The 102,139-nt window shown below is 45.1% G+C and overlaps 31 protein-coding genes across 31 annotated transcripts; 18 read left to right on the top strand and 13 right to left on the bottom strand.

Moving 5' to 3' along the window:
• Window positions 1–12,347: 12,347 nt before the first annotated feature.
• Window positions 12,348–14,017, bottom strand: BO87DRAFT_402199 (sterol desaturase family protein; the record flags this gene model as incomplete). The annotated part of the gene is made up of 5 exons (XM_025625662.1): window positions 12,348–12,912; window positions 12,972–13,057; window positions 13,111–13,354; window positions 13,846–13,847; window positions 13,991–14,017. 5 exons carry the CDS (start codon window positions 14,015–14,017, stop codon window positions 12,348–12,350), a joined length of 924 nt encoding a protein of 307 aa, XP_025473995.1.
• A 129-nt stretch (window positions 14,018–14,146) lies between these two features.
• On the top strand, window positions 14,147–16,856 carry BO87DRAFT_463783 (NCA2 family protein). The gene is made up of 4 exons (XM_025629257.1): window positions 14,147–14,577; window positions 14,634–16,214; window positions 16,263–16,388; window positions 16,447–16,856. The coding sequence occupies exons 1-4, from the start codon at window positions 14,561–14,563 to the stop codon at window positions 16,685–16,687; spliced, it is 1,965 nt and encodes a 654-aa protein (XP_025473994.1). The 5' UTR covers window positions 14,147–14,560; the 3' UTR covers window positions 16,688–16,856.
• Window positions 16,857–17,604: 748 nt separating this feature from the next.
• On the top strand, window positions 17,605–18,592 carry srgA (Rab family GTPase srgA). Its single transcript, XM_025618653.1, has 3 exons — window positions 17,605–17,790; window positions 17,846–18,113; window positions 18,188–18,592. The coding sequence occupies exons 1-3, from the start codon at window positions 17,761–17,763 to the stop codon at window positions 18,508–18,510; spliced, it is 621 nt and encodes a 206-aa protein (XP_025473993.1). The 5' UTR covers window positions 17,605–17,760; the 3' UTR covers window positions 18,511–18,592.
• Window positions 18,593–19,429: 837 nt separating this feature from the next.
• BO87DRAFT_381318 (putative AAA family ATPase) lies at window positions 19,430–22,178 on the top strand. The gene is made up of 2 exons (XM_025624503.1): window positions 19,430–21,365; window positions 21,415–22,178. The coding sequence occupies exons 1-2, from the start codon at window positions 19,839–19,841 to the stop codon at window positions 22,141–22,143; spliced, it is 2,256 nt and encodes a 751-aa protein (XP_025473992.1). The 5' UTR covers window positions 19,430–19,838; the 3' UTR covers window positions 22,144–22,178.
• Window positions 22,179–22,662: 484 nt separating this feature from the next.
• Window positions 22,663–23,704, top strand: BO87DRAFT_322012 (RNA-binding protein with serine-rich domain 1; the record flags this gene model as incomplete). The annotated part of the gene is made up of 3 exons (XM_025619956.1): window positions 22,663–22,980; window positions 23,043–23,148; window positions 23,202–23,704. 3 exons carry the CDS (start codon window positions 22,663–22,665, stop codon window positions 23,702–23,704), a joined length of 927 nt encoding a protein of 308 aa, XP_025473991.1.
• A 286-nt stretch (window positions 23,705–23,990) lies between these two features.
• atrA (protein kinase MEC1) lies at window positions 23,991–32,823 on the bottom strand (the record flags this gene model as incomplete). The annotated part of the gene is made up of 25 exons (XM_025622052.1): window positions 23,991–24,349; window positions 24,400–24,484; window positions 24,544–24,631; window positions 24,687–24,809; window positions 24,871–24,953; window positions 25,012–25,136; window positions 25,206–25,403; window positions 25,454–25,736; window positions 25,782–25,976; window positions 26,026–26,041; window positions 26,220–26,381; window positions 26,438–26,530; window positions 26,594–26,691; window positions 26,745–27,048; window positions 27,108–27,588; window positions 27,639–28,179; window positions 28,247–29,476; window positions 29,536–29,778; window positions 29,833–30,312; window positions 30,393–30,489; window positions 30,548–30,700; window positions 30,755–31,150; window positions 31,205–31,506; window positions 31,563–32,188; window positions 32,238–32,823. 25 exons carry the CDS (start codon window positions 32,821–32,823, stop codon window positions 23,991–23,993), a joined length of 7,347 nt encoding a protein of 2,448 aa, XP_025473990.1.
• A 448-nt stretch (window positions 32,824–33,271) lies between these two features.
• On the top strand, window positions 33,272–34,858 carry BO87DRAFT_381316 (nucleoside deaminase). Its single transcript, XM_025624502.1, has 6 exons — window positions 33,272–33,576; window positions 33,633–33,737; window positions 33,890–34,098; window positions 34,158–34,255; window positions 34,317–34,492; window positions 34,552–34,858. Exons 1-5 carry the CDS (start codon window positions 33,493–33,495, stop codon window positions 34,397–34,399), a joined length of 579 nt encoding a protein of 192 aa, XP_025473989.1. The 5' UTR covers window positions 33,272–33,492; the 3' UTR covers window positions 34,400–34,492; window positions 34,552–34,858.
• BO87DRAFT_215667 (putative NADH-ubiquinone oxidoreductase 21 kDa subunit) lies at window positions 34,376–35,507 on the bottom strand. The gene is made up of 5 exons (XM_025618651.1): window positions 35,383–35,507; window positions 35,300–35,316; window positions 35,041–35,246; window positions 34,774–34,976; window positions 34,376–34,691 (listed from the first exon to the last, which is right to left on the bottom strand). Exons 1-5 carry the CDS (start codon window positions 35,440–35,442, stop codon window positions 34,611–34,613), a joined length of 567 nt encoding a protein of 188 aa, XP_025473988.1. The 5' UTR covers window positions 35,443–35,507; the 3' UTR covers window positions 34,376–34,610.
• Window positions 35,508–35,731: 224 nt separating this feature from the next.
• Window positions 35,732–36,903, top strand: BO87DRAFT_370948 (Chromosome segregation in meiosis protein 3). Its single transcript, XM_025622051.1, has 3 exons — window positions 35,732–36,104; window positions 36,158–36,236; window positions 36,300–36,903. Exons 1-3 carry the CDS (start codon window positions 35,896–35,898, stop codon window positions 36,831–36,833), a joined length of 822 nt encoding a protein of 273 aa, XP_025473987.1. The 5' UTR covers window positions 35,732–35,895; the 3' UTR covers window positions 36,834–36,903.
• A 377-nt stretch (window positions 36,904–37,280) lies between these two features.
• On the bottom strand, window positions 37,281–39,366 carry BO87DRAFT_370945 (Ran exchange factor Prp20/Pim1; the record flags this gene model as incomplete). Its single annotated transcript, XM_025622050.1, has 2 exons — window positions 38,168–39,366; window positions 37,281–38,108 (listed from the first exon to the last, which is right to left on the bottom strand). Exons 1-2 carry the CDS (start codon window positions 39,053–39,055, stop codon window positions 37,281–37,283), a joined length of 1,716 nt encoding a protein of 571 aa, XP_025473986.1. The 5' UTR covers window positions 39,056–39,366.
• A 455-nt stretch (window positions 39,367–39,821) lies between these two features.
• BO87DRAFT_391848 (RibD family protein) lies at window positions 39,822–41,780 on the bottom strand (the record flags this gene model as incomplete). The annotated part of the gene is made up of 1 exon (XM_025624977.1): window positions 39,822–41,780. The coding sequence occupies one exon, from the start codon at window positions 41,778–41,780 to the stop codon at window positions 39,822–39,824; it is 1,959 nt and encodes a 652-aa protein (XP_025473985.1).
• A 420-nt stretch (window positions 41,781–42,200) lies between these two features.
• Window positions 42,201–45,845, bottom strand: nic96 (linker nucleoporin NIC96). Its single transcript, XM_025620909.1, has 6 exons — window positions 45,756–45,845; window positions 45,221–45,692; window positions 44,517–45,165; window positions 43,487–44,468; window positions 42,714–43,429; window positions 42,201–42,653 (listed from the first exon to the last, which is right to left on the bottom strand). The coding sequence occupies exons 2-6, from the start codon at window positions 45,625–45,627 to the stop codon at window positions 42,327–42,329; spliced, it is 3,081 nt and encodes a 1,026-aa protein (XP_025473984.1). The 5' UTR covers window positions 45,628–45,692; window positions 45,756–45,845; the 3' UTR covers window positions 42,201–42,326.
• A 237-nt stretch (window positions 45,846–46,082) lies between these two features.
• Window positions 46,083–46,574, top strand: BO87DRAFT_391846 (cytochrome c oxidase assembly protein COX16; the record flags this gene model as incomplete). The annotated part of the gene is made up of 2 exons (XM_025624976.1): window positions 46,083–46,406; window positions 46,494–46,574. 2 exons carry the CDS (start codon window positions 46,083–46,085, stop codon window positions 46,572–46,574), a joined length of 405 nt encoding a protein of 134 aa, XP_025473983.1.
• A 1,725-nt stretch (window positions 46,575–48,299) lies between these two features.
• ptpA (putative protein tyrosine phosphatase (Pyp1)) lies at window positions 48,300–51,070 on the top strand. The gene is made up of 2 exons (XM_025618650.1): window positions 48,300–50,070; window positions 50,136–51,070. The coding sequence occupies exons 1-2, from the start codon at window positions 48,640–48,642 to the stop codon at window positions 50,859–50,861; spliced, it is 2,157 nt and encodes a 718-aa protein (XP_025473982.1). The 5' UTR covers window positions 48,300–48,639; the 3' UTR covers window positions 50,862–51,070.
• A 552-nt stretch (window positions 51,071–51,622) lies between these two features.
• On the top strand, window positions 51,623–53,368 carry BO87DRAFT_431429 (F-box domain protein; the record flags this gene model as incomplete). The annotated part of the gene is made up of 2 exons (XM_025627588.1): window positions 51,623–52,421; window positions 52,494–53,368. 2 exons carry the CDS (start codon window positions 51,623–51,625, stop codon window positions 53,366–53,368), a joined length of 1,674 nt encoding a protein of 557 aa, XP_025473981.1.
• Window positions 53,369–53,572: 204 nt separating this feature from the next.
• On the bottom strand, window positions 53,573–54,852 carry BO87DRAFT_370927 (uncharacterized protein). Its single transcript, XM_025622049.1, has 2 exons — window positions 54,194–54,852; window positions 53,573–54,133 (listed from the first exon to the last, which is right to left on the bottom strand). Exons 1-2 carry the CDS (start codon window positions 54,754–54,756, stop codon window positions 54,070–54,072), a joined length of 627 nt encoding a protein of 208 aa, XP_025473980.1. The 5' UTR covers window positions 54,757–54,852; the 3' UTR covers window positions 53,573–54,069.
• A 422-nt stretch (window positions 54,853–55,274) lies between these two features.
• On the top strand, window positions 55,275–57,854 carry BO87DRAFT_215508 (FGGY-family carbohydrate kinase). The gene is made up of 4 exons (XM_025618649.1): window positions 55,275–55,408; window positions 55,567–55,843; window positions 55,929–56,486; window positions 56,586–57,854. Exons 2-4 carry the CDS (start codon window positions 55,622–55,624, stop codon window positions 57,639–57,641), a joined length of 1,836 nt encoding a protein of 611 aa, XP_025473979.1. The 5' UTR covers window positions 55,275–55,408; window positions 55,567–55,621; the 3' UTR covers window positions 57,642–57,854.
• Window positions 57,826–61,875, bottom strand: BO87DRAFT_370921 (calcium/hydrogen antiporter). Its single transcript, XM_025622048.1, has 5 exons — window positions 61,536–61,875; window positions 59,638–61,478; window positions 58,641–59,573; window positions 58,415–58,578; window positions 57,826–58,331 (listed from the first exon to the last, which is right to left on the bottom strand). Exons 1-5 carry the CDS (start codon window positions 61,678–61,680, stop codon window positions 58,067–58,069), a joined length of 3,348 nt encoding a protein of 1,115 aa, XP_025473978.1. The 5' UTR covers window positions 61,681–61,875; the 3' UTR covers window positions 57,826–58,066.
• Window positions 61,876–62,582: 707 nt separating this feature from the next.
• BO87DRAFT_381305 (proteasome regulatory particle base subunit RPT6) lies at window positions 62,583–64,377 on the top strand. The gene is made up of 3 exons (XM_025624501.1): window positions 62,583–63,084; window positions 63,174–63,849; window positions 63,926–64,377. Exons 1-3 carry the CDS (start codon window positions 62,850–62,852, stop codon window positions 64,182–64,184), a joined length of 1,170 nt encoding a protein of 389 aa, XP_025473977.1. The 5' UTR covers window positions 62,583–62,849; the 3' UTR covers window positions 64,185–64,377.
• A 3,685-nt stretch (window positions 64,378–68,062) lies between these two features.
• Window positions 68,063–70,568, top strand: BO87DRAFT_381304 (uncharacterized protein). The gene is made up of 2 exons (XM_025624500.1): window positions 68,063–68,169; window positions 68,257–70,568. The coding sequence occupies exon 2, from the start codon at window positions 68,543–68,545 to the stop codon at window positions 70,172–70,174; it is 1,632 nt and encodes a 543-aa protein (XP_025473976.1). The 5' UTR covers window positions 68,063–68,169; window positions 68,257–68,542; the 3' UTR covers window positions 70,175–70,568.
• Window positions 70,569–71,184: 616 nt separating this feature from the next.
• Window positions 71,185–73,568, top strand: BO87DRAFT_346636 (putative ubiquitin fusion degradation protein (Ufd1); the record flags this gene model as incomplete). Its single annotated transcript, XM_025620908.1, has 2 exons — window positions 71,185–72,714; window positions 72,772–73,568. 2 exons carry the CDS (start codon window positions 71,185–71,187, stop codon window positions 73,510–73,512), a joined length of 2,271 nt encoding a protein of 756 aa, XP_025473975.1. The 3' UTR covers window positions 73,513–73,568.
• A 222-nt stretch (window positions 73,569–73,790) lies between these two features.
• Window positions 73,791–77,194, bottom strand: BO87DRAFT_370907 (Yip1-domain-containing protein). Its single transcript, XM_025622047.1, has 6 exons — window positions 77,117–77,194; window positions 76,913–77,029; window positions 76,619–76,805; window positions 75,358–76,561; window positions 74,579–74,939; window positions 73,791–74,473 (listed from the first exon to the last, which is right to left on the bottom strand). Exons 1-6 carry the CDS (start codon window positions 77,147–77,149, stop codon window positions 73,871–73,873), a joined length of 2,505 nt encoding a protein of 834 aa, XP_025473974.1. The 5' UTR covers window positions 77,150–77,194; the 3' UTR covers window positions 73,791–73,870.
• Window positions 77,195–77,485: 291 nt separating this feature from the next.
• On the top strand, window positions 77,486–77,796 carry BO87DRAFT_381299 (uncharacterized protein). Its single transcript, XM_025624499.1, has 2 exons — window positions 77,486–77,587; window positions 77,650–77,796. The coding sequence occupies exons 1-2, from the start codon at window positions 77,561–77,563 to the stop codon at window positions 77,779–77,781; spliced, it is 159 nt and encodes a 52-aa protein (XP_025473973.1). The 5' UTR covers window positions 77,486–77,560; the 3' UTR covers window positions 77,782–77,796.
• Window positions 77,797–77,866: 70 nt separating this feature from the next.
• BO87DRAFT_402178 (uncharacterized protein) lies at window positions 77,867–80,515 on the top strand (the record flags this gene model as incomplete). Its single annotated transcript, XM_025625661.1, has 4 exons — window positions 77,867–78,499; window positions 79,420–79,470; window positions 79,526–80,199; window positions 80,275–80,515. The coding sequence occupies 4 exons, from the start codon at window positions 77,867–77,869 to the stop codon at window positions 80,513–80,515; spliced, it is 1,599 nt and encodes a 532-aa protein (XP_025473972.1).
• Window positions 80,516–81,383: 868 nt separating this feature from the next.
• Window positions 81,384–86,611, bottom strand: BO87DRAFT_411223 (ABC1 kinase family protein; the record flags this gene model as incomplete). Its single annotated transcript, XM_025626420.1, has 12 exons — window positions 86,092–86,611; window positions 85,872–86,006; window positions 85,695–85,814; window positions 85,504–85,638; window positions 84,261–85,444; window positions 84,111–84,200; window positions 83,980–83,984; window positions 83,828–83,832; window positions 83,053–83,408; window positions 81,651–82,990; window positions 81,446–81,586; window positions 81,384–81,402 (listed from the first exon to the last, which is right to left on the bottom strand). Exons 1-12 carry the CDS (start codon window positions 86,450–86,452, stop codon window positions 81,384–81,386), a joined length of 3,891 nt encoding a protein of 1,296 aa, XP_025473971.1. The 5' UTR covers window positions 86,453–86,611.
• A 600-nt stretch (window positions 86,612–87,211) lies between these two features.
• On the top strand, window positions 87,212–88,293 carry BO87DRAFT_381295 (dolichol-phosphate mannosyltransferase subunit 3). The gene is made up of 3 exons (XM_025624498.1): window positions 87,212–87,390; window positions 87,476–87,544; window positions 87,672–88,293. The coding sequence occupies exons 1-3, from the start codon at window positions 87,343–87,345 to the stop codon at window positions 87,831–87,833; spliced, it is 279 nt and encodes a 92-aa protein (XP_025473970.1). The 5' UTR covers window positions 87,212–87,342; the 3' UTR covers window positions 87,834–88,293.
• Window positions 88,294–88,349: 56 nt separating this feature from the next.
• On the bottom strand, window positions 88,350–89,816 carry BO87DRAFT_381293 (xanthine phosphoribosyltransferase). The gene is made up of 5 exons (XM_025624497.1): window positions 89,609–89,816; window positions 89,278–89,384; window positions 88,902–89,214; window positions 88,718–88,830; window positions 88,350–88,657 (listed from the first exon to the last, which is right to left on the bottom strand). Exons 1-5 carry the CDS (start codon window positions 89,639–89,641, stop codon window positions 88,609–88,611), a joined length of 615 nt encoding a protein of 204 aa, XP_025473969.1. The 5' UTR covers window positions 89,642–89,816; the 3' UTR covers window positions 88,350–88,608.
• An 807-nt stretch (window positions 89,817–90,623) lies between these two features.
• Window positions 90,624–92,687, bottom strand: BO87DRAFT_451301 (putative C4-dicarboxylate transporter/malic acid transport protein; the record flags this gene model as incomplete). The annotated part of the gene is made up of 4 exons (XM_025628458.1): window positions 91,876–92,687; window positions 91,519–91,834; window positions 91,038–91,448; window positions 90,624–90,972 (listed from the first exon to the last, which is right to left on the bottom strand). The coding sequence occupies exons 1-4, from the start codon at window positions 92,258–92,260 to the stop codon at window positions 90,624–90,626; spliced, it is 1,461 nt and encodes a 486-aa protein (XP_025473968.1). The 5' UTR covers window positions 92,261–92,687.
• Window positions 92,688–94,432: 1,745 nt separating this feature from the next.
• Window positions 94,433–96,145, top strand: BO87DRAFT_370889 (SDR family oxidoreductase). The gene is made up of 6 exons (XM_025622046.1): window positions 94,433–94,555; window positions 94,617–94,841; window positions 94,895–94,902; window positions 94,956–95,107; window positions 95,165–95,259; window positions 95,321–96,145. Exons 1-6 carry the CDS (start codon window positions 94,512–94,514, stop codon window positions 95,688–95,690), a joined length of 894 nt encoding a protein of 297 aa, XP_025473967.1. The 5' UTR covers window positions 94,433–94,511; the 3' UTR covers window positions 95,691–96,145.
• A 61-nt stretch (window positions 96,146–96,206) lies between these two features.
• BO87DRAFT_451293 (succinate--CoA ligase (GDP-forming) subunit beta) lies at window positions 96,207–98,254 on the top strand (the record flags this gene model as incomplete). The annotated part of the gene is made up of 8 exons (XM_025628457.1): window positions 96,207–96,514; window positions 96,601–96,684; window positions 96,753–96,825; window positions 96,895–96,994; window positions 97,054–97,599; window positions 97,660–97,706; window positions 97,760–98,052; window positions 98,120–98,254. The coding sequence occupies exons 1-8, from the start codon at window positions 96,461–96,463 to the stop codon at window positions 98,252–98,254; spliced, it is 1,332 nt and encodes a 443-aa protein (XP_025473966.1). The 5' UTR covers window positions 96,207–96,460.
• Window positions 98,255–98,699: 445 nt separating this feature from the next.
• Window positions 98,700–100,485, bottom strand: BO87DRAFT_463753 (F-box domain protein; the record flags this gene model as incomplete). Its single annotated transcript, XM_025629256.1, has 4 exons — window positions 98,700–99,588; window positions 99,674–100,050; window positions 100,138–100,303; window positions 100,406–100,485. The coding sequence occupies 4 exons, from the start codon at window positions 100,483–100,485 to the stop codon at window positions 98,700–98,702; spliced, it is 1,512 nt and encodes a 503-aa protein (XP_025473965.1).
• Window positions 100,486–102,139: the final 1,654 nt, after the last annotated feature.

Genomic DNA, 102,139 nt, shown 5'->3' with positions numbered 1-102,139 from the left:
TAGCGTTCCAACAATAATTAATATAATTAATAATATCTTTTAAACCAGCTTCAGGATATCATAGATCTAATCCATAATTTCAATTAAAAATATTTCTTTTAATAGAAATATTATCTATGAGATTGTAGACAGTAGACTATTCATTAATAATTTCTTTAATATTTTAATTTTTTATTTTATCTTAATTCTTATTTATATTATTTATCTTATTTATCTTATTTATCTTATTTATCTTATTTATCTTATTTATCTTATTTATCTTATTTATCTTATTTATTTTATTTATTTTATTTTAAATATTTATCTTAATCCAGCCTCCTGTTCAATATATTTCTATATTTCTTTTATTTTTAATATTTCTGTGATAGAATAACCCAGATGTCGGGGCCTTGGGCATCAGGATAATGTATTATAGTAGTTCTATATCTTATTAATATTTTAAAGATTCTGATTTCTCTGTAGAGAACTACTGATTCCTCAAGAATCAGTCTATCTTGTAGATATAGGCTACTTTTATTATTATTAAATAAAGTTATTATAATATTTAGTAATTAATTCCTTACCTAGTTGACAGGTCTTTTATCTTAATAAATAGATTTTATTATATTTAATTTTTTTTATTTTAATTATCTAAGAAAGATAGTATCCCTTGAAAATAATAAAAAAAGAAAAATATTTAATAATTATATTAATCTAGAATTATTATTAAATACTGTTCCCACCGCTGAGGAAATCTAATAATTAAAAGATTATATCTATTAATTAGAATAAGCTACTAGTCTATAAAAAAAATTTATTTTTAAAAAAATATTTTCCCGGACAAGATCTTCTCTAGATATTAATAATTTTCTTCTAAATTAGAAAGAGATAAGAAAGAGATTAAGTTTAGAGATAATTTTTATTTTATTTTAAATTTTAATCTTAAAAGTATCAAGAATAAATTATTAATTTAAAATATATATTTCAAGAAACTTTTAAGAAATATTTATTAAAGAAATATAAGATTCTTATTATTATTAATTATATAGACCCTGTATGCAGGTAGAAATAGTATTATTTTATTAATATTAAAAATCTAGAAATAAGATAATTTCTCAAGAAATTATAATCTTAATTTAAGAATTAGATTCTTATTCTAATCTAGAATATTATTATTTTTTAATTAAATATTATAGTTTAATTTAAATAAGCTTATTAGTAATATAATTAAGATCTGAAAGAATTTTATACTTATTTTAATATTTTAAAGTAATATTTTTCTTATTAGATAAAGAAAAAAAGAATCTTATTATACTTTATTAAATTATTATTTAATCTTAATTATTATATTTAAGAGTATATTTTCTATTTACTGGAAGAATAGAATAAAATAATAGCTATTATTATTTATAAAGTAATAGATAAAAATATAAATAAGATAATAACTGATTTAACAGCTATAAATTATATAAGTATTTTAAGACTACTCTAATAAATTAATTAAAGAGAATATATTGAACCGCAAGAAAAATCTTATTAAAAAGAATACAAATTAATTATAATATTTTATATATAATAATATCCAGTATCTTATAAATTAATATCCTACTGAAAGTAAGAAGATTTAATCTGTTAAAATCTATTAATATTTATGAGATTCTAAAAGAAAAGTAAAGGAATTAGAATAAATTCTATAATTTTAATTTTTTTATTTAGAGTAAAGACTATTTATTATTTTTATATTTTTATTTATATTTAAAATAATCTTGAAATCTTTACAGATTTAAATAATTATATTAAAATAGATATTATCAGCTATTAATTTATCAAGATTTATAATTTTTAATATATTCTAGTTATTATATCTAGAATTAAAGCTATTAATTAAATTATTATTTTTATTTATAATATATAGAAAGTTTTTATTATTATTACTGATTCACAGGAAAGTACCTGTATTTTTAAATAATATTATATAAAAATTAACTAAGATTTTTATTCAGAGAATAGTCTAATTTTGTTATTAATAATTATATTTCAAGATTTTTATATTAATTTACTAGCATAGAATTAATAATAATAATTTATTATATTATTTATTTCTCTTCTTTTTATTATTTAATTTGATAAAGTAATCTGGAACTTAATAAAAGTATATATTATTATTAAGCTTTTTAAAGATATTTAATTATTAAAAATTTTTTCTGATTTATCTTTAAATCTAAAGATAATTTTAATTAAACTTCAAGGATTCTAAGATATATTTTTTATAAATTTTTTTAATAATTTTTTTATGGTCCTGCGGACCATGCTATTAATATTAAATTTAATTTTAAATTTTTTTATAATCTTATATATCTTTTATTAGAAGCTGAACTTAAGATTTTATAAAAATATATTATAAAAATTTAAAAATTAAATTAAATTTAATCTTTAAAAAGTCCTGCAGGGGCTTTTATTCTTTTTATATTTAAAAAAAAATAATAATTTATATTTTTATATAGACTACAGGAATCTTAATAAGATTTCTATTAAGAATTATTATTTTTTATCTTTTGTTTTAAAGATTTTTAATAGAGTCTTCGATAATAAATATTTCTTAAAAATTAATATTAAAGATATTTACTACTGAATTTATATTAAGAAAATAATAAATAAAAAATAATATTTTATATTTAATATAGCTACTTCGAATATACTGTTATATTATTTAAACTAATTAATATTTTTATAATATTTTAAGATTATATATATACAGCACTTCATGGGCTTCTTAATAATTTTTGTATAATATATTTAAATAATATTCTTATTTTTTTACTAGATAAAGAATTTTATATAAAATATATTTATCAAGTACTAGAAAGATTATAAGAAGTTTAATTTTATATAAAGCTATTTAAATATTTATTTATTAATTTTAAATTAAATTTCTAGAATATATTATTAATATCAATAAAGTATCCATGGATTCTTAATAAATAAATAATATTATTTATAGCTAATCTCTGAAAGTTACTATAATATCTAGATCTTTCTAGAATTCTGTAATTTTTACTATTAATTTACTTAAAATTATTTATAAATTATTTTATTTTTTATTTTTTTACGTTATAGAGTAGTTCATAGTTAAAAATTTAGGAAAATCTATTTAAATATATATAAATAACTTATTCTTTATTACTTAATTATTATTTTTTAATAAATATTTTTGTTAATATATTTTAATCCTATGAAATCCTGATATTTAGAAATTAATATATTAAAGAAAAGAATAAGTAATATCTTATTTAATTTAATAATAATAATATATTTTATTTAATTATCTTCTAGTCTTATAAATTCTCCAGTATTGAGTTAAATTATAATACTTTAAATCAAAATTATTTATTATTATTTATTCTTTTAAATAATAATAATAGTATTTCAAAAATATTTTCCAGATAATTAAAGTCTTATCTAATCATTTAAATTTGTAATTCTTTATGTATTAAATTAAAATTAATAAAAAATAAGCTTAATAACTTATAAGCCTAATTCTTTATAATTTTATTATTAAATATAAAATAGAAAAGTTTAATCTAGCAGATAAATTCTTTAAAATATTTTCAAGATTTTAGATAGAATCTGCTCTATAAGAGGAATTATTAATTTTAATTTAAAAATAATTTATAAATATGTTATTTTTAATAATAAAAATTTAATTTTAAAAATTTTTTAATTTAAATCTTAAGATACACAGGATTACCCTAGGTTTAATATTTATATTATATTAAATTTAAAGAATTCTAATAGTTAAGCCGGTATAGAGACAGCTGATTAAACTATTTAAAAAAATTTATTTTAAAAGAAATTTATTTTTTAATCTATAATATTACAGGTGTATACTGCAGAAGTTCTGTACTTAAATATATATAATTCTAAATTCTAAAAGATTATCTTATATTTATAGAATAAAAATCTAGAGATATAATAATAAAAAGCTATTTGTTAATAAAGATAACCAGGCTAAAAATACTAGATAATTAAAATTATAGATTATTTATATTTTAAAGATTACTATTATATTCTATTCTCTGAGATAATATATTAAATTTTTATTTATTTATATTATAATAATTTATTAGCAGGATATTTCAGAAAAATATAAATAAAAGTACTACTATAAAGAAAGTTTTATTAGAATTGATTATATTATAATATAACTGAATATATCTGAACTTATTTAATATATTAAAACAATTTTATTTTAAAATATTAATTATATAATAATCTTAAATTATTATTGATTTTATCCTGTTCCTTTATTGAATTAGTAATAGATTTTATTATAAAATTATCTTTAATTATTTAATATATAAGAATTATTGATACTATTTTTATTGTTATTAATTAATTTTTAAAATATTATTTTTTTTATTATTCTATTATTTATAACTGCTCCAGACCTTGTTAAATTATTTTATAAATAAATTAAATTAATTTTTAGATTTCTAATAGATATTATATCTGATTAAAAATTAATTTTTATAAGTAAATTCTAGTTAAATTTAGTTTATAATATTTATATAATCTTAAAGCTTTTGATAATATTTTATTTTTAAATTAATAATTAAATAAAATAGATGAATTAGACTCTAGAATATTATTTTTAATATTATATTATTTAATTTAATATTAACTGGCCTGCTATATTATTAATTATTTAATTTATTTATAATAATAATAATAATATAATTACAGACTTATCTTCTTATAATATTCTTTATAGTTATTTACTAGATTTTTATCTTAGAATTAAAGATAATTCTTAGTAATAAGAGATTCTAGCTGTACAGAATAAGATTAAAAAACTTAATAAAATAAGAAAATAGTTATAAAGAATATAGTAAATAATTATAAAAAAATAAAAAAAATATTATAATAAGTATAAAAGATTATTCTTCTTTAAAGAAAAAGATTTAGTAAAATTATTAATCTAGAATTTATAATTTAAAAAGTCAAGAAAATTAGCTTTAAAATTTATAGAATTTTTTCAGATTTTTAAATATATCAGATTCCAGGCGTATTACTTATATTCATCTAAGAAATATAGATAAATTTATAATATAAATTTTATATTTTTTTACTGGAATTATAAAATACTAATTAAAATTATAAAGAACTACTTCTGATACTAGAGCTAGATAATAAAAATAAATAGAAAATTAAAGAAATTAAAGATTATTAATATTATAATAGCTAAGACTACTATCTAATTAAATAGAAAAAATAACTAAGTAAATATAATTAATAATTTCTTAATAAAAATATAGAGAATGCACTCAAAGCTATAAAATAATATTAAAAATTTTATAAAAAATATAATATATTAAAAAAGTAGAAAATAATTATTAATAAATTATTCTATACTTTCTAAGAATAAGTTATAAAAATATTAATCTATTAATATTATTTATTAATTATATTATTATAAATTAAATATATTAATAAATCTAAATTATCCTGCTATAAGGCGGCAGGAAATATCTAAATATATTTAATTATATTTATTATTTATTTATAAATTAAATAATAATAATAACCAGGTCTTCTTTTTATAATTTAAGGATATTAACCAGAAAAATTAATTTAAAAAAGAAAATATAAAGATCTATTATTAATCTAATAATATTATTTTTATTATCTGAAACTGTTTCTGAATTATTAATATTCAGGTACTGGATATATACTATAATTTTTATAAAATTAAGAAAATTCTATAGAACAGAAATCTAGTCTATATATTTAAGAAATTTTCAGTAATAAATATAACAGTATTTTTATCTTATAAATATAATAATTCTTAAGAAAGATATAGAAGCTAGAATAAAAAACTGATTAGATTAATAAAATATAATAAATCTTAATAAACTTAGTATACTTAGCAGTAAATTTCTAATAAAATATTAACAATAAAACTATAAAGACTATATTTCTTAGTTATAATAAGAACTTATATATTTTATAGTTTTAATACTCTTTAATAAGAATTTATAAGTATAAATATTTTTTATATTATTAAATATCTTTGTAAGAACATAGATCTTTTTATAAATAATTTATTTTATATTATTATTTTAATATTTTTTATCTAAGATAATAGTAGTCTATTTAATAATCTTAATAAGATTATAAATATTTTTTAAAAGACTAGTCACAGGCTTAATAGATATCAGTAAATTATATATATATAATATAAAATATATAAAATCTATTAAATTATAAATTTTTTTCTTTTTAAAATAGAGATAATACAGAATAAATATTTTTATATTTAATAAATAACTGATATTATATAAAGCACCTTTCTTAGAATTAAAATAATAATTTGTATATTTTAAATAGTATATATAGAAATTATAATAAGCTTTAATAAAAATATTCTGTTTAAAATATTTTTTTTTAATTATTATAAAATAATTAAGAATAAGACTGATATCTGATAAAAAACATTAAAAATAATATAAAATAAAAAGTTAAATATAATTAAAAGAAAGAAGAAATAACAAAGAAGACTGTATATTTAAATACTAAGAAAAAGAAAATTATAGAAAAGAGAAAAAATATATAATAAAAATATTATATTTAAATTTTAATATATTATAAAAACTCTATATTCTTGTAAATTATCTAATAATAATAAATATATATAATATTAATAATATTATACAGAATTATTATATATCATTATCCCGGCTGTGTATCTCTGGTATTTCTATTTTTTATTATAGATTTTCTACTATTCTGAACCTATATCTTTAATATCTGAGCCAGGTAGCTCGCTCCAGTAAGAAAAAATATTATTTATAATAAAATAATATAGCTGTCAAGGTCTTGGATATCAGAATAATATATTATAATAATTCTAGAAGTTATAAGATTACTGATAGTAGTTCTGTATTTTATTAATATTTAAAAGATACTGATTCCTCTGCAGAAAACTACTAATTTCTCAAGAATTAGTCTATCTTGTAGATATAAGCTATCTTTATCATTATTAGATGAATCCATTGTGTTTGGTGGTTGATTCCTTACCTAGTCAACAGGCCTTCTACCCTGACAAGTAGATCCTATCACAATTTCTTTTAATTTATTCTTAGTATTATTATAATTATTTATTTTATTATTTATATAAAGTCTTATTTTTTATCTGAATCTATATTTTTAATAAATAATAATTATATTTAACTTGACTCCTTGCCTGATAATTCTAATAATTTATAATTTAATATTTCACTAATTTGAAATTACTATATTATTTTTTCAAATTATATTTATAGATATTAATACTAATATCCATGAATGGTAAATTAAGAAAGTTATATTAGATGTTATATTACATAAAATTTTTAATTTTATTCTCTGTATTCAAATTCTTGAATAATATATTAATAATTCTTATTATATTTTATATAGATATTACTATAATATTTCCTGAGAACTTTAATTAAATATTAATCTATTTAAGAAGAAACATAAAATTAATATTATAATATTTTATAAAGTTTATAATATACCAAATTTAAAGAATATAGATATTTTAATAAAAAAAGATATTATAATTACTAGTATATTAATATATCTTTATTTTTAAAATTTAATTATTATTATAAATACATATTTAAATCTATACTGGATATGCCAGATATAATTAATTATAATATTTAAAAATGAAATCTTATATCTTATATATATATAAATCTAGTTCTGGGACACCAAGCTAGTTATTTTCTAAAAATATCAAGAAAAATAAAAATAGAAAAAGTATTTAAATAGAATAAATTACTAATTTACTTTTTAAAGTATTAATTAATATTAATATAATTATTATATAAATTTTTAAATTCATTTACTTGAAATCTAAAATAAATAAAAGCTTTTAGAAAATTACTATTATTAATAATTAAATATACCAGCTAAAAAGCAAAATTATAATTTATAAAAAAAGTTTTATTATTTATTTTATTTATTTATTTAATATACAGATTTATACAGAAAATTTAATATATAATTTTTAATATAAATAAGATAATTAAAAATTCAACCTTCTCTGACAGTTAAAAATAATTAATAAAAATATATATAGAAATATTATAAAAACAATTTAAAAGAATATCCAGAACTATTCTTACTAATTTATAAAAATTATATATAATAACTATTTTTTTCTGTTCCTCTAACTACATGTAATATAAATAATAATAATAATTATATTATTATTTAAAATTTATAAAATAAAATTTATAATTATAAAGATTCACATTAAATTAAATTTAATATTTTAGGATAATATATTTATCTCTGACTATAATACTATAGATATTAATAATAAAAATAATGTTATTAATAATATTAATAAAATAAATAAAAAGAAATTTTTTTATTTTTCTATTATGTCTACTTATCTTACAGCAGCTTGTTAATTTTAATATTAATATTTTTATCTAGTAATTCTAGCATAATGTTTTTATTTATTAAATAAAATTTACTTATCTATAAATAATAATATATTTATTTAATATATTACCAGACACTCCTCTGCAGATCTTATTATAATTAATATTATTATTACAATATCTATTCTACTAGGCTAGCCCTTGTTATTAAATTATATTATTCTAATTTATAATTTTATTATTATATATAATATACTTATAATAAATTCTCAGATTTTCTTAATTATTTGAAGAATGAAGAGACTGTTCAGCTAATTAATAAAAATATTATTATGAATAAATTATTTATAGAGTATATTAGTAATCTTAATAATAAATAATAAATATATACTAAAGAGCCTGCTGATAATATCTTATCTTATAATAATATAATTATTTATATTAGATATTATTTATAATAAATTATTTTATATTATATAGATACCACTACTGGAGCAGAAATAATAATTAATAATAATATTATTATTATTAATTAGAAATTATTTATTAACGTATTCAACGGTTGGGCGGCCCACACGGTTGGGCGGCCCACCTCCCTACCCGAATCACTCGATATCTTCAAAATGAAGCCTTTAATTCAACACAAACGCTTATAAAAATGCCATATAATTAAAAACTAGGTGGTTTTGAATACTGTGTACGTCGGTGACTAATAATGAAGTAATTAGTGCAACGTGGAGGCGCGCGCGAGGAGGTCTCTGTAAGTAAAGATTAAGATAGAGATTAAGATTTAATCTTAATTTCTTTATTATCCTGTACTTTCTATTCTTGCTGGATTGTATTCTGAATCTTCTTAATAATAATATCTTTTATATAGATTACTTACTTTCTTGAATATTTTCTTTTTTATAATTATTTTATATAGCTAGTATGTGGTTTCTTATTCTTCTTGGCCAGTATAATTAAGTTTATTATTATTAGCTTATATTCTTTAAGAAGTTGATATAGTGTAAAATAAGTAAATGGATTAAAATTATTTAATATTTCTGAAGTAGTTGTTCCACTGTATTCTGATACTTAGAAAAATATTTTATATTATATAATATTTGAAGTACTGAGCCACTTGACTGATTATCTAAAGAAGATAATATTTTAAAATAAATATTAAGCTAGAAAAGTATTTACTTAGAATCCAGAGAAATAAGACCTGTTGTTTTAAATCTACTAATAATATTTAACTTTATTAAAGACTGTTAATATATCTTAGAATAGATTTCTAGAAAGTTAAGCTTATTAATATAATTATAGCTGTATTATGTCTGCTTTTAAATCATATTTTTATATATATGTTTAAGTATATTAAAATAACTAATATCCAGAGATTAAAATAGATGAGATAAATGCGCGGGTATATATATAAAAATAATATTATTTTTAATACAGATTAAATTGAACTCAGGAGTTAAATAACTGCTATAATTATTAAATATTAGAAGATTATACTTATCTATTAATTTATTTCTGATCTATGGAATAAAGTATTTTTAAAGCTATTAAAAACTAATTATATTAGTAATCTAATTATTATTACTGATTTAAATTCTTTAGATAGAAGGAATGGATTAATTTTTATACTAGATCTTGAGATATATTTTACTTTTAAAGATTAGAATTAAGAGTAGAATTACTCTAGTAAATTAAATATATTTAATTAAAGTAATCTATTTCTGATTTTCTGATTAAATTAGAGATAGCCGGCCTGCTCTCTGGGAACTAGTTATTATTTTAATTATAGTAATTATCTTCATAGTAAATCCTGTTTTATTAAAATTATAGATATTATTTAATAAGATTCTATACTCTTGTATAATCTTCTAGATCTAATTAAATTAGTTTTTTATAATTTTAAAATTCTTTATTTAAGCTCTTTAATAATTATATTATCTAATATAGCAGGTTCAGAGGATTTTATAGTATTTAATAAAATTATAGATCCAGTTAATATTTATTTCTTTAAAAGTTATATAATCTTGTTTAGATAGAATCAGATTAATTATATTTCTAATTTTAAATGGCTGGGAACTTGTATCTTATTTATCTAGAGATAGAATTTATTTAATAAGTAAATCTTCTTTGTTTTTTAATAATTTTTGATATATATAAATTATATCTCTAGTAAAATTATATCCAGATAGTTAAGTACAAAGAGTAATTCAAGTAATATCATAAATATATACTGCCTGGCGGATACTGGTGATTTAACTTTTTTGAATAGTTTTAATAGCTAGAAGGATCCTGCCTTCCTGTTCTATCTGTACTTTTAATAAGATAGACGTTTTTGGTGGCATCTGTAGTGGTTGAATGGCATCAGGTAGGAATTCAAGGGGGTGTTTTTGATGGGGTGGGCCGCCCAACCGTGTGGGCCGCCCAACCGTTGAATACATTATTATTTATAATATTATTAATCTAGAACTACTTACTACTACTGATAATATTACTATTATTAATCTATAACTATTTAATATTGTATAATTCTTTGAAAATATAAATAATACAGTCATCCAACTTCTAAATTTAATTAAGATTATAAATATATGCTTTACTGTATTTAATAAATGTTGGTGCTGGCCACCAACGACTTGGGCGAACCTGCTAGGTTCCGCCGCGTGGTTCTGCCACCAGCGGCCGCCTTGCGAGGAAGGCCACCCTCCCCGCCGATAGTTTAGAGTAACGAGACAACTAAGGAAATACAATACTACAATTCGTTCATCATTCGCACAGGTAGCACCAATAAATAACTAAATTATATTAAATAATATAATTAACTATTATAAGACATCCTGCTCTATAATAAATAGCTTTTTATTTAAAAACTATTTTAATTATAATAATAAATCTTTGTTTCTTCGTCTTTATCTGTTAAGAAGAAAGTTATTAATACTAGTACTAATATATTTAAATAAATCTTGATTAGTTAGCAGCCGCTTACAGTAAAATAACTGACTAAGGAAAGCTAATCTCTTAGCCGTCCTAGATAGTTTTAGTAACCAAGAATAATAAGAAATTATTAAGATTTGTTTATCATTCCACACTGGTAGCACCAGCCTTATTGGATCAATTTCTTAAATATATTAGGTAAGAAAAATTAAATTTGAATTAAGATTTTTCATATAAGGATTATTACTATCCCAGTAGATTATACATGGAAATATCTGATAAAAATGAACATCTATTATTTGATAAAGAGAGTAGGCCCCTATAGCTTTCTAAATGAAGTATAAAGCGGTACCAGTAGGCATAATAGGATGTGGAATCTGACCATAGGGTTAGAGTGACAACAGTGTTGGTGCCGGCACCAACAAGCTATCTGCTGGTGCTTGCTGAATGTTCCACTTATAACATCACTCTTTAAGGCGCACTAAGAATAAATTTGGACATCAGTCTTAGGTTCGCACAGGCCGGGGTCTCAACACTAGGTGTTTCCGGGGATAAATAATCAGTCTAGGGTAACTAGATGTTAGTTGCTACTATGATGTAAGCCCAACATTAACACATCTCCAACAACGCCCCCTAACAGCCTTGCTCCTGTTTCCTATCATAAGGATCAAAACTAGAATTTAAAGAACATATATGACAAGGAGATAAAAACTATTTTCAATAAACTAAATTACATAAGTCTGCTCAAGGCAAGGGATATAGTCCAATCCTAGCCATGACACCCCTCAGCTAGTCAATCGACCCAAAAGAATAAAACTTGAATTAAAATCCATATCTCTATATTAGCAAGTGTAAGTCATAAAATGATGTATCACGTCGTCGATAACCATGGTCAAGTCCCGCCGAATGGCCGTGTCGCCAGAGAGCCCATATGGCCCCGAGACATGGCCCATACAGGTCACCTTTAAATCAGGCATTGCAAAGACTGGAATATCACTGAGCCTTCTTGGTATCCTTCACAAACTTGTTTTCCCTTCTCCTCTTGATAGCCTCCGGGGAGTATTCGGTGTCCAGAAGATAATCCCACCACCTGAAGCTGCTGGAATAATTTCCTACAAACTTCTCGTGATGGAGATCATGGTGGTCTGCGCCAGCCCAGAAAGGGAGGAAGTGATGAAGACTCCATGGAAACTCATAGCCACTGTGCGCATCAATGGCCTGGAAAAGCCGCAAGACGATCCAGATGTACATCGTAAAAATATGCAGATCGCCGGTTACTGCACACCATAGAATTGGGCAACCAACAGTACCAAATCCAAGAATCATGACTTCAATTGGAGAAGCATATTCAGCTGCCATACCGAAAGGTGCGGAATATTGATGGTGAATCTTGTGGATGGCTTTATACAGTGGACCCCAATGGAGAGCACGGTGGGAAAAGTAATGCCACGTGTCTTCCAGGACAAAGAATATCGCTATCTGATAAGCCATGGTCCACAAAGAGGGAAAAGGTACAGAGGTGGACAGGCCAAAAAACTGGGCCATCGGGTGGAAAAGCCTAGAGCTGTTAGTAACGCCATCACATATGGCCCATAGGAAGATCAAGTATTTCCTCACCATATTTGTGGCAGCTCTACGGTAAAATGGCTGAGTAGCACAAATCTAGCACAATCCCATTGCTCTCGTAAGGATGGTATCTTGCTCTGTAACCCAGTTAGAACAATGGCAAGTAAGCTTCGGTGATCCTGAGCCTCACGCTTTGAATCTTGTAGTTCTTGAACAAACCGAGAGTGTCTATAAAGATCCAAGGGAGGGAACGCCCGAAATATACAATTTCGTGCATTACAAAAGACATGATTCCAGTTGCAAGAACGTCATTTTGCATCCAGGCATACCATGCTGTCCATAGTCTTTCGACCACGTTCAGATGAGTATTGTATTTGGAGATTTCTTCAAACTGGCCCCAGTATGATTCTGGCGTAGACAGCAAGGTGGAATTCCTATGTCCTGTAAGAACTCATATATAAAACGGGTGGTACATCAAAAGCTGCTCACATTGTGCAGGGACGCAGGCCGGCTTTTGCCCTTGGCACTTTTCTTCTCAACTCTCCTTCAATAAACCCTCGCTATCAGAGCGAGAATACGTAGACGACAGAGGTATGTGAGGTTTAGAGAGTCGTGTTTATGCGATTGGCATATGGCCAATGTTATAAACGAGGATAAACGTGTTGCAGCGACAAATAAGTAGTTGTTAATGAATTGTTGCCTGTGAGAGGTTGGCTGGTATTTCAGGAACACTTGTGGAAGAAGCGCGCGACCAGGACAGCCGCTCCCGAGGTGGCGAGACCTTTTCCCCCTGGCCTTGGACCTTTCTGGCACCACTGGCTAGCCGACTGGGACCGATATTAATTAGCTCCACTTGCTTGGAAACTAGTCTGTATTCCTTGGTAGATACGTTAGTATTATTATCTAATTAAATTATTATTCCTACCCCTAGCAGCTAATCAAAGCGACCTCCTCACTACACTATATAGAGCATTTGCTTTGTATATATTGGTGGACTAGATTAGATCTAGGCAGCACCCGGGTAGGTTAATGAGACATACTCTCCGTGCACTATATGAACATGTACATACACCTGCCCTTCTGAATGGAGGCAACATGGTTCGGGAGATTTCAGACAGGGGGCCAGGGGGCCAGATTACTAAGCCATAACCAGTGGCCCGAGGACTACAAAGCGAAGGGCGTGCTGAGCATAACTTTCATATCACACAAATATTACTTGTATTATAGTCACTGCCGTGTCCGGTGTTCATTGTACTTTTGTATAGATTTCCCAACATATTGAGCCCTCCGCAGACGGATGTTTTTTTCTTGATTGGCCTTATTTATCTCCTACCTCAAGCTTGACTCGCTGTGAGTTCAATCGCCTTACGATAGATGTAGTAGCAATTCAGGTAATGCTCAGAACACCGTGTTACCCTGCCATAATCCACCAACTGATACATTTGATTATATCATCTGGTCTGAAGAGAGAAGAGAGTACATGATGCAAAGGGTGAAAGTGGGCTTGGTGTTTGCATGATTTGCTTGGTGCGCATGACGCCATTATTCTTAAACCCGAACTTCTTGAGTAGTATTCCTTCTGGTTATTCCACTTATTTTTCATTGTTCGCCCTACCCTGCCGTTTGCTTCACCATTCGCAATGTATGCGGTAAATAAGTAAGTTACTCAGTCGTATTGTCAGCATGAGGGGAGTATTGACACTGTCACCGTAGGGCATACGGTCTGGATGCACATTTTGATAAATTGTGGCGGCAAATAAGCGATAATGCCTATCCGAAATCGCTAGACGTCTACAAACACGCAAGCCAAGCAAAATACCCCATTGAGAATGTCGCGAAACTGGAGAAGCTCATGGACTCACTTTCCGTGACATCCAAGTCTCAACCGTTACTGCAGACGGAAAGGCTTTTGAAAATAATTGCCGAATACCCCGATGATGTGCTCAATGCTGATCCCACGCTGCCAGACGTGAATGTTTTCATGGCACACGTCGTAGACACTTCTTGGCTCGTAGCTGCTAAGGCTGCAGTCCAGACTCTCGGAGTTATACTGAATACGCTATCAGATGATGTGCTCTCCCTCAATGACGAGATGCTCTATTGGGATAGTGTTTTGGAGTCCCCCTGGTCACTTGGGCTCTATATGCTCCAAACCTCGCCAGTGGTGCTTTGGAACAGATCCCGAAAAGTCTGGCACCATGCTAACTCCATGAACAATACCCGGACGTCCGGTCAACCCAGCTGGATGCAATTTTACGAATCTGTTCGTCAGTGTGTCCTTCCCCAAAGTTTGCATTTTTGGCGGGGAAGGATGTTATCACCACTCTCAACAGCGAAGTCAGATGTACGGCAGAAGCGGAAGATATTGAGTTCATTGAAAGATATGAATGCTTGTAGCATAGGGATCCTCATAAGAAACAGTTTCTCATGCGCAGTTGGCGACAGTTTTACAGGCGACAATTCTACAGGTGACAATAGCCATGGTATGTTCACTGAGAGCTGGCAGATCAACGTCCTTGAGAGTGTGGCCTTGATGAAATTGCTTCTCGAAGATACTGAAAAGGGAAGTGTCCCGTGGAATCATGAAGAGCACATAAACATGGCGATCAATCAAGAAGTCACGTCGATGCGCATGCATTACTGCAGTGATCTATCATCTGAGGGTCCGAGATTTGTCATGAACCAATTGGGCTATATACTTGAACAGCTTCTACCGGCCTATGCCAAAGCTTCAGCCACAACAATCAACAACTCTGGACGCCCCCATTACCTAGTACGTTTTTGGTTACCTTTGACCCTTGCACTATTATCAACAAGTACATCATTGGAGCTGTTACGGAATAGGCGCCATGAGCTCTTGGAATGGATTGCCAATTTCGGTTCAACCACTATCGAGTTTTGGAACAACTGGGTTGTAGACCCACTTCGCAGGCTTGTCGGCACTATAAGACATGATGAAAAGAGTGAAATTGCATTGATGAGTAGAAACAGCTTGGAAGCCGATCGAGCGAGTTTGGAAAGAATGGTTGTGGACTTCGTTCTTGATCGTTGTGAACCGAACAAGAATGACTATGATGCTTTTGATACCCATGTCATTGCTGCTAAAGTCCGGGAAGGTGACTTGACACCAGTGCTGAAAGCATATGAAAATGACCTACGTAGTCCTTTTGTCGGGACCATCAAGGGTGATTTGGTGCGAGCACTTCTGATACAGATACAGAAAACAAAAGTAGATGTTGAAATCGCGATAGGGGGAATTGACGCTCTGTTGAAAAGCCAAGAGCTGGTTTTTGGGTACGACTTCCGACCAAGAATACCAGAATAGCCGTTGACTTTCTATAGGTTTATTGGACTAACCCCAGGCTTAATGGTGTCATTTGCGACTCTTCGTTGGCTTTACGGCTTGCTGGGCAGTCGAAGGGGCTTCCGAATGGGTAAGCAGCAGGACGAACTGAGGCATGCTTTGCGGTAAGTTCTGGCCTAGTCCCAAAGAACAATTTGATTCAAGCCTAATATATCGCTGTAGGATTGTACATCGGACTTTGACATCGTCTGCCTCCACTCCTGGCAATGCGCTGGCATTTAGAGACTATGGTCTCCTCATATGCAACGCCGAAGTCCTACTTTCAAAGGCGCGGATCATACTGAAAGGCGCAGATCTCCGTTCATTCCAGGAAGACATCAATGAATTAGTCGAGCGAGATACGATTGACCGGCAACTCAAGGTTGTTGAACGAATGGGCTGGGTCTACTCAAAATGGATTTGATGCAATCCGTTATGCTCACTCTTTTGGTGGAAAATATGTTTCATGCCTTTCGACTTTGGCGGCTGACAATATTCTCGACAAGTATTACTGTATTATCTCTTACGTTCTGTCGTAGACGTATTGTCGAATAATGATAGAATATTGTGGTGCTCCAATCTACACCAAGCTTATGTACAAGGGAGCTCATTTCTACACCTTGGTATATCTCGGACAATCCTAGTGTAAACCGGGTGAAATGACGTGTTCGATGTTAGTGACCATTTCAATACCCAAGGATATGATCAAGGCTACGGGGTATTGATGCTATATCTTCAAGTAATACTCTTGATTTTATTATTGTTTTTGTCTATCGTGTTTGGAACATATGACTGGAGCCACAAATGAACAGTAGCTGTCTTAAAGTGGTATAAAAGCTGATAGTTAAATACTTTCATCTGTGGGGTGCGCTTGGGTAGACCGGACGATACTAGGCGATTACACAAGTGACCGGGATACTACTCCGAACATGTACTCACTGTACGTGCATATACTGCTGCCAGCTTCCTAATAAACCTTGGAAGGAAATCAGTTCCCAAAGATAAGTCGTGCTACTGTTGTCTATCGAATGAATTATTCCCCCGGCAACTTTCCGAAATTCAACGTGTCCAACGTCGCCGATTCTTACTTCAACAAAAGGTCTCCGATACAACACCTGTCTTGTCCCGTCCCGTCCCCTGACCCCATTCTCCGGACCGGCTCCTGGTTCCGTGGAAGATCCTGAATCCAGCACCTGCCACTATTCGAAGACTTGAGTTCTCTTACAGTCGGTATTATTGACGGAGACAAGCAGACAAGTTAAGTGAAGTGAAATCTTGATTCCAGCCAAACACAAACTTGTCGAGAAACCATAAGCGGAATCGGAAGGGATAGGAGAAAAGAGAGGGGGCACGCAAGACCAACAGAGGAGAGGGGAGAATAACGTCAAACCCAACTAAGACGAATATCGAGTAGGGATTAGCACAACGCAGAACATAAACTCACTATCACGGCTTTTATCCCTCGCTCTCTGTATACCTCGAGTCTGCAACAACAAGATGGCTGGTACAAGGAACTACGACTTCCTGGTGAGTATTGATTAATGCCCCAAGAAATCAATAAGCTAAATATCGGTCTCTGTAGATCAAGTTACTGCTGATTGGTGACTCTGGGGTCGGAAAGTCATGCTGTCTGTTGCGATTCAGTGAAGACTCGTTCACTCCGTCGTTCATTACTACCATCGGAATCGACTTCAAGATACGTACCATCGAGTTGGACGGTAAACGCGTAAAGCTCCAGATATGGGACACAGCTGGGCAAGAGCGATTTAGAACTATCACTACCGCATACTACAGAGGAGCTATGGGCATACTTCTTGTATACGATGTTACCGACGAAAGATCATTTCAAAGTGAGAAACGCTTTCCTTAAACCCGAGGTGGATCATGAGATAATTTGATGCTAATGCCCAATCGCCTTACTTAGACATTCGCACTTGGTTCTCAAATGTTGAGCAACATGCGAGCGAAGGCGTTCACAAGATCCTTATTGGCAACAAATGTGATTGGGAAGAGAAGAGAGCTGTGTCAACTGAGCAAGGGCAGCAATTGGCCAATGAGCTGGGAATACCATTCCTTGAAGTATCAGCTAAGAACAACATCAACATCGAGAAAGCGTTTTATGATCTCGCATCCGATATCAAGAAAGGAATGGATACGTCGAAGTCCGAACAGGTCGGCTCCCAGGGCGTGAGCATAGACCAGCAAGGTTCTGGGTTGAACGGCAACGCGGGTGGGAAATGTTGTTGATTTGTTAGTACACTCTCGTTTGGTCTTCGGGTTATCTTTTTCCATTATGACTCTATGTCTTTGCGTGTTACAGGTTTGTGTGCCATGGCTTCAATACATCATTATGTTCACGGTTCGAATAGATGCTGGGAAGCTAATTGGCTGATTCTGCTCCTAACCCATGTATGTTGATAATGAAGGCAGGGGCTTATGGTTTTCGTGAATGCCTTCATTCTTCTCTCTGTTCTGTCTTGGGTCGTCATCCATTTACTGCGATCGAATTTTCCCAGGTGGCGTTTCTCTGTTGTATTCATTACTGTGCAAGTGAAATTAGGTATAGCATAAACAGTCTTTTGCAAGTGCGGTATACATCACCCGCCAGCATCTCCTAATAAACATGAGGAAACTTGGGGCATGTCCGTATCTGAATGGTCTTGGCAAAAGTTGACTGCAGCCGGAGACAATCATGATGGTGGTCGTACTATAAATTGAAGATCGTCGAATAGGGATAGCACCGAGGTATTGAGCATCACCACACTAGGAGCGTTGATAAAAAACGCGGGCCAGAAAAAAGATGTTCCTGGAGGATCATGGTCTAACCTAACCAAAGATGATGGGGTATAAGCTACTTGGATAGGTAGAAGAATGCATGAAGTTCGTTGGTAATGTGCACTTCTGTGAGAGTTAGTCTTCTCTGTACGGTTTGAACACATCTCATTCAGTAACTTAATATAGCACTGACACTAGCACTGGCATTGCCATTCTCTCATTGTGCCGGAAAGAAGTTACTATCGAGTACTCAGAAACATTTGCGGCCGGTATAGTAGACCATGATGTTAATATTGTATCTTCTGCTCCTCTCAAAGTGGGGCTGTGTGGATATCCATTTGAGATGGCCCATTATTTTGTGAACGAACACTTTACGGAGTACAGATTTTGTTCGGAACCCTGTTTTCTCCATCCTTTGTCTTTCTACATCGTATGAATCAGTCAAGGATAGCAACAATAGAAAAGAGGGAGATTTCCTGAAAGAGCCTTCCAAATCCTTGTGTTGGTTTTCCCTTTATCGGACTTTTAATCTTTCTTTTCGATCCCGCTTTTCTCAATTCAGTATACGCGCTCAGCAGCCAGTTTACTTACGCCTTTCTCGGATCACCTATCTGTAAGTCAAGGCAGTCACAATGTTCCAACAAGTCAAATTTATTGTTTCCGGTGCCTAGGATTTGCTTACAAAAAAAATCATTATGCAGGTCATGATACTGTAGAGAGCAGGTGTACTCAGCTGCAGTAGTGGGAACGCGGGACACTAGGCGTTACTTTTGGAGGGGCCTTCAGCTACCGCTAAAAAAATGTCCGAGACTCGAGCCTTCACAGTTCGACCGCTGTCAAAACAAACAAGAACTGATCATAGAGATGCCTTTCGCGTTTATCTCTCCTCGTCATCCCTGGCTTTTCTGAAGCTCAGAGCTGGAGATGTGTGCAACATTAGTCTCGCCGACGGTCCATCGAGAACGGCAATAGCTTGGAACGCGACCGAGAACATTCAGAATACGGTTGTACAGACCTCAAGGACTCTTCAGGAATGTTATGGATTCAAAATTGGGGAGAAGATTACAATATGCAAGGTCGATGGGCCCCTGAATAAGATCGACAAAGTCTCCATTATAGAGTGTTCAGATAGTGATAGGATTGCAAGATACGGCGCGATTCCACCCTCTGACATAATCCACTGGTCATGGTCCCTGGAGTTTCCTCTTCTGAAATGCGATGGCATTACTGTTGGCCTAGTATTTGAGGTAGAGCTTAGGGGCCAACGCCGGAGCTTCAGAGTGGCAGATATCTCAGGTGAAAATGGAAGTACTACCTGTACTCTCTTCAGGTTCGCCGAAACCAGCGAGATCATAATGGGCGAAGATCTTAAGAAACCTCTAGAGCGCGGAACTTCCAATATCCAAGTGCGGCCGACTGGGCTGGGAGGGATGGACCGGCAAATCGAGAGTATCAATGAAAGTCTTGCTGACTTTAACCCTGGTCTAGTCAATCTAGTAATGCCTTCATTCTATGAACACAGTCGAGGCATTCTTCTTTATGGTCCGAAGGGAACAGGTAAGACGGCGCTTCTGGAACAGATTAAAGCAGCAGGGTGGAGGCAAACATTCCATATTGGGTCCTCAGCCTTTGGCCGCAATATCGGGGATGCCGAATCCAAGATGCGCAATATATTCCAAGAAGCAATGCGTTCTCAACCCAGTGCAATCCTGATTGACCAGGTGGAGTTCATTGCGCCTAGACGGACATCGCTCGATAGCCAGTCGTTGGCATCGGTTCTATGCGAATGCATTGACGCTACAAAGAATGCATTCGTTTTGATTGTGGCTGCAACCCGTCATCCCAATGATGTCGATGATGCCCTGAGGACACCGCATCGACTAGCAACTGAGATTGAACTGCATATTCCGACAGCACAGGATCGAGCCAAAATATTGCGTGCTATATGTGGAACCCCATCCCCGGCATTGAGCGATACCCTCATAGACTTGATAGCGGAGAAAACCCATGGTTACGTGGGTGCCGATCTCTTCGCTTTGCTTCAGTTGATTAGTCGCAAGGCACGACAAAGACAGATGTTGGAACCTGAACTTTGTTTTGGTGACAAGCGCATACCTGCCGATATTGCTGTTGAAGGTCCGGCCACACCTGAAACAGGAACAGCTATACATATCAAGGACGTTGATGTCCTATCAGCCCTACAGGAAACTCGACCTACTGCTATGCGGGAAGTGTTCTTGGAGACGCCCAAGGTCAGGTGGTCGGACATTGGTGGGCAGCACGAAATTAAGAGACGTTTGCAGAAAGCAGTGGAGCGTCCATTGAAGGTAAGCGCACACCTTTAGATTGTGTTGTGGCAGTTCTGACAAGGCCAAGCATCCCGAGCGAATGAGGAGGCTTAATTTGACCAGCAAGAAAGGTGTACTTCTTTACGGGCCACCTGGATGCTCTAAGACGTTGACGGTGAAAGCATTGGCCACGGAAGCAGGGCTCAACTTTCTGGCAGTCAAGGGAGCCGAGATTCTAAGCATGTACGTCGGAGAATCTGAACGAGCATTAAGAGAAATCTTTCGAAAAGCTCGTTCTGCAAGGCCCAGCATCATATTCTTCGATGAGATAGACGCTATCGCCTCGAAACGTGGCACTTCATCACAAGGCGGGGTTAATGTTCTTACAACTCTTCTCAATGAAATGGATGGCATCGAGGAGCTTAAAAGTGTCCTAGTCATCGCCGCCACAAACAAACCTGAAGTGATAGACCCGGCGTTGATGCGCCCCGGTCGATTGGACAATATACTTTATATAGGACCTCCCGACTACGAGGCGCGGAAGGAGATCTTGGACATATGGTTCCGCAAATCCGTCATTAACCCGGAAGTTGAGGTGGACGTGTTGGCCATGAAAACTGACGGGTATTCAGGGGCTGAGATCGTGAGCATATGTGAGACAGCCGGTGATGCTGCGTTGGATGCAGAAGAGGAGACCGGCGAAGCGCAAGATATCCGATGGGAGCATTTCGAGTATGCGCTTAAGCAGGTGAAGAGACAAATAACGGCTGCTGTTGTTGAAGCGTACGAACAGTGGGGTGACTCTGTTGACATATGAGCACAAGTGTCTCTATATAGAAACTATATAACGATGCGATCATTCCGACTTGGAAGTAATAAACCAATCTTCAAGCATGGAGCTGCTGTTAACTGACTGGGTACCTTGTTCAACATGTGGGTTCTCTTATTCTTAGACGAAAAGGAAAGAAACCAAGACCGAGAAAGTAGAAGAAAGAGAAAGAGAATGAGAAAAAAGAAAACAGGAAAGAAAGAAAATGAATGATATTATAGCATTGGTTCTTGATGTGCAGGGGATTAGGATAACAAAGCTGGGACCCGCCTATCGTGCGGATAGCAAACCTACCTGGCTCTGACCTTCATACATGACACAACAAGCTGCCAATTACTCTGCAACTTTTGATCCGTCTTGGGTAACCCCACTCCATACCAACCAGACCTTCGATGCGTCTCGCTCCCTTGATATCTCGCTTACCCAGACTTATTTCTTGCTACAATCTGTTCAGCTTGCCCTTGGTGGTTTTCTAGAAAGCTCCCTCCACCAAGTGGATCCTGTAGGATGCCAGAAGAATACACTCGGGGCCGCTCTCGTGGCCGTTTGCCATCCTCGGAATTTGATCGGGCCCCATCCTTGCAGCGTTCTTTGTCCCCTCGCTCAGAATCGAGATTCAACACCACACCCCGGAGGCGTTCTGTGGAGCGTGGTGCTGTTCGCCGCAATGGTCACCGTTCCAGAAGCTGGTCGCGGTCACCGTCGCACAACAGAGCGCTATCCCGTAGTCGAAGCCGAAGCCGAAGCTCAGCTCCCAGACGTTACAGAAAGAAAGACTTCAGTCGGACCCCGAGTCCCTCTGCCGATGCTTCAAGAAGCTCAAAGGTCGGTTGCGCTTGCATCATCCCAGTCTGTAGGTTTTATGCTGGAACTAACGGAAATCAAAGATAGTTATTGAAAAGTTGACCAAAAATGTTACCGAATCACATCTTCGGGAGATATTTGGTGGTTTTGGTGACATACAAAGTCTTGATCTCCCCATGAATAAAGCTTGTAAGTCCTATAGACTCATGCTTTCCTACATGCCCAGGCTGACGCTCTACTAGTCATGACAAACAGGGGCACTGCATACATACTGTACCACGATCCTGCGGATGCAGAGGCAGCCATCGCGCATATGCATGAAGCTCAGCTAGATGGTGCCACGTTGAATGTGTCGATTGTCCTTCCTAGGAGAGCTTTTTCTCGCTCACCACCACCAGTTCAACATAGCAGAGCAAGCTTTGGCCGCCCAGGACATGGCCGCGGACCCCCGTCGGATAGTCGCGCTCCAAGGTCACCGCCACCGGCTAGGAAATATCGCCGTTCTCGGCATATGGAAAGACATGACATCTATAGGCCTCGCTCTCTGTCGCGCTCCAGGTCGCCACGCCGCTCTCGATCCCTTTCTTCAAAATCCCGTTCAACTTCACCACCGCCAAGGCGGACACACTCGCGTATGGACAGCTCCCAACGTCGCCGTCGCCGTAGCCCGAGCTACAGCAGCTATGGCTATAGCAGTCGCAGCGATAGGGAACGGAGCGCGAGCCTAAGAAGAGACCATCATTAACCCAGGATTGTTTTACGATATGGTCTTGGTGTCATTTGATAGTCTTTATAGGATGTCACAATGAAGCTACCGTTCTTGGCGTCGTTCAACTATATGGGACTGGCAGAGTGATGATGGGGTGCAGGCCGGTGGACTTTACACTCGAATCAATTTGAAGCCTTGTCCTATAATTAATAATGTAAAGTTATCTTGTGCACGGGAGAAATTTAGGAAACCCAAGTCATCCGCAATCTAGCTCCAGCAATCACAAATCACCCAGGACCAGGGCCAGTGTCGAGAAGCACCTCTAGAAAAAGGCGCACCAGCCAATATACATAGCAGCTAGATTCTTTACATCCGTTGCTTGTACAATTAGTTCGTCTACGTGACCGTCTACCGAAAGGGGGACTGATTCCCCAGGTAGAAGGCCACGAAGTTTGTTGCGAACATTCTCTAAAACACCGGCAGGTGTCTCTGGGGCATTGGCATGTGTACGACGCTTCTGTTTATCAGCAACGTGAGCGTGTACATCTTGGGTGGTGCTTACCTTCTTCCCGATGAAGTCCGTGGTAGGGTCATGCAAGAACGTCTCCAGAACGGTCATGAGTGCGTCTTCGTTGTGGCGAAGTAGACCAAGACTAATTTCACATGTCTTGCGGAACGGACCTATCAATGATATTAGTACATGGACGTTTCAGAGGTCGATTAGAACGAACCATTGTATCCATAGGCACCGAACGCATCAACCATGTTTTGGGTCAAACGAAACGGAACCAATTCAGGTATATCGAATGTCAATCCCTATCCATGTCAGCCAAAAAGATGCAAGGCATGTTTGTCTTGGGCCTCGGGCGCCTAACCTTGTCGAAAAGGCAATTGAAGTCGACATGTAAAACACCTCCCGTGCCTTCCTCGAACAGTATATTTTCACCATGTCGATCACCTAACCTGCAGAGAAATGAGCTGAAAGGGACATATATCAGCAGACTGTGGATTGACGAACCCTAGGACATGCCCAACCATGGACATAACAGCACAGGAACGAGTATAGCGAATTCTGGCAGCAAACCATGATCCTGCTTCAGGAAACATTTCAATGAACCATTCATACAGAACTGGAGGAAACCTGCATCGAGATTAGTCTTGGAACGGAACGACTCAAGAGGAAGTGCATTCGGAAAACTTACTTTGACAAAACTTTTGTTGTGAAAAGATGGAGTTTTGAGTTGTCGGAGCATGCTTCGTTCAGGTCGTGTCTGATCTCATTATACTATAGTAGAACCACTTCAATAGCTGTATGGCTATCATCATGAGGCTGAAAAACTTACGTTTGGCGCGATGCCTCTCTCTCTCAAGAGCTTGATAACAATGTCCCTCAAAGCACGAAGGTTATCGACCCATTCGATTAGCCCGCATTCTTCGTTCAGCGGTGTCACAGCGTACGTTTTGATATCTGCCACAGCGATCACTCGGTCAGAGGATAATGGAACACAGAGGATATGATAGACGTTTGAGTACTTACACATCCGTCGTTTACTCGATTCCACATCCTTTTTGAAGAGCCGATTGATCATGTTGTTGAATTCCATGAGCCGTTGATCTTTGCGCAGGTCATCCTTGGGTTTGCACAGAATGTTGTATACTTTTCCGTCTGAGCCCCGGATCCCTATCCTTCGTGGTTTCTGGAGAGAATTCAAGACCTGCACATCGTCCAGTATGGCTATCAACAGTCAGTGAGGTTTTTGCAGAAGCCAAATTAAGACGCGTTACCTTCAATAGTCGTAGGATCCCTAGGGAAGGCCCTGAAACCTTTCAGGTATTCAGGTTTATGGCTGGCTGGTAGCGTCGGCGTTAACATTGCTTGGAACGGCACCACAAGCCTACAAGGCGCCACCTTATGACTGAACTTCAGATCACGCAGACTGACTCTCAGGACTTTGTCTTCGATGCGAGCTATACACAACCTTAGCATTTCCTCTGAGAACTTCTGTCCTTGATTTATCATGCCACGTATATCTGACGATGGCTGATTTTTCAGTTTCTTGTTGACTTCCTGCTTAAGATTAGCTCGAACTGATTTGATGCAGACTTGACCCACCGTAATCTTCTGCAGGCAGTTTATTCCTCTGGATGCCCGGTCCTTGGAAGAGGACTTAACCACTGCGAGGACAGTCCATAGCCCTTGTTGGGGAAATGAGTTAACTGCCCTGGCTACGATCTTGGTCAATAAGTCGTATACTGTCGTATTTGGGTGACATATCCTAGCAACAACTTGAGGGAGAATGGTGAAGAGCTGTTTCTAGTTAGCAATCTTTCATATGGTACTCGACTTTGTTACCAACCAGCGCAGCCGGGATCCTGTTCACATATTTCTTGAGTTGTGTATGCATATCATCGAGGCTCTTTTTTCGCTGACTCAGAGTGTGCTTTTGGAAATCTCTTTAAGTCGTCCCGATTATTCCAGTCAGCATGCGAATCGAGGTGAAGGTAACGGGAGTTGAATGTTTAGATCCCGAAGAAAATATTCACTACTTACTCGTTGTCGCCTCTCTTTGGATCAAACGGCTGGTCGACGGTAGAAGCGTGTTCTAGCCAGAGTGTCAAGATTTTGGGCAAGGACTGGAATACGTATTTGTTGCCATGGGCCAATGACCGGAGGTAATTGTCAACAACTAGTTTTGAGGCCTCGCCACTCAAGCTGGGAAAAAAAATGAGCCATTGATCATTTTGCAGGTCAGGGATAGGAATGCTGACTAGATCTGTGCTTCCTTTCCCAGAGGTTTTGCTTTTTCCAAATCCAGGATTTTGTTGTAGTGCTTGCCTAGGTAGTAATGAGCCTTCTCCCACCTAAGAACCAGTTAGCTTCCACTTCAAAACACCTGCCGTACCTTTCTGAAACATAGAGTTTACCTAGGGTGGAGCTTTATAGCTTCCCTGTATCTCTGGACGATAGCATCTGATTGTGTTTGCCCTGCCCTGTCTGTCCACTTGGCCAGGAGCAGATGTGCCTATATAATTGTTACAGTCAGATCGTGTCGGTAGCCTGTGGACGGTGACATACTCGAGCCAAGAGCATATTTTGATGTTCACCATTATTTGCAATTAGCGATGAGGTACGCTCTTGAGATGTGGCTGTTTCTGACGAGAACTCATTAGCAGTAATTGCGCCTTCCAGTGTTTGTATTGCTTTTCGATGATGACCGTCTTTCCAGAGGAGCCGTGCGTGCTCAATAGTGGCAGATCGATCGTTAAGACGAGCTGCATGTAGCATCGACTGGTAGGCTTGATTGGTGAAGTTGCCTTTGCGCGACAGACGTGCACTAGTTAGCCAAGCAGCGGCTATGTCGGAATCGGTAAATTCGTTCCTTAAGGCCCTATCAGCATTCGACTAGAGAAGTTCATAAAGAGGGCAAAAGCGACATACGTTAGCTCCATCGTAGCCCTTCTGAGGCCTAAGAGATATTGCTTATCAGAGATGTAGCCCCCAAGGATGTCCAAACGTCGATCCAGTATATCAGGTAGCTTTGTGCGCGAGTCATTGCTCTCACTATCCTCAAATTTAGCGCGAGCTATAGACTCTACCTCGTGTAGAGTATGTAGCTTGAGAATGCTATCATGGCATGACTGCAACGAAACCACGGAGTTGGCTGTTAGGGACTTGGCCACACTGAGTCGTAAGGCCTCTATATGTTCCCAAAATTCCGTATACTTGCCTTGCCGGAAAGCATTGAGGGCCAATCCAATTTCAATATTGAATTCCCCCCTACCCAACCGCGAGAGCTGCTGAAGATACTCATTTAGCTTTCCCCAATTACTTGTGATCCAGGTCGCTTCTACTGCAAAAGGTAGAAACTTTCTAGATGAATTATTTGCTTTCAAGATCTCGAACCGCGTGAGAATGGCATCTAAGAATGTGTCAGTAGACCGGCTGGACGGGGATTGATTAGGGGAATACCTTGTTGTCCAGATTCCTTGAGACATGCGAGTAGACCCCACTGTGCTTCGCTATCATTTGGTTCTTTCTCAAGTTGCAATTCATACCAGCTTTGTGCGGTAGCCCACCTTCCTGCCTTTCGATGCTCAAGTACCTGCTGATCGATGTTTAACACGTGTAGATGGCTTGAAATTCCTTCGATACCGTCTGGTTCGTCGATTCGGCTGTAGATATCTTGTAATCGCTGGTAGAGAGGTTCGACGGCGGCGCCTCCTTGCTTAGAATGCTGGTTTTTCCACTGTCGGATGTATTGCTCCCAATGGAACAGAGCCCGTGAGAATGATTTGCACTCAACAGCCCTCTTGGAGATGACCTCTGGAGGTATTGAACTCAGAAGTATCTCTACAGCTTTGGCTTGCGAATGGTAGGTGTCTAACAAAGCATCGCGAGATGTTCCCTTGTGGTTACGATTTGAAGGATGGCTGGGGTTCCTGAGACTATTTATCTGTTTCTTTTTGCCCTGTAGCCACCTTGAAAGGTAGTCGAGGACCTCGAAAATGCTCTGTTTCGAATAGTGTGAGACAGCAATCAAATAAATCTGCACAAATAAATGGAAATACGCTACTCACCTGACTGCACAATATGATGTTCTCATATACATAGTCGTGTGTGTCGGGTAATGGGTGTGACAGGACATTCACTAGCTCACAGCGTAGATCTTCTTTCTCTTGTGGGCTCCCAGAAACCGTACGGTTAAGGACCGCGAATGGCAGCAAAAAAGATGCTATTGAGATGTCTTGGCCCTTCACAATGCGGCTGCAAACACTGAATACTAATTTCGCATTGTCACCGTTCCCGGCTTGCAATAGATCTTGCACAAAGGTCCGTAGCCAGTTGCCATGTGTCAATCCAGCTGTGAACAAGGGATAGCTGCAGTTAGTGTTTAGGGTCCCAATGGTAACTGTATACTTTGAGGTAAGGAAAGGAGCTAGAATGTTGCGAACAGTTTCAGGTAGCTCTAGCCAGCGTTGATATTTCTCATCGGCTCGGAAGTCACGCGATCGATTGGCCACGGCTGAATCAAGACCGCAGAACCTAAGTAGGTTCTGCATCGCATATGCAAGAAATCCTTGAGCTCTAGTATTTGAAGCTGATAGGAACGTCTCGACTAACACGTTCTGGAGGAAGAAAAGTATGAAGTCAAAGGTCTCTTCCATGCTGTCGAAGTTAGACAAAACCAGAATCCCTTTCTTTTCTTTCACCGTGTCCACTCGGTTAGGGTCAAGACAGCCGATCAAGCCTAGACATTCAGCCGATAACTTGGTTATAACATCGGAGCTAGTGTTAAATTTCACACAACAATCGAGCAATGACCGTGTTAGCTGTGCAACAACTGGATCTGGAATCTCACTGAGAACAGATCTATGAATGAACTCTTCATTCTGGGAGAGATAAGGAACTAGCTCATGCAAGGATTGCTCAACAACCGTTGCAGTATCACTTTGACAACGACGAATGAATGCAAGGAAATGGCTTCGTACATCCATCTTCTCTTTCATGCTATTAAGCGTGGCTTCATGCTTGTCGAGTATTGGAATTGAAGCTAGCGAGGGCATGGTATTGAAGATATCGCGTACCAACTCATGGTGAGACTGCATGATGTATTCAACGAGTTCGTACGCTTGCTTCCTTGTATCCTCAGTGAACATGTCCCAGTATCTGATCACAATTGATAGTGTCTGATCGATGAGGGGCTCAACTTCCTCTTCTTGCAGGGAAATGATCAGGACTCTCCAGACGGTGATTGCATTATTACACAGCTCTTGAATTTCAAGAGCAGCTCGTAAACATGCGCATATCTATGTCACTTTAGCTTACTACTGAAAATCACATCATATGAGCTGACTTATGTACGAACCTGAGGTAAGGCGCTACTGATATGGCCACGAGCAACCTTTATCATCTCTCCAATCGCTGCAATGTTCCTTTTTTTCTCAATCAGAGGTTGTCTGATTTGGAAGTCATTTACAGCATGAGCGAACTGTGTAATGATTCCAAGGACATGCTCCTCAATGAAGTATCCTATAAGGTTCGCTCGTCTTGGTGTGTGACCTGACTTTCGTGGAACAAGGACGGCTAAAAGATGAAGTGCGCGGAGAAACTACAATTCCTTCATGTCAACGTCGATCGCGCTGTGGAATTGGCAATGACTTACCCTCTTGCCTTTGTCCTCCCCCAAGTCGCCAAGGCCTTTGAGTAGGTCACAGGCAATCAGTATCGGCTCAATCCTCAAAAGCTCAGCCAGAGTACGGCCCCTAAAGGCAGCATCAACTTCCGACAAAGCGGACATGACGGATTCTTCTGGATTCGGCGATGGTTGGCTCAGCAAAAAAGCGAGTATCGATGCAAGATTGTTCTTCTCTGAGCAAATATCGAATGGTGTCTTCGCGTCCTTGTACGTTGCCCCAACTCTGATGATCACATCGCGCTTCCGGGTAAGTACCAGATATGGAAGGACATAGGTCTCTGTCAATCTGAGGAAGTCATCCACTTTCATACCCAGGAGGTCGCAGAGCTGTTCTGCCATGTAGGGGCGAGACTGAAAATTTCTCACAACGGTCACTGACAAGGTCCTCCAAAAAGGCCTGAACAAGGCGGCCGGAGTGACAGAAAGATGTTGTGCGAGCCCTGAGAGCTAAGTTCTATTAGATGTTGGCCTAATGTAGTCACATGCGGAAGGCAGTATATGATCACAATATCAGGGTCCATACGTACTTCGGTATAAGCCACCGCCCCTATAAACGGGTTCGGATGTCCAAGGTACTCTACCAGACGAAGAAGTATGATATTCATCTCTTCGTCGTTAGAAAACCTGTAGATATACGATATGTTAGCGAATGCTCACAACCACTTGGCAGGATCAAACTCACTGCGCCAGATGACATAAAGTAAGAATACATGTCTCATGTAATGGCGTCTCCTGTTTCTCAGAGAGGCTCTGCAACCAGTCCAGAATGACAATGAAATTACCTCGTCGGGTTTCGTGGTCGAGATCTCTACGAACGAACGAGGTTATCGAATGTCTGAAGAGTGGTCAGCACTTCAAAGTTTTCGCAAGATCTTTCAATAGAAGATACCCTGTAGTAAGACGTAGCTCTCTGACAGAGCTCCTGAGAGAATTGAGGCAAAATTCGCCAAAAGCAGAAGATGCAAGCTGCATATGAGCTGGGTCGAAAGTATGCATCAACGTCCTTCTTAACGCAACTGTCGCAGCTATTCTCAGGTTTGCAGTCCGTGAAAGGTTGGAAATGATGTGATTCAAGATCTGACATAGTTCATCGCTCTTGAGAATGCTGGAATTGCTTTCTGGTTCGATATCATGACATTTGGAGTCACAGATCCTACAGTTGAAACTGTCCTTTGAATCGACATTCAACATATCTACCAGGTTTTCAGACAATGCACAGGGGATATTGCACAGAACACATAAGAATCTTAGTTTGTCCTGCTCCGATAGTCCAATGTATGATGTACTTTCCGTTGTCAGTCAACAATTGTATTCATGGGGACAATACATGTCGACTTACAGAACCGCACAGCTCAGATCCCCCAGGGTGCCACTCCGATCACAGCCGAGTAGTTCAAGTGACTTGGCTATAAGCCTCTGTGCCCCATTTTGGCCTTCTCTGTAGGCATCCAATCGCGGGAGACAGCGACGTTTGGCCATCCGGACAGCCCCAACACCACTAATGGAAGAGTGGTCAGAACCCGGAAATTCGTGAATAGCTACCAATTCCGTTGAATGCCCCCCGCAGAAAGCTGCCTCTGCACCTTTCGCGTTGGAATTGTAAGTCATGGGACAATGTACGAGGGAGCATTCGATCGCAGCCTAGCTTTGAGTTAACCAGACGGTAGCTATGGTGAGGGCCATATGGGATGATATACCTGAAGACAAGTATCGAATGAACTGAACAATGCGAGGTTATTCTTGATAGGTAGCACAGTAGCCCCCATTGATTGCATTATATCCTTTTCGGATGTGAAAGCCTTAATGAAGCTGTCAATGGCATGGCTTAGGCTTAATTGGAGAACAGAAGCCTGATTTAGCATTTCTAGAGCAAAGGTTTCTGCGAATGTCTGGAGGAAAATGTATGCTAGCCTCTGTTTCGCTGATGTATGTGGAACATGGTCACAAAATCTTTTTATGAACCTCAGGAACTGTGAAAAGGTCGGCACTTGGTTTGTGACGTCCTCAGTATCTGATTTGGAGTGCCAAAGCACAGCGAGCTTCCACAAGCGCCGATAAATATTAGAGAGCCATGCCAAATCCTGTCGTTTAGAGGGGATATTATAAGAAACGTGAGCATTGATTGTAGATGTGAGCATATCAAGGCATAGACGGACTGTTTGAGCGCAGCTCTCAAGTCTGATCAATTTCTTCAGAGATCCACAGCGCAGGCCAAGTCTGTCAAGATCCAAAGTACAGGGCTGCTTCGGGTATACTACAGGGGAGCCGGCCACATGGGTAAGCCGAGCTCGAGACTGATAGGCGTCAAGAGCATCAAGGAGTTCTGGAGGGATCAGTATAGGACTCTGATCTACCCGAGGAATCTCACAAACCAGTAGTGCAGGCCCAAACAAAGGCAGTAATACCAACAAACGAAGACCATAGCTTCGTATGATTGTGTGAAGCGTTGAACATACTTGCGAGGATGCCACCGATTCTATCTTCGACAGGCTCACTGTCCCAGGTACAGAATAGATGGACTAGCCAGACGACTAGACACGAGTACAAGGGACTTGCTGCATCCTTTCCCAGAACTTCTGGCTCTGGCATCTCCAAAAGCGCTAATGGGGCTTTGTCAACAGCATTTTGGACGATGTCCAAGCAGTCCAGGAGTTGACCTTGCAATTCCGACCTATCATCTCTGATACAGGGCTCTAGACCTGCTTTCAGCACGATGCAAATCAGTTTCTTAACATCAGTGATACTATCATTAAGCTGAAGATGACTATATTTCCCCTCAAGCAACTCATGCCGGAGCTGCGAAAATGCCTCTTTAGTTAGACCAAGCGTCCCATCACCCTGTGATGAAAGGTGTGGTGCAAGGTTGGCTGCGAGCGTAGAGGAAACTGGCTCTGCAGGATTCCAATCTGCAACCCCAGGAATAGGTAAACGAGACTCCTTGCGCTTATTAGTTGCCATTGGCGATGCCTTTATACATGGTCCTGATTTCTCCCAGGCCTCGTTGAGCGCGAAGAGTGGTAATCAGACCGGCTTAAGATCTACGGATAGTAATACTCATGTATGTTTCAGTGACGCGGTAGTACGGTGTAAGTAACATGTATGGTTTCCCCACAGTCCATCCATCCAGTGAGGTGTTGAGATTCTTTAATGCACGAGTTAATGTGGGTATAAAGCATGAAACCCGCTTATCAATTGCTATCAAAGTGAATACCATCAAATATCGACTTGTTATGTGCACGGTTGCAGAATAGTAATCGTATACGGAGTACTTGGAAGCGGTGGTATCATTACTACTACTATAAGCGGACTTCCGGGCGGTGGGTAATCAAATGGGTTTTCAAGGCAAAATCATGGTATCTACGGGCTCACAGAGCTCTACAAGGAAAGTTTCTCTTCCGCTTCCTGTGTAGAAACAGGTGGGGTACAAAAGGAAAGATAAGGTCTAGAAACTTAGTAAAACTTGTGCTCAAATTCAGTGACTTTGTACATGCAGAGTGACCCCCTCGGGTGACTCTTATGCTTGTTATCAAGCCTATTCCTGGTGTCATCAGTGCGACTACTACTACTCAGCTAACCCACCTCCCAGCAACAATCTCACAAAGCCCTCCTCAGTCTAGCGGATGAAATATGGAGATGTCTGGTGACATGCCGCCTGAGTTGCTGGAGAACAACGCCGAACATGCTTATTTCATGAAGCAGGCGTTAATGATGGTAATTGTATCTTGCCCTAGTGACACTGGAGATTGGTATTCTTATACTCGTTCTAGGGAGAAAAAGCCCTTGCAACCGGTGAAACCCCGGTTGGCTGTGTTCTGGTGTATGACAACAAGATTGTTGGTTCTGGAATGAATGATACAAACAAATCTATGAATGTAGGTGAGCCAGCTGCCTGAACCATCAATCCCAATGGAGACCTCGGAAGTTTCAATGAATCTTCCAATTTCTCTTGTCCCTTGGGAGAGTCCCCCTCAAAGCAAAATTAGAAAGCGTTTGTGAAATCTAAAACCATAGCCGGTCTTATCAGGGTACAAGACATGCCGAGTTCATTGCCATCGGAGAAATGCTCCAAACTTATCCAAGGTCAGCACTGCGTTCAACAGACCTCTATGTAACTGTTGAACCGTGTGTCATGTGTGCATCTGCTTTGAGACAATATCAGATACGAAAAGTATATTTCGGCTGTGGAAATGACAGGTTCGGGGGAACCGGTAGCATTCTATCACTACATGCCGAGTCCGTTCTTGCCTTCCCGCGGACCTACACACCTAGAACCTAGAACTAATTCATGCTAGTCGCTCGATAGATCCACCATACCCGGTGCAAGGCGGGTTGTTCCATAAGGAAGCTATCATGTTGCTTCGGCGCTTCTACATACAAGAAAATGAGAAGGGTAGGTGGCTAGCTTCTGACAACTGTGACAAGGAAGCCTTCTAACAGACTCTTTCGAGCAGCGCCCAAGCCCCGCCCTAAAAAGCATCGTGAATTAAAAACGGATTTCGACCAGGAAGTCCTCATTGCCTCCCCTACACCCTGAGCGGGAACGGGTTGTACTTAGTCGAACGGCCGCACAATGAAGGAAGCTGAGGGCTAAGCATCTTCGATGTCGTGTAGAAGCGATCAAGGTGAAGTGAGGAAAAGGTTCCATTTAGGTTTTGCGTTGTTTCAGGAACTAAATATACAATATAGCGCAAGAGCCAATGAAACGTTAACGAGCCGATCCTTATACCGTCTTTCATGTCACAAGTTTAGGAGCTAGCTTGCTTCAACCGCTCGGCTTCCAGCTCCCGCTCGGCCTGCTGATAGTACTTGGCCGTGTCGACGCCATGCTTGTATTGCAGTTAGTAACAAAATTTATACCCGACGCTGATGGTTGTGTATGAAAGGTGATGGCTCTTCCATTGTACGTACCTGGTCATGGTTGACAAGGTTGAACCATGGAAGAACATGGATGAACAGCTCAGAGTATCTAGAGTTTCGAGCAGCAACGCCTTGCAGGTATGAAGAGACTTTAGATGTGCCATATAGGGATTCCCCTTTCTTGACTTTGTCCACCATCTCCTTCATATCCATATCAGCTTCCCTCGAATTCTCCGTGAAGCCATAGAAGCGGTCTGCACAAGAACGTTAGTACTACGAGGGCGTAGATCAAAACACCTGCTCCATGGTTGCACTGACTGCAGGATCTCTGATAGACCACGTGGAGACCTCCAATAAGGCCAATGGCTGTTGCTAGGCGCATCACAGGAGCGAACCCTCCCCTGCCGACGTGAGAAGGGCTCACTCTTTCCATAACCCAGAACGCAAGAGGAGACGCAGCGGCCATTCCGCCGCCCACTGCGTAGTCAGAGGGTCGTGCATATCCGAAAACTCGTCTCAAGTGCCTGGTTTAAAAAGTGAGTCAATTGCAATATGGCAACGTCAAGCTGGTCCATACGGGTCGGAGTCAATTAGCTACAAAAGCCAAAGTTAGCCGCAAGATCCGTAATTACATTTCAGATAGAGAACAATCAACCCTACCGGGTAGTCTGTATTGGCCCGCTTTGGGGGAACAAGAATTGATTTGTGATCAGTCGCCATTGTGACCGGGCTGGGACAGTGGAGGATGAATTATAATGGACGTTTCTGGATTGGCTTCCGCTTCAATGGAGATGGAAGTCGGACGGAGTTATGCCAAGCCCAAAGCCATACCGATTGAAGACTAGCAGGTATTCATAATTACAAAGCCTAAGTAATGCATAGTTGCAGTTATGCTGAAAAGGTTTTGTAACCCGTTGTCACGCTAACCCGACCGCCTACCCTACTTTGGTGATATGATACTAGTAGTACTGATCTTACCTTTCCTGGCGAATTGGCTGAGAACCTGGCACGCGTCTTGAGCGACGCGTAACGCTATCCGTTTACAGCTGTTCGAGATGGTCATTTGCGGACTTTCATCGAAGTATGCGTACTACTTGTTCAGTCAACAATAACCAGAATTTATGAGAAGATTGTCATTTTCACTATTTTACAAGTCATCAGGAGGTTCGTTCCATGATGGAGAAAGATGTGAGCTACTCAAACCCATCAATGGGCCATGATGATGCATTGTTCGATTATGATGCCGGCTTAGAGAGCACATTGCAAGATATAGCTGTGGATTCAAACAGAGGTGGACCCATTGCTGCACCTGTATTAGGCTTGGATGAAAAGGTCACAGTCAATAAGCAGCGACGATCTACTGTCAAGCTGGATGAGGGCCGGTGAGACTGACAACAGGGGGAGCGCTCTGAATACAATGCTTATTGCTCATTAGATTACTGTCACAAGCCGGCATACCAAAACTGCGTTCTACGGCGAAGTTTAAACTGAAATTTAAAGGGAAAGGGCATGAGGTCTGCTGAAACCGATTCGTACTGTCGCTGAGGGACGACTGCGTAGCTGACTGTCTCTCAAAGTTTTCGGACGCCGCTCGACTATTAAATTTCTACCAACTATGGCTCGATGATTTGTTCCCTCGCGCGAAGTTCGCCGATGGATTGGCTATTATAGAAAAACTGGGTCATTCGAAACGATTACAGACGATGCGACGAGAATGGATAGACGAGGAAAAGCCGAGACTCCCCGCAACCGACTCTGAAGATGCGCAACAAACGGGGTCCCCGGGTCCACATGTCCATGACAATAGTATGTCTATCGGGCATCTAAATGAAGCCGACGCGATTGTGGGCCAAGGAGATAGCGTGGCACAGGGGCTTCCAGCACATGGCATTGGAGAGCCATCCTCACTTACGCTGGGAGACGCTCCTCAGCAGGGAGATTTGTTTGTGTCGGATGATGAGAGCGTCCCAAGGGAGATCATAGAAGGTACTCATGATAACGATGATGATGATGATGATGATGATGATGATGAGCTGGAAGCACTTCTACGAGAGCACGAGGATGGTATTATTGATAATAATAATCTGGCAGGACCAGATGCATGGGCTTGAGGCAATAAGCCTATGGGTAACCTGGGTTCCATAGACAACATTGATGTTTCGAGCAATACTACCACTTAGGCACCAAGACATGTTTCGTACAGTGAACTAATTAATTCTATTTCAACATGGCGCAGACACGGTCTAGCCGGCCCCCCCTTTTTTTTTTTTTTTTTTTTTCGAAAAAAAAACCCTTGCTCTTTCCCTCTACCTTGAGAGTCACCGTGAAATATAAGGTACAAACATTATCGAAAGTGCTGTGCTTCAGCAGATACCACCATAATGTGCTTTCTTCTCTTTCTCTTCTCCTTTCCTTCCCCTTTCGTGTCTGCAATGGTTTATCAACTGGTCTAAGCATAATCTACAAGATTGGTAAGGCTCATGAAACATGCCATTGCGCGGGACTCATTGATGAAGTGCCAGTGTATCTCCAATTTTTCCCTGGCACTAGCTGTTCGTTCATGCTAATGCTGCCGGCTCAGTGAACACGGAGAATTGTCCACCACCGCCGGCCCAGTTTAACTTTTTCCCACGAACGGCAGTATTCTCGATGACAGTCGCTATTTCAATGTCATCCGGTGTACCCTGACCTGTTTGATAGGTGGCAGAGAATCCCCACGACCAAGGACGACCATCAACATCAATGACGAGTGAATGGTCTGAACCGGCTGCAACAGTATTTGCCTTGACTCCAGGAACAGCTTTAGGCTCTATCAAGATACGAGGCCGTCCCCGCTCGTCCTTAATGACCGCATCCTCAGGTAGACTGTCGATTTTCAGACCTGTTTGGTAGCCATCCAATCGTCCCCATACAAGGCACTCTCCATTATCAGCGATGGCAAGCGAATGATGGGCGCCGCCGCAGATCTGTGTAACTGCTTTCCCAGATAGCGACTCTACTGCGGTGGGATGCACAATTGCAGCTTCATCGTCACCGGCACCAGCCCTGATACCCGTTTCGCCGAAACTGTTCAAACCCCATGCGTAGACCTCTCCGGACTGATGAACAGCGAAGGAGTGAAAAGCCCCACAGCCGATATGCACAATATTCTTCGGCAGGCCAAACTCGCGCGGCTGCAGGCCGTTCAATCTGTTTCGCTCAATGATACGACGGCCTAGTTGGTTTTGCTGGCCCGAACCCCATGAAAATACAGCACCTTTTTCGTTCAGTGCCAGGACATGATTATCGCCACAAACCAGGTGTTTGATTTTCTTTAAAGACGGTATCAGACTAGGCGTAAGCTGGACTTTATTGGTGGCATCAAAACCTAAGATACCATCATTGCTCTAATTCGCCTCTTAGCCTGAGCAGTTCTTTATACGAGGGTATGCAAAGCTTGACTTACTCTGAATGTTCCCCAACCATAGACTTGACCATCATCCGTAAGGGCAAAACTTGAGCTGTCGCCAGCAGCAACTTCAACGAAGACGGTGTCTTTTGGGAAAGCCTCTGACGGAAGAGCAGTGGGGGTTGATTCGTGGGGATTTAAAGCAATGTCATCATCGGAGTCCGAGTCTGACTCATTGTCGGCTTTGTCGATATCTTTGTACCCACCGTCCCAAGTAGTATCTCTGCCAAGTGCTCCTTGGTCGTTGACGCCCCATGTAAGGATCTTGTTGTCATACGTAAGTGCAACGCAATGCATCCCACCAACAGCGACCTGCACGACACCGACACGGTCCGCTGACAAGTTGGCATTCAACCGAGGCCGCTTCACGTCAACTGCATTCTTAGCAGATCCCAGGCCCAACTCGCCAGAGCTGCCTTCGCCGCACACATAGACATTTAGTCGAGTGGTTGGCGCATGGTTGATGACCACCTTCGGCTTCGGTTTAGTAACCCGGGGTTTAGCAACGCGGGCCTTTTTCACATCGCGAGCTGGAGCTTCATCGACAACTTCCGCCTTCCGCTTCGCACGTTTCGCAGGCTCAACTTCACGCTTCTTGCTTGCAAGGTTGTCATCCGTTCCACCACCCTTCTTGGGAGCCGTGGCAGATTTCGCGGTTTGTCTTTTGGTGGTCTTCTTGGGCCTCGCAGGGGCCTCTCGCTTGTCAGTTGGAGCTTTGCGAGCAGTACTGGTCGTGGCGGCTGTCTTCTTCGCTTTCGTCGTTGTTTTGGTGGATGCCTTCGTAGCTGCCTTCGTCGTAGTAGTTGTGGTTGCTGTGGTCTGTTTAACCTTTGCCGCCGCAGCTGATGCCGCAGCCGGCTTGGGTGCGCTTTTCTTGGGCGGCATAGTCGCTGTCAGATTAACAACTATGTCTTGGCTGATTGGCCGTTGCAGTGATACACCGGAAGCGTATCAGGGGCTTAGGGAGTTGGAAAAAGTAAAAGGCTCACCAGTGACCCAGGTAATGAGCTGTTGAAAACGAAAGAAGATGGAGGGAGGTGGGGAAGAGAAAAGCCACCGAAGAGGCGCTGGACGATTTGAAAAGAAAAAGGTACAAGAAAGGGTGGGGAATGCGCCCGCGCGATTAGAGCTCTGGTGTTATTGTTGTTATTGTTGTTGTGTTTTTGCGATCTGATTTCAGAGCAACACTAAAGAACAATGGCACCCGACAAACAAAGAACACCGTTCTTTCAACACACCAACTCAGAAAAAAGATGCCTAGCAGTATTTATATATTTGGCTAGAAGAGTTTTCTTGGTCATTCACATCCCAGGGACGGTTCTTTGTTTTTCTTTCTTTGTTCTCCCCCCTTCTCCCCTAACCTTTATTGAATATACTATCTTATCTCGGTGCCCTTGAGTACAAAATAAGCTATAGTACCGGCCTGGGAACTATGCCTGCATGAAGTTGGTTAATTCCGAGGACTCAACTTCTTCCATTGCTCAGGCATTCTTGACTACTAGTAGTAGGGACTGCTATCTCTTGCCAAGCTGCCATATGTAGCAGTAGACGGTCCTCCCAAATGTTCCTGTAAAACATCCATCGTGACTTCGCTGACAGCCACCTTTGGTTTTGGGGGATACTTTTTTGTTCTCAGCAACAATGGTGTGTTTTACGACTCGGCATTTGTAGTAGTAGTGGGGGACTCAGTAGGGGGCGCAACCCGAATTCTTCCACACATAATAACATTCTGACCCAAGGGCATCCATTTCACGTCCCTAGGATTTAGAGCAGCGTTTGGCTTGCCTTCTTGATCCCGCTTGGAATCTGGGCTCACACTTACTCCACCGGAGCCAAGATAGGTTGGAGCGACAGTAACAATGATAGTATCAATAAATTCGGTGTATTCGGGGTTCAAAAGCTCACTCAAAACGGTCCCGCCGCCTTCGATCATGACGCTTTTGATCCCCTCAGATGCCAACGCACGTAGTATGGCTTCCCAGCGCAGCCGCCAGTTCTGATTATACTCCATGATACGGAGATAATCGCCCCCGTAGCCCTTAAGCATCATCAACTTTTGTGGGTCAATCCTGGCTCCTGGGGATACCACTACCCACGGCGCCTTGCCTTTCCCTTCTACTGCAGTCCTCAGCATTCGGCAGTCTGGATGTACAGGCCATCGTCCTGTGGGATCGACTATCACTGGCCGCGGTTGCCACATCCTTCCAAGGCCACCGAACCCACCTGCGCCTTCCAGCCTACAGTTGAGCCCGGGGTTGTCTGCAAGCACTGTTCCAACTCCGATGAGGATTGCGTCATGACGTGACCTGAGATAGTGGGTCATCAATTTAGCCTCTGGCCCAGACAGCACAGTTTGCATGCCTGGCAGGAGTGATATCTTAGAGTCCATCGACGATGCATAGGACAGGGTGACATGAGGGAACTGGCGGCGATCATTGTGCTTTGGGAGATAAGGCTCAAGAAAATCTAGAGGGAACCGAGGGAAGGAGAGCGTATCCGGGGGCAAAGATGCGTGTATGGCTGTATTCGAGAGTAACTTGTCGCCCGGAGTATTGCTGATACCATCAGCCGCTCGCATCCTTACAATGCCGTGACCCTTATGATATTCATAGCCTTCATGCGCCACAAGTTTAACGTCGGGGTTCTGTATCCTCCACTTCGCCGAGACATTGCGCACGTCGGTCACTGTACAGAATTTGCCCCCAGCTTCAACAAGCTTTTCAGGTTCTTCTTGGAACTTCGTGAAAATTGAGGAAGGTAGATACCCCTTGATTGCTTCCCTCCGCGCAAACTCCATTAATCCAGAATTTCGCTTCACTCGGTCAATATAATCAAGGTCATGTGAATGTACCCGACTGCTCCCTGGAGTTCTCGCTATTGTCACCGTAGAATATGCTCCTTCGAACTTGACGACTTTGATCTGGAAGTTGCAGATACCACCCTCCCGCACTCTCTTCTTTCGGGGGCGTTTGCCCTCAGGAAGAGGACGAGTTTCTGACGTACGATGAGTGGGGCGTCGCAAACGACACATATAATAGTCCGTGGTGCAATGCCCTTCTTTGCTGGAATTAGACCTCTGTTTGACCCATACATTGTCGATAAACGGCCAATAAGTCTCAAATTCCTCCAAGCTAATCTCTATGGGATCCTTGCACTCGAACATCACTTGGCGTATCCTTGCAAGATTGGGGGGATTATTGATGAGATTGTGGTTTGTGGCCGAGCTTGAGTCCCTTGACCGGGACTCACAGCTGGGATCGTCGACATCTGCTTCTCTAGGGATATCGTCGCTCGCGGAGTTGTGGTCGCTTCCTATCTGCGCGGGTCCTTGTATATCCAATCCCTCTGGTCTTGCAGACTCCGTCGCATTCCCAGAGATGTGGTCGGTTTCGAGAACCGCATCGTAGGGTATGAGGTCGGCGGGCGTTGTATTATTATCGTGGTTGCGGTTATCATTCTCGTAGAAAGCCACCATGCGTCCGTTCAATGGAGCTTCTTCCAGTCCATCTTTTGCACGGTTCGGAGCATCATCGCACGATGAGCCCGACCCAGAGTCGGGCGATAATGATTTTGTACTCGTATCAGACGCGTCTGATCGGTCATGTTCCATGTCGAACATCGGAGTTTTCTGGGGCTAGACCAAGGGCAGCTTGAGAGACACGTACGGTGTGGTCCAATATCGGGTCGAAAAGGCCCCGCAGCTAGCCTGCTCATATCATGGCTCAGAAACGATGCACTTGTCGGACTGCTATGTGGAAATACGTGACGCCTGTTGTCTATTAGTGCGAGCCACTCACTTCTAGGCGCTCTTCCTTGACTAAAAGTGTTCAGGGTCAGATTAGGCCTTGTGCTGTCAATTCCCTCCGTCATCCAGCCGACGTTCTTGGCACCCTCTCTTGCGGAAAGCGCCCGCGTTTGCCGGAAACCAAGCGCCATTTATATAGTTATTCATTGGTACGCGTCGTAAATATGCAGCTCTACAAACTATAGTTTAGGTATCGAATGAATGCTACAGAGTAACGATTACGTTGTGTTATTGTAGCATCTACCTCAGTCGCCGACAAATAATTGCATGTGGAATCTAACTTGAGTACAAGCCAATACAGAAGTCAAGAACGCGCTAAAGCCCAATGCAACCTCCTATTGGGCTGGCTTCTCAATAAGCGCCGATCTCTGCTCCAGCTCGCGCCAGCGTCTCATATACTTTCGGCGGCAGCTTGTATTTGACCATCCCCGAGAAAATCATTAAATCCTTGGCCATGACGAGCAACTCATCCGCCAGTCCCTGCCTAATCTCGTTCTCATATGTACCAGAGTTCAGCCGTTCCCTTTCGTGACCAATACATGTGATACACCACATGATCACATGGCCGACATTATGGGAAATTATTGGGGGGAAGGACGAGAAGGCTTGGGCAGCGCTCCTAATGTAGGGAACGGAGCCTCGGGCCCGCAATGGAAGAATGCTCAGATCATTAATAGCCTAGACGGAAACCGTTAGTTTGGTCGCTGCCTGTCAACCCGAGTTGAAAGATCAACTTACATCCAAAGCCGGCGTCCATTTTGCTGCCTCAACCTCCACCTTAGCTTCCATCATCCTAAGCAACAATCCACATGCATCGCGATTGACTTGCCGGATTCGTTGGTAATACATCGCATTTGCGTTATACAACCCAATCATATTCCTTGCCAGAATAACCGGATTATCCACGGTTGTTAAGCTGAGACTGCCGCCGGCCTCCAGTTCATGTTCATCGGTCCGAGGCCTCAATGGCTGCAATTTCAGGGCGGGTCCACCCAATTCTACAGCAACGGCGTCAGATAGCGCTCGATTGATGATATCAATGACGCGGTCGTAGTCCTCGGCAAGATGATACAACAGGACCGCGTCCGTTATAAGGCCCTTGTCATCAGCGATAGCTGCTGCTTGCAGAGTGATCGTCTTGAGGAACTCATCTTGATCGACCAGTTTGATCAAGCTAATACGTTGTTCAATCAGTCCCTTGATTCTGCTTCCATCTGACCTGATGTCGCCCAACAATTTAGCAAAGTCCCTGGTCTCGAGGATGAATTCTCGTAATGCTTCGTGGCATACAGAAGCTTGGGATTTACCCAGAGCTCCGGGCAGGTCGGCGTTAAGGCATAACAGCGTAAAGTAATCAATGGCCGCTTCCACATATCCCGTCCGGAATTCTCTCGTGTATTGCGTGATCAGGTAGCCGAAATTAATCTGTGGGTATTGCTTCACAGTAAAGGACACTGTAGCTGTTAGTATTGCCTATGGCATTCATCACGGCATATCGGGTTTCCACTCACATATCTCTTCACCTGACGTGTAAAAGTCTGAGACGCGCAACACACCATAATATGCCAAGGCAATGGCAAAGTGCACAGCTGTGATTGGAGCATAAGAACCAAGGTATGAAACAGCTTGCTCAAACATTCCTCCCAAGATTTGCAGGAAGAAAAAGGTTCCATAGCCTCCGGGCCCCTCTTGGCCTTTTCCAAATACTCGCTGACCAATCTCCGTGATATCAGTTTGAATGTCTTCGAGTCCAAAGACGTCGTCGGCAATCTCCTCCGCTCTATCATCTTCCCTAGCCATACTGAACTGTAACCACATCCAGTCTTCAACACTTTGATTTATACCGTCTAAGCGCCTGCGGCCAAGTTCACAGCGTCCGATGATTTTGTAGCAAGCCATACGGTACGGATCAACTGTGTTATCAGGCGCATTGCGAGATCGTTGTTGATATTCGCCGTTGATCTTTTGTTGCAGATCTCTAGGCAGCCGTCGATTCTGCGCATATGTAGTCATATATGTCACAAATTTGTGATCTAGAGACCTAAAACCGGGATCCTGGCTCACGTATTCTGCAGCTTCGGTAACGAAACCACAGCGAAGGAGGTAGAAAATGAGAATCCAGCAATAATCCTGGCCAACCATCTGCAACTCCGTACCATCAGGAGCAAGGTCTTTCCGTGCCGCTCTGAGCCGAATATAGGCACGAATCTTATTGGTCACAGTTGGTATGCCACCGAGTTGGGCCTCCCGAGGGTTTTTGGTAATCACACTTTCAACCTCGTCGTAAAAGAGCTTTTCCAGGAAAGACCTAGAGCCCTCAACAATCCGTTTTCTCAGACTTACTGCTCTGCGCGAATTTGGGCTCTCATCTAAGTATTCTTGGGCAAACTGACGTTCCACGAGAGCCGAGGGATCATTCATGGTGGTAGCATCTGGAGACTCCCCAACAATGCTTATCAAAGCTCTATAAGCATCGTACAATTGTCGAGGTACCTGGTAGAGTCAGTCAACCGCGTACGGGGCTTTGTTTAAGAAACTTACATCGCCGCCAGCATGCCCTTCAACATCGGAGAACTCATGAAGGATCGGAAATGCTCTAGTATGTAGCCTAGCAGAATTGAGTTGCCGAACCTTGTCTGCATAGTAGCCCATTTTCTCTCGTAAGAAGCGAAGATCAGAGTGACCCCCCGCACCCTCATTGCGCTCCGTAGAATCTTCGAAGAGTCGGAGGCTTGCCGTCCCTGTTCCTGGGGTCCCAATGACGGACTTTTCTAAAGCGGAGCGTCCGAATACACTTCGCCGACCTGAAGGCGTAGGGCCGTTTGTGGATGCAGGGCCGAACTGTTTAGGTCGCCGCATCGTGCGTCCAAAGCTACCTCTTATATCGCCAGCGCCATCGTCTTTTTGCGCTAGCCCGAAGTGCTGGAATATCTTCCGGCGCTGTTCCTCCCAGTCCATGTCAACCTTCTCTTCCAAGAATGAGTCAAAATCTTTCTGGGTCCGAGCAAGACTCTCATTGATCATCACTTGACGACCACGCTGTTGTATGTTTTTTAAAAATTTTTGGTTGTCTGGGTCGAAAGTGTCTTGTTCTCTCAGTGGTGTCGATACCGATGCCTGAGGGTCCAAAGCCTTCAGGTCCCGCAAGGCGTGGCCAGGAGATACACCTGAAGCCGCGAGCAGATAATGGCTAGTTTAAAAGAATATCAGCCGACAAGATCTGAAGCAGAAGGAGGTTAACTTACGCTTTGCTGTGTGGTACTTGAGGTTGAAATTCCTTTGAGCCACCAGCACCAAGTTCCCTAGCTTTTCTGCGAATGTCGTCAAGACCCAATTGAAGACTTGGCAGCTCCTCGAAATTGCCGTTTTGAGCAATTGCAGAGATTGGTCTCTTTTTTCCGCGTTCTAGTAAACTGTTGAAAAAAGCCGGCTGGGTCGTCTGGCTGGACGGTGGCGCTGCATTGGCTTGTGCCTGATCTTGTGCAAAGACCGAGCTCGAAGTAGGCTGCTGTTGCACTTGCGACGGCTTTGCGAAACTTGTTCCACCTGTAAGGCCCGGCGTTCCAGGTTGATTCCCAAAGAGACTCGATGATTGCGTAGCAGCTCCTAGGCCACCCCCTCCAAAGAGGGAGCCGGTGTTCGTCGAGGCCATTAGAGGAAATGGGGGCTAATGCTGTCTGTGTTTATCCAGCAGTCACGGAACGTCCACTGTAATTGCTGTCCAAATAGATATTGTAAGCATGATTTTGTTTAAAGCAAGTTTGGGAAATTGCAGCTCACAGTCAATAAAGTAAGAAGAGATGAATATGACACCTTTTTTGAGATCGACCCTGATACTGTCTTCGCTCGGTTTGCGATTCGACAAGTCGGTTGATAAACTGTTTTGGCGTGCAGTCCCAGATTCCGTAGGTATGTCGGACTTACTTTTTTGCCGAGCTTTGTCGGGCTTACCGGAGATCAGTGATTGACCGCTTTCCCTCACTTCAATTCGCTATTCACTTTCCAACTCTGGGTAGTCGCTATCAAGTATTGGCGCGTGTTTGGCCCAGCACATTATTTAGCATAACCAATTCCATCCCAGGGGAAGGCTTGACGTGCCGCTACACAATGCCGGTATTTCAGGCCAAGACGTTTCGACGCGCAACAACAGCATCGTCTACTCTCGGAGAACGAATCGGCGCGGCCTACCGGGCTCATCTAACTAAACGCCCATTCCTACTCTTCGGCCTTCCTTTCATTATGATAATAGTTTCCGGGTCTTTTGCTTTAACGCCCGCTGCCGCTCTGAGGTACGAGCGGTACGATCGCAAAGTTAAACAATTGAGTCAAGAGGAAGCGATCAATCTAGGCCTCAAAGGGCCCGATGGCGATGAGGGCATCAAGCGAAATCCACGGCGACGAGTTATTGGTGACGAAAGAGAGGAATACTATGTCAGTATACACGCCTATCGGTCAAGCAAGATCTGCGTAATCTAGTTGGGATGTGGGATAGCAGCTAACCTGGTACCATTGCTACAGCGGCTTATGGCCAAAGATCTTGATGATTGGGAGCAGAAAAGAGTACAACGCTTCAAAGGCGAGCCTGATGGAAAACTCTGAGATGCGCCACGTTTGCTTCCAAATTGACCTTGAGCCGATGTGAATCACTCTTTGGCGATAGCCACTTAATGCGACCTCCTTTTCCCTTTAAACCCCCTTAAAAAGCCCGATGTAGCTCAGTCTTACCTATGGTCGCACATTGGTATGTAATGATAATGATTGGCGCGCGTTTGCAATGTGAAGTTGTTGAACGTCACTGATATTGAACCCTTATTATAGAGTCGACAAGTACCTTCCAAGGGCCAGACTATGGAGGTTCTATATCATGCTGCCTTCTTGGTGCTATCTGCAGTTTCGCCTCGTCGCAGCAGACGCTGATACGACTTCATGTATGTTAGTAAGTATGTTAGTCTTAGTGGTACACCACAAGTACCTACTTGTTTTCTACTAATGCCTCACTTGTCCCGTACCAAACGAAGCATGTCCAGCCAGCAACTATTCATAATTGACAAGAAGCGATTCCTGGAAATTCCATACCTCCCAGGATGTATGTGCGAGAAAGACCCGAGCTGAACCCCTGGCTTATCCTCCTAAATGTTGGGTCAAAATCGTGCACAGCACCAAGGTCACCATAGTTGCGCATGAACTACACCCTACTCTTTCCAATGATACGCAAGCCCACCTACAAAGGTCATGCGTCTCCCAGCTTAGGCAGCCTTAGGCAGCTAGTAGTAACCTTGGGTACATGGCCCCAGCTATGTACTATGTATTTCGTCTATTCTGCGATGGAGAGTAGCAGCTAGAGCCAAGTCAGCTGGCTGCTTTATCAAGGCTTTGTTGCCACCTGTTAGTGTGTAGTCGCGCTATGCCTACGAATTTGACACGACTTATGTCGTGGGAGTTTACGCGGATGTGGGGGAGGAAACTAGATCCCTTCCATCATCAAAGAAATGCGTAGAGTAAGGGGGGGGGAATTGAATTAAACAAGAAGGGAGGCACTTTAGCAGATTAAAGCATCTGTTTGTCACCAATATGGGTGCTCTTCCACATCTCTACACATTTATTCTTGTGTGCTTCATTTCTGAATTAAATCGTTGTAGTACTACTCATGATGAAGTCTCGCCTTCCTGTTGCGCCCTTCGGATGGGCTTTAGGGAGGGGGAATGAGTGCTGGGGTTATGATGGACTCGCCACACCCTTCCCGGTTCCTGGTGGCTCTGAGCGATCCAGACCGGCCGCTGCTGCGTGGGTAACGAGTGGCTCTGCACACTTTGCCGCTTCCCGAGCCTCTGCCACCAACCCATAACGTCATATCCAGAGAACGACTTCGTTCCCTCCGGTTTTCTCACCAGCCCATTCGCTCTTCCACGCAGCCTTCTCGGTTGTTGGCCCCCGACTCCCCTATGTGCTTGAAATGATGGCTGTGGATCAGTGATATCAGTCATATCCCTGTGTCCCCCACTTTCCTCCCCTCAAGTCCTCCATTGGTTTAGAATTCTGCTCTGCTGGAAGTACGAGTTTTGGGCCCCTTCAGTGAGACGTGGGATCCTGCAACTGCGGCTTTGGTCAGGAGAGCACGACCTCCTCATGCCTTTCATCGGTCACTTAGGTTTCTCATCACTGAGTGCTTTTACCCGCGAATCCATTACATTCCTTCAGTAGGACACCACTATTTTGCATCTGAATCTTCTGAGATTTTGCATTTCACCAGGCCGATTACGCAGTGTGGCCACCATCGCCTCCAGCTATCTCTGTATTTGCCCCTCCGCATTTACCCGTTCAGACCCTCTTCTCAGCCCGACCCCTCGAAGACAGGTTGACGACGGGTTCCTTCAGAAGCCTACGTTGTCATTCAGGCTTAGTATCTACGCCTTCGATGAGTAGCCACTGGATTTCTGTTGACATACTGAGACAAGACCAGTGTGTATACTTTATGGAAAAGCAGTGTTTTCTCCCCGCCAGTTGTCGGAGAAATTAAACTCGCTCACGGTTTCTGAGATTGTTCTTCACATTCGGGGATTATATCCATCGCGCTATGGCAATGACTGTTTGAATGTTGACGTGTCATCTAACAAGCTGGCAAGCAGAAGGAAGGCACTGATATTTCCTTGAGAGTTTGAAAGTTATGTCGGCCATGACAGGTACAAGATCACCTACGTCCCCTTGGCCCCCGGAGTGTCAAAACCTGCAGCTCGAGGGTTCCTCTACTCCATCGGCCCTTTACACATTACGTGAATCTCAAATGTCCCCGCTAGGACATGGTATCAACCCTCACAACTCGGTATCAGAACGCTCGGGTCCCAATTACTTCTCTATTAGCGTGGAAAGCCCTGGTAATCCAAGGAGAAGCCGGGATGCGATATCATACACTCAGCCCCCGGTTTCTAGTCCCAAAGCACAGCTCTTATCCAAAAACAAATCTATTGAGGATTATCTGGGCCTGCCGAAGACCGGGGTAGTGGCCGATGACGAACACAGAGAATCACCGGCATTTCGGCTTTCCTGGAATCCCAGCCTACAGAGACGGAGTCCGATACCTTCCCGACAGGATGCATCTCCTTTGAGGCAGACGTCTACTCACGGGCATGGCGTTTCGGTTGAGCGCTGCGCAGAGCTTCTCGGGTCCTCTAATAGGGATATCATGCTGCTGGATGTAAGGCCTTACGCGCATTTCGCGAAGGGGTCTATTAGAGGATCATTGAACCTTTGTATTCCGACAACCCTTCTCAAGCGACCATCCTTCGACACGCAAAAATTAACAAATACGTTCACGAATGAAGCTGACAAAGAGAGCTTTGCGGGGTGGAGGAGATGTCGTTACATAATAGTCTATGATGCTGCCACATCTGACATGAAAGACGCCAGTTCGCTGATGAATGTTCTTAAAAAGTTTACTGCAGAAGGGTGGAGCGGTGAGGGATTAATACTTCTTGGGGGCTTCAAAGCTTTTTCATCTCGCTTTCCCACTCTCATTCAAGGACAGCAAGTTCCAGTATCCGACTCACCCGCGGGAAGACCATCTCGAATGCATATTGATCTTCCAAGTGTCGCCCCTGTTGCAGGCGGCTGTGCTCTCCCCGAGTCCTCCCATGCCGCGATCCCTTTCTTCGGGAACATACGACAACACATGGATCTCATCGGCGGTGTCGGTCAGATCCCACTTCAAGTACCTCACAGTTTTTCAGAATCCAAGAAACGCTTACTCCCTCCTTGGCTGCGCGAAGTGTCAGAGTCCTCAGATAAAGGCCGCAAAGTTTCAGAAAAGTTTCTGGGTCTGGAGAAAAAGGAGCTGGAACGTATGAAGAAGGCATTGTCTTACGAGAAGTCTACCGATGCCGCTACAATAAATGACTCTTCGGAAAACTTTCGCGTGGCGGGAATTGAAAAAGGCACAAAGAATAGATACAACGACATTTACCCATTCGATCATTCCAGGGTGAGGTTGCAAAATGTGTCACCCGGAGGCTGCGACTATGTGAACGCAAATCACATGAAGGCAGCTTATAGTGGTAAACATTACATAGCTACCCAAGCACCCGTACCTGATACGTTCAATGTAAGTATATGCCTTTCGTGGAATAACGCACATATTTACGTGTCGAATGCTCATTCGTCTCACAGGACTTTTGGCGCGTTGTTTGGGAACAGGATGTCCGCCTGGTGGTTTCTTTGACTGCCGAAGTTGAACGGGGACATGTCAAATGCCACCCTTACTGGGAATCTGGCAATTATGGGCCTTGTCAGGTCAACAACTTTTCTCAGAAATTCATCTATTTGGATGCGCAAGATCCGCAGCCAACTGATATGGAGCTTGACAAGCCGGAAGATACTGGCAGTCCCTATATCATTGTCAGGCATTTCGGCTTGTCGCACTCATCATTTCCATTTCAACCCTTGCGCGAAGTAACGCAGCTACAATATCCCCATTGGCCTGATTTTGGGACCACATCTCAACCAGCACACCTTCTTAAACTTATCGAGCAGTGTGATAAAGTTACAGCAGCAACAACTGGATCACAGCCTGGTTCTTGCGATGGACGCGCAAACTCAAGGCCGGTATTGGTGCATTGCAGCGCAGGATGTGGCCGTACTGGGACATTCTGCACAGTGGATAGCGTGCTGGACATGTTGAAGCGACAACGCAGTGCAGCGCATGCCTCGGGTGGAAATATGAACCAATGTTCCCATACCGACAATGTGGATCTCATCGAAAGAACGGTAGACGACTTTCGAACGCAGAGGCCAAGCATGGTGCAAAATTTGAGCCAGTTTGTTCTGTGTTATGAGAGCGTCTTGGAATGGACACTTGCGCAGATGGGGAAAGAGCAAGATATAGGAGGTTGCTGAGGGGTCTTTCATTACGGTTAGACGTTTAGACACTGGGGATGGTCGTGATAGTAGACGGCTTGGATATATTTCTCGTTATGTCATATGCGTACAGGGTTTAGCAATGAAGTTTTGGCCCTCTGTACATCCCTCATCTCCCCGTCTTCTTCGAATGATCAGGCACATGTCAGCATAGCGAAGACACTGAATATTTCCTATCACCGGTTACAATCTTCCAACTTTCCTGCTTTTAGATAAGCCCTGTAGATCCCTTTGCCCGAGAGACTGTGAATAATATATCGGTCGGTCAAAGCGGGTGGATCCGGACAACATAGCGGGTGTGCTCTTCACTAGTACATTAAGTCTCTAGAATACTTCCTTACATTTAGCAAATACTATCCTGCCATTTCAGAGCCGCATCATATTCAAGGTCTCTAGTTAAACCGCAGCAAGGTAATTGATTGTAGAAGCCAAAAGGTTGAATGCAAAGTTATGAGAGTCTCGACAGGCAGGCAACAACAGGTAACGACGGCAGCGGCGGCGGCTGCCTGAGATTCTGCTCATATAAGGAAAGCGAGCAACCCCCAAAGCAAATACTAAGCAAAGCTCGTCCCTGACTATCCACAATACTTTCCGGTTCTATTTTGGAGCTAGAACGTAAGACACTACTACGCACCAGGTTGTACAATCTCATTTCAACCCTCTTGAGTGAAGTACTTGGGCGACCTTTCCGAATCCTCATTTGACATTCAGCCTCAAAGAATTAGTCTGAATCTAGTGTCATGATCCTAAACCTCCCACCTGAACTTATTCAACTGGTTCTTCAGAACTGCAACACACCTGCTTTTTTAGAGGCAGCTTTCTCCTGTCGCATTATTCATGAGATCGCTTCCACTTGCCGAGAGGTTCTTCTGCATCACCTACGGCGAACACCGGGCATTGTTAATCGAGACCTACGCTCCCTCAGCTCAAAACAACTCTTTCGCTTGTTGACAAAGAATGCCTTCCAGCAATTATATGGTGCGCAATATCATGCAGATCGTGTAATTTATGACTTTGGGAACGATGTTCTCGATGTCAAAGCATCCGCCTTTTCAAGTTTCGATCACCAAACCCTTGCTCTTGTCGCGCGCGGCCGGGAGAAGGTCTATCTTTTTCGCATTGAACATGGCCAGCTCAGACCCCTCAGAGAGGTCAATCTCCCTTGTGACCGCCCTGGGATATGCGAAGTCCTCCAGACGGCGTTTGATGGAGATGGCGGGCTCTACGTCCTTCAGCGGTTTGTGCCTGCCATGGACGTGACTGATACAAACGCAAATCACCCATTTATCAAGCAAGCAATGCAGTCTAACATTAACGGAATGAACTACCTCTCATGTCACTCCCTTGACTCGCCTGGAGAGCCCGTTCGAGTGTGTGCTTTCCCAGATCATGCAAATTACAAGCCTCTGGCACTTGCAGCTATGCCAGGCGGCAGCTTTGCTATCTCGTGGCAGCACAATTACGATTGTAGCGAGAATGAAGTCGTGTTATACACGGCTTCAGCTAATCCGCATAGCAGTGCAAAGTCGGGTGTCATCGGTTCGTTTTTCTCTTTCTCAATTAACATGAAACTTTCGCCAGACCTGCCTGATTATGCTGACGCAACCTCAGATATTAGTTACGATTCTTGCGTCCTTCTGGAAAGGACGAGAGAGCAGAATGAAGGAGATAGGTTCGCCCAATCTAGAAACACTCGGAACTGTCTTGTCGGAAAAGGGCCCGTGGTGGGACTTGCGTTCAATGACAGATCTAGTCAATTGCTATTTCGGTACCGTGCACAAGCCTTGTACGGTTCATTCCAGAAGATCGATCTCTTGCCTTTTCCAACTCAGTCTGTACTGTATGAAAACTCATGCCCCGTGCAATTTTCAGATTATTTGACGCTGTTGTTCGGCATTGGAATACCATTTTTTGGTACACATGAAACCCGGGTGCAGAATGGTCTCTCAAGATGCCACTGGAAATACCTTTCTTTTGGAATAGCCACACATCGTGAAGAAGACTGGACTGTCGCGTGCCTCCTGACCTCTGAGGCTATTTGTCGAGCCAGTAACTGCGAGCATGAATTACATCTTGAGCGCGGACGGCGGTTACCGGACTGGACGATCGTGGCTCGTCTTCGTGGCTTTGAGAACTCGAATACCTCACTTGGTTGCATAGTTGCAGCTTCCAGGTTGGGAACTCGCATAGCTGTTGCGAACTGGAAAACAATTTATATCTGGGCGCTGGAGCCAGGCGCGTTGATTGAACATAATGCAACCGGATTTTACCCGGTCTCATCTTGGCCACCAGGCTCTGAGGCGATTGATTTGCAGCCTATAGCCCTCTCACTTGATGCTGTATGCTTTCAGCTACGCTTTGGTTTAGGTGAAAATGACCTGGTAGCCATTACAGACAGAGGTCTGGTATACTGTGATCTCGACCCGTCCGGGGGTAGTCACAGAACAATCTATCAATTGGGCATGGAAAATGCACCGGGTTCTTAAGAGCTTCTGGGCAAAGTTTATATCCAAGTGATTAGGAGTTGCAGAATCTTTTTGCTAACACTCCTTCTAAATCATCGGTCACTGATTGCATATTTGATCGTGACAATTAGAGATTGGGATTAACAGTAAGCAGTGCATCAACTGCGAAGTACAAAGATGGGACGATAATTTGAGTAAACATTTTCCATCCCCTATTCTGAACCAATTAATTATAGCACGGATCCATTGCACTTTATCATAATATATACATGAAGCTCCGGTTCCGGTGAGAGTGGGCGCATGCTACAAGTTACCATGTCAAGACATCATCTGGCCTACCTCTTCTGATCCTCCATTCTGGGAGGCGAATAATATCAGTGCTAATTCCCGTTTTCAAAGGGAGATGTATGGTAACACCACATCATCTATTTGCGCATAGCTGATGCCGGACACGCTCGCACGTTTCAGCATGGTTCTTTTTTCCCTTTCATGCCAGAGCCCACCGAGCATCTGGCGAAACTGGAATATGATTGTGGCATATGAGCTGAACTGAAGACGTTCTAGAGGGGACGCATAACCGGCTGGGACGACCACATTGATTTTGCTCATAATTAAAATAAGTCTTGGGGGGGTTTGCACCCAGCAACAAACCTAGCCAAGTAACACTAGTATACCATGTCTAAGGGAGAACAGTTGATCTACGAAATGATTGTGTCAAGAATCTACTGGCTTTCCCCACCGCCAGACATAGCCAAGAAGGTGACAATGAGGAAAACCCACCAGTATCTAGATACGTGTTAGACCATTCAGCCTGGGCGGAAAGCGATAGTTAGTGGGATGACCTACTTTTGGAAGATGGTTTTCTCGACGACTTCCTCCGCATTCTTGCCATCCGGACCAAGCACAATAGGCTGATTGAGATGTGGGCGTGGACCCGCTTGACTAGATAACAGCTCCAGCTTTGGGCTTACTGGCGTAGAAGGAGAAGAAGTTGATGAGGTGGACGGCAGCAAGTCAACGTAGTAAATATTGTTGGATGGGCCGACGTGAAGCCGAATTTTTGGCCTGTCGTTCTCACTCCCTATAAGGGAGGACCGTGAGGCGAGGGTCCCTACCCATTGTTTGGTGTTGGTAGACGTAGAGGTGTACAAGCCCAGGCGGATCAAGTCATTGGATACATCCTGCGGTTCGTTGTCACCGCACGCTGCGGCGATATTCGTTGATGAAAAGGTGAACTCCGGTTGCAAGGTGGTCGAATCGTAGGAGACGTGAGCCAGGACGGACGGTTCGGGAGAAGCTACAGGCCAGCATAGGATCTCGGCTGACTGTGGTTGAGAGGATGAGGAGATGGCCGCGGAGAGGGAGAATAGGGAGAGCGCAGGAAGGAGATTAAAGTAGGAGGACCGCATGATTCCTGAGCTGCAGATAAACAGTTGCTTGATCAGTTGAGGCGAGGGTTGAGTTTGGAGGGGAGGACGTTGTTTGAGACAAGAAGAAGAAAACCGAACGTCGAAAGGCGGGAAGGTTTGGAACCAGCTTAGCTTTACTGCATCTAGATTATCCAAGCTCCGGAGGGCAGCGAGCGGTGGAATGTTTGACTAGCGCGGAGAGTTACCCGCTAAATTACTACTACGTACTGATTTGAGTTCCCCGCATACTCTCATCATGAACAAAATAATATTTATATAAGTACAGATCGAGCGTCCTATTGTTTAATATTTCTTTTCTCTTTTGAATACTGTAGGTATATCCACTGGCAGCTATTCACAAATGGTCTTTTTACCTCCCATCCCCGCAGGAATATAAACAGGAAGAAGAGGAGGAAAGTGGGTCGGTCATAAGTACATAGTTCAATCATACTCAGGTACTTTTATGAAGGTGTGGGGGGGAGCTCCCAGAATAATCTCTACCGGATGATAAGTAAATTCATGGAGTTTGAACCAGTGCACCCAATCGACTATTTTTTCCTCTTTTGATTGCTGCTTGTCCCCTTCTGTTCTCATAATCTTCCAATTAACCCATTTCCTTCATCCCGAAGGTGCCTAACAAAGTCAGTCAGGTGTAAGTGTCTAAGTCTGTGTCACCCCAAGCAATCAATTGGCTGCAGTACCCATCAATCGCACAGAATCCTCCCCCCTCACCCCCTCCCTTCCAGTTCTTTTCTATTGCCTGTCTCTCCACAGCTGCCGTGCTCATTTTCATGCCCCATTATCGTTCAGATATAGACCTTTCCCGCTCGATCTCAGTGTCTCTCGCCGTTTCCATCCCAGCTCCATGGCCTCTATACCCCAAATGCCTTATCGACGACCCTCTCGGCAGGGTTCTAGGCAGGCGTCGATAGATACGCGAGATGAGATACAGGTCCGCGTAGACCATTATATTGGAATTGATGTTGGGACTGGCAGTGCCCGCGCTTGTATAATCGATAGCAAAGGCGATATTGTTGGCCTAGCCTCTGAGAACATCGGTCTTTGGCAACCTCAACAAGGATATTATGTACGTATTGGTGCCCAAACTTTCTCTTGCCTGGTCACCATCGTAAGGCTATGTGTGGCCTTCGATTGACTCCCCTGTCATTCAGGAACAATCTACGAATGATATCTGGCGATGCATCTGTGTAGCTGTTCAGCGCGCGATCAGCCAGCACAACATTGACACAGAGACCGTGAGGGGCATTGGGTTCGACGCGACATGCTCATTGTCGGTTTTTTCTAATGTTACGAACGAACCGATATCCGTGACGGGCCCCGACTTTAACTCGGACCGCAATGTGATCCTCTGGCTCGATCATCGTCCAGTGGAGGAAACCGAAAAAATCAATGCCACGAACCATAATCTGCTCCGCTATGTGGGCGGAAAGATGTCCATCGAAATGGAGATCCCCAAAGTCCTGTGGCTGAAAAACCATATGCCAAAAGAGCTCTTTGACCAGTGCAAATTCTTTGACCTGGCTGATGCCCTGACTTACATTGCCACCGGCGCCGAGCAGAGAAGCTTCTGTAGTGTAGTCTGCAAGCAGGGATATGTTCCCGTCGGGGTGGACGGGAGCGTAAAAGGTTGGCAGGAAGACTTTTTGGAGGAGATTGGTCTGAAGGACCTGTCAGAGGATGACTTTAAGCGAATGGGCGGTGTCGACGGGGTGGTGAGCCTTTTTCTTTGATGATCCTATCAACCACACGTCTTACCCTTTATCCACATCCTACCTGCCAATGAGTTTGACGGCTAACTGATGCTTCAGAATGGCAACTATCTTAGCGCTGGTGAACTGGTTGGCACATTGTGTGACAGAGCTGCCTCAGAGCTGGGTCTGCCCCCGGGGATTGCAATCGGCAGCGGCGTCATCGATGCCTATGCAGGTTGGATTGGCACCGTCGGCGCTAAGGTTGATCTCGAGTCGGAACAGCTGAGCTCTGACGTTGCCAAGAACGATAAAGCGCAGGCATTCTCTCGATTGGCCGCCGTCGCTGGAACATCGACCTGCCATCTTGCGATGTCCCCAGATCCAGTCTTTGTCCCTGGTGTCTGGGGGCCTTACCGCGATACTATTCAACCTGGATATTGGATGGCTGAGGGTGGCCAGTCCGCAACCGGGGAGCTGCTCAAGCATGTTATCGAGACTCACCCCGCGTTCAATCAGGCACTCTCGATCGCCGAGTCGTACAACGCCAATATCTATGAGTATCTGAACGAGCATCTTAGAGAAATGGTTCATGACCAGAAGGCTCCTAGTATCTCTTATCTAGGCCGACACGTTTTCTTCTATGGCGATCTTTGGGGCAACCGTTCCCCCATTGCAGACTCTGCAATGACAGGTTCTCTGATTGGGATGACGAGTGACAAGTCTGTGGATGGCCTCGCCATTCATTACTATGCCACGCTCGAATTTATCGCGCTACAAACCAGGCAAATTGTGGAGACAATGAACAAAGCAGGTCATAGCCTCGCCTCCATTTTCATGTCGGGCTCTCAGTGCCAAAATGACATCTTGGTAAAACTGATAGCATCTGCCTGTGACATGCCTGTGCTTATACCTCGCTATATTCATGCTGCTGTTTGCCATGGTGCAGCCATGCTGGGTGCCAAAGCCGCTAGTGCTGACGCAGAAGGCAAGACAGAAGATCTATGGTCTATCATGGACCGCATGAGCAAACCGGGAAAGAAAGTCGTCCCAACGACGGATAAGACGGAGAAGGCCTTGCTTGACGCCAAATACAAGGTCTTCCTGGAGCAATGTTACAAGCAGCAGGAGTACCGAGCTCTCGTAGACCAAGCCGTCGCCTCCTGGAAGTCCTAACCTACTTTATCCACTCAACATTTTTCTTTCGCGTTGCGGAAAATTACAGTCCCTCTTCTTTTTACTGAAGGATGCAGAGAGATCATGACAAAACTTGCGGGCAATGTTACTAGCTAGCGTGCAAAGATAGCCGTACTTGTTACACGCATCTACCATAGAATATTACGCAAGACATGCAAGCAGACCATGAGTAACCGATTATGAAAGTCTAATTATACAACTTCAATAATGTGGCAGATATACATGTTCGAAAAGCCCCAACCAACACGCAATGTTAAACAATTTCGGGCAATCTTGTCAGACTCTAAAACACGGGAGCAATGCACGCATAATCCGCAGCGAAAGTGTCTGCCTCAACCCTCGGGCGGACGGGTTTCCAGCCCTCACCAAGGATTTGACAGGCAGACACACAAATTAATATACACTCAAAAAGCCCTTCCACTCCTGGACCTACCGATCGTGTAATACTTCTCGACTGGACTCGAACCAAGGGCCAGCGTATCGAACCGATCGACACCCATGGTCTCCAAATTGCTGTAGCCAGAGAGATAGAATCCAATCACAACGACGAGGTACGTAAGAACGAGGATAGAGCCCTTAAAATAGTTGCTCTTTCCTTCGCCGTGCACGTAGGAGAGCAAAAAGACACAAAGGATTACGGACACCATGTCCCACTGCGGGAAGATAAGGCTGTAAGGGAAAGGTTGTTAGCAAGGTTTCTTGCTTCACACATTGTCTCTAAGGGACAAAAAGTACGGCATGATCAAACATACTTGAAGGTGTGGCTTAGTAGCTCAGAAGGATCGATGACGCGGGCGTAGAGAGCACTGAATAGAACTAAAGCAGGAATCTGCAAAAGGCAGACCTGGAGAGCGTAGGCTGAACCAATCTCCATGGACAGCGCGATATTGCCGTTCATAGCAAACGAAATAGCGTTCTGTGGGCCAGATGAATAAGTTAATCTGATCTTGCTGGCAGCGGTTATTGAGGAATACATACCAGAAACTCTGTTGTGTTGGGGACCAAGGCAAAGAGCGTGATTCCAAGGAACTTTTCATCGATGTCGACACTTTCCAAGACCACGTCCACCGTGTTCACGAGGATTTCTGCGATGACAGCATAAAGAATAGTAGCACCCAGAAGTATTATAGAACTTCTCGTTTTACTCCAGTTGGGTGCATCATGACCGCCGCTAGTATGGCCAGGCTCCAACCCGATATCCTCGCTTTCCTCAAGCAAGGTCTTCACTTGATCAGCGGGACTTTTAGCCGCTTGACGCGTGCTTGCTTGCTGGGCCAAGGGCTTCCTTGTTCGGGCCGCATCGCGAGCGGCAACAGCAGCAGCCGTTGCGGCAACCTCTGTCACCTGGCGCACAAGATCCTCATTGTCTTCATTGGACAGACCAGTGAAATTTCTCAGCCTGGGGTTGCTATCGTCGCCTTCCGTCCGAGGGGGCACAAGGTATGGTGTTGTGCTCTTTCCTTGCAAAGAGGAGGTAGAGTCGGATTGGGCGTTATGATCATTGGGGTTTTCAGATAGTCCGACCTGCTTTAGAGACTGCCCCAGTATGCGCTTGTACAGTTGAGAATCCCGAACCGAGCCCTTGGTGATGGAACCACCAGTGCTCCCAGCCTGAAGGTGAGGGAAATCGCCGTGTCTAGCTTCGTAGGCGGCTTGTTCGTTTGCGAGAGCTACAGCCTTCTTCTCCTCTACCTCTGTCGCCCAGATGAGAGCAGCATGGGTCCTCAGCGTGAACCATAACCCGATGACATAGGACAGGAACAAGAATATAGCAGCGAACCACGAATATGGCTGGACGGCCTTCCGGAAAAAGCTGTCATTCACGGCCGGCGTCTGAGAAAAATAACAGCGACGACAATCGCTGTCCTCTGTTCCTACTGTGGTAACGCATAAGCGGCAGTTGAGCTCATGCTAAAAACCAGGTTGTCAGCGAAAGTGCTAGATGGACAATCACACAGCAGACAGTGACACTTACGCTGCCATATATCTGGTAAAAGAGCGTGGGTCCGAATGCAGCAATAACCGCAAACATCAGCATTGTCGACGTGACGCCCGCAGACTTCACATTGAACCGCTGGGTCTTGCGCTTGATAGCGCCAAAGCACATGGAAAGTCCCGGAAGAAATAGGATACCTGCAAAGATGCTACCGATAATGCTGCCCTCAACAAGTTGCCCTTTGCCTTCGGTTAAAGCAACACAGTAAAGATAGACTTCAACTACGGTCGAGAAGAAGGCATTCACAGCTGCACCCATGCCCATGGAGGATTGAGCGGAAATCGATGCAACGGCCTGTCCAATGAAATAGGCCAAGGGAATGATGGAGACAAGCGCAAGGGTGAATATAAGACCTGGGTGCGTGATGGCAGATTGGAGGCCCAGTGTCTCGCTGAGAAGAAAGTAGTCAAAAATGACAAAAAATACGACACCAAGAAGGTTGATCAGAAAAATGTTGGTCCCGCCGACAGTATACTTCCAATATCTCAATCCTGCTGCACGATAGGTGCATAACAGGACGGATGAGGAGGACCCGGGACTGAGTCTGGTGTAGGTGGTGTCGGAATGGTACGACAGAGCCAAGGGGTGACGACGAAGGTGATCAAAAAGGATAATGGTCACACGTCCCATGGGAATCCAGAAGACCAATAACCAGCAAAGTAGCGAGACTAGAAGCATTAGAGGCCCTACGAGAAAGTAGAAAAAGACGAAGAATACGACGCGGCCAAGCGTCCACTCGCCACGACCGAATAGGCGCCGCTTAGGATGGCTAAGGGGACTCTCTCGAGGGCTGCCCCTTTGCGTTCGCCCTAGAAGACTATCTTGTTCACTGGCCGAGTCGACACTGTTTCTTCTTCTCCCGACCAGTGACCGATCGCGTCGAGGTCCGAAGAACAGCCGGCCATGCTCTAAGTCGCCATTCTGCCATTGTTCGTACTCACTAATGCTGCGGCCTTCACCCTCGTCTTCTTCTGCGTAATTTTCGTCCGTGTCCAGACGGACGAAGGAGCCAAATGGATATATCAAGTACCACGAAAGTCCCGAGAAGACCCTCCCATATTCTAGTGCGCTGGGTGAATATGCGAAGACGAAACAAGCGACAGCACCTGTAAGCGCAGCCAGGGCTAACCACCAACCAAAAAATACTGTCCACAGAAGGTTAGTCAAGAACAACAAGTTGCCCACGCGACCGCCAGGCGACGAATGGATATCGCCTTCGGCGGTCTTTTCTACCGAACGGCTCTTTTTGTACAAGGCAGGTTTCCAGAGCCTTATCCCAAAAGGGTGAGTCTCGTTGATGGCCTGCTGGCGATCCTTCAGCGTGAAGCTTTCGGCATCACTAGTCTCTGCTTCATCTTCATCATTGTTATCGTTACTATCAGGGCTCCCACTCTCCGACTGTTCAGCCGAAGGCTCTAATTCCGTACCCGGATCAGGCAGGCCAATCACTTCTTCGCTCTCGTTTTCGGTTTCCGGTTGAATCAATGGGCTGTTCATGCGGGCATTGAGTCTTCGTCGCAGAGTCGAGCTCTGTTTTCTCAAGGGACGTATCCTAGGCGATGACTGGGGATTGGACGCGTGTTGCAGAGCTATATCCTCCTCTACTTCTTGTACATCATCCTCCGTAGAAAATTCCTGCCCCTTGTGAGGTACCTGTCGCTTAGAAGACATACGGCGGGTTACAGATGGTTTTCTCGGTCTGTCGGGCTGCAGCGGGGGGGTGGAAGTCGACTGGGAGGTAGGCATGCGACTCGAGCTTTCTGGCTGGTTCTCTTCCAGACGGGGATCAAGGTCCATCTTTGCGGGAGAATCCAAGGTCCCTACAGGAGAAATTAGCCTTTTGGATCTAAACGGGGCAAAGAAGCGAGAGAGCGCACCATAATTCCGCCTGGATTGTGTCGCATTCCTCTGCTGACGGTAAGCTCCAGATGACATATCCTCGTTATCGACGTTTGACGATGAGTCGGCGGGATCGATGGGATGAGAAGGACCCTGACCCTCCCTTTCGTCGTTGTTTGACATGGTTGGTCAGTTTGTTTCGAGACTCGATTTTCTTAGCAACTTTTTTTTTTTTTACCAGCCCCCTTTGACCGTCTTTGTGATGATCTTGGAAAAACAGGGAGGCTGGGGGATGCCAGGAAAAGGATAGTTCGAGAAACACTAGTAAAAGAGAGTGGCCTGCACTTGGAACAGAAACGGAGATATCTTTCTTTTAACATAAACCAAAAAGCAACTAAGTTACATGTTGGAGTAAGCGCAAGAAAAAAAAAAAAAACAATCCGGGACGGACAGAAAGCGAGAGGGTAGAGAAGCAGGCGCGAAATGAGAAAAGCAGCTAGCTAGTTAGTGAGATCATGAGATAAGGTCTCACTCGCATCCCCGCAGTCAGCTGAGACCGTAGATATGCAGGTCACAGACGCGACCAAGAAGGATTGCACAATTTCAAAGACGAGTCCAGCAATAGTATTCGAGTTGGATGCCGAGAGATTGACCTGGGTAGGCTGTGGGTTGAAGCTGATCAACATTTGACTGGAGAACATGTGGATGTGTATCTACTGCGTACCACAGCGCTGACCAGCTACGTAATGCGTGTACCCCCCTCGTTACGTACAGTACACACATTCACCATACGAAATATGGGATCCCATCATATCTGCCTGAATGACCCCATTCTATTGCTTTGCTTTCATGCTGTTGTGCCGCTATTCTTGACTGTATGATGGGCCTAACTCCAGCGTGACTGTTGTTAACATGTGTGTTTGGAATGGTGTCATATTATTCTAACAGTCCTGGTTGGGTGGCTTACCCACTCACTCTACTAGGTAACCAGAGAGTATTACATCACATGATCTGTTGCACTAGCCTCAGCCCTTGTGGCTGGTGTCTGTCCGAAGCGCTCTGCTGATATCAGCTAGTAGCCTACTTCGGGTTACCTCACCTAAACTAACAGCTAACTGCGGTACCTATCCCGCAAGAGCTCTCTCGACCCAGCTACCATAACCACGCCTTTCATCACCTTCACTGTGTCTCACAGTTCGACTGTTTTCTTCCGATTTCTCTGATCCGTTTCAAAAAGGACTCTTTCGGTTCCTGAGATTGCCCCCAAGTCAAATAGATCGCCGACGTCCAGTTCTTTGTGATTCACGCCTCGCTGTGGCCGTATCTAGGAGCGTCATACCTGGCTGTCCATCATGGCGCTCGACAACTATTATCGCAACAAGATTGAGAGCATGAAGCTCGAAATCATTCAGGGTCAGGCTGTCTTACGGAGACTGGAAGCACAGCGCAATGACTATAATTCGAGGGTGCGGTTACTTCGGGAAGAGCTCGGCCTGCTTCAACAGCCTGGATCCTATGTCGGGGAGGTAGTCAAAGTGATGAGCACCAAGAAAGTCCTCGTCAAAGTGCATCCCGAGGGCAAATATGGTAAACACCCTCTGCAAACTTGCTCAGCTCGAGCCTTTGCTCGCTCAACTCCGTGCGTCTCTTACTAACCTCTCTTGGCGACGCTATAGTGGTGGACATTGCGGATGGCGTTGATATCAGCAAGCTCACTGTAGGAAAGAGGGTCGCTTTACTCTCGGATTCCTATAAGTTGGAGAAGATGCTACCCTCGTCGGTTGACCCGCTGGTGTCGCTAATGATGGTCGAGAAGGTGCCTGACAGCACGTATGACATGATTGGTGGACTCGACCAGCAGATCAAGGAAATCAAGGAAGTCATCGAGCTTGGCTTAAAACATCCGGAGTTGTTCGAGTCGCTTGGTATCGCACAGCCAAAGGGAGTACTTCTCTACGGACCTCCGGGAACCGGCAAAACCCTGCTTGCCCGAGCGGTAGCCCATCACACCGATTGTCGGTTTATCAGAGTGAGCGGATCAGAATTGGTGCAAAAATACATCGGTGAAGGTAGCCGCATGGTTCGCGAGCTATTCGTAATGGCTCGAGAGCATGCTCCCAGTATCATATTCATGGATGAGATCGACAGCATTGGATCCAGCCGCATAGACTCGGCGGGTTCGGGTGATTCAGAGGTACAGCGGACGATGCTTGAGCTTCTCAATCAATTGGACGGATTTGAGCCTACCAAGAACATCAAGATCATCATGGCCACCAACCGGCTTGACATCCTGGACCCGGCCTTGTTACGTCCTGGCCGGATTGACCGGAAGATTGAGTTCCCCCCGCCGTCGTGAGTATTCCTTGTGACTTGGCTCTTGTCAGGTGAAGATTATGTTACGGTTTGCTAATCGATTTCCGTCTTACAGGGTGGAAGCACGTGCCGATATTCTGCGAATCCACTCGCGGTCGATGAACTTGACGCGAGGCATCAACCTAACGAAGATTGCGGAGAAGATGAACGGATGTTCTGGAGCTGAACTGAAGGGTGTGTGCACTGAAGCAGGCATGTACGCTCTGCGAGAGCGGCGAGTACATGTTACTCAGGAGGATTTCGACCTAGCCACCGCCAAGATCCTCAACAAGCACGACGACAAAGAAGTCGCAGTCTCCAAGCTTTTCAAGTAAAGAAGGATTGGCGTGTGAATAGTACCAGATTACTACAGCAAGAACTATTGGCATTTATTTTCGATGTTCTCTGATGGCCGCCTCGGCGACATCGCCACATATGTATTCCAATCATAACACCCACACATAATTCTTCCCAGTGTCCCTGTTGAAGAACGGGTATGTTTGTGTGTGACGTTGAGCTAAGATGGGCCTCCCTGTGCGCATACAGTATCGTAATCGGGGGTTTGTTAGCGGTCGGGTGGACGCGAAGAATAAGTCTCGGATCTGGCTGTACTACTAGGCATAAGTACACCCTTGTGACTGAATAATTGGTTGGCATACGGCCCATCATTAAGAGTCCGGAAGGGTAAGGCGTAGCAAACCAATGAAGTGCGTCTTTCATTGGATGCTCAGGAGATGATCATCTCGTCATCTCAGTATTTCACATAGTCAGGCATGGCCTACTTTGTAGTACTTCGGCAATACTTACTGCGTGATTACCATATCTATTTGGTCTTAAGTCTGGCATTGTCTACTGGCGGATGAATGGATGAACTACATGATGCTTCGATGATCGTGTCATAGATCTTATTCATGCCCAATATCTTGCCTAACCTGGGGAGATGTGCCACAATCGCCTCCCCTTTCCCGTATGCCGTATGGAAAGGAAGCTTTTATTGGGGAGACTTCAGCGCCATGTTTCTTCAAGACCGATCTGGGGAGGGTGAGGTCTTAGTGAAATGTTATCAAGGTCAAGGCACATGCACGGTGGCTGCTTACCTGCCTCTTTACGTGACTGCAAGAGTTTCTTTTTGGGCTTATAAGGGAAGTACAGATCAGCTAGTGAGTAAGTACTAGTACTGTGTGCTGCAGTGATCGACAAGATGGTAGCAAGTGAGCTCAACTGACCGCCAAGAATCTACTACTGACTGTATAGTACACTTATGTACTAGATTGATATGTACTATGCCGAAGTCTACCTACTCTCTGTCTGTCCATCGCCAGGAATCTTGTGCAACACCAGGCTTGGCAGAGGGATGGGCAACATGGATTCGGCGAGAGCCAAGCCGCCAAGATGGACCTGGAATAAGTAGGGTTTGCAGGGGAGGAAGTTTGACTGCGAGGTGATAGGCAGATATAGTAAAATTCTTGTGAGACACGTATATCTGAATTAGCCTGTACAATGGAATAGGCCCCCATAAACATACTTCGGCATGTACGGTGTGCAGCTGCAAGGCTAGGAAGGTTTCGCCAATTTTACCACATCTTATTTTCAAGCTCCGCGTGATCAATTAGTATGAAAGTATGAAAGGTAAAAATCTTAAGGTGACTCTGGGGGTTTATAGGATGACGTCTGGGGTAGCTTGGGTCAGGCCATAGTACTGCACAGGAGGAGATGGCATGACATGTATTTTGTTGCTTGTGTTGGCAGTGGATCGCCAGCATCTATGCGGAGAAAGCATGAGCAGGTCACCGCCTACTATACATCTAGATAATACTTACTACTGGTTACTTGAAAAGATACTTTCAAGGAACTTCGCCATCCATTTACTTGGGAAGTTGGGACTGTGGATAATGTAAATAGATATGTTCCATGTAACGGACTACTGTAGAGACTCGCTCGGCGTTAAAGCAGGGCCCATAACGCCTAAATGTTTTCTCATCCCTAGCATCGTCTGGACGTCCGGAGCACAAAGTCCGAAACTCAGGTACGGAGTAATGATAGGCTTCATAGCGGCTTTCCAGAATCCCGACTGGCCGGTTGATCTCCGGTTGACGCGTCGAAAGGAAGAACTTTGACGTGCGCGTGACCAGCGGGTCCTTGTCTTAATAATCAACTTTTGTGCTGCAGTCTCTTGGGATGGTGATGAAGTATAACTCCATACAGTAAAATAACTACGGTCAGGAAGTACTCCGCGGATTACTGAGTACTAGTATTGTTTTGTTGAATGGAAAATGCTCAGGGTCTCGGCTCAAGTGGGGCAGTCCAGATCTGATGACCTTCCCAGAAGGTGGATCACTTTTCCTTTTACCCTCCCCCCTTTCTTTCTGAATGGTTATGGACTAACAGTTAGGTCTCCATTTTTCCACTCCATAATAGACAGTCTCGTACGAGAAACCGGGAGATGCAATGGGGTGGAATTAATGGAACTACTGGGGGAAGCGGGGAGGATTTCTACTATTGGATGATTAGGATGGCACAGGTCGCTGTACTTTCCCAAATTTATCTACACAGTACTACTTTATCTTTGGTATTTTCATTATACTCTTTCTTCCCCCAATTTTTCTTTCCACTATAGTAGTGCTTCTACCTGGTAGTAGAGTACTAGTCATTCCATGGTATTCTAGATAAGATGAAGACTCTAGGAGAAATTATTTCCATCTGCCCTAAATTTCTCCCTCGTCTCCCCACGGAATTCAACCCATCTGGGACAAGGCAGCTCAAATAGGTAATCTGCCAGGACGCCGGCCTCGGCAGCCATGCATTGGTCACCGTCCATCTTTTTTATTCTTTGCCAGATCATCATCATCCAGCCTAAACTTTAGAGCCCTGTCTTAGCTATTCTATTTCTGATTCAATATTATTATTCACTATCTTACTTAATTTCTCTGTTATCTCTTCCAATAAGAGAGAGTTGTCCGTTTTTATGTCATTACCTTGTTATCCGACTTATGTTGGGGTATGCTTATCGGCTTTCATTTTCCGTCACCATTTCTGGTTTACTATGTAAGTAGTCTATCTAGTACTACTACCTTATCCGACTTCAACTTTCTCACCCCCTGTCCTCTTTTTTCCTTTTTTACTTACTGATAATCGGAGGAAAAGAGGGCTTGGCTGGACAGGAGGCAAGATGCATTCTCCATCCGGATAAGATGGTCCGTCCTTTAAAACCCCCAATCACACCGATGCTACCACCCCCCTTCTTAGATAGCAGATAGTAGTAGGTGGTACTAGTAGTTCTACAGCGTGGTACAGTAGTAAGTTGGTGACTGGCTAATGGCTAATGCATAATCTACTAAGTACGTAGTTAGCTGTTCTCATTCTTTCCCAATTACCCAACTCTTAGTACCCCCGGGGGGAAGAAAAAAGGTGTGGGCCTATCCTTTCGGTCCGTCTGGAGTCATGCATGGTCTGGCTAGTTAGGTGATCTCTGGCTGCTTCTTCTGCTCTTTCTTCCTCTTCTTTGCCTTTGCCTTCCTTTCCCCCCTCTCACCCCCAACCTGCGACCCACCCTGGCGGATTGGATGAATGCTTGGCCCGTCTGATGATCTGTCCGGAGTACCGAGTACAACCTGCAGCTCCCATCTATCTATTCATTCTCTCAGCCCCATCCGAAGTAGATCACTGGCTCGGCTCGCATGGTAAACCTCCCCCCCATGTAGGTCGCTGCTGAGGTGAGGATCTTGCCATCCTCTCGCCTTCTTGCCCGTTGTCCGTTTCAAGTGGTTGCATGAATTTAGTCTGCTTTATCCTCTTGGGTTCCCACACCGGCTTCCTTCTTTTGGCTCTCTCTTCATTGCCGTCTGTGTTGTTCCTTTAATTTTCTTTTACCTTTTCTTTTCTTTTCTTTTCTTTTCTTTTTTTTTTTTTTTTTTTTTTTTTTTTTTTTTTCAAAAATTTTTTTTTGGGGGGGGTAACTAAAAAAAAAATAAGGAAAAAAATAATTGTTTTTTTTTTTTTTTTTTTTTTTTTTTTTTTTTTTCTTGGCTATATAAGAATAAGTATTTAACTGCCTCCTCCCCGGCTATTGTTGTCAACGAGGTTTCCTTTTATTCCCAAACCTTCCTACCTACAGGCTCGTATGCACCCCTATCTACGGCTCTTTATCTTCCCTCCCTTCCCCGTATTTGAAAATAAGCTCTAGAGGCACCCACCCCCCAATTCCACCGGCATTCTAGAAGCCATCTTTCCTCCCCTTGAAGCCTTCCTCCTGCCTACTGGTCCTTTCACCCGATAGGGTCCCACGGACACGCTTGTTCAGTCACTTCCATTGTCTACTGGGTAGGTAATATTTCGTTGTTCGTGCCTGTTTCAATATCCGCGAACTAGTAACAGAGAACACTCATACTCCATCCTATCGTGATGCAGCATACAAATTGACTGTCCTGCGCAAATCGGCCCGACCAGCCCGTCAGAGGAGAAAGAAGTACTATATACATCCAAGCATTATATAGCATTTCTAGATCCTATTATTAGCCACCCTGCCCAACTACCCAACCAGCTGGCCTGAGTGGTGCAGATTGCGCACGAACAACTTACTGATCGTCGTCCACTAGTCCGGTGATCTCATTCTTGTCGCATTGCCACTCTTCCTTTCGCTGCCCCCGTGACACTTCTTCTTCTGGCGCCCAGAGCCTCTGTATAACTCCCTAGTATGTCCAGCGGTGAGCTATGGTCCACTTTAGTCACCGCAATCGATCCCGGTAGTACCAAAGCCATGCCCATTATCCTTCAATCGACCATCGATCTTCTGGAGACAGAACTAGCCAAGGCTAGAGCGGCGCTCCATGAGATCCAACCTACGGCATCCTCTTTATTTACGAAGCGAGATGAGCTCGCTTTGGGTGCCGTGGCAGCATATCGTCAAAATCTCATCGACCGTGCGCCGGACTTTTTCTACGGCGCGAGTCGGTTGACCCCCAAGGAGCTGGGACTTGTCCCGGCTGTCCACGAAGTACAGGCGGACGATGATGAAGATGATCATGTAAAGACCGCGTCCAAGCAACACCTTCGGCCTGTCCAGCCGATTTCGCCCAAGCGCGCTTCTTTGGCCGATGTCTTATCCAACAGTCTAATCCTCGATCATATGGCCCCATATCTGTCAATTTCCTCATTGTTGACTCTAGCATCTACTTCCCGCCAGGTTCGGTCATCGATAGTGGACACTCCCTACATTTTCCGCCACCTTGATCTGACCCAATGCCGTGGTGCGAAACCAACCAGCACATCTACGGCAGACTCGGCGGAGCAAGTATGGAGTGGCGAGCAAGGGGAAGACTCCGTAGTCGAGGATGAAGTTCATTCTGCGCCTCTGAGGGGCATCTTTGCTAGTCTCCAAAGGCAGTCGATCCTGCAGGACGTGCGCACATTGGTTCTGGATGGACTGTCCGTTCCAGCGGATTTGCTTGCGGAAATTATCCTCACAGATCGCTTCAACGTCAACATTCTATCTATAAGGGAGTGCCGCCATCTCAATGAGCGGAAACTGATGCAGGTGCTGACCCATGCGGTACGGCCTTCCCGCCCTAAGGGCACACCCCGCGTTAAAGGAATCTATCACTTTACTCCCCCCCAACAGTCTCGTGCGGTGATCCGCAGCAGATACCGCGACTGGTGGAGCTCGAGATGTGGCAGCCAATCGTCCATTACTCCGAGTCCGGAAAACGGGTCTGCAACTGGTGAAGTTGCTGAAAGTGCCACACAGCAACAGGATGCATGGTATCGCTCGTCCGGGCAGCTCTTCAAGCGGAGCATTGAGGATGGCTGGGCAGAGACAATCAAGCAGTGCGAAGGTATCATTGCATTTGACGCTGTTTTGTGCCGTGGTCCTCGTCACGACGTTGATCTTTCCACTCCCATGCCGGAAGGCCAGAGTGCATCTCAGCCAGAGGGCCGGCCGCCGCTTGCGCCAAAACTGGCAACTGTTGCACTAGGGCCCCGAGGATGCGATGGCTGCCACACCTCACCCGAAGGCCCGACCTTCTGGGGCCAGTCCCCGGATGAAAACCTTCCCCTGCTCACGCCGCCACCGCTCCACTCTTCCTCTGTAGTCAAGGCAAAATGGCCGGTGTTGATTCCGGACGAGCAGCCCAGTCTAATCGCTCGCTGCACAGATTGTTTGACAGATCGGTGGTGCCATCGTTGCAATAAATGGTTCTGTGAGGATTGCCTGCCTCATCCAGAGCGTGTACGGAACAATCTTTCGCCGCACCAGACAGCGTTCAGAAACCCGCAGAGTAATCTGGGTAGTACTGAACAGTCCGAAGATCATAGTGTTCGTATCTGAAAGGCGCCGTATGATGTAGAAAAATTGGCTGACTAAATTGAACAGCACTTCAGCCGCGGTGTAAGCAAAGATTGCTGGGAATGCGGTCCAACGGTAAGTCAATGAGACTACGGTTATGTTTGCCGCTGTTCTAACAGCTTGTGCAGTGTGTCCAGTGCAAGACGGAATTCCAGCGAACTTGCCAAAGCTGCCGTGGTGAATATTGTGTTGAGCACAATGAGGGATGTTCGTCGACGATGGTATGCTCCTTAAGTCACCCAGACCCCTTTTGCGACTCACATTGACCTTGTTGGCATTCTCACAGTGCGATTGGTGCAATGCCAGTACCCGGCATCGGGTGAGAGAACTGTACTGACATACTGTGCGAGTCGAGGCTCCCATGAGCTAGTTTGGAGCAGACACGCAATTCTGAGATCCTTCAAACATCTAAGTATTCTCAACCTCTCTCAGCCTGATCTCATCTTGCTATATTGAGGCTTTTTTTCGTTAGGGTTCACGATCTCGTCTCTTTCATTTTTTCTTCATATATATATATATATATATATATATATATATTTTCTTTGGGTAGTACTATATTAGCCGGCGTGCTTTTCTCGCCACTCAGAATACCACTGCAGCGCGTATGATTTAGCCATAATTTGAGTGTATCTAGCTTGAAAGGACTGTAGGCCTTAGGAAGCAAGAGGGGGTAAAATAATGATCGTTAACTGCCAAAATGTAGTAGTAAGATGGAGTAGTAGTAGGGAAAGTGGACAGTAAACAGACTGAAGTTAGATGACAAATCGGCGCTTGGAGTTCCAGAAGGCACGCGGTGTTTCGCAACCTGAGATGAGCCGCAATGGCATGCATGCATTCTTTTCATCATTCATCGCCTCCCCCCGCCCACCATTCTTAATCTCTGATTCTTGACCCATGATGGTCTCCGCTACTGCCCTCGTCTCCACTCTCCCCTCCACACTCCCCTTCCCTTTGCTTCCTCACATACCTCTTTCCCTCCCGCTTCGGATATCATGACGGGGAACCAAGGTTCCTTGCGCTGGTCATCGCAATTGACCGTTGCTCCAGCCCAGCAAATTCCCAAGCTTTCCGGTGATAAGATCATACTGCCGCCATCCGCGCTCGAGCAGCTTCTCGCGGCTGCCCCGCTTCAAGAGGTAAATTCGTCAGGTCCAGCACGCCCATACACCAGCACTTTCGATCCTTTCAATCCGCACACCTTCGCCGCCGAGTCCCAGGCGCGCGAACGGGCGGTGGATCGCCAGCAGCAATTGCCCCATCCGCTTACGTTCCGCATCGTGAACCCTCAGAACGAGCGGGTGGTATATGCTGGCGTTCGTGAGTTCTCCGCGCCAGAGAACGAGATTGGTCTCAGTACCTTTTTGCGCGGGGCACTTGGCATTGATGCCACTGGACGACCGTCACCACACGATGATGATGGTACTGATGGTGAAGTGACAAACGATGCGCCAGCCGCCCCAACCACGGTCACGGTCCATGCGCAGCAGTTACCAAAAGGTACTTATGTCCGTCTGCGCCCTCTAGAAGCTGGATACGACCCGGGGAATTGGAAGGCTTTGCTTGAACGACAGCTGCGGGACAATTACACCACATTAACCTCTGGAGAGGTCCTCACTGTTGCAGGGGGGCGCGATCAGTCATTCCAGTTCTTGGTTGACAAAGTTGAGCCTCATGGCAATGGCATCTGCGTTGTGGATACGGACTTGGAAGTGGATATTGTCGCCTTGACGGAGGATCAAGCCAGAGAAACGTTGGAGAAACGATTGGAGAAATCTGCTCGTGTCTCTGGGAATAGGGCAGGCACATCTGTTGGGGGCGAGTTGCGACTTGGTCAAGTAGTAACTGGCCAGGTTGCGCTTGGGGACTATGTCGACTACGAGGTCCACAAATGGGATCCTACGAATGCACTGGAAGTATCTGTCGAGGGTGCCGATGAGGCAGATCTCTGCCTCTTTGCCAGTCCCCTTTCTGCTCGCCAGAGGAACCGACCGCGGGAAGATGAGCATGTTTTCAGTGACCTATCGAATCGGCCGACTAAACGGATTAGGATTCAACCAACGAATGTGGATATGGAAGGCGCTGAGATGCTGTACATATCGGTACATGCACCCACTTCCACCGCCAGTTCAGAAACTGGAGTTTCGGCGCTGCCGTATAGCCTACAGGTTCATGTGGGCTCGTCACCCGCACAAGCTGAGAATGCTGCAGGCATCGAGCCAGAAAGCCATGAACCGGGTGATGTCCAGTGTAAGAACTGTCGTCAATGGGTACCTGAACGGACATTGATGCTACATGAGAACTTTTGCCTTCGAAACAACATCCTCTGCCCCCAGTGCCAGAACGTGTTCCAGAAGCGGTCTTCGGAATGGCAAAATCATTGGCATTGTCCTCATGATTCAGCTTATGGCACCGGCGACGCGGAAAAGAATCGACACAATCTTTTTTTTCACAGCAAGCGCTCCTGTAGTAGCTGTGGATTTGAGGCGGAGGACCTCCCACGTCTCGCTCAACACCGCACAACTGTCTGTCCGGCCAAGCCCATTTTGTGCCAATTTTGTCATCTTGTGGTCCCTCAAAAGAGTGAGTCAGACCCTGAGATGGATGATCCGGACGTTTTAGTCTCCGGCCTCACACCACATGAATTGGTGGACGGTGGCCGGACAACCGAATGCCACCTTTGTGACAAAATCATCCGTCTTCGCGACATGAAGATGCACCTTCGCCACCATGATCTAGAACGCCTGTCTCGACCCACTCCTCGCATATGCTTAAATAAAAATTGCGGACGGACGCTTGACGGACGCGGTACGCAGACTGCAGTCAAGCTCGGTCTATGCAGCATCTGCTTTGGACCACTGTACGTAGACACCTACGATCCCGAAGGCAAAGCGCTCCGGCGGCGCATCGAGCGCCGCTACCTCTCTCAGATGATGAGCGGCTGCGGCAAATCATGGTGTCAAAACGAATACTGCAAGACGGGCAAGCAAGCTAGACCGTCTTCCACATCTGGTGTGTCTGCTCCGATGGGCGCGGCTGCTATTCTAGCCGCAGTGCGGCCTTTGCTTGACGCCGTCAATCTTCAAGGAGATGCGCCGAACACCGCTCCTTTCTACTTTTGCACGGATCAGGCAGGCCAGCAACGTCGCATTGCTGCAGAAATGCTCTCAGCTGAGGGCGCAGTAGCTGACGGCAAGACCTATGCATTGCCGTGGTGCGTTTCCGCCGTTGAAACCACAGCGGGGAATCTAGACAAGGCGCGAGAGTGGTTAGAAAATTGGGCGCCTGCGCAGGGGGAAGGCACGTATTCGCTTCAACGGTAAATAGAAATTTGTTAATATTGTCAAATACCATGCAGAATATTACAAGCCACTTAAGCAACGATACTATTCAAGCATTGTGTATTCTCTCACGTGTTGAATGCGGATCACTATCAATGTTAGAATACTCTATCTAATGAGGCCTGCTACGCACTTGTGGCTGGAAGATATCCCTCAGACTTGATATTATATTTGAACTCTTTTCGTGGACATCTAAATTCAGAATTTATAAATCTACGCAGTTCAAGGAACAATCCATGTCTCCTTAAATAGTATGTATAGAAGAAAGGGAGAGCTTAATGATTCGTTGTCATGATTTCAATCAGATATCGTCTGTGCATGCTTGCATGTATAATGTGTATCACGCCGCGCCCGTCTTAGCAGCCAGAGTCCCACTTCCCCGAGACGAAAAGATACCCATGATCCCAAAGACCACATAAAACAATGCCAGTGGGTACGCGACTAGGCCCCTCATTCCACGCATGCGCGCCACAGCACAGAACATTCCCGAGGAGCTGTACGTGCACCACCCCACGGCGGCGGTAGTCAACAAGTATCCGAACAGAGTGTCCATAGGGATCAGGATCCCAACTAAGCTGGTCAGCACTAGCGGAAGGAAACAGTATCCCAGCACGCTAGCGGATCGAGGGAAGGTCAAAGTAGCGGAGAAGTGGCCGGCAGCGGAGGAGTCCGACATCGTGGGTTTGTGATGGGGAGAGTAATTGGCGGGATCTGCGGCGTTGGGGACGGGGGCCGTATCGAGGGCGGGAGACATCAGACTGAGAATGAGATGTAAAGCTACGGTCCCGAAGACTGCGACGCCGTAAATGTAGCCGTAGAAGACCTTGCCGGAGAGGAGCAGGAATGTTCCATATAGAACGATGTATAGAAGGGCTCCGTAGAGGTCGCTGTCATCCATGAGGTGTTGGTCGATACGCGCAAAAGGGTTGAGCACAGTTAGGGTCTATAAGGTAGGAGCAATGGTAAGCTTGGGTTTCACTAGAGCTCCTGCTGTATATAGCTGGTTGATCAGACCGGGGGGGGTGGGGGGCTTGCAATATGTACACACCTTCGTGCGGATATGCTCGAAATTGACCCCCAACTCTTCTAGAAGTGGCGGCTCCCCATCGTAGCCCTCCGTGCCAAATGCAGCGAGCCATCCGGTCCTCAGTCCTCCTTGCTCACCCATCCTTCCACTGACTCCTGCAGAAGGGGACCCGAAGCCGCCATATCCGCCACCAACCCCTCCGACGGGGTATGCCTGAGATGCTGGGTTAGGCGCACCACCGAAACCGCCGTAGGATGCCTGTGACGGGGTCGTATGGCCCGAGACGGAGGTATAGGATGAAGGGTAGAATTGGAGGTTTTGCGCCGATGATTGTACGCCGTAAGGCTGCTGCTGGGGGTAATACTGGGCCATTGCGGCCAGGCTTTGGGGTCGATGTCGGATTGAAGAGATGAGTAGCAACTGTAGGACCTAGTGTACGTGTCGGAATGTCGCGCTATCGACCAGAAGAGTAAGCAGAGGGGGAGACAGTGATTTGGGAAGTTGAGGATGGAGATGGAGACGAGGAGTTGCAAGTAGAGAGAGAACAGCTGGCGGGCGGTGAGATGAGTTGCCTGAGTCCTCAAGGCCACCAGCCACATCGCTTCCTTCGTATTGCTACAGAGATAGTTATTAGTTATATACTTAACGAGCTAATAATCGTAGAACATCAACGCTTAATTGATTCATGCTTCTAACAGGAACGGGAACTCCCTTAGGAAATAATAAAAATATGAGCAACTCTCCCCAGTCTCCCTTCCCCCTCCTCTATCTAGTTTGTTACATTGTCAAATATTTTCTACAGGAAATTAATGCCGATTCCAAACTGCAGCCCCTTCCGGCCTTCCTCACCCTTGCGAAGTACCAGGGGTAGGGAGAAGTTGAGCTCGAACCTGGCCACTGGATGGGCGTAGACAAGTCCGACACCCGCCGCGATGCTAGGCAGACCATTGGTCAGCTCGGAAACCGTGGAAGCCATGGCATTTTGGACATCCGCTCCCGAAGTAGGTGCGTTCTTGTCAGCCGTGCGGAGGGACAACAAACGTCCGCCGTTGACAAAAGCTTGCAGGCGGAGAGGCTTCTCCGCGCCTACCCTGGGGAGCGGGAACAGAAGATTGGCGCTTCCTGCAGCATAGACATCACCACCGACAGCATCTGCTCCATCATGGGGACCAAGACCGCAGAGACGGAATCCACGGACATCCGTAGGGCCTCCAAGTAGGAACCGGTCGTTCGTGCGAGAGAGCTGGGGTTTGGAGTCACTGTCGAGGCCAAGAGGGTAAAGAAGGCCGGCGCGGAAGCCAGTAGTCAAGCTGATACCACTGTCCCCTTTGATACCAGGAATGGGAATGGGAATTGCAGCTTGTGTTTCAATCTCTGACTTCCAAAAGGAGACATCGCCCTTGAGAGGGCCCCAGCCAGCCACTTCGTTGAACAACTTCGCGTAGTAACCACGAGAGGGAAGAAGCGGGCTATCTCTTCGGTCCTTGGTCCAGCTGTGGAACACGCTGCTCTTGACACTGTCGCCTGCATCAGCTCGAACAGTAGGGGATGCGTTCTCGGCAAGTCCAGTCATCTGTCTCCAGAAACCGTTGTAGCCGAATTCATGTTGTTGACCGGAAGGACTTGCCCAGCGGAATTTGGACCATCCTCCTCGAAGCACCTCCTCGTGGCTCGCCCAGGACTTCTGCGTGGCACTGGCAATACCACCAAGCTCCAGACGGAGATCCGGGTTACTCAGGACTGGGGTGTCAAAAGTGGCTTGATAGGCAGACCTTGTTCGGGTGCCCAGAGACGCATTTAGGTTCAGGTTCTCTGCACCTCCGAACACATTACGCCACAGGAGGTTGCCATAAGCCGAACCTTCGGCATTTCCAAGATCAGTACCTGTCTTCAACAGCACCCGGGACCTTTCTTTGCCGGAGAGATGAACTTTAATGCTCGGGATACCCGACCCGTCTACTTCGGACTGGTCCAAGTATACCGAAACGGGTTCTTGGAAGATGTCTAAACATGAAATTAGAGTCGAGCCTTAAGCTAGCTATCGTCAGGGAAGGGACGAACCGAATCTGTTGAGCTTGTCCGCACGTGCCGAAACTTCCCGCAAGGCCTCGGAGAGCGTATAGGGTCTGTCTTGATTACTGCTCAGAAGGGGATCGAAGATTCGCTCCAGGAAGCCTCGGCGGGTGTTGCGAGCTCCGTGAACCTCTACCGAAGAAATAGTGCATGGCAACGTGGAGTTTTGGTCGAGCTGATGTTATACAAGCTCATAGGTCAGCTATCATGACGCACGATGTATAGTAGTAGTAATGATCATATCCATGGCCCACAGCCAACCATGAGGGAACAGTAGCTTACCAATTCACCAAGGCGAGTCTGTGCCTTTTGATAAATGGCACGAACGCGCTCATCAACTGCCTGCTGCTGCTCGTTCAGCACTTTCGGATCGGCACGCTGTTGCAGGCGCGCGAAGATCTAGAAGAGAGAGAACGCCGTTTGTGGTCAGTGCATAGTGCCCGGGGGAATTCCTCAGGGTGAAACTAATGGGGACTCATCACGAACATCTTCGTCATCAGCAGAAAGTGGAGAGGACATTGCTGCGGCGGCAATGGCCAGATGGGACCTGCTTTTCCTTTCCTGCTTTCCCTTCCGAAGCGGCGAAGATGAAGCCATCCGCCCTCGCACGTGACCGTTCCCCGAGGTGCCTCCGGGGGGTTCCTTACAAGCCAGGCCGCAACGCAACTAAAACCAACTATAGACCCAGATCTTCCCTCTCTCCCCTCTCTCCCCCATTCCGCCATCGCCTTGGTGTCAGATAGCGTTTGCCTTGCGATCTGCTCCTGTCCGCCCCTTTTGACTTTGGGCCAGTTCCCAACAGCTCAGTCTCGGTTATTAATTCTACCCTTGTCGCCCCTGACCTTCGCTACTTTCGTTCTTTTGTCCTCCCGTACTTCGCCCCCGTCTCCGATCTTATTGCAAACAGACCCAGAACGAACTATAAAAAGGATGGCGACAAAAGCGGCTTTCAAGCGCGTGCGTTGCGCCCTATAAAAAAGGAACCATACCATTGCATTGTATAATTAACAGATGAACAGCTTACTCGCGAATACCAGAACATTCAAAAGAATCCCCCGCCTTACATTGTGGCACATCCGTCAGAGTCCAATATACTTGAGTACGTCATTTGTAGCAGACTATCACTATCTGCGTCGCCTGTTTGCGACTAAAGTTGACCTTCCATCTAGATGGCACTACATTCTCACGGGACCCCCAGGCACACCGTATGAAAATGGCCAGTATTGGGGTACCCTAATGTTCCCTCCCGAGTACCCATTCGCTCCTCCGGCTATTCGTATGCACACTCCTAGCGGTCGCTTTCAACCATCAACTCGGCTATGCCTCAGCATCAGTGACTTTCATCCAAAGTCATTTAATCCCGCTTGGGAGGTTTCAACCATTCTCATTGGCTTGCTCTCCTTTATGACGAGCGAAGAGATGACCACCGGAAGCGTGAGCGCATCGGAGGCAGAGCGACGAGTGCTGGCGGCGCGGTCTAGGTGGTGGAATTCTACTGGTGGCGGTTCCCATGTCAGCGCGACCCCAGGCGTGACCCCTACTGCCAAGGGTATCAACAATGTGAAAGCTGGAGACGGCGGTCTAAAGTTTCGCTCGGAGTGGCCAGAGCTTGACCAAGAAAATTGGAGGTGGATGAAGGATAGTCGCATCGACACCAACACTGGCCAGCTCATGCCTGATCCTAGTGCGACTAGATGCTCTCCAGAGACAAGTGCGCTTCGCCGACGACCGAATGGTAGCGCTCCGGGACTCGGTGCGGTGATGGAAGGCGGCCATGTCGCCCGAGAAGCAGGCCAAAGCTGGGTCCGCCGCAACAAGATCTGGCTTGGGTTTGCAATTCTATTCGGATATGCACTTCTGACCAGGCTGGTGAAGGATGTCCAAGGCTAATGGCCGACAATGTCGAGCTGGCTCGGCTTTCCGCTCCCTTTGTATATTTCAGATTGCCCAATTAAGCGTTTGATCGGACATGCAGACACCCCCGAACGATTTCCCTTTCTTATTCTGTCTTTTTTTTTTTTTTTTTTTGTCTTTCCCAGCCAGTGCTGTTTCTGATCGACTGATTTCTTTCAAGGACCCCGCTTTCAGTTTTATTGTTTCAGTATAGTGGTCCGGGAGAGTTTGTGCAGATATTTATGGGCTTATCTGATTTCTCAGTTACTGGAGGGCGCCGGGGGATTTCAGTTGGCGTTCCAGACATTCATCAGATTATTTATCACTTCTCCTCAACCGTTTGTCGTTGGATCTGCTCTATCCCAGCCCTTTTGCGTCTTGGAACATGCGATTGTTGTTATCTAAGAGGTCGCCCAACCAGGATGGTAAGGATGGTTTGGATCCGGATGGAGCGAATACTTGTACATAAGTAAGTCTGCTTAATATTAGAAAGAATCACTCTTGCAGGCGTGGTGGCCTCCACAGTATCAAGTACTTGTTTCTGCTCTGACCGCAGCAGTGCCTCAGGCCTGCAGAGGGATGTCAATCAGCTCACGCCTGATTGGCTGCGGACAATGGCGGAGATAACCGGAATCACGTGGGCGGCGGGCGGGAATTTTCCGGCTTGCAAATAAAATCATTTCGTATCGCCGAAATTACTGTCGATACCGTCGCTATACATCATCGCTTTTGTCCTCGCCCTTTGCTGGAGATATCTTCTGACGGCCCCCCACTCGCTCCCTAGCATATTGCGTCCGGCAGTCTGTCGTCAACTTCCTCGTCCTCTCGTCTAAACTTTCTTTGTGTTCCATCGCGCATCAATAATGGGTTGGTTCTGGGCAGACTCTCAAACAAAGCCCGCGCCCGCGGCTCCGCACCCTGTGCCATCTTCAGATGCCTCTCCTCCCGTACGTAAAAACGCTACTTAAGCGCAGATGCGAGAAATCTGACGAATTCGTATAGCCAGGATGTCCTATGCACGCATCTAACACCACACCGGCAATGCCAGCCCCGTCACCCGCCTCCGAACCTCCCAGTGCCTGTCCAGTCCGGTCTACAGATTCCCCGTTCTATGTGCCTCCGAAGTCCAAGTCCCCGGAGTCGCAGCCTCCCTCGAACCCAGCTCCCAGCTCCGACTCGCGTTCTACGCTCTCAAAGCTGAACCCTCTCAACTACATGTTCGCCTCGATCTCCCAGGAAAGGGCGCCCAACCAGACTGTAGATCTCCCGGTGGAGCGAGAAGTCTCGTCCATCCCCAGATCCGATATGAATGAGAACTGGGAATATCCTTCCCCCCAGCAGATGTACAACGCCATGCTGCGCAAAGGTTACACCGATACCCCGCAGGATGCCGTCGAGGCCATGGTTGCTGTTCACAACTTCTTGAATGAGGGCGCTTGGGATGAGATTGTTCGGTGGGAGCGTATATTCTCCAAGGGTTTGGCAGATGGCTGGGAGAAATGCCGTCGCGGAGAGGAGAACATCGTGATGGACGAGCTTAAGGAGCAGATGTCTAGGGCTCCCAAGCAGGATGTTCCTCCGCCGCGACTCATCCGATTCCAGGGTCGTCCGCAAGACCTAACGCCCAAGGCACGGATCCTTCAGGCTTTGGGCTGGGTGTATCCTGCCAAATTCGAGTCAGTACTCCCATTAGCGCCTGTTTCTTCTATTCCGTTTGAGGATTCTTAACTAACATTTGCCTGTTACTGTAGGTCAAACCCACCTTTCGATCGCCACGATTGGTTCGTAATGCGGCAGACGCCATCCGGTCCTAAGGAAGTCCGTTATGTTATTGACTACTACTCCGGCCCTCCCGAACCCACCGGAGAGCCTGTTTTCTACTTGGATATCCGACCGGCCCTGGACACCCCAACTGCCGCTGTTGAGCGACTAATGAGATGGGGAGGAGATGTCTGGTGGCGTGCCAGTGGCGCCTCCGTTCGGGAAAACTAACCGACTGGTTGGTCGATTCATCAATCGGTTGATTATCGTTAGCATCGCATGGCCGCAACTTTCGTCGACACCGTTCAGCAGGATACTCTGGGAAGGCGCAGGCGTCTGGTCTCGGTTCTTCGTTCATTCTGTGGAACTGCCCTGCTATAGTATTCATGTTCTTGTTCGATCGGATCACTTGGTTTGCGTGCCCCTCTCTATTCATTTCGGCTATGTCTTTATTATAACGTCATGTGGATGCTGGAGTATCAGGAATGTTCGTCGTCAAATCGGACGACCGGGGTTATTTCTCTCTATTGGTTGCATGCTTTTTCTGGGCTTTTAGTGCCACCCTCTCAGCTCCACTCTCTTCCCTTCATGTGGAATTTGTCTTGATATTAATTATCTTGATTTGTAATATATATGAATCCATGCTGCCATCAAATCGTGGGCGGTGATATGTTCGTGTTTGTAATTTATCGTAATGCTGTGCATAAGTGACTGGCTACTATATATTAATATACTGTACAGGATGGCTTTGCCTCGGCAGTCATTTCAGCTCAATCCGTCATTTGCTTGACGTGTCCCGGCAATACATCACTTGAAGCACGACTGACAAGATCGGTGCTGACTGTGCCAACTGTGGAGAGTAGTGGAGAGTAGTGGAAAGCTCGACCACCGGCGCTATTAAGGGTATCTGTCGCTCAGTGCCTGACGGCGAGATGGGTATCAACGTCAGGTTGGAAGCCAAGGTTGATCTCTGTGCGTATAGAACCGAGGGTATACATCGCACCCCGATTTTCTGTTACATCTCTCGAGCATCATTGAGCTGAATACGTGTTCTGGCCCTGGACCGCTTGGAGAAGTATGCGGGTGCTGGCTGTGTTGTTCAATCCTTCCCCTTGCATCTGCAATCATATGTTAGGCGATAAGAGATCGTATTTGACACACTGCTCGACGGTTTCGAAACTGCTTTGGAGCAATCCGCGTGCCTCCAGCCCTACCCATACGCGAAGCATGGACATGTCGCCGGACCGGACTGATTTGAAAGCGGTAGTGTTAGATCCCAATTTCCGTAGAATGGGAAGGGAGCTAAATAACAAAACGAGTCAGTCAGTGGGCCATTCGAGGTAACAAAGCCAGAAGGTCTACCTACCTCTTGAAAAGGTCAAGGTTGGGATCCAAATTACGTCCAATGCCCTCAAGGAGAAGACATGAGATAACGACATTTACAAAATCCCCCTCGAGTCGAACGTGATGCTTACGGACCATGGATAGGACATCACTCAGTACATCTCCGATCTTGACGCTACCGAGGGCAAACGTGCGTGACTTGATGTTTAGCACCAGGTGTTCCATGCCCAAAGCGAAGTAATATGGGTCGATCACTGCATCCGGTTGACGACATCGTTCGACCATGAGTTCACCTGCTCGATACCCATCGAACTCGGCAATGGCGCGAAACAGGTCAATGAAATTGCGCCGGTTAAGTTCATTAAGTTGAGTCACCAGTCCAGTGTCGATGAATATGAGCTGGGGTCGATAGCCTTCAATATTTAGATCATCAAGCGCTTTCACCCAGTCGCGCCGATTATTAATATGTGGACGCAACCGTGCGAGCACAGATTCTGTAACATCAACCTCTTCCGCAGATGGTGCATCCGATGCGCGAGACTTATTTCCCAGTGACAGGTCCAATTCACTCGGCCGGTAGAATCGAACCATGATGTTCCCGGGGTGCAGATCCGCATGGACGAAGTTGTCGATCAACAGCATATGGAGGAAGGCATCTAAGCCTTCGTTCGCGATCTCTTCTTGATAGACGCCTCCACCTACCTCGAGGAAGGTTGATAAGGGAATACCTTGTGCAAACTCCTCCACGAGCACCTCGCGGGTAGAATAGTCCAGATACGGGTATGGGAACCAGGCTGTGGTGCGTGACCTGAACTTCTCACGGAACATGACAAGGTTTGTGGCTTCAATCCGTAGGTCTAATTGTAATTTCATCATTTCACCAAACTGATGAACTTCATCCGGTAAAGACAGCCAATTCATGGTAGGTATGACGTTGACTAAGGATGCGAAGAACGACATGATTTTCAGATCTCTGTGAATCACGCGTTCTACCCTCGGATGAAGCACCTTGACGGCTACATAGGACGATGGTACCCTTTGAGGAGAGCTCTTGACTAACGCCCCAACGTTCTTTCGTACCTTGTCTCGTAGACCATGTGGATGAAGGTCGATGTCGTCATCGGTCCCCGCAAGATTGGGCTTGAGCTTCGCCTTGTATACCTGCGCGATAGCGCCCACGCCCAATGGTTCTTCTTGGAATTCCTCGAATATGTCTTCGAATGGCAGCCAATTGAACGCCTTCCTTATTGTTCGCTTCGTTTGATGCAATGAGTGTGCAGGTGCATTGGAATGCAGTGATGACATGATGTCGCAGAGTTCCGGTGGGAAAATATCGGTACGTGAGGCCGCCCATTGTCCAAGCTGGATGAAGACCGCGAATGAGTAAAGCACGGAGTGAAAGAGCTCGACGACTAATTATTTACCTTGATGAATGCTGGCCCTGCGCGTTCCATAGATCGGACCAAAAACCTATACCACCAGAGAGTCCCTGTGCGTATGCCCTCGCGATCCTTCAACTGCTTTCCAAAGCATATCGTCGGAGCCGTAAGGATGACAGGTAGGAAGATTATGACGAGATGGACAAACCGGAAGCCCGTCGCAATCGGATCATATATGTAACAGTATGTAAAGACGTAGAGTGTTTGCCAGATTCGCTTCAAGCCTCGCGCATCGTCGTCGACGGTCTTTCGTACCTCCTGGCGCGAGACTTCCAGCATCTGCATTTCGCCGGTCTTCCCGTTGTCGTCATCTCCATCCTCGGCCAGTTGTAGGAATGCTCCTGGCGTCATAGCAGCAATGAGAACAGTTCTGATCGAGGGACCTCCCCTCGGGGGTCTTCGCAAAGGCTGCTGCGTCCATAATGGCCTGCGCGCGAAACGCAATCGAGGCTGCGGAAGAAGGCGGGACACTAGCAGTGGATTTCTACCACGGCTTAAACAGAAACGGCTCGCGAGGACGGCCGTCCTCATGTTCTCGTAAAGACACCGGCTCGAGAGCAGGTGAATCAGTCATCGAAAGCACAATAGCTGGCCTGGGCGGTCATAATAAAGGCGAGGGAGAGAGCGAAGAGGAGATGCGCTTGCTTTGCTTTGCTTCTGGTTGTTTGTTGGAGGTTCGGGATGGACAGGAAGCCCAGCCGGCGGGCCAAGCACGTGGGGCGACGTCATCGAGTAGTAGTACTTGTTCTCTCCTACTTACTGCTACTACGTAGTTGTGGTTTAGTAGTTCATACGATTTCTACGCGTTCTACGCATTCTACGCATTCTACGCATTCATGCAGGCGCCCGCTTCACGATCATCTTTCATTCTATGGAGTCTTCTAATTACCCGGTTCTATCTCCAGAGCTTACAGAATCTTTGCAGCCAATACCGGCCGGCAAGCCAACTGTCTAAAAATAATTTGTATCAGACCAGAGGTGACATAAGAAGGTATAAGATGCTTGTGAGGATGGATAGGCATGATGCTCTCTTAGCCATTTACTGTTGGCTTGGAGTCTTGAAGATGCCTGGACACATGGCTGTGCATTAACTGCTGCATGGTAGATTTATCGGTTTCGGCAAGCGTGTCGGGCTGGCAAGGGGGCGTCAATACCAATCATGGCTAAAATCTTGGTTCTGAGAATAGACTTACATCGCTCTTCAGCAACTCCTGCACTAGGACAGAAATATTGTCACGATCTTTCTTTGTCTGCAATTGTTCGGTCTCCTCCGCGGGTTCAGAGGCTTCTGCACTCAACGTCTTCTCAAGCAGTGGAAGAATTTCCATTCTTTGTAGGGATCTTGAAACTGCCATGGCGCCCCCTTGATCGGACGCCATAAGTGCCATTGCGAACCAGCCTTCACTCCGGACGACAGGCCACTGTGATTGGGCGATCATAGCACCAACCGGCAGCGCGATATCCTCATGTAAGTCGAAGAACCTGTCCAGCAGGGCAACAGCAGTAGGATCCCCTTCCCGAGACTTTGGCACCAAAGTACGGCATATGGAGGCTACAGTGCGTCCAATCTCTGTTTTGATGGGAGTAGAGTCTGTCTTCTGGAAGAGAGCAAGTAGCAAAGACAAATACGTCCGTTCGTCGTTAGAATCAGTGCCGTCCCTAGGGAGTCCCTCTAGGAGACGAGAAATATTATCAACCGCTGCCACTATCACCTGCCGTGCGATGCTTGTGGCGGCAAATTGAACCTGGGGGACGGACTCGTATTGCCATAGACGTGAAACCGCTGGGAGTATGCCAGCCTCTCCAAGTACCAGCCTGTTATTACCAGCGATCGCAAGGTTCTTCAAGAATCCAAGCGCAGAGTGTAATACCGCGCCTCTAACATCACTCTTAAGGATAGATATTAGTTCTTCATGTATTTTCAGATCTTGAACCATCCTTTCGCAGGTCGCGTCTGAGCGAGCCAAGTTGCCCAGGATAACACAGGAGCATATCTGCAGCTGGTCATCCGTCGACTTTAGCCACGTCTTGAGAGACTGGGCCAGAGGGGAATCCAGCGGATAGTACTGTGCGAATGAGGTGGATCCAGAGATCTCCGCGAGGATTTGGTTGATCTTCAACCGTGACTGTGCTAGTGCCTGGGTATCCTCAGCAGATGACTCAGTCTTAAAGGTCAGTGACCGGCTGAGCACCCCCAGAATGTCGGGCACCATGTAACTGGATATGCAGATTTCTTGAAAGCGCGTATTGTTTAGATATGTCGCCAGGCCACTGACAAGACCGGAGAAACGGGCTGGGGTGGAAGCGACATCTTCGTCAAGAGCAAGTTCTACAAGAAGTGAGATAGTCCCATCGGGAGACGAGGCGATTCCTTGCTCTGAACATTCCCACAGTTAGAATAGAAATGCAAAAGGGGGGGGGAGAGCGAGGTCATGCCTTGTTCTCCAACCAATTCGATAAGCTCAAAGACGTAGTCAAGCAGGGCATCCTTGCCCTTGAAGGCACCATCTTTCACTAGTTTCAAGAGGATATAGACTATCTTATCGGCAGCTAACTGTGTCTGAGCAGGCCCTATGAACCGTCAGCATCGTAACTGGCTTTGAAATCCGAGCAGGGGTTCCAATTACCGAAGTCGATGCAAATGTTATAAAGGACAGGGATTACCACTTGAATCAATTCTGGATTGCTTGAGTGCTGTACAATAGCAGCCGTGTAATTGTGCTCCACTACAGTCTCTCTATTCTCATCTGGGAACAATCAGAATTGAGCTTTCTTCAAGTTTCCCTTGGGGCCAGGGAACTCACTAGTGTCAGCACAGGAATTGCCGACGAGCCGTAACGCATGGAGGATGACTCTGTTATCAATGGTCTCCTTCGACGCTATAAGCTGAAGGAAGAAGTCGAAAACCCCAGTCTTGCCATAGGATACCCGCCATAAGGCTATCAAACATATTAGCTAGGTGACAAGACAGAAAGTGCTTGGTTGACGGTGATGATGATACCACCGAAGTGGTTGATGACTTACGGGCTCTGCTGCCATTCGCCATAGCCTCTGCAGCTGGTACTAGGTAAGGTGATCTGCACTTCCACAGCTTCTGAAGGATATCTGGAGTCTCTTTCAGAGCGTCCGAAACGTCTGCATTCTCTGCAGCTTTGAGGCATTTTTGCAGGGATTCGAACAAGTTCTTCTGTTCTTCAGATGGCAACGGCTCAGTTGCCGCAAGTGTGGAGGCCGGTGGCAGTGAAGCCAATTCGGAGAGAACTTGACTGAGAGGGGGACACTGTACTCTATGAGCACTCCCAACTGTCCCTGGGTTCAAATCAGATTGATGGTCGTTGCTCTGCATGCTCCCTGGGACGTCAGTCCTGCCACTAGGGGGTTCCATTTCTTGAAGCCCGCTTTTTGGTCGGTATGGCAAGCCCAAGCTAGGTGGTTATTGTAAGACAATAAAAAGGCGCTGTCCTCTAAAATTTGAAGCTATGTCGGAGTTATGAACTGCTCAATCATGAGGTTGTAAATGATTGCTAGGATGAATTCTATAGAGTATTGAGCGACAATGGTGTTCTTCACCTGATCGGAGTTAGCGCGAGAAACTATTGCACCCGAGGAATCCAAGGTGCAGGTAGAGCAAATAAAATGCAGGTGGTGTATTCTCAAAAGTAGTAAGTAGGTACTAGTACTGACTCTCTGCTACTCCAGAGGCTCTACTTGCGAGAAGAGACAAAATATCCAGATTAAGCAATTTCTGGAGCCTTTTACTTGTTTCTTTATTCAACATGCCAAATCTAACATTGCAGAACTAATCCATACTTTTACATTCTATACCGCACAGCACACAGCACTCACAACATACCAACTAACCACGGGATAGACGCAGGTCTCTAGTTTCCAGAGACTTGACCCCCAACGTCATGAGAGGGGGAAGTAAATCTACCCCTCCTTGGCCCTTACCTTGTCAGGTACCCTGCAGTCTAGTTAGTTAATAATATTTGATTAATCAATTTTGTGTCCATAACCAAGGAGCAACAGAAACTAAACCCGGATTGGGATGGCGTACGGCGACCCGACTAGTCCCGAGCCGCAAGTCCAGACCCGCCCCGATATGGCAACTTGGCCAGGCGCTCCGTACAGACAGACAGACAGACAGACACCAGCTTAACTCTCCCGCAGTCTCTCATTCTAAACCCGGGCAACATTGTAACATCACTTCTACCCTCTTTTACTTCAGTCCATCTTGACCAAGACTTTTTCTCTCGACTTTACACAAACATCACCATGACGCGTGCTCAGCAGACTCTCTCCGTTCTCCTACTTGTCTCCTCGGTATGCTACTAGCTCCGTCTAACAAACACGCTGTACAATTGTCGCAAACCACGTCACTAACCAGCATAATTTCCACCATGTCCAGCTCTACCTAGTCCTCTACCTTGGCCTCGTTCCTCTCAACGAGACCGTCCAGACTGAAGTCATCCCTGTTGTACGATTCCCCATCGCCCACCTCTGCGACCAACAACCCACACCTCCCCCCCTCCTTCATCTGCAATATCTCCGATCCGCAATTCCACACTCCCAACTTGCTAACCATCACACTTCATCTTCTGCAGCTCCCATTCTACGCCTTAATATGTTTTGGCTGTTATCTTCTCGGCCGACTGGGTCTGGCCATCCTCACATTCAATGATGTGCCCGAGGCGCATGAAGAGCTACAAAAGGAGATCGAACAGGCCAAGGCCGAATTGCGCAGAGCGAATGTCGATGTCGATTAAAAAAACAGCGAATCCCTCACTGTCCAATACCATATCAGTTTCTTTTCTTGTTGATTCGGCTGGTTTGTGCAATATGGTGGTCTGGTTTACTTGGATGGGGGCGGTTTATTACTACTAGCTTCTTTCAATGTTAGGTTTTCCTGGGGCAAAAGGGGCCCTTGGAGCATTGTTCCCTTGATGTCCTGTATGTGGAGGTGTGTTTCATGCCATTACACTGAAGTGAACTCTTCTTAGTCTGAGTAATTGGGTTTCAGCGGTCCAATTCGATTTTGTGTGTTTCTATGTCTATGCATGGCATGTTTACTACTATGGAACCACTTTTGTTTTGTGGTGTCACCTCCCTACTCGGGGATTCTTGTATGATGACACATTGCCATCTACATTCCATATTGAACGCCATGGAGAAAACGAATAGTTTCGCATTCTGCGTGAGCGAACCTGAATCGCAACTGTTGTTAAGAGGTAATACCAATCTATGTGATGTGAAGAATATGCAGTCGCTACTCAAGAGCAAAATATAAGCTAAGATCTTCATCATTCATGGTACCAAAATTGCTTTTGTTCTATCAAATAAACCCATCAAAACACCTTTCCGTAGCAAACCTGAAACATGCAAAACTCTTCTTCCAATATCTAACGGGGGGAACGCAGCATATATGCAACCAACGAGAGCCGGTATCTATGCGTGGATGGCTTAACCAGGATTTCTAGGCATGGAAAGACGAGGTAAAAAGAGTGGCTAAGCGAGAGCAATATCGCGCTGACTAGAAGAAGCTCAGACGAGAGGGTTCTCCTGAGCAAGTCTGTCGTGCTCGTCAATGTCCCTGTAAGATGTATATGTTAGTTCATATATCCATAGTCCGGCGCTTTGTCCAATGACGTACTTAGCTTCCCAAGGATAGCAGATCCAAACATCAGCGGTGGTGACGGATGCGTGGTAACGGCCAGAAGTCATCATATCCTCGGGCAAGACACCCTTCTTCGGCTTGTCCTTGTTCTGAAGAGATTGTTAGTCGTATGAAGGATTTAAATTCGGCGAAAGTAACAAAATCGTGATAATGAACGTACGTGAACAACGTAGACGAAGAAGTTGGTCTTCTCGCCTTCACGGCCGAGCTGCTTCTGCGCAATCTCAACGTCCTTCTGGAGCTCGCTGACGGCATATTCGAGGGTGGTACGGGTATCGTCAACTTCGTCAACAATGAGGATGTTCTTGCCAATGAGGTTGGCCATTTCCAAGGAGCTCAGGTCCAGCCATTGTGTACGGGTGACCTTGGTTCCGGGAACTTCCTCAGCGTCACCACGACCCAGGTCCTCGTAAAGCGACAGACCGATGGCCTGAATGGGGATGTTAGGCTCGCCAGTGCGCTTCAAGAAAGAACTGCGTGAAATATAAGTGTCAGAATAAGGTTCCTAAATGAGGTTGCGTTTTATTCCGACGAACCGGAGAATGCGGGCAGGGATGTAGCCACCACCGCCGATAGCAATCATAAGATTGGGCTGGAAGGTGTCCAGGATCTTGTCAGCGGAGGCCTGGCATAGTTTGTGAACCTGCCAAGGACATTCGGATGTTAGCGGATTGTTGCAAACTGAACGGACAAATGTGTGACGGCCAAGCTAGGCTGCGACGTAGGCAAGTGGCCAAATGACCGAGAATTATGAGCATGCAAGACCGGCAATGGCAGATACGCCTCACACAAGCCCAAAAATCAAGACCATCTACATGTGGCTGAAGGGCTCGGAAAATGTAGAGATTTCGAAAGCAACCTGCATACCTGGTTGTACGTGACATAAACCTTCTGAGGCATTTTGACGGCGGGTGCGAGGGGTTCGCAGGAATTGACCGATTGAGGAGATATGATAAGTAGTGTTGGAGATGATCAAAAGGCTTGACCGGAGGTCAGGAGCGTGTACAAGTGAGATGGATAGGTGAGGATACTAGAGAGTACGGAGATGGCAAGATCACATATGAGGGGTAAATTGGAACCCAGAAATTTTTTTTTTCCTTTTCGTTTTTTTACCCCTCGTTTTTTTTACTCAAATTTTTAAATTAGGATTAAAGGAACACCTGCGTCACAAGCTGGATAACTGGATAAGGTTCTCTGCCGAGTACTTTTGCCCGCCGGGCTGCCACACGACAGAGACAGATCAAATCATGGGCCCATGGGGGACTTTACCATATTCGGGATGCGGGGACTGTATTGTGGCCTATTAGGGTGTATCTTTATGCGCTAGTATGGTTTCTGAATCCCATTTGGGTATGGTCTGTTCCTGCCATCAGTAATGGAAATCAGTTGGAGAGGCGGAGGACGGAGGTCTCCGTCGCTAGGCGGTTTCCAAAAAAGGATGTTCCTGATATGCGTACTCTTGCGTTCTTCTGTACAAAGCTTCTTTACTAGTTACGTAGATCCTATGCTTATTACAGGAAATTCATAATGCAATTTCAGAATATACACCTAACTTAGGTTAGTTCATAACCTTAGGAGTAGTGTAATTCTCTATCTAGTTCTATGGCGGGGTATTCAGACCCCTCCACCAAGTAGGAGTCTCCATGCTTGCCAGATACACCCCTCACTTACTAAACATAGAAAACAGTCGATTCAGCTCCCATGGATAGCAGTTATTTTTTTTTTATCAAGAGAACTTTAATCGTCATTCGGTACCCGATTATATGCATCTTATGGGTATATATGCTGCGCTAAAATGACCCAAACAAGAAAACCTTCGAAGATTTCATCCCATCTCAATTACAACTTCTATTTGCCTGCAAGAGCGAGACGTTGGCACCCTCTATACAGGTGTATTCTCACCTGGCGACTCAGGCTTTATTCGGTTGACCTCAAAGCCTCCTTCATCTTTATCTTCTCCTTTCTGCGGCCAAAGTATCTGGTGATGCACGATGGCACGCACCATCATATAACAGACGAAGATATACATCAAGATTAGCGGAAACACCATAGCGCAGCCGATGATGGATATTGCCTTGCAAGAAAAGGCCTTTCCAATTGCAAAGGTTGCCGTTATCAGTGCCGTGTTCGGGAATACGAACGAGAACCATGCCATTGAAAAGACCATCCGGCCCGGTCCAATGGCAGACCAATGTGCGAAGCTGGCAATGAAGAAGAAAAATATTGCTAACCTGAAGCGCGTATCAGTACGAGTTTCGTAGAGACATTCAATGTAAAGGGGGTCAGTCATTCTTACCCCCATAGCCATAAACAGGAAAAGTTGGCAACAACTTTCACAATGTCTGCAGCTAATGCACCATTGCCCATGAAATCCTCCGGGAAGCTTCTTTTGGCATGGGCTGCCATATTGACAATCCCAGACACAGTAAACGCACTAGGACCAACCGACACGAACATACCTGGTCGGACATTTTCTCGGGGGAGCTTTTGCGACATTAGCCGGTAGATAAAAGCCGAGTATACCATCAGGGATACTAAGAAGCCAACGCCCTGGATAGTGGTACCACCAATTATGATTCGCAAGGAGCGAGCAGGCTCAAGTTTGGAGCTCAGGATCCCAGCATGAGGGCCTATTATAAGCATTGGGTACGCAGGGAAGATCCAAATAGGTGTCATTTGTGCAATTGTAAATGTCTGGGTCGACCACCTACAGCTCATTAGTTGTCCTGCTTGGTTTCTAGGCTCACAAATTTGATGTTAGGGCTCTTTGTACTCACAGAATAAGGTAAATAGCGGCAGAAGAGATGACTGCCAGGGCTGCATCAATCCAGAACAAAATTCCGACCGCATATGTGAGCCAGGGCCCTGTGTGATCGGGTCCATATTGTGAGATATTGATCAGAATCGTCCCGAAAGAGACCAGCGAAGCTGGAACGAATAATGATTCTGTCGGATGCAGAAAGGATGCTTTGAAAGTGTAAGGGTATAGATAGAAACGTGTTATCAAAAGACACCAGATTAAGATGTAGAGGAACAAGTTGGCTAGGAAGAAGATGATTCCAATGGTTTCCAAGCCGCGAAATCTATAGGGCACTATTTCATACTGGCGATCAGTACAATTACCCCATACCTACCTAAGACAAGGACACACTCACCAAAGTACAGAACATTTGCGATTCCCCCAGTCGCCATGGTTAGGGTGAAAAATGCCCAAGTAATGTGACGAATACGCTTCTTCCATCCAAGACCAGTTGGTCTGGTTTCAGCTTCACTCCGGGGGTAAGCCATTCCATCCACACCCTCGTCTCCATCTCCTTCAGACTTGCGATATGAAGAGCTGTGAATGGCGTCTAATGCCGAGGTGTGGGCCTGGCTGATTATAGATCCTCTGGGGTGAAAATAAGAATCGCCGCCAGTATTTCCTGCAAGGTCATTTTGGGTATCTTCAATGGTTGGGGTTCGGTAGCCATCATCCCCTGGGCTTCTCAGGTGTCTGGGAAACAAGCGATCCGGAGTCATTGCGGTTTCTCTGTGGGTAACGACGCAGTCATGCTTGTATTTTCTTGGACAAAGTCTCAGATCAGATCCCCTGCTGATCTCTTCTGGAACAGGTTCCTCGAAATGCAACTTCCCTTGCTGGGCAAGGTTTTCTCAGGTCGGGAATATCGGTCTCCAACTATATACCTCACAACTTGGTCTGAAACACATACACAAGGAGTCGGCCTGCTAGGGGGGGAAGGGTGATGACGACCACACAGATTTGCTTTTCGTCTTAAAGAGAAGTAAATCGCTTGAAATCAGGGATACAAAGCTGAAAGGGAAAGGAGATACAAAATGACGTAGAGGAAAGATCGGCCCCAGATCGACAAAGCCAGGAAAACCCACGCGTAAGACTGGTTTCACACACAGTTGGAACTGAAACGCATAGGGCTGGAGGACGTATATAGTAAGTAGTTTAAGTACAGCAAGGGAAACTAGCCACCACGGTGAGAGTTAATAAAGCGAAGAAAATAAAAATAAAAATAAAAGTAAAAGTCAAAAACAAGCGACTCCAGTGCGGCAGCGATCAAGATTCGACGGGGCAACTAGTGAGTAGTTATAGCTCCTCGCATGTCATCATCGCGGCACTGCTTTTCCTCTGCTAAGTTGCTAACAGGAGGCCGCCGTCCACTTCGCCGGGTGTTGGCACCAATCACACAAATGGGATCTTCCCGGTGGACTTTGTATGAGGAGGATGGTTCGGGGCCAAGCGGGTGAGCGAAAAGGGCCGTCAATAGTCAAGACGCTTCGACAAAGCTGATTCGGGGCAGATGCGTGCAAGTGATTGTCTAGAGCAGCCTTCCAGTTCTTGGTCTTCAAACTGTGGAGGACAGTATCACTGCCGTAAGTCCGAGGGCGACACATTGGGCAGGCAATAATGAATCAATCTGTTGCCTCTCGGATATCGGCACGCCTCCATGTTCGTAGCGGGGAAGCGGGAAGCGGGAAGCATACGTCGCCTATCTATATACTGTTAGTAGCCCGAAAGCTTGGTACCAACTATGTACCACTAGATCAGAACATCTAGTCTTTGTCACCCAATTATTGCCTGCATAGTACTGACAAATACTTACTACTAGTACTCTCGTATTCTTCAATCCTGCGGCAAATAAAAAGCATTGTGATTCGTTGCGTTGCGTTGCGTTGCAAGAGTACTACCGACTCCTCAAGACCTCTCCAATGCAGTCTATGATCCATTTAGTGACTGCGCAGTAGCTAGCTCACAATTTTCTCAATCGATTATTATTGCCCATCATACTATTGAGTTATTTCCCCGTTAGCCAACCCTGAACAAATTGGCGAAAGCACAGCTAGATAATTCTTACCCTTTCCGTCGATACTGCCCAAGGGATGCACATCCTACTTCATAATCAGCATGATAGCTAAGCTGAGAGCATTCGAGACACATGAAGTAAAGACGACCGACCCATTTATGGCCCGTCTTTAGATGGATGTCAGAGGGCTAGCTATCTGTATCCCTAGCATGGGATAGGATGGATAGTTATTATAAACTCAAGCCTGCAGGTACACCTCATCTTGCATATGCCACTTACTACGTGGTTATACATGCTCGAGGCTGGCTCTCAGATCCAGATCTCGTATTGTCACATTGATCTAGAATCTCACAAATCCTCTTCTAAGTATAGTGCCCAGTACATCTTCGCGAGTACATTATTTCCCTACTCAGAAGCCTGCCGGAACATTTTATTTCCGGGTCACCATCTACAACAGCAACGCTTCTGGGATACAATCATTCTAGAATACACATGACCAAAATGATACCCCTGCTGTGCTGTTAAGAATTCCATAAGAGTTATGAGAAACTCTGACCATCTAGGTAGTATACAGTAAGTGTCGTGTCAAGTTCGGGTAATCAGTTTGAAATCTTCGTTTCATGCATAAACGGAAAGCTGCAGCATCTTCTCAGTAGGTTTTCAATAATAAAGTGACGGCTAAATATACAGGATGCTAATCAAAACAAAATGCCGCCGGGAGGTTGAGCAGCTGGCAGCATGTGTCGGGAGTAAGGTATATATTCCTTTTTACATGTGGTAATCTTACCGAGGTTCTGCATCTGAACTAGTGTGATCGGCAGGATAGGTACATAGATAGCAGGAAGCCTCGGAGAAGGACTTTCCAACTTTAGCCTGAATTTTGTGACAGATCATTAAGATACATCAGATCCCGCACCTTCGACAGTCATTCTCCATCGGCCCCGCTTTAAAGCACAATGAGAGGAACCGAAGACGGACGGAAGTCTGTGCTGATTACAGGGTAGGTGTTGCACATGATCGTCATTCCGTTGACATGTTACTTATGCCGCCTAATCATGCAGATGTTCTCCTGGCGGTATTGGGAACTCTATGGCCCGTGAGTTTCATCGGAATGGTCTGCGTGTGTTCGCTACTGCCCGTGATGCAAAGACAATCGAAGATCTATCGTCTATTGGGGTCGAGACCTTGAGTCTTACTGTGGACGATGAGGAAAGCGTCCGACGATGCTTTGAAGAAGTGAAAGAAAAGCTTGGGGAGAAAGGACTGGATTATCTTGTCAATAACGCGTAAGTTGTCACCTTTCATCCGGTGACACTTCATGAGCTGATATAGTCGCCAGTGGCCGGAGTACGTCTGATTATTCTTATGGCTTCATGGAAACCCTTTCTTATGCATGATAGATTATACTGTGCCAGCTATGGAGGCAGAGCTCTCCGAAATCCGTGACACGTTCGAAACAAACTTTGTCGCGGTTGTACACATTTGCCAGACCTTCCTACCGCTACTTATGAAGGCTAAGGGAACTATTGTACAGATTGGTTCTGTTGCTGGGGTGGGTGTGCTCGGAGGAAAGCTTAAAGGAAGAATACTTGTGCTGATACTGATCCAGGTTGTTCCCTACGTTTTCGGGTCCGTATACAACGCCTCAAAGGCTGCCGTGCACTCGTTTAGCGATGCTTTGCGCGTGGAACTAGCTCCGTTCGGGTATGTTACTTCAATACCCCCCTCCGCCCTGCAACACATTTATTGATACGGAAATATCAAGTGTGCACGTCACTACCGTCGTTACCGGGGGTGTGCAATCTCGCATCGCCCGTGTCAAGCGTACTCTGGTTCCCGGCTCAATCTATGCACCAATCGAGGACGAATATAACCGACGGGTGGTACATAGCCAGGCTGGGGCCATGCCAAACGAAGCATACGCTCGCAGCGTGGTCACACAGGTCCTCTATGGGTCTGCACCATGGCGCTGGATTTGGCCCTGGGCGCAAGGTCGGAAGAACTGGATCTGGGAAGGTAACAAAAGCTGGTTGATCTGGCTGCTTATGGGAGGATGGGCCTGGAACGGCCTGTCTGGGAAGATTGTGACGAAGATGTTCAAACTCAACAGACTTAGAAGAGCTGCTGGGAAATGAAGGAAGAGGGGACGGTGTAAGGACGGATGAATCTGTTCTGCTGGATGGGGTTCTCGTCGATCCTTCGGGTCATTCGGTCCAAGTGTAGTATTAGCATTTCAAAACACGGCGTTTTCTGGTTGGGATGTCATCTTCTCTGCTTGAACCGTTTGCTTGACATCAGTAAGACTGGTCTTTCGACATTGTAGGGAAATAGATGGTGCATGCCGACGCCGTAAGACCGTTTAAACCATTTGCCGTATGCCCCCGGGCTAGGAGGACAAGCCGGCGGATTCAGGGTTCGGGTTCGGGGCGAGGTGCCAGTAGAAGAACTAAGCTGCCCGAGAGGCATAGTAACTTCACAAACGAAGCCGAGATATCATGATTTCCTCTGCACAAGACATTTCTCACTGATGTTGCCTAACGGGTTCGGATCCATGCTGACCGTCCCAAACAGGCCATCGACGAGCTTCAGACTCGATAGAGACCAGGCGAGAGGATGGCTCCGTTCCGTGATATTCGCGTCGGAAACTGTGCTGCTTAATCATCCCGAGGCGCACGCTGGTTGGCCCGTCAGGTGACTGCCGATGGCTACTCCCAAGGCAATTATCATCCCGAGAAGCGCAGCCGCGAAAAAGAAAGCTGTTCTCCCATCAACACCCCAAATACTTCCCCCATCTTCTCACGCATAACCTCACGTCGGAGGATACTCTTGTTCTTGTCACCCCTCTCTCCCCGACAAGACTTTTTTGATCCCTCTCCTCTCCTTTCTTCTAAATACCTCAGTCACCATGTTCAAGCTTGCCCGCAGCAAACCGGTTACGGCAGCTTTGAGGGCTGCGACGGTAAGCATCCCTGGGCCCTTTTGCCCTTACCTCCTGCCAAATCTTCTAAAGGCAGATCGGCGTGCTAACATCTCCGTTGTTGGCAGGAATCTTCCGTCCAGTCCCGTGTTGCTCAGCAAAAGAGAAACCTGTCGATCCACGAATACCTGTCTGCGAACCTGCTCAAGTCGGTGCGTCGGGCACCCAGAATTCTGCTGTAAAATTTCGCCTTGCAATTATCACTAATACGATACTACAGTATGGCGTCGGCATGCCCAAGGGTGAAGTCGCCCGCTCCGCGGAGGAGGCTGAGGCCGTTGCCAAGTCCCTCGGTACGTTTTTGTGATCCGCCATGCTCCAACCCAAAAGTCGCGACGGCTACTAAGACGGGGACGTTATAGGTAATGACGACATGGTCATCAAGGCCCAGGTCCTTGCTGGTGGTCGTGGTAAGGGTACTTTCGACAATGGCCTTAAGGGTGGTGTGCGCGTGATCTACTCGTGAGTGTGACCCGCGTTATTCCGAGTCTTCCCTTGCGCTGATATTCATAAAATTTTAGGCCTACCGAGGCCAAGATGTTCGCTAGCCAGATGATCGGACAGAAGCTCATCACGAAGCAGACTGGCGCTGCTGGTCGTCTTTGCAACTCTGTCTACATCTGTGAGCGCAAGTTCGCTCGCCGCGAGTTCTACCTTGCTGTCCTCATGGACCGCGCCTCTCAGAGCCCCGTCATTGTCGCCTCGTCGCAGGGTGGTATGGACATTGAGGCCGTCGCCAAGGAGAACCCCGAGGCCATCATCACCACTCCTATTGACATCAAGGTCGGTGTGACCGATGCCATTGCTCACAAGATCGCCACCGAGCTCGGCTTCTCCGAGCAGTGCGTCGAGGAGGCCAAGGACACCATCCAGAAGCTCTACAAGGTCTTCATCGAGAAGGATGCTACCCAGATCGAGATCAACCCTTTGTCTGAGACCTCCGACCACAAGGTCATGGCCATGGATGCCAAGCTTGGCTTCGATGAAAACGCCGAATTCCGCCAGAAGGAGGTCTTCTCCTGGAGAGACACCACCCAGGAAGACGCCGATGAGGTCAAGGCTGCCGAGTAAGACCTTCCTGGCTCTTAAAATCACAACGTTCGAAAGCATTCTAATCTACGGCATAGGCACGGTCTGAACTTCATCAAGCTTGACGGTGACATTGGATGCCTGGGTATGGGTCCCTCAAAATCGACTGATAAGAATTATGCTAACGGTCCGCCATAGTTAACGGTGCTGGTCTTGCCATGGCCACCATGGATATCATCAAGCTCAACGGCGGTGCCCCCGCCAACTTCCTCGATGTCGGTGGTGGTGCCACTCCCGCCGCCATTAAGTCCGCTTTCGAGCTCATCACCAGCGACCCCAAGGTGACTGCCATCTTCGTCAATATCTTCGGCGGTATCGTCCGCTGCGATGCTATTGCCCAGGGTTTGATCAACGTCGTGCAGGAGATGGGTCTGCGCACCCCCATCGTTGCCCGTCTTCAGGGTACCAACATGGAGCAGGCTCACAAGCTGGTATGTTCTTACCATCAATCGGGGGATCAGCGTAACGAAAACACAAGCTAACTGACGTGATTTGCAGATCAACGAGTCTGGTCTCAAGATCTTCTCCATTGAGGATCTCCAGAGCGCTGCTGAGAAGTCTGTCCAGTTCTCCAAGGTCGTCAAGATGGCCCGCGAGATCGACGTTGGCGTTGAGTTCACCCTTGGTATCTAATCTCCGAGTCGGATTTGGATTTATAGATGTGTCACCTTGTCTACTGCTCCACTGTCTCTTGTACTCTTTTTATTTTCCTTTTATTTTCCTTACTTCCCTCTTGCTTTCCCCCACTCCGATGGCCGGGGATTCAGAAGGTTCATGCGTGTTCGATGGTGCAGCGAGATGCGGAGCAATAGGCCGACGGTTGGTGACCATGGGCTTCGTCGACGATGCTAACGCACTCCTGCTGCCTAGAATAAGATCGGTCATAGGGGTTGTCACAAACGAGTTGCTATAATGGTGAAATGAGACGGATTCAGGCAGAGAGAGAGCACGAGGGGTATCTTTATAGAGAGCATTTGATGGTCCTGTATATCGTCCATTTCTAGGTTCATTTTCTTATGTCAAAATGTATTTTCCCTTTTTCTGTGCCCCCTTTGGTGTCGTTGGGTGATAATACCCCTCACGCTGCTAGAAGCGCCAGATCGGTAGACTCTGGAAGATGTACGTCCTTGAACCGCCACACTTTCACATCAATCTCGTGGAGCAGGAGAATGAATTCCCTATCGCCGCGGAGAGTGAAGAGGTTCGAGTAAATGCCGTCCGAGGCTTCTCGGGGCAGCCCGAGACTCATAGATTTGGCCGGGCGATGAGGGATTCGGGACGCTGGGTTGAAGATCCAGATAGCCGGTTTCCCCCTATCGCTCTTCACATAGTAGAGAAGATCGCCGTCCAGCACGGTCATGCAAAAGGGGAAGTAAGGTGTGCATTCTTCCTGGAGCAATGTGTGCATGTGGATTTTGTCCCGCTGCGGGTCGTATGAAACTACAAGGACATGGTGCAAGTTGGACGCTGTCGTTGTCGACGACGGCGTATTGAGTTGAGACGGCGGTTTGCAGATAAAGACAGCCAAGTTGCTAGCAGAACTGTTTGATATATCCGCAATGCTCCAGTCAGATTGAATAGGGGACGGTAAGTGTAGTGTATAGGGGGGAAGTGGACTGGTGATGCGTCCGTGGTCATCAAAGGTGTGTTTTACGACACGTAGTCTGTCCCAAGGCGAATGGTGAGTGTTCATGGGATCATCTCCCTTTTCGAGGACGAGAGTAGTCACGCTGTTGGTGCTGGGTTGCAAGCCTATCAATGCCAGGTGGGAAGTTACATCGATGGTACGAGCGGCTCGCGAGCCCATGTCCCAGTAATAGATCTTGCTCTCCTCGTCACCAGCTGGAGAACAATAACTGATACTCAGAGCAACCTTGAGACCACTAACAATGAAGATCCGAAAGCTGAAAGCGGGGATGCGGAACGAGGCGTGTTCTTCCGTCTCGAGGTTCCAGGCGTGGCAGTATCTAGACTCGGGATGAGCTGGGTGTCTAAAGTGTTCCTTTCTCGGCGAAACCACCACAAGATATAGTGTATCTCATGTGTACTTACGCACGCGCGCTGATTGCGACCACCATGGAATCGGAGAGACGCAAATCCCAGAAAGAATCTCGATTCTCCGTGCAGAAACGCTGGGTGGAGCGCTTGCAGAGATCGTGCACGACGACATGGGTGCCGTTGTCTAGCCAAGCACACCTTCCATTGGCGTAATCCAAGCATTCAAGCTTTGAGCCATCTGTCCGAAAGAGGTTGGAGGCCTGGAGATTGCAGATGGGTAGACCACGCTCCAGCCGGATTCTATACTTGGCATATTGGGTGAAGTGGTCAGCTGGGACATGTTCTGCTGCGAGCACATGCCCTGTGTATTGCTGGTATACAGCACCCTGGATCAATTCTGACGAGAGTAGCTGGTGCCACTTTCTAGAGACCTGGTGGAATGTGGCTTGAACTCAGTCTCGGGGGTCATAGGGGTGGCTGGTCACCTTTCCAAGGCCACGGGGGGGATGGCAACATACTCTATGAAGGATATGGAGGTCAGAAAGGTCGAGATACTGAGCGATTTGAACTGCGACTTCTGGGGGGGATTCCGCTAGAAGATCCATTTGAAAGGAGCGCTGATTGGTACGCTTTTGTACATCGCGCCATTCATGGGGGTTCAATAGGTCTAGAATGCGATGATACCTGTCGGGAAGGGCTGCATGAGCTTAAGCTAAGATGGAGGTTTTTGAAGGGGGAAAGAGGGGAAAGGAAGATGATCGATGACGGATGGATGGACAGTCATACGCATCCTGTCGAGCTGAGCTCGTATTCAGATGAGTGAAGAGGGTGATGATTTGCTGTATAGAAGCGGCATCGGCGGCCATGGCTGACGGCCAGTCGACGCTATTCTTAGACGAGGTCTCAGAGTCTCAACTACGGAGAGGATGATAGATGGATAGTAGTTTGGATAGTTTAGACAGTCTGGGTCTGGTGGGTGGATGGTACTAGTAGAGGAAAGGGAAGTCCGATAGTTAACTAGTTAGTAGGGAGTAGAGTAGTTAAGGCGAGCCGTCCTGCAGGGTCTAGAGCTGCTCAGACAAGGCAGGCACGCAGGCAGGCACTCTTCTCATCTTTTATCACTACTACTTTTTATTTTTTACTACAGTACACATTGTGAAGAAGGAAGAGTTTCTGTTTGGTCATTTTTTGGATCTCTTCGGTTTCTCGCATAATTTATTATTTCGAGAATTTGGCCAAGTGCCTATCTAGAAGCACCGACAACTTTTTTACTGAGTACTAAAGTACTCCGTAGCACTGACTTGCATTCTTGATCCATCCACCAATAAATACTATGCAAAGCACGACCTTAATTTTTTTTTAGTTTCGTTCCCTCTCCCTCTTTTCTTCCCCTCCTCCTTCTTTCTACTTCCTCTCCCAGACTTTGGGAAGGGCTTACGTCGATCGGAAAGTGACGAGGGGAAAAACAGGAAACGCTGGGTCATCGATCTACGGCGCAGCCCCAGCAGGCGATCGGAAGGCGAAAAGCCAAAAGCAACAGGAAGGATGGAAGAAAGGGAACAAGTTAGTTTTTTGGGAATGGATGGACCAATGAAGAGCACGGCGATGCTTCGGGAAGCGGAGACACTTTTTTTTTTTTTGACTGGTGATGATCCTCAACTTCCAGTCTGGCCCAGACTCTTCTTGGTTCATCATCCGTACTAGAACTACCATTCCATCTCCATCCTGCAATTTTACTACTACCACTACCACTACCAGTAACTAAGTACTAAGTACTAAGTTGACTGAACTAGAACTGGACCCAACCTGTTCATTTAGTTCCTCATTCTTTTCTTCTTGTTTTCCTTCCAGTTTTCTTCTCTCCACCAATTCTTCTTCATCTTCATCTTCCTCCCCCAATCCATTCCCCATTCTTATTTTCCAACCCCATCCACAACTTAAGTACTACCAAGTACTCCTAAACCTACTACTTACTACTTACTCTTTGGGGATTGCTGCTGGTTACTCTTCTTGCGGGAAAGAGAAAAGAACCTGGCAGGCTTTCCCCCCAATCAATCTATCTATCTATCTATCTATCTATTCTTATACCTATTATCATTCAATCAATTTTCTTCCCCTCTACTTCCTATTATTCAACAAATTTCCCCATCTTTAATATAATTATTTTCTTCGATTGTTATTTTTAGTTGATTGCATTATTCCCCTTCATTAATTTACTTAATTCCTTTCGCCCTGAAGAAACTCTGTCTTGGCCTACTTCTTTTCTAAGGCTCAAAAAAGTAAAGGGCAGAAAAGGAATTAAGTACTTTTTCACTTTACGCGAATCCCGTCGTCTACTCTCTTCTCTCTGCCTCGCTCTCTTTTCTCTCTCTCTCTCTCTCTCTCTTCTCTCTTTCTCTCCGTCTGCTGCGGCTCCCTCCTCGGCCGCCCCGTTCTCATTCCTTTTCTTTTCCCTCCTCTTCTCTTCCTCTCTTTCCCCCCCTCCCTCCCTCCCTCCTCCTGCTTCTCCTCCCTCCTCCC

The sequence above is a fragment of the Aspergillus neoniger genome, assembly GCF_003184625.1.
Source record: "Aspergillus neoniger CBS 115656 unplaced genomic scaffold BO87scaffold_66, whole genome shotgun sequence".
Lineage (NCBI taxonomy): Eukaryota > Fungi > Ascomycota > Eurotiomycetes > Eurotiales > Aspergillaceae > Aspergillus > Aspergillus neoniger.
Note: the sequence above shows the minus strand (reverse complement) of the source record. Positions and strands in the feature narration are given on the sequence as shown.

Bases quoted from the DNA above. Each gene is read 5' to 3' on its own strand.
- BO87DRAFT_463783 (XM_025629257.1), top strand. The intron at 16,215-16,262 runs GTACGACTTCCG...GACTTTCTATAG, and splicing joins AGCCAAGAGCTGGTTTTTGG to GTTTATTGGACTAACCCCAG. The intron at 16,389-16,446 runs GTAAGTTCTGGC...ATATCGCTGTAG, and splicing joins GAACTGAGGCATGCTTTGCG to GATTGTACATCGGACTTTGA.
- srgA (XM_025618653.1), top strand. From the start codon at position 17,761: ATGGCTGGTACAAGGAACTACGACTTCCTG. The intron at 17,791-17,845 runs GTGAGTATTGAT...CGGTCTCTGTAG, and splicing joins CAAGGAACTACGACTTCCTG to ATCAAGTTACTGCTGATTGG. The intron at 18,114-18,187 runs GTGAGAAACGCT...CGCCTTACTTAG, and splicing joins CGACGAAAGATCATTTCAAA to ACATTCGCACTTGGTTCTCA.
- BO87DRAFT_381318 (XM_025624503.1), top strand. From the start codon at position 19,839: ATGTCCGAGACTCGAGCCTTCACAGTTCGACCGCTGTCAAAACAAACA. The intron at 21,366-21,414 runs GTAAGCGCACAC...GACAAGGCCAAG, and splicing joins CAGTGGAGCGTCCATTGAAG to CATCCCGAGCGAATGAGGAG.
- BO87DRAFT_381316 (XM_025624502.1), top strand. From the start codon at position 33,493: ATGGAGATGTCTGGTGACATGCCGCCTGAGTTGCTGGAGAACAACGCC. The intron at 34,099-34,157 runs GTCCGTTCTTGC...AATTCATGCTAG, and splicing joins ATTCTATCACTACATGCCGA to TCGCTCGATAGATCCACCAT. The intron at 34,256-34,316 runs GTAGGTGGCTAG...TCTTTCGAGCAG, and splicing joins CATACAAGAAAATGAGAAGG to CGCCCAAGCCCCGCCCTAAA.
- BO87DRAFT_215667 (XM_025618651.1), bottom strand. From the start codon at position 35,442: ATGGCGACTGATCACAAATCAATTCTTGTTCCCCCAAAGCGGGCCAAT. The intron at 34,977-35,040 runs GTCAGTGCAACC...GTTCTTGTGCAG, and splicing joins GGTCTATCAGAGATCCTGCA to ACCGCTTCTATGGCTTCACG. The intron at 34,692-34,773 runs GTACGTACAATG...CTGCAATACAAG, and splicing joins ACCTTGTCAACCATGACCAG to CATGGCGTCGACACGGCCAA.
- BO87DRAFT_370948 (XM_025622051.1), top strand. From the start codon at position 35,896: ATGATGGAGAAAGATGTGAGCTACTCAAACCCATCAATGGGCCATGAT. The intron at 36,105-36,157 runs GTGAGACTGACA...ATTGCTCATTAG, and splicing joins GTCAAGCTGGATGAGGGCCG to ATTACTGTCACAAGCCGGCA. The intron at 36,237-36,299 runs GTCTGCTGAAAC...TGTCTCTCAAAG, and splicing joins TTAAAGGGAAAGGGCATGAG to TTTTCGGACGCCGCTCGACT.
- nic96 (XM_025620909.1), bottom strand. From the start codon at position 45,627: ATGGCCTCGACGAACACCGGCTCCCTCTTTGGAGGGGGTGGCCTAGGA. The intron at 43,430-43,486 runs GTGAGTGGAAAC...TAACAGCTACAG, and splicing joins CACGTCAGGTGAAGAGATAT to TGTCCTTTACTGTGAAGCAA. The intron at 42,654-42,713 runs GTAAGTTGATCT...GTTTCCGTCTAG, and splicing joins AATGGACGCCGGCTTTGGAT to GCTATTAATGATCTGAGCAT.
- ptpA (XM_025618650.1), top strand. From the start codon at position 48,640: ATGTCGGCCATGACAGGTACAAGATCACCTACGTCCCCTTGGCCCCCG. The intron at 50,071-50,135 runs GTAAGTATATGC...TTCGTCTCACAG, and splicing joins CCGTACCTGATACGTTCAAT to GACTTTTGGCGCGTTGTTTG.
- BO87DRAFT_370927 (XM_025622049.1), bottom strand. From the start codon at position 54,756: ATGCGGTCCTCCTACTTTAATCTCCTTCCTGCGCTCTCCCTATTCTCC. The intron at 54,134-54,193 runs GTAGGTCATCCC...ACACGTATCTAG, and splicing joins GAGAAAACCATCTTCCAAAA to ATACTGGTGGGTTTTCCTCA.
- BO87DRAFT_215508 (XM_025618649.1), top strand. From the start codon at position 55,622: ATGGCCTCTATACCCCAAATGCCTTATCGACGACCCTCTCGGCAGGGT. The intron at 55,844-55,928 runs GTACGTATTGGT...CCTGTCATTCAG, and splicing joins AACCTCAACAAGGATATTAT to GAACAATCTACGAATGATAT. The intron at 56,487-56,585 runs GTGGTGAGCCTT...CTGATGCTTCAG, and splicing joins GAATGGGCGGTGTCGACGGG to AATGGCAACTATCTTAGCGC.
- BO87DRAFT_370921 (XM_025622048.1), bottom strand. From the start codon at position 61,680: ATGTCAAACAACGACGAAAGGGAGGGTCAGGGTCCTTCTCATCCCATC. The intron at 61,479-61,535 runs GTGCGCTCTCTC...TTTCTCCTGTAG, and splicing joins ACAATCCAGGCGGAATTATG to GGACCTTGGATTCTCCCGCA. The intron at 59,574-59,637 runs GTAAGTGTCACT...CCTGGTTTTTAG, and splicing joins TTTACCAGATATATGGCAGC to CATGAGCTCAACTGCCGCTT.
- BO87DRAFT_381305 (XM_025624501.1), top strand. From the start codon at position 62,850: ATGGCGCTCGACAACTATTATCGCAACAAGATTGAGAGCATGAAGCTC. The intron at 63,085-63,173 runs GTAAACACCCTC...GCGACGCTATAG, and splicing joins GCATCCCGAGGGCAAATATG to TGGTGGACATTGCGGATGGC. The intron at 63,850-63,925 runs GTGAGTATTCCT...TCCGTCTTACAG, and splicing joins ATTGAGTTCCCCCCGCCGTC to GGTGGAAGCACGTGCCGATA.
- BO87DRAFT_381304 (XM_025624500.1), top strand. From the start codon at position 68,543: ATGTCCAGCGGTGAGCTATGGTCCACTTTAGTCACCGCAATCGATCCC.
- BO87DRAFT_370907 (XM_025622047.1), bottom strand. From the start codon at position 77,149: ATGTCCTCTCCACTTTCTGCTGATGACGAAGAT. The intron at 77,030-77,116 runs GTTCGTGATGAG...TCTCTCTTCTAG, and splicing joins TTTCTGCTGATGACGAAGAT to ATCTTCGCGCGCCTGCAACA. The intron at 74,474-74,578 runs GTGTGTACATAT...CCTACCTTATAG, and splicing joins TCGAGCATATCCGCACGAAG to ACCCTAACTGTGCTCAACCC.
- BO87DRAFT_381299 (XM_025624499.1), top strand. From the start codon at position 77,561: ATGGCGACAAAAGCGGCTTTCAAGCGC. The intron at 77,588-77,649 runs GTGCGTTGCGCC...ACAGATGAACAG, and splicing joins CAAAAGCGGCTTTCAAGCGC to CTTACTCGCGAATACCAGAA.
- BO87DRAFT_381295 (XM_025624498.1), top strand. From the start codon at position 87,343: ATGACGCGTGCTCAGCAGACTCTCTCCGTTCTCCTACTTGTCTCCTCG. The intron at 87,391-87,475 runs GTATGCTACTAG...CACCATGTCCAG, and splicing joins TTCTCCTACTTGTCTCCTCG to CTCTACCTAGTCCTCTACCT. The intron at 87,545-87,671 runs GTACGATTCCCC...CATCTTCTGCAG, and splicing joins AGACTGAAGTCATCCCTGTT to CTCCCATTCTACGCCTTAAT.
- BO87DRAFT_381293 (XM_025624497.1), bottom strand. From the start codon at position 89,641: ATGCCTCAGAAGGTTTATGTCACGTACAACCAG. The intron at 89,215-89,277 runs GTTCGTCGGAAT...TATTTCACGCAG, and splicing joins ATCCCTGCCCGCATTCTCCG to TTCTTTCTTGAAGCGCACTG. The intron at 88,831-88,901 runs GTACGTTCATTA...CAATCTCTTCAG, and splicing joins TCTTCGTCTACGTTGTTCAC to AACAAGGACAAGCCGAAGAA.
- BO87DRAFT_370889 (XM_025622046.1), top strand. From the start codon at position 94,512: ATGAGAGGAACCGAAGACGGACGGAAGTCTGTGCTGATTACAGG. The intron at 94,556-94,616 runs GTAGGTGTTGCA...CTAATCATGCAG, and splicing joins AAGTCTGTGCTGATTACAGG to ATGTTCTCCTGGCGGTATTG. The intron at 95,260-95,320 runs GTATGTTACTTC...GGAAATATCAAG, and splicing joins GTGGAACTAGCTCCGTTCGG to TGTGCACGTCACTACCGTCG.